Source organism: Bufo gargarizans, chromosome 4 (assembly GCF_014858855.1).
Source record: "Bufo gargarizans isolate SCDJY-AF-19 chromosome 4, ASM1485885v1, whole genome shotgun sequence".
NCBI classification, from domain to species: Eukaryota; Metazoa; Chordata; class Amphibia; order Anura; family Bufonidae; genus Bufo; species Bufo gargarizans.
The window spans coordinates 215938259-216060154 of NC_058083.1; the positions used below are offsets into that span (position 1 = coordinate 215938259).

Sequence of the window (121896 nt, forward strand, 5' to 3'; positions counted from 1 at the left end):
GGGTTAATTGTGCGTATCATAGCCCCCTGTAAGAGATCAGGGGCTGCCAGGAAGCAGGGGGCAGATCCCCCCCTCCCTCCCAGTTTTAATTTCATTGGTGGCCAGTGCGGGCCCCCCCGCCCCCCCCCCTCCCTCTATTGTATTAATTTCATTTGTGCGCCCCCCCTCCCTCTATTGTATTAATTTCATTGCAGTAGCGTCCTGGTTGCCATGGTTACCGATCGGAGCCCCAGCGATTAAACTGGGACTCCGATCGGAACTCTCCGGGGGGGGGGGGTGTCAGTTTTGCAGTTGCAGTCTGACACTTCAGCTGTTAGTATGGCTGTAAAGCCGATTCGGTCCGGTTCTTATTGGGAGCAGCCAAAGAGCAGGGTGGGTGGCTGTTCCCCACGGTTCCAGTCGGGGTTATGGGCTGGGATATAAAAACCCAGCCAGCACATTCAGCTGGTGTGGATTATCCTCCATGACAGAGGAGCTGAGGAGTCTGTGGTTTAAGACACTGAGGCCATCTATTTGTGAGAGCTGCAGGCTGGGAAAACAGGCCTCTAAAGCCTGCTGTAGACTGTGGGTGAAAATCATCTGCTGACGAGGTGAAGGCTTTTTGCACTGTGGACTTTGTGTGATGTGAACAGGCACCAAAACTGAACACCGTTACTTTTGGCTTGTTTTTTTTTAAATGTGTGAATAAACACTGAACTTTGATTTACAACCTTGTTTTTGCCTCTGTACTGCATCCGCTTACCCTGCCTACCAGAGCGAATCCCCACAACAGGTATCTCAGATACAACACCCTAAAACATGTTTATTAGGCCTTCTGGACCTCTCTGTAAGTGATGAAAAAGTGGAGCTGGGTATTCAAAGACTACTATTTCAAGCTAGATGTCACGCTTCAGTGTGAGCGGAAAACACCAAACCGAGCATAGTCAGGAAGGGGGACGGGGGGACAGTGAATCAGGCCTGAGAACTAGGGAAGGAAGATGGACACCTCCTAGTAAAACCCTAACCAAAATCCTGACTTGACTAGCAGTATGAACAGACCCCAGATGTAGGTGTGTTCATACACAGGAATACCTAGAGTCCTATCTTGCCCTATAGGACCCTGGTACTAATGGCAGGGATGAGACTACCTGTTCCTCCAAAAGGAAGGACGAACAGGAGTCTCCTTCAGGCCTAATACAAACAATAGGGAAATGCAACACACAGAACCCAAACAAAATACAAAAGGGAAAGGAAAGACTTAACTTCAAAGGGGCTATGGAAGTACCAGGAACTCCGCCGAGATCCACACACCAGCTATCCACAACTGAGACTGAAGCTATAAACCGCACAGCATAGTGGGAGAAGCAACAATAAATAATGAAAGGTTAAATTACCACATTAACAACACCTGAGGCAAGGGGTATGGCCATTACCAAAAACAACACAGACGCCTATTGATCCACAAGGAAAACCTGTCAGATCAAACCACGTCTTGCCAGTCTCACAGATCTCCTGCCACCTGTTGCAGGAACGTCCGTGACACTAGAATACTAATAGCTAGACATTGGATACAACATACGCCACCTACCAAGCCTGAGTTTCTGAACCGTAAGAACACCATACTTCGATATGAGAGAGAGGGGTGAATATGAGGAGGGGATGCCCAGCCAAATTCCTATCCGTATGGCAAGGATGTTTAACAGCAACAGGTCTATCGTCGCAGGCGCTGTTAAAGGACTGCCTAACGGGGCAATTGGATATATTAAGATCTACTACCTAAAGCCTCTTATTAGATTAAAGGATCTGAGGAGGATTGGAGGTTGACAGGTTATGGAACCATGTTTGCCATATACTACGTGGATGGAACATTGTTTCTAATTTTCCTTGTACATGTTTCTGCAGTTACCCGCAGTTGTTTGTCTCATTCATTAAGTTGGTCCTCTGGATTTCATGGTCGTCTCTCTGCAGGTTTGTTGGGGTGGGAAGGGATGGGGGATTACATATTGGAGAGAATTGTGTAAAATGACATTGCACATATTCTGTACATACCTGAAGACACTATACAAGCACTTATTTTGCAATATATGTTTTATTGTGAAACTAAAGTTCTAAAAACTATACCTCAATAAAACCCTTTTGGAGGGAAGTCTGTGAGGTTATTTCCAGACTGCAGGGTGAGCCCTTCCCTTTATCACCACAACACTGCTTAATTGGCCTTAAGCCATCTAACTGCAGTTCAAAGCATACCAATTGCCTTCAACAACATCTCCTGGCAGTAGCCAGACTCCTCATTGCTTCAAATTGGAAGTCAAGAAATGTGCCCGCTGTCCATCATTGGATGGCTCGCTGCGACCAAGTTTATAGGCTTGAGCAAATAGCGCACTGGGAATGTAATAACACTCCTAAGTTTGAGAAAGTTTGGGGGGTGTGGAAGAAATTGAGAGATTTTACTTGAACGTGATCTATCTTGCTGTGTATATGCATATGTGTCCTCCGAACTAAGTGACTCACAGCCAATATTAGTAATTGTATTCTAGGAACAGCATTAAGAAGGTTTGCGATACAACTAATATGACCTTATTCTCTGTCTTATGTTAAGGTTCATGTTCTCATTTGCTATACAAATTCATTGATTTTATGTACCGTATTTTTCGCCGTATAAGACGCACTTTTTTCCCCCCAAAAGTGGGGGGAAAATAGCAGTGCGTCTTATACGGCGAATGTAGTTGATTTTGCCCAGTTTTCAATGATACACCCGCCGCGATGCCGCGCGGCGGGTGTATCAGCTGTGAGGGAGGAGGGGCTGGGGGCGGCATCTGCATTAATAATGACAGCGGGGCCCGTGCAGTGACTGTTCTACTACACGGGCCCCGCTCACTATATAATCATATCTCTCTAATAGTGTGTATTACCGTACTTAAAACTAGCAGCGCTCGCCGTTCGGAGCAGAGAGGAGGCAGGAGGCAGGCCGGGAGGACGGGCACTTGCAGCGTGAGTCATACGTCACGCGCCTGCACCGCCCACTTATGAATGAAGCAGGCGGCGCAGGCGCGTGACGTATGACTCACGTTGCAAGCGCCCGTCCTCCCGGCCTGCCTCCTGCCTCCTCTCTGCTCCGAACGGCGAGCGCTGCTAGTTTTAAGTACGGTAATACACAGCGCTCATTAGCGCTCATTATGCGATTACATGCATACAACAATTAACTATTAGAGAGATATGATTATACAGTAAGCGGGCCCGTGTAGTAGAATAGTCACTGCACGGGCCCCGCTGTCATTATTAAAGCAGATGCGACCCCCATTCACTACAGGGACACTTATGGAGGGGATCTGTGGATGACAGCATAAGATGCTATATATGTGTCATCCACAGATCCCCCCCATAACTGTCATTCACAGATCCTCATCCTCATAACAGTGCCATCCAGAGAGGATCCCCCATAAGTGTCACCCACAGATCCCCCATAAGTGTCACCCACAGATCCCCCATAACTGTCACCCACAGATCCCCCATAAGTGTCACCCACAGATCCCCCATAAGTGTCACCCACAGATCCCCCATAACAGTGCGTCACCCACAGACCACAATTAGTTCAAAACCCACCAAAAGTGCACCTTTTGGTTCAAAATATTTTTTTTCTTATTTTCCTCCTCAAAAACCTAGGTGCGTCTTATAGGCCGGTGCGTCTTATACGGCGAAAAATACGGTATATGTTAATGTCAATATTACTGTGCATTATGCGGATGCATAATATGATGCCATTGATGTCCTCGAAGTATGACATTCTTTTTGACTTGTACAATAAAATATTTTACAAACTAAACTAAAAACTATACCTTAATAAAAAAAAAGTTAAACATAAAAACATGATTTAAACAATGGGTCATTTTCTGATGACACATTTCCTTTAAAGGGGACCAAGAAACTTCTTGCCCACCAGGGACACAAACCGGCCAGGAAGGGAGCCATGGCGCTGAAACAGCAATACTGTGGAGAGATGAGTGTCACCTTATTGCCTACGCTAGATAAACAAGGCTGAAGTTGGTTACTTATTTAGCCAGTTTCTTAGGCGTGTTTAACATTTGCGTTAGGGCTCGTTCACACAAACGTATTTTGCGTTCAGTATACGGGCCCTTTTTCTGCGTTCTGCATACGAAGCCATTCATTTCAATGGGTCCGCAAAAGATGCGGACAGCACACAGAGTGCTGTCCGCATCCATTGCTCCGTTCTGTGGCCCCGCAAAAATTATGAGTCCTGTCCTATTCTTGGCCGTTTTGCGGACAATAGGCATTTCTATAATGGGCCTCCTGTTCCGTTCTGCAAATTGCGGAATGCAATCTGCAATTTGTGGACCGCAAAAAACGGCACGGTCGTGTGAACAAGCCCTTTAGCAGATCCGGCAGGCTGTTACGGTTTTCGTCTGGCCGCTTCTCTGCATTTTTGCCGGGTAGCGGACTAATCTCCGCAGGTCCCCATTATAGTGAATAGGGCCGGACGGTATCGGGTATTTACAGGTCTGGTAAGCTGTTCCCGGCCAGAACAGCCTGCCGGATCTGCTTACTGCAAATGCGACACAGGCCTTATTCACACCATGTGTATTTTTATTTATTTTGAGTAGACCTTATCGGCAGTAGTAAAAAAATAAGTTGCAGTGAACTATCCTAAAGGTGAATCAGTCAAAAGTGGCAATAAAATAGAAATGATGGGCACAAAAATGGCCATCAGTGGGCACACAAAAGTGTGATTGAAAGGGTTAAATGAATTCAGGCCCCTGATCTCACACTGCCAACATACCGAAGGTTGAGCCCAGCATCGTATGCTGTTCAGTTCAGCCTGGCCCGAACAGGTTCTGGGCACAAGAACTGGCATCAAAGTGGCCAGATTGACACATTTCACTGATTTGAATTAGTAACTGGTAATAAATATTTTCGGGCCAGTGATCTCGCACTCCCAATATACAGAAGATGATGCCCTGCATCAGATTAAGTTGAGACCCGAACAGAATCTTGGCACAAAAACTGGCAACAGTAAAATCAGTAAAAAGTGTCCGTCTGCCCACTTTGATTCCAGTTCCTGTGCCATTAACCTGTTCAGGCCAGGCTGAACTCAATGAATCTGATGTGAGGCATCACCCTTTGTATGATGGCAGTGTGCAATCAGTGACCTGAATTTATTTAACCTTTTAAAAACAGTGATTACGAGGGCGTGGCCAAGCAGCCGAGGGAGATGGACGCATGAACCTGAGCTCCTGCTCCATTACAGCGTTACAGTCCTGCTAAACCCCATTTGCACCCACCAAAGTGCCGCCCGTTCCTCTCTCCAAGTTCCTGTGTGCCTTCATGATGACCAGAGGCAAGAGGAGCCTGAAACAACAGGGCAAACTCAACTTTTACTTCACCCAGGAGAAGATCAAAGATGGCGCCGACGGAGAAGAAGCGCGCAGCACAACTGGCTCTAGCCCTTCTTCATCGGGAGCGCACTCCCCGTCCGGTCACCAGCAAAAGCAAGTTCCATTCAGCACCCCTCCTGTGGAATCCCCTCCAGCGGCAGCCTCACACAGAGAGCAAAGAATGATGGTGGAGGACTTTCCCGCGTCTCCTGAGCATGCCGTTACCCGGACCTCACCGACCACCAGCCCTGACAAACAGAGGCCACGGTATCGAGGCCCCAGCAACTCCAGTGAGTGTACATCTCCATCTGGGAGTCAGCCGGGTTCCCCATCCATACATGAGGCGCTACAGAGTCTGCAGACATCAGACCAACCAGCCTCTGGAACTTTATTAAAAGGACATGCTTCTAGCATTTCACCACTCCATCACGGCACAAATAGCCAAATCACTAGTCCCGATCCAGGCTACAGTAACAGAGCTGGGGGATAAGATGGAACATGTGGAGACGAAGATGGGCGAATTCGCCTCTTCCCATAACACGTTAATCGACTCTCATGAGCTCCTTTCTGATGAGGTCGCCCAACTTAAAGCCAAAATTGCGGACTTAGAGGATCGTTCCCGCCGGAACAACCTCAAAATGCGGGGAGTTCCAGAAGATATACCCGCGTCTGAATTAACAGGATATATACAGAAGCTGATACGCTTGCTCCTGCCTAATAGCTCTGAAAGTGATCTGATAATCGACAGGGCACACAGGATTGTCAAGCCTAAGCACCTGCCGGATGATGTACCAAGAGATGTGCTGGCGAGGGTGCATTTTTTCCACATTAAGGAGCAACTCCTTATGGCCGCAAGAAAAATGGGAACTCTCCCGGCCCCATATGAGGGGGTGAAATTATTTGTGGACCTTTCAGCAGCGACACTACAGCTTAGGAGGTCCCTGGCCCCTATCACTACTGCTTTGAGAGCACACTCCATTGCTTATAGATGGGGTTTTCCGGTAAAGCTTTTAATTCACAAGGAGGGCTCAATGATAGTAATCCGATCAGTAGCTGAGGGAAAAGCAACTCTAGCTTCATGGAACATTACAGTGGAACCTATTCATGAGCCTGATGTTCCTAGGCCTCACCATAGTTATGGAGATTGGCAATTGGTGGAGAATAGACGACGCAAGAAAACGCGTTAAAGGGGACATCTCTTCTGCTTCTAATGTTATGGAGCAGCAGTCCTAGTAGCCTTTGTTCTGGCTTTTGGCAGGACTCTTTCCCCACAATGTGCTATGGCACAGATCAGTGCCTTACTATGTGTTATGTTCTTCCAGTCATTGTTTTTGTCTCACCTTTCGTTTTTCACCTTTCCACCTTTTTTCTTTCTTTATGTTCTAGGCAGAATTTTATGCTATGTTATAATTACTGGTGTGCATCCTTGGCTGCCGGGGTTGTGCCTCCCTCCGCATCGGGATATATTTTTGCGCCACAAGCTCTGACGATTAAGAATGGTACTAAAGCTTAGCACGTTAAACGTTAGGGGGCTAAATAGCCCTTACAAGCGCAACCTGATGTGGAGGGAGGCCCTCTCCCTGCAGTGCGATATCTTCTGTGCCCAAGAGACACATATTCTAGCTGCTGATGCTAACCGTCTTAAACACAGATGTTTCCCAGTTATCCTCCAGGCTCACTGCACTAAAAAGAAAAGAGGAGTGCTGCTAGCAATCAGAAACACGGTGGCGTATACTGCGGTATCCTCCAATGTCGACTCCGGTGGGCGGTATATTATTCACGTATGTTATCTGAACAACGTCCTATACACCTTGGTGAGTCTCAATGCACCCAACACACATCCTCAACGCTTCCTTCAGAAGCTCCTGAATAAGGTCCAATCCGTCCAACAAGGGAGGGTCCTTATTTGTGGTGATTTTAATATAGTCCCAGATATATCTGTAGACTCATCCTCCCTTACAAGAAGGAACTCTACTACACTAACGGGCTTACTCTCTAAGATGGCCCTATACGACATTTGGCGCCTACACCATGCCTCGGAACGTGACTACACGTATTTCTCTCCCTCGCATCTGTCGTATTCCCGCATAGATCTTGTGCTGGTGGACAGAGCTTCACTCCTGTCTATCACAAATTCCGATATAGGTACCATATCATGGTCAGACCATGCACCCGTTTCAGTGATAGTCTCAGAACAGTATAACCGCCCTCCGAACCCGACTTGGAGATTGAATGAATATTTACTGGCAGACATGGATTGCCAGCTAGAGGTAAAAGCCGCACTGTCTGAATATTTTCAGAATAATGTCAACTCAGTAGATAATCCTTCTATCACCTGGATAGCGCACAAGGCCTATATTAGGGGCATTTTTGTTAAGCTTGGGCACAGAGCTAAAAAGAAAAGGGAACATCTCACTAATTATCTACTGAACAAAATCCGTGCATTAGAGATTCTGAATAAAGCGTCTCCTACTCTTAGCCACTCGGAGGAGCTTTGCTCTCTTAGGGCTCAGCTGAGGGAGCACATGCTGCATAACTATGAAAGGTCCCTGAAAAAAGTGAAAGCTCTGTATTATTCCCAAGCAAATAAGGCTGGGAAATTACTAGCCAACAGAATCAAATGTAAGGCCCAAAATTCCCGGATCGCCTTTCTCTGGAACCCTTCAAAAACTCACAAAATATATGACCCAAAAGGAATTGCAAACAGTTTCATGTCCTTTTACTCGTAACTCTATAACTTAGCTGATAATAAGGAGGTGGTTCAGCCTTCTGTACAGGACATAGATACATTTCTCGACTCCCTTTCATTGCCTTCCATGTCTGAAGAGCAAAAAACTAAAATATGCATGCCCACCACACTGGAGGAAATACTGCGTATTATTAAGCAATTACCCCATCAAAAGAGTCCCGGCCCGGATGGCCTGTCTAACTCCTACTATAGACTTTTCTCAGAGATCCTAGGGCCGCATTTGCACTCATCCTTCCTGAGAACTATGTCAGATGGTCATATGCCCAAAGAGATGCTAGAGGCCACTATTGTCACTTTGCCAAAACCTGGCAAGGAGCCAACCGCCCCCCAAAATTTCCGGCCTATTTCCCTCCTCAACACTGACCTGAAAATCTACGCTAAATTACTGGCGAACAGGTTGGCGGAGATCGTCCCGTCTCTGATTGCCCCTGATCAAGTGGGTTTCGTTGCAGGTAGGCAAATCACTGACAACTCTAGAAGAGTATTAAACCTTCTTGATAGAGTCAACAGTCTGCGAGTACCCACGGTGTTCCTTACGGTGGATGCCGAGAAGGCATTCGACCGAGTTAATTGGTCATTTGCCTTCTCGGTGCTCCAAAAGATGGGATTCCCTGCTGATGTCATCAAAGCTATAGGAGCATTGTATAGGGGCCCTGCTGCTCGAGTTTTGACCAATGGGCAACTGTCAGACCCCTTTATCCTTTCAAATGGAACTAGGCAGGGATGTCCCCTATCCCCCCTCATATTTATTTTATCCCTAGAGCCGTTAGCACAAGCTATCAGACAAAATGGGAGTATCTCGGGAGTCCAGATTGGTGATAGGCAACACACTCTTTCACTATATGCGGATGATATAATCCTTTCCCTGACCAACCCGGCCGTATCCCTCCATGAGCTAAAAAAGGTCATACACACATATGGCTCTTTGTCATTTTATAAGCTTAATGAGAGCAAGTCCCAAGCCCTCCCCCTTTTTATACCCAATCATACCCTGAACCAGTTAAAACAGTCCTACTCTTGGGATTGGCAAACATCAGGAGTTCAATACCTTGGGGTCCAACTTACCCCCACTATCCCAAAATTGTACGAAGCGAATTTTCCTATTTTCCTCATAGATCTCCAAAAAGAATTGGATAACATAATGAAAGCGGAGCTTTCATGGTTGGGCAGGGTGTCAGCCTTTCAGCAGCATGTGCTCCCTAAGCTTCTTTATTTGTTCAGGATTCTCCCATTGGACCTTCCCAGCTCCTTCTTTAATACTGTTAACAAACTACTGAATAAGTTTATCTGGAAGAAGGGCCCACCTCGCATCGCTAAATCAATAATGTCCAAATTTAGGAAAGTGGGAGGCCTAAATCTTCCAAATATTTTTGATTACTACCTTGCCACTAGAGTACACCAACTTAAGGAATGGTGGGTCGCGGATAGTTCCAAACATTGGGTCCATATTGAACAGACACTTGCCCCTACCCATAATTTGAAGGCTATATTGTTAGCCTCTCTTTTCAAGGAACCATCACCACACTCCCTCCCGTATTTAATCTCTGCCTCTTTGAAAGCCTGGAAAAAATACCATGGAGGTGAGCACAAGACATCTGTTTCCATAGCAAAAATCACTCCAATAGAGGCGTTGCAGTACCTTATCCCTGATCTCTCTCTAGAGGGATGGAAAAAGGAGGGAATAGTAACGGTGGCGGAGTTGCTAAATTTGGAGGATCTTGACTCCTTTGAAAACTTGCAAAAAAGGTTCAAAATACACAAAAACGACTTTTACAAGTATTTGAGAGTTCGCCACCTCTTAGCCACAAATCCTACGCTACGGGTCCATTCACATACGGAACTCCTGTGCCAATGGAACTTAACACAGTCCAAGTGGAAGGGAGTCCGTCCTCTATATACATTCTTGGGCAAGAAAAACTCATTTGTAAAAACCACACCCATTATCTCGTGGGAACAGGATCTTGGTCGCAGCATCCCCCCAGCGCAGTGGTCCACAGCTATCACATATGCAACTAAACGACTCAAATGCGTATCTCACCTTGAAGCATATTCGAAAACTCTACTCAGATGGTACTTCACCCCTCTGAAATTGAGCCGCATTTATCCTGGCTTGGCGCCGCTGTGCTGGAGGGGATGTGGGGGCAGAGGGTCCCTTATGCACATATTATGGAGCTGTCCCTCGCTAAAAGATATATGGTCTAGCATCTTCCAGCTAGTGTCAAAGTTAACGGGCCGTGAACTAAACAGTGACCCGGCTTTGGCCTTGCTCTTTATTAACATTACAGAGATCCCATATGATTTTAGGACCATTGCCATGCACTTATTCCTAGCCACAAAGTTGGCCATAACTAGGAACTGGAAAAGTTCATCAGTCCCGACTATACAGGAGATCATCAACTCAGTGGACACTACTAGGTCTTTTGAAAAAATGTTAGCACACAAAAACTTTGCGGTACGCAAATTTGAAAGGGAGTGGGCACAGTGGAGTGGTAACCCCAGTGATCACTAGATGGTCTCTAACCCCCTATAATCATATATGGTGTTTACATTGTCATTACTTACTTGCATTATCTTATGCCTTGATGTACACTCAGAAGCCTCTATATTCTACACAGATTCTGCCTCTCTGCCTTTTCTTTATTTATTTTCTAGTTTCTCTGTCCATTTCTCCATGTTTATTCTGTAAGATCTGGTCATTGGATTGTACTGATGTTATACTAACCTATTGTACAGATGTAATCTTTGGAGTACATGATTCCACCTGGTACATGCAAACGACGCATATGAATGTAATATAATATAACCCGTTGCACGGGTGATATGTACGATCCCTCTGATCATTGTATTTTCTTGGATTTAGAAAAAAATCTCAATAAAGATATATTGAAAGGTAAAAACAGTGATTACTTATTCATATCGGTAAAAAGAGTCCGTTTGCCCACTTTGATGGCAGTTCTTGTGCCAAAAACCTGTTGGGGCCAAACTGAACTCCACTGTAGCTGAAGTGAGGCATAACCCTCTGCATGTTAGTACTGCAGATCACTGGCCCAAATTCATTTAACCCTTAGGCTACCAGCGGCGTACATGTATGGCGCTGGTGGGATGTGTAAACATGATGCCCGCTCGCATGTGCAGCAGGCGTCATGGTCGGTAGATCTTTGCTGTTTCATACAGCAGAGACCTGCATCTAATTACCGTGACTGGCAATAATGCAGATTGCGGTAATTAAATGCTTTAGATGCCGTGATCAAGTGAGATCACGGCACCTAAATGCACAAAAATCCAGAAGCTTGCGCTTCCGGGCTTCCTACCTATGCCTCGTGTGTCTAATCCGGGCATAGGTAGTTGCACTGAATACTCGAATCGTAACCTTACGGAGTAGGCTAACAGTATTCAAACTGCAATTCTTATTTTGGCCACCAGATGGAAGGCCAGGATAAGGCTACTTTCACACTGCCGTTTCTGGGTCCGCTTGTGAGATCAGTTTCAGCGCTCTGACAAGCGGCCCAAAACTGATCAGTTTAGTCCCAATGCATTCTGAATGAATAAGGATCCGCTCAGAATGCATCAGTTTGCCTCCGTTCAGCCTCCATTCCGCTCTGGAGGCGGACACCAAAACACTGCTTGCAGCGTTTTGATGTCCGCCTGACTATGCAGAGCCAAACGGATCCGTCCTGACTTACAATGTAAGCCAATGAGGACGGATCCGTTTTCACTGACACAATATGGTGCAATTGAAAACGGATCCGCCTCCCATTGACTTTGAGTGTAAGTCAAAACGGATCCGTTTGCATTATCATCATTTTTTTTTTGTTCATGGTAATGCAAACGGATCCGTTCTGAACGGATACCATCGTTTGCATTATAGGTGCGGATCCGTCTGTGCAGATACCAGACGGATCTGCACCTAACGCAGGTGTGAAAGTAGCCTAAGAAATGAGCAAAAGTGAGCAAAATAAGCTAATAATAAATTCCTGATAAACCAAAATAAAAATAAAAAATGTAATAAGCTCATATATGAGGCACATAATGATCACAAAAAAAGTTACAATTAAAAATATATAGGTGGGGGCGCACCTTCAGGCAGAGGGCTGCTGGCCTGTGGTAGCCCGTGCAGGCTGGGTCTTGCGCCAGGTAGGTTGCGCCCGAAAAAACGGCTTCTTGCGTCTATCCTGGGTTGGGCCAGAGGAAGAAGAACCGGCCCCGGGTCTAGATCCGGAGGGCTTACGAAAGGACCGAAAACGGGACGAACCCGCGCGACCCCGTGGGGCGCCCTTTGGCCTGGACTGGGGAAGGAGAGTACTTTTCCCACCCGTGGCCTCTGATATAAGCTCGTCCAGGCGGGTCCCGAACAAGCGGGAACCCGTGAACGGTAGACCGGCCAAGGAGCGTTTGGAAGCGGCGTCCGCCGCCCAAACCTTCAGCCAGAGTTCCCTCCTGACAGAAACCGCCAGGGCAGAGGAACGGGCAATGAGGGCCCCCGCATCCAGGGAGGCCTCACAAATAAATTTTCCAGCCTGGATAATTAGCTGGGCTAAGGAACGGAGGTCCTGAACAGGAACGTCCGACCCCAACTCCTGCTCCAGCTGCAAACCCCATTCAGAGACCGCTTTTCCAACCCAGGCGGAGGCAAAAACCGGTCTAAGGGCTGAACCAGAGGCAGAAAATATTGCCTTGGAAAGGGATTCCGTCCGACGGTCCTCAGCGGACTGGAGGGAAGATCCGTCCTGTACAGGAATAGCAGTGCTTTTGGACAGGCGAGCCACAGGAGGATCCACCTTGGGCGGAGATGTCCAGGTGGTCACAGACTCCGCCGGAAAGGGATAACAAATGTCCAGCTTTTTTGGTGTAACAAAGCGGACGTTTGGCCGAGTCCAAGCCTTGGATACCACAGAAGAAAAATCTGCATGTATGGGAAAGACCTTGGAGGCCTGTCTGGGTCGGAGAAAGGACACGCCGGCCTGTTCAGAGCTGGGGGGGTCATCGTGTATCTGAAAGGTATCGCGGATACTAGTGATAAGATGCCCCACCGCGGATGACAATTTTGACGGAAGCTCTGAGTCCATGTCCACATCCGAATCCGCCAGTTCTCCCTCAGAAGGCGTATCCCTTTGAGAGGATAGGCTTGACTGAGCTCGCACGCATGGCGGAGAGAGCGAAACATCAGGAGAAGATGTGCGCTCAACCCTTGAACGTTTCTGAGTACGCCGGGCCCTGGAAGATTCACTGGGAGGCAGGGAATCAGTGGGGGCGGCAGAAACGGCATTCCCAGCAGGTGCGACAGGGATTTCGGCAGTCTGCGGGAGAGGCGGTCTATCCACGAGACGGCCCACCACATGTGTAAGGCTCTCCACCGCCAGAGACAGAGACCTAGCCCAGTCAGGGGGTTCAGAAACAACAGGGGGCACAGCAGAAAGCGGGCCCTGCACCGGGGCCTGACATGCAAGGCAATGCGGCTCAGATTGCCCACTTGGAAAAAGTGCCTTGCAGGCGGTACAGGCGTGGTACCAGGGTTTGGGGGCACCCGTGGGATCAGACATGCTGACAAGTGGTCGTACCTTGATACAGGGACAAGGGATTGCAGCGGCTATGACCAGTGGGGTTAGGAGAGGGTTAACAGCCCTACCAGTGCCTCAGAAGAACGTCAGGTCAGATCCCTAGGAGCGAAGGTCCAGATCAGCAGCCGCGAGGCAGCCAGAAAACAAGCGTGCGTCCCCAGCGATGCACCGGTGTCTCCCACGTGTCTCCACTTCAGTCCGGAGTGAGGAAGCGCGGCAAGCTTGAGCAGAGACGCGGGAACAAGCTCCGCCCCCTCCACGCTTGAATGTTTCATAACGAAACTCCGCCCCCATGACGCGCGCGCGCGCGAAAAAACGCCCGCACCCCGTGCTGCCCGAGATTCCCAGGCATATGTTGTCAAAGAAGGGCCCGCAGGCCCCAAAAGCGCGGCGGTATAACCGGACGTCGGAAGGTAAGGTGGTCACCTGACCCCCGTCCCGCCGAACCGAACCGCCGATGCCGGGCCTAAGCCCCGCCCCCTCGATCACGGTACGGAGCGGGCGGCGGCGGGGAGGTAGTAAGAAGCAGGGGCTATCTTTTAAGCGTAAGATCGGGAGGTACATGAAAAGCAGGCAGATGGGGAGATCCCACAGAGCGCTCTGAGAAGCGCAGGAAACGGCCGACCACGGGTGCCCCCCCCCGAACCCAGTGCAACAGGGACAGGGAATGGGCTGGAAAAGCCATCTTACCTGTCTTCACCCTCATTTCCTTCCAGCAGGGTCGCCCCTTCAGCCCCTGGCACCGCAGTGGCAGGAAGCTGGAAGAGGGGCTTGGCGTGCGGGCGACCCCCTAGCTGGCGGGATGTAGGGGAGCCGGTGCTGCCCAGATCCTCCTATTGCTTCAGTGGGGGAGGCAGCAGCGCAAATACGTTGGCACTGGTGCAGCTCAACCCCGGGAGAACAGAGAGGTCCAATGCGTCTCTGGTATCCCTAGGAAAAAACAAAAATAAAATAACAAAATTAGAGAAAAAATTAAAACAAGGAGAAAACAGCCCTGCAGTAGCAGGGGGTGTCTTGCCTCCTTGGACACTAAGCTAAAACTGGTAGCCTCTATCTCCAGGCTGAGGGTATAGCTGATGGAGGAGGGGCTTAACAGTTTTACTTAGTGTCACGCCTCCTAGGGAGCTGAGCTATACCCAAGGTCTGTGTCCCCCAAGGAAAATGGGCGAGAAAATATATACAAGTTTAAATCACCCCCCTTTCCGTATAATTAAAAAATACCTAAATAACAATAAATATAAACATGGGAAGGGTGAGCGCAGCGGCATGACGTGAGTCACGGACGTGCCGCGGTCCCTCCGCCCCCAACGCCGGCTCCAGCTCTGACCCATGCAGCAGCGTTACATGCGGTCCCCCACGAGCTGCTAAGTGAATGAACCGCCGTCATACATTGCGTCTCAGGAGGAAACTTGGTGGAGCCGGTATCGGTCACAGTGCCGAATGAAAAGTTTGAATTCTCTCCAGAAGCCGCGCCTCTCCAGAAGCACTGAAAGTGGATGTGCTCCCCCTTTCCCCATTTTATACTACATACTCTGCTGCCCTGCCTGCTTAGGGGTTACTCCCTATTGTGAAGCCCTCGCCTCGATACTGCACAGACGTAGATTCGCCTCTTCAAAAGACGCTGCCCGTGATCTCCGCCATTCTATACCTCAGGGGGGGCCGTATTGGTTTACCTCCAGTGTGGGCGGACGGCGTAGAAGATACCTGGGCTATTACAACTTGAAAACCATCCGAGATCCGGGAATCTGGGAATTTTGGAACATCGGGAGATCAAGGAACGTAAGATCCTCTGCTTTTTTGTGTCACATTACAATATATAATTGTGATATACCAGGGAAAAAAAAAATATATATATACATTCTGTGTGCATGGAATATGCATTACGAGGTGTAACCTTTTTTCTTTGCCCAAGATAAGTTCAGAAGACAGCCCTGTCGTGAGGGGGGAGGGGGAAGGAGGAAAGGGGGGGGGAGAGAAAAAAAAAAAAAAAAGGACACACATACAATATGGCACCCGAGCTGCAGAATAGAAAATCGGTTAGCAGTTCTTCACCATAATCAATTACGAACAAAACATTAGTTCAAACACGTTATTATCTAGAATGAGTAAAGAAATGGCGTTGGTCGATATATGGCGATCTCTTTATGGCAATAAGCAGGTATATTCATGCTTTAGTAAGACCTATAGGTCCATGTCACGAATTGATTTGGCCCTCGCCAGCCCTGGGCTTATTAATAGGGTTAAAAAAATGAACTATGAAAGTCATGGTATCTCCGACCACTCCCCGGTTACCGTAATACTGGATAGTAACAATAAACCTAGTAAAAATAGAATTTTTCAACTTAACCCCCATTGGATCACACTAATAAAGGATGTGGACAAGATCAATGAGGAAATTAAACTCTTTTGGAGCGATAATATTAATTCAACACATATACATATGGTTTGGGATTCCCTAAGGCTGGGTTCACACTTGAGCGTTGCGCAAACGCGCGTCTTACGCGCGTTTTTGACGCACATTTTTATGTGCGTTTTTGTAATAGTAAACGCGCGTTTGACGCGCGTTTGTGTGATTCACTACAGTGTCCTATGGCCACAAACGCCCCAAAAGTCGCTCATGTACTTTTTGGAGCGTCGGGCGTTTTACAGCGCGATCGTACGCGCTGTAAAACGCCCAAGTGTGAACCATTCCCATAGGGAATCATTGGTTTCTCCTTGTTGAGCGTTTTACAGCGCGTAGGAACGCGCTGTAAAACGCTCAGGTGTGAACCCAGCCTAAAGGCATACCTGCGCGGTTTATACTCATATCAAATTAGGAAACAGAAAAGCCTCTTTGCACAAACTCAAAAAGAAATACCCCTGAAAAACAATATCAATTAAAAAAAGCGCGGGAGGATTATAAGCAATATCTATATAAAAAAGCACAGAATAAATTGTTTTTCTTGGGGTTAAGGACCTTTAGTGAATCCGGTAAACCAAGTAGGGTATTATCCACAATAGTAAAAAATCAAAGGGGCAGTAATAACATCAACGGAATTAGGACAGAGGTGGGAAACATTTTAAGAGACCCTGACGATATACTAGGGGAATTCACTCGATATTTCTCTATGTTATATCAGGCCGGACCTATTGATCAGGGAGGAAAAATAAATGAATATCTAGACGATATTAATATCCCTGAATTCGACCAACAAGATATAGATTGGCTGAATAGACCGATTCAATTGAGCGAGTTACAGAATACGCTAAAAACCATTAAAGGGGTATTCTCATCTTCATGATCAGGTTTCAAATGTTTACACTGATCCCATACTTCATTTTTCTAAATTGCTTCTATTATTTATAATGCACCCATTTAGCTAAATTGCCTTCCCACCTATCCATTGTTTACACTTGGCAACCCATAGATACGGCGACCGCTCCACGGCCGCACCTATGTGCCGCGCTTGCGCAGACCGCACTTACTTTTCACCCAGGTAGCCGATCATTCCCACGAGAGCGCGCACGTCTGCTACAGAGCCGCGCATGCGCTCCCCATCTTTCTTCAGGGGAGAGAATTGAGCAAAATTAGCGGAGGAGCAGGGGCTTTGTGATCTATTGGCACTTGGCAGCGTTCAGCAGCGCAGCCCTGATGTCCTCTGTGAGTGGTGAAGAGATCGGGGGTGCGCTGCTGTTTATAACTATGAACTTTGTATCGGGTGACAGCAGCTGAGCCGGAGAGGCGGGGGAGGGTAGTGCAGAGAGGAGATCCCGGGGAGAGAAGTCCTGCTGCTGCTGCCACAGTCCAGGATTTTCACCCTGAAAAACAGGTGTCACTGACAAACAATCATGATAATGGGCAGGAGAGGCTGTGAGTAATGGACTGTTTATATTTATGATGTCTCCGTACAGATAGCGAGCATTCAGACAGTCACTGCGCCTGCGCTGAATACAAACCCACACGGCGCAGGCGCGAGAATTTGGCGAATGAATGAGATGGAGGCTGGCAATCTAAAGGAGATGGGCGGGCTTGACGGACGAGCGGGACGGCAGACATGGTGAATAGACGGAGCCTCTAGGTGCTGAAAAGACGCCCCCATAGCACCTAGAGGCTCATTTGCATAGCAAGACGGCTGCACACAAAGGTCTTAGAATAGCATGGTTAGGTAGAGTAGACATAGGTCCAAATGAGGTGGTAGAAACCCTTTAACCGCCGACACGCCAGTGAAGACTAGAACCAGTAATAATTAATTGGGCCAAACAGTGCGGCTACAGGCTGAACGCTGTGTATAGGGGAGGCCGCAGGATCCTCGCCATGGGATCCAACTACAGATTAGGGGATTGCATTCTAAGCAATTTCCTTGTATAATAAGGGTGGAGGAGTAATAGCAGAGCAGCTGGCAGAGCCGTCCTGCCGGCCATTTACAGAATACAGGCTGCCCTAAACAGCACTCGCTAGATGGTGAAGGGCACAGTGATGCCACCCGGTTCTGTGCTGGTATTATTCCTGCGTGTAAAGGGGCCACTCTGATAATAATGTTCTATGAGGCAACTACTCAGAAACAGGCTTTTTTTAATTTTTTATTTGGGTTGGGGGGAGGCATTTTTATAACTTTGGTTTTTTTGAGTCCATGCCATTTTTTTCAAGCCTTTTCCCATAAACTTTCCTACTGGAATAAAATGACTAAAAGAAAAGTATAAAAACAAAATGTGAACAAAAACTGCGGCAACAATAAGCGGCTGTTCAGCCACAGTACTAATGGTGAAGGAAATAGACGGAATTAGCAGAGATGTGTATGTGGCGGTTTAGAATCAATACATTTGAAAGATAGATTCAGATGTAGCAGAGCTGAATGAGTGGCTGTTCAGCCACAGTACTAATGGTGAAGGAAATAGACGGAATTAGCAGAGATGCGTATGTGGCGGTTTAGAATCAATGCATGTGAAAGATAGATTTAGATGTAGCAGAGCTGAATAAGTGGCTGTTCAGCCACAGTACTAATGGTGAAGGAAATAGACGGATTTAGCAGTGATGTGTATGTGGCGGTTTAGAATCAATGCGGGTGAAAGAGACACAGATGAAGCAGAGCTGTATATGTCGCAGGTCAGCATCAATGCTGGTGAAAGAAAAACAGATGTAGTAGAGCTGAATATGCGGCTGTTCTGATACAGTGCTGTTTGAAGAGAGAAACAGATGTATAGAGCTGAATATGCGGCTGTTCTGATACAGTGCTGTTTGAAGAGAGAAACAGATGTAGCAGAGCTGAATATGCGGGTGTTCTGACACAGTGCTGTTTGAAGAGAGAAACAGATGTAGTAGAGCTGAATATGCGGCTGTTCTGACGCAGTGCTGGTTGAATAGAAAAACTGATGTAGTAGAGCTGTATATGTGGCAGGTCAGCATCAATGCTGGTGAAAGAAAAACAGATGTAGTAGAGCTGAATATGCGGCTGTTCTGATACAGTGCTGTTTGAAGAGAGAAACAGATGTAGTAGAGCTGAATATGCGGCTGTTCTGACACAGTGCTGGTTGAAGAGATAAACAGACAGATGTAGCAGAGCTGTATATGAAGCTTTTCAGACACTGGAGAAGACACATGTAGCTGAGCTGTATATGCATCTATAAAGATACATAGTGTAAGGTTTATACACAACTGGAGTACAGCTGTAATGGAAACAAATCTGCATCAGTGCTGGTGGGTGGGGGTTGGTCAAGCTTTTGAGCTAATGTATAATATGGAATTATAGTTTTTGATGCACAGAATGGGTTTGTAAAAGATCAGACTGAGATTTTATGTGTTAAACTGTACACTGAGCTCACTTCACATGGCTCTCTGAGTGACCATTCCCCTCAGACACTGCAGACTGATGAGTCATACTCTTCACATGAACGAGCACGCAGGACTCAGCTCTCAGTGTGATGTCATAAGGAGGCGTGGCCAGCCTTCACTCTAGCCGCCTAAGCCCACCCCCAGCCTTAGCTGCAGAAAAGCAGGAAGTTAACAGCTAGCTGGCAGCAATTGAGAATGAAGTAGCAAGATGGGAATACCCCTTTAAGGGTCCATTCACACATCCGTTTTTTCTTTCCTGATCTGTTCCGTTTTTTGCGGAACAGATCAGGACCAGATCAGGACCCATTCATTTTCAATGGGTCCTGGAAAAAAATCGGACAGCACAATGTGTGCTGTCCGTTTCCGTTGTTCCGTTCCGCATGTCCGTTTAAATATAAAACATGTCCTATTATGTTCCTGAAAAATCGGATCCTGGTACAATGCAAAGTCAATGGTTCCGCAAAAAACGGAAGACATTCGGATGTCATTCCGTATGTCTTCCGTTTTTTGCGGAATCCGTTCCTGGAAACACATAGCAAATATTATTATTTTTTTTTTTAAAGAAATCCAAACAACTTAATTTGATTATTGAAATGTATACATGTTTCCGTTTTTTGCGGATCCGCAAAAAACGGATGACATACAGAAACATTTTCAGGAACAACGGATCCGCAAAAAACGGACCGAAATTCGGATTATAGAAAAATACTGACGTGTGAATGTAGCCTAAGGGTAATACGTCCCCAGGGGCGGACAGCTTCCCATTTGAAATATACCGAAAACATGAGGGAATTATCCTTCCCCAAATGTTGGAGGTATTAAACACCAATCATGGATACTGGGTTCCCTACCCCCTTCATGGATGGAAGCAACCATCACACTGATTCTAAAAAAGGGGAAGGACCCGTTGTCAGTTGCGTCTTACCGCCCCATCGCTCTGTTGAATACAGACTATAAAATCCTTGCAAAATTGTTGGCCAATAGACTGAAGGCCGTTATCCATGAGGATTAAACTGGGTTCATTCCTAAAAGGAAGATTCAGGATAACGTAAGAAGGGCCTTCCTGAATATTCAGATGGGGAGGGGGGAGGACTGCTCCATCCTGTCTCTTGACGCCTCTAAGGAGTTTGACAGGGTGGAGTGGCCCTTCCTCTGGGGAGTGATGTCACGAGTGAGGATGAGAGAATATTTCTCTAGATGGGTCCAGATTCTCTATCGAAATCCGGTTTCCAGGGTCCGAGTCAACGGGGAGTACTCCTCCCACTTTTCATTGACCCGGGGAACACGTCAGGGATGTCCCCTCTCCCCTTTACTTTTTTTCGCTGGTTTTGGAGCCAATGGCATGTAAAATTAGAGCAGATAAGGAAATACAGGGCTTCGGATGTGAGAGAGAGGCCGATAAAATAAGTCTCTATGCGGACGACGCTCTATTATTTTTGGGGGAGGGGCATAGGAATTTACCTAGGGTTATGGAAAGTATAGATGAATTTGGATCTTTATCTGGATATGAGATAAACTGGGAAAAATCTAAATTTCTCCCATTGAGACGCCAGGTTCCACCGGGTTACAACTATCGGGTGAGCGTCCTGACGCCAGCAGAATCGCTACTATATTTGGGTATCCATATAGGGACCAAGTTGGAACATTATGAGAAACTGAATATACTCCCAATAATAGACAAGGTTAAGGGAAAAATTAGAACATGGTTAAAGGGCTTCTGTCAGCCTACCAAACCGTTTTTTGTTTTTTTTTGGTTAATAATAATCCCTACACTGCAAGCTCCCTATACATAAGCTAAATATTCATTTTTGTTCAGTAGATTTTGTTAAAAAGCTATTTTTATAATATGTAAATTACCTTGCTACCAGCAAGTAGGGCGGCTACTTTCTGGTAGCAGCCGCATCCTCCGATCCTAATGACGCCCCCTCCGCAGTGTGATTGACAGGGCCAGGGAACGGAATCGTTCTCTGCTGGCCCTGCCTGTTTGCATTCAAAATCCTGCGCCGCGGCCATACCTATCTTCAATGTGCGCAGGCGCACTGAGAGGCGGCCGCTCGCTCGGCCGCTCCATCCTCAATGCGCCTGCGCCGATGATGTCACATCTACACCCGGCGCAGGCGCATTGAGGATGGAGCGGCCGAGCGAGCGGCCGCCTCTCAGTGCGCCTGCGCACATTGAAGATAGGTACGGCCGCGGCGCAGGATTTTGAATGCAAACAGGCAGGGCCAGCAGAGAACGATTCTGCTCCCTGGCCCTGTCAATCACACTGCGGAGGGGGCGTCATTAGGATCGGAGGATGCGGCTGCTACCAGTAAGTAGCCGCCCTACTTGCTGGTAGCAAGGTAATTTACATATTATAAAAATAGCTTTTTAACAAAATCTACTGAACAAAAATGAATATTTAGCTTATGTATAGGGAGCTCGCAGTGTAGGGATTATTATTAACCACAAAAAAAAAAAATACGGTTTAGTGGGCTGACAGAAGCCCTTTAAGGCTACCTCTGTCACAAATTAATCGTATAGCGCTTATTAAAATGACACTATTACCAATGTTATTATATGTATTTAATGCAAGTCCAATAATGATAGAAGATAAGTTCTTTAATAAATTGGAGACCCTTTTTTAATGAATTAATATGGGGGCGTAAACGAGTTAGAATCAAAATACAGTATCTGTATAAAGAAGAGGGTGGTATTTCCGCCCCCTTTTTAAAAGGGGTACTGTTTGGCCGCACAGCTGAGATGGTGTGTGAGGAATCGAAAGAATAAATGTATACGGCTTGTTTTTGGGGAGAACTGTGGACCTTGGGAGGATGTCTTCTCTATTCTTGAGAAGGGCCCTTCTGAGAAGAAAACAATAATAAACCCTTTTCAGAAGAATGCTTGAGTACATTTGGCAACAAGTTCGACGCATGGTCGGAGTATCCCAAGCGGTTCAGTACACCCCCTTGTGGGGGAATGCACATTTATCACAAATTAAGCAAATGGGTGATGTTAGATATTGGGAAAAACAGGGGATAAACTTAATTTCACAAGTTTTTGATAAGGGACAGATTAAGCCCTTAAATGAAATTCTTCCGGATATTTCAGTAACACTTATTGATAAATTTCGATATGAACAATTACGACACGCCATACACTATACGGAAAATAAGAATTATTTAGATATTGTACAGAATTCTTTTTTAGACTTCTGCTATGATATGACGTTAAACACTTCGGCCGTATCTCACATTTAGGCCCCATGCACACGGCCGTTGTTCACAGCCGTGTGCGGGCCGTGGAACCGCGGCCTGGATCCCTCCTTAGAGCAGGAGCGCACGGCGTCACTGGTTGCTATGACGCCGTGCGCTCCCTGCTGCCGCCGCAATACAGTAATACACTGGTATGATCTATACCAGTGTATTACTGTACTGTGCCGGCAGCAGGGAGCGCACGGCGTCATAGCAACCAATGACGCCGTGCGCTCCTGCTCTCAGGAGGGATCCAGGCCGCGGTTCCACGGACCGCTCACGGCTGTGAACAACGGCCGTGTGCATGGGGCCTAATGCTAAGTTAAAACACGAATACACTAATCAGATCACATTTAGAGCTGAAGGCAAATGGGAAAGGGACCTGCAGAACGTGGAACCCATTACATGGAACGTCGTTTATAAAAATATTAAAAGGTCCACGGTCTCCCCTGCCCATGCATGGATTCTTCTAAAAATTATACATCGCCTCTATTATACACCAGCATTTCTGCATAATATTTACAAAGACAGAGAACAGAACTGCTATGAATGTAATAAAGACAGAGGTGAATATAAACACTTGCTGTGGGAATGCCCGGGCATAAAAGAGTACTGGACTAAAATATTTCTGAAATTACAGAATAGTTCCCCCCTGAAATACGAAGTGTGCATTGACTTTGTGATCTTAGGCACCCTCCCAGAGACAAATAAAAATAAAATCGAGCAATTACTTTGGCTTCGGGGCATAGCCTTGGCCAAAATAATAATAGTTAAACACTGGGGCTCTATAAAATACCCCAATTTCCAGGAATGGATAGAGTATATGGACAGGGTAAAGTTTTATGAACACAATCTCGCTCACACAATAAAAAAAATAAAAAAAAGCAGTCTGGCAGCGGATATGGGGTAGGTGGAAATAAAAATACCAAATAATAAAAATTATTAAATAAAAATAGGTGGGATAATGGCGGCTCCGCGGAAGAAAAGGGGTGGGGGAGGGAGAGGTGGGTGGGTATAAAATAAGAGGGGGATTTGATATATGATCAGAATACGCTGTATTGCATGGTACTGTATTTAGTAATATGATATTGATTGGATACATTGTAAATTTCTTTATTCCCTTTTGAAAATAAAATAAATTATATATATTTAAAAAAAATATATAATAAATATAAACATCATGGGTATCACCGCGACTGAAAATGCCCATACTATTAAAATAGAAAAATATAATCCAATACGGCGAATGGCGTAATGTAAACAAGGGTCAAAATGGCCGATTTGCCATTTTTCATTGCTTCTCTTACCCCAATTTTTTTTTATAAAATGTGATAAAAAAAGTCACGCATAATCCAAAACGGTATCAATTAAAAGTACAGATTGTTCCGCAAAATATTAGCCTCTAAACAGCTCAGTAGACATACAGGTAAGTATAAAAAAGTTATAGGGGTCAGAATAAGGCGATATAAAAAAATTATAATTGTTTTCTCAAAGTTTAAATTTATTTTGACACTATTTAGACAAAAAGAACCTATACATATGGGGTATCGTTGTAATCGTACTGACCCAGAGAATGAAGGGCATGGGTCAGATTTGCCGTAAACAAAACGCAGTGGGAACAAAACCCGTAAAACGGTGGAGGGATTGCATTTTTTTTTCCAATTCCACCCCATTTAGAATTTTTTTCACCGCTTCTCACAACATTTTATGCCATAATTAATGGTGGCTTAGAAAAGTACAACTTGTCCCGCAAAAAATAAGCCCTCATACAGCCATGGACTGGAAAAATAAAACAGATATGGCTCACGGAAAACAGGGAAGAAAAATGAAAACACAAAAACAAAAAAACAAACAAAAAAACCTCCAGTAGCCAAAGGGTTAAATCACACTTTTTGTGCCCATTTGGTGCCCCTTATTTCCATTTTAATGCTGCTTCAACAGATTTCCCTTTAGGACCGCTCACTGCAACTTTTCTTTATTACTGGCAATAAGGTCCGCTAAAAATTGATTAAAAAAATACAAACCAACTTCAGCCCGGTGCTGGACAACCCCTTTAATTGACCTCACATCTCCTCTTTTACTGCTGTGAACACTGGATGAATTCGGGAATAATAATCCATGACATGACAAGAGCAGCAGAGACCAGGACACACAGCACAGAAGAACCCACTGCCTCACAAAGTGCGGCGGCCATGTTTGTGAAGCCTGAAACCAGAAACATTGCGGCGCCACACATCCCTCTAGTAACAACTTCCAGGCAGTGACGTCCCTCACTCTCTGCCATTGGCCAGTCATATCCTGTCTGAGCATGCGCGGCGGAGGTAGTACAGCAGGACAGTTTGAAGAAAGAAGCGGCTATATCTCCAAGGTAACGGTGCTAGTCTGCACGAGGACTGACGTCAGAAGCCGCTTATGAACTGTCAGTCTTGTCTTCTCCGGTGGAGCCTGCTACTGCTGTTGTAAGTCACCCGCATTGTCTCCGTATTCATGTCCAGGAAGGGCTCCTCATTTACAGACTGTATTCTACCCCGGGGAAACCTTCCCATCAGGGAGGCAAGTGCAATATCTGCCCCCAAGTATCCGTCCTGCTGCCCATACCCTTCAACTGCCGTACTGCATACTATATAGTATATATTACTAGTATACAGTCACTGGTGTCCTGATGCTATATACTGTACTGTAAGGTTATAGCAGTGTATATGTGTTATATACAGACTAGTACCATGTTCTGTACAGTATATAGAATCAGTGCACTAGTCTATATATTACTAGTATACAGTCACTGGTGTCCTGATGCTATATACTGTACTGTAATGTTATACCAGTGTCTATATATTACTAGTATACAGTCACTGCTGTCCTGATGCTATATACTGTACTGTAATGTTATACCAGTGTCTATATATTACTAGTATACAGTCACTGCTGTCCTGATGCTATATACTGTACTGTAATGTTATACAAGTGTCTATATATTACTAGTATACAGTCACTGCTGTCCTGATGCTATATACTGTACTGTAAGGTTATAGCAGTGTATATATGTTATACAGACTAGTACCATGTACTGTATAGTATATAGAATCAGTACACCATTGTGTATATATATTACTAGTATACAGTCACTGCTGTCCTGATGCTATATACTGTACTGTAAGGTTATAGCAGTGTATATATGTTATATACAGACTAGTACCATGTACAGTACAGTATATAGAATCAGTACACTAGTCTATATATATTACTAGTATACAGTCACTGCTGTACTGATGCTATATACTGTACTGTAATGTTATACCAGTGTCTATATATTACTAGTATACAGTCACTGCTGTCCTGATGCTATATACTGTACTGTAATGTTATACCAGTGTCTATATATTACTAGTATACAGTCAATGCTGTCCTGATGCTATATACTGTACTGTAAGGTTATAGCAGTGTATATGTGTTATATACAGACTAGTACCATGTACTGTACAGTATATAGAATCAGTACACTAGTCTATATATATTACTAGTATACAGTCACTGCTGTCCTGATACTATATACTGTACTGTAAGGGTATAGCAGTGTATATATGTTATACAGACTAGTACCATGTACTGTACAGTATATAGAATCAGTACACCATTGTATATATATTACTAGTATACAGTCACTGCTGTCCTGATACTATATACTGTACTGTAAGGGTATAGCAGTGTATATATGTTATACAGACTAGTACCATGTACTGTACAGTATATAGAATCAGTACACCATTGTATATATATTACTAGTATACAGTCACTGCTGTCCTGATACTATATACTGTACTGTAAGGGTATAGCAGTGTATATATGTTATACAGACTAGTACCATGTACAGTACAGTATATAGAATCAGTGCACCATTGTATATATATTACTAGTATACAGTCACTGCTGTCCTGATACTATATACTGTACTGTAAGGTTATAGAAGTGTATATATGTTATATACAGACTAGTACCATGTACTGTACAGTATATAGAATCAGTACACTAGTCTATATATATTACTAGTATACAGTCACTGCTGTCCTGATGCTATATACTGTACTGTAAGGTTATAGCAGTGTATATGTGTTATATACAGACTAGTACCATGTACTGTACAGTATATAGAATCAGTACACTAGTCTATATATATTACTGGTATACAGTCAATGCTGTCCTGATGCTATATACTGTACTGTAAGGTTATAGCAGTGTATATATGTTATATACAGACTAGTACCATGTACTGTACAGTATATAGAATCAGTACACTAGTCTATATATATATATATATTTTACTAGTATACAGTCACTGCTGTACTGATGCTATATACTGTACTGTAATGTTATACCAGTGTCTATATATTACTAGTATACAGTCACTGCTGTCCTGATGCTATATACTGTACTGTAATGTTATACCAGTGTCTATATATTACTAGTATACAGTCAATGCTGTCCTGATGCTATATACTGTACTGTAAGGTTATAGCAGTGTATATGTGTTATATACAGACTAGTACCATGTACTGTACAGTATATAGAATCAGTACACTAGTCTATATATATATTACTAGTATACAGTCACTGCTGTCCTGATTCTATATACTGTACTGTAAGGGTATAGCAGTGTATATATGTTATACAGACTAGTACCATGTACTGTACAGTATATAGAATCAGTGCACCATTGTGTATATATATATATTACTAGTATACAGTCACTGCTGTCCTGATGCTATATACTGTACTGTAAGGTTATAGCAGTGTATATATGTTATATACAGACTAGTACCATGTACTGTACAGTATATAGAATCAGTACACTAGTCTATATATATATATATATATATATATATATATTACTAGTATACAGTCACTGCTGTCCTGATTCTATATACTGTACTGTAAGGGTATAGCAGTGTATATATGTTATACAGACTAGTACCATGTACTGTATAGTATATAGAATCAGTACACTAGTCTATATATATTACTAGTATACAGTCACTGCTGTCCTGATACTATATACTGTACAGTAAGGGTATAGCAGTGTATATATGTTATACAGACTAGTACCATGTACTGTACAGTATATAGAATCAGTGCACCATTGTATATATATATTACTAGTATACAGTCACTGCTGTCCTGATGCTATATACTGTACTGTAAGGTTATAGCAGTGTATATATGTTATATACAGACTAGTACCATGTACTGTACAGTATATAAAATCAGTACACTAGTCTATATATATATATATATATATATATATATATATATATTACTAGTATACAGTCACTGCTGTCCTGATTCTATATACTGTACTGTAAGGGTATAGCAGTGTATATATGTTATACAGACTAGTACCATGTACTGTATAGTATATAGAATCAGTACACCATTGTGTATATATATTACTAGTATACAGTCACTGCTGTCCTGATACTATATACTGTACTGTAAGGGTATAGCAGTGTATATATGTTATACAGACTAGTGCCATGTACTGTACAGTATATAGAATCAGTACACCATTGTATATATATTACTAGTATACAGTCACTGCTGTCCTGATACTATATACTGTACTGTAAGGGTATAGCAGTGTATATATGTTATACAGACTAGTACCATGTACTGTACAGTATATAGAATCAGTGCACCATTGTATATATATTACTAGTATACAGTCACTGCTGTCCTGATACTATATACTGTACTGTAAGGTTATAGCAGTGTATATATGTTATATACAGACTAGTACCATGTACTGTACAGTATATAGAATCAGTACACTAGTCTATATATATTACTAGTATACAGTCACTGCTGTCCTGATGCTATATACTGTACTGTAAGGTTATAGCAGTGTATATGTGTTATATACAGACTAGTACCATGTACTGTACAGTATATAGAATCAGTACACTAGTCTATATATATTACTGGTATACAGTCAATGCTGTCCTGATGCTATATACTGTACTGTAAGGTTATAGCAGTGTATATATGTTATATACAGACTAGTACCATGTACTGTACAGTATATAGAATCAGTACACTAGTCTATATATATATATATTACTAGTATACAGTCACTGCTGTACTGATGCTATATACTGTACTGTAATGTTATACCAGTGTCTATATATTACTAGTATACAGTCACTGCTGTCCTGATGCTATATACTGTACTGTAATGTTATACCAGTGTCTATATATTACTAGTATACAGTCAATGCTGTCCTGATGCTATATACTGTACTGTAAGGTTATAGCAGTGTATATGTGTTATATACAGACTAGTACCATGTACTGTACAGTATATAGAATCAGTACACTAGTCTATATATATATTACTAGTATACAGTCACTGCTGTCCTGATTCTATATACTGTACTGTAAGGGTATAGCAGTGTATATATGTTATACAGACTAGTACCATGTACTGTACAGTATATAGAATCAGTGCACCATTGTGTATATATATATTACTAGTATACAGTCACTGCTGTCCTGATGCTATATACTGTACTGTAAGGTTATAGCAGTGTATATATGTTATATACAGACTAGTACCATGTACTGTACAGTATATAGAATCAGTACACTAGTCTATATATATATATATATATATATATATATATTACTAGTATACAGTCACTGCTGTCCTGATTCTATATACTGTACTGTAAGGGTATAGCAGTGTATATATGTTATACAGACTAGTACCATGTACTGTATAGTATATAGAATCAGTACACTAGTCTATATATATTACTAGTATACAGTCACTGCTGTCCTGATACTATATACTGTACAGTAAGGGTATAGCAGTGTATATATGTTATACAGACTAGTACCATGTACTGTACAGTATATAGAATCAGTGCACCATTGTATATATATATTACTAGTATACAGTCACTGCTGTCCTGATGCTATATACTGTACTGTAAGGTTATAGCAGTGTATATATGTTATATACAGACTAGTACCATGTACTGTACAGTATATAAAATCAGTACACTAGTCTATATATATATATATATATATATATATATTACTAGTATACAGTCACTGCTGTCCTGATTCTATATACTGTACTGTAAGGGTATAGCAGTGTATATATGTTATACAGACTAGTACCATGTACTGTATAGTATATAGAATCAGTACACCATTGTGTATATATATTACTAGTATACAGTCACTGCTGTCCTGATACTATATACTGTACTGTAAGGGTATAGCAGTGTATATATGTTATACAGACTAGTGCCATGTACTGTACAGTATATAGAATCAGTACACCATTGTGTATATATATTACTAGTATACAGTCACTGCTGTCCTGATACTATATACTGTACTGTAAGGGTATAGCAGTGTATATATGTTATACAGACTAGTACCATGTACTGTATAGTATATAGAATCAGTACACTAGTCTATATATATTACTAGTATACAGTCACTGCTGTCCTGATACTATATACTGTACAGTAAGGGTATAGCAGTGTATATATGTTATACAGACTAGTACCATGTACTGTACAGTATATAGAATCAGTGCACCATTGTATATATATTACTAGTATACAGTCACTGCTGTCCTGATACTATATACTGTACTGTAAGGGTATAGCAGTGTATATATGTTATACAGACTAGTACCATGTACTGTACAGTATATAGAATCAGTACACCATTGTATATATATTACTAGTATACAGTCACTGCTGTCCTGATACTATATACTGTACTGTAAGGGTATAGCAGTGTATATATGTTATACAGACTAGTACCATGTACTGTACAGTATATAGAATCAGTACACCATTGTATATATATTACTAGTATACAGTCACTGCTGTCCTGATACTATATACTGTACTGTAAGGTTATAGCAGTGTATATGTGTTATATACAGACTAGTACCATGTACTGTACAGTATATAGAATCAGTACACTAGTCTATATATATTACTAGTATACAGTCAATGCTGTCCTGATGCTATATACTGTACTGTAAGGTTATAGCAGTGTATATATGTTATACAGACTAGTACCATGTACTGTACAGTATATAGAATCAGTACACTAGTCTATATATATTACTAGTATACAGTCACTGCTATCCTGATTCTATATACTGTACTGTAAGATTATAGCAGTCTATATACAGTGGATATAAAAAGTCTACACACCCCTGTTAAAATGTCAGGTTTCTGTGATGTCAAAAAATGAGACAAAGATAAATCATTTCAGAACTTTTTCCACCTTTAATGTGACCTATAAATTGTACAACTCAATTGAAACACAAACTGAAATCTTTTAGGTAGAGAGAAGAAAAAAATATAAAAATTAAATATGGTTGCATAGGAGTGCACACCCTTAAACTAATACTTTGTTGAAGCACCTTTTTGATTTTATTACAGCACTCAGTCTTTTTGGGTATGAGTCTATCAGCATGACACATTTTGACTTGGCAAGATTTAGGCTACTTTCACACTAAATTCGGACTTCCGCTTGTGAGTTCCGTTTGAAGGCTCTCACAAGCGGCCCCGAACGGATCTGTACTGCCCTAATGCATTCTGAGTGGATGCGGATCCGCTCAGAATGCATCAGTCTGGCACCGTTTGTCCTCCGCTCCGCTCAGCAGGCGGACACCCGAACGGTGCTTGCAGCGTTCGGGTGTCCACCTGGCCGTGCAGAGGAAAACGGATCCGTCCAGACTTACAATGTAAGTCAATGGGGACGGATCCGTTTGAAGTTGACACATGGTAATGCAAACGGATCCGTTCTGAACGGATCTAAGCGTTTGCATTATAGGTGCGGATCCGTCTGTGCAGATACCAGACTGATCCGCACCTAAACGCAGGTGTGAAAGTAGCCTTACCCATCCTTGTTTGCAAAAACACTCCAAATCTGTCAGATTGCGAGGGCATCTCCTGTGCACAGTCCTCTTCAGATCACCCCACAGATTTCCAATCGGATTCAGGTCTGGGCTCTGGCTGGGCCATTCCAAAACTTTAATCTTCTTCTGGTGAAGCCTTCCTTTGTTGATTTGGATGTATGCTTTGGGTCGTTGTCATGCTGAAAGATGAAGTTCCTCTTCATGTTCAGCTTTCTAGCAGAAGCCTGAAGGTTTTGTGCCAATATTGACTGGTATTTCATAATTTCCTCTAGCTTAACTAAGGCCCCAGTTCCAGCTGAAGAAAAACAGCCCCTTGGCATGATGCTGCCACCACCATGCTTCACTGTGGGTATGGTGTTCTTTTGGTGATGTGCAGTGTTGTTTTTGCACCAAACATATCTTTTGGAATTATGGCCAAAAAGTTCAACCTTGGTTTCATCAGACCATAGCGCCTTTTCCCACATGCTTTTGGGAGACTTCAGATGTGTTTTTGCAAAATGTAGCCTGGATTGGATGTTTTTCTTCGTAAGAAAAGGCTTTCGTCTTGCCGCTCGGACATATGAAGAATACGGCAGATTGTTGTCACATGTACCACACAGCCAGTACTTGCTAGATAATCCTGCAGCTCCATTAATGTTGCTGTGGGCCTCTTGGTAGCCTCCCAGACCAGTTTTCTTCTCGTCTTTCCATCAATTTTGGAGGGATGTCCAGTTCTTGGTAATGTCCCTGTTGTGCCATATTTTCTCCACTTGATGATCACTGTGTTCCATGGTATATCTCAGTGATGGTGAACCTTTTAGAGACCGAGTGCCCAAACTGCAACCAAATACCCACTTATTTATTGCAAAGTGCCAATACGGCAATTTAACCTGAATACCAATATAGTATATCTTCCATGTACTTTATCATTTAGCTATAATAGCCTACATTCAGTGCGCTGCCTGTGCTGTTCATAGTGCGTCCTGTGCTGATGAATGTAGGAAAAGTCTAAAGCATATTGGTACACCATAGACTTTTTCCAAGGCGCGGGTGCCCACAGAGAGGGCTCTGAGTGCCGCCTCTGGCACCCGTGCCATAGGTTCGCCATCACTGGTATATCTAATGCCTTGGAAAATCTTTTGGACCCTTCTCCTGACTGGTATCTTTTAACAATGAGATCCCTCTGATGCTTTGGAAGCTCTCTGTGGACCATGGCTTTTGCTGTGGGATGCAACTAAGAAAATTTTAGGAAAGACCTACTAGAGCAGCTGTACTTTATATGGGGTTAATCAGAGGCACTTTAAATGATGGCAGGTGTATGCGGACTCCCCCTTGTGCTGCTGAGGGAACATGGCGCGCGCTGGGAGCAGCGCACTCCTTGTTCTCTGATACTAGGCTGTGCAGTTGTGCAGCCAAGTGACGGTAAAAGGCAAATCCCGGTATCTAATCGATACAAAAGTATCGATTGGGTATCGATAATTCGATACCCGGTGCAACCCTAGTACCATGTACTGTATAGTATATAGAATCAGTGCACCAGTGTTTATGTACACTAGAAGAATATTAAAAAAGAAGACCTGGAAAACTTAATGTGATGGAGCTGAGATTGACCAAGTATAAACTGCTAGTGGTGCAAGGTAATTAGGGGTGCACCGAAATGAAAATTCTGGTCCGAAACCGAAAATTCAGGATACCCCTTGACCGAAACCGAAACTGCCTTTTTGCCCAAATACTTTTAAAAGACCCCCCACCCCATAACAGTGCCATCCACAGACCCCCCACCTCATAACAGTGCCAGCCACAGACCCCCCCACCTCATAACAGTGCCATCCACAGACCCCCCCGCCTCATAACAGTGCCATCCACAGACCCCCACCAACCCCATAACAGTGCCATCCACAGACCCCCACCCACCCCATAACAGTGCCATCCACAGACCCCCACCCACCCCATAACAGTGCCATCCACAGACCCCCACCCCATAACAGTGCCATCCACAGACCCCCACCCACCCCATAACAGTGCCATCCACAGACCCCCCCACCTCATAACAGTGCCATCCACAGACCCCCACCCACCCCATAACAGTGCCATCCACAGACCCCCACCCCATAACAGTGCCATCCACAGCCCCCCCCCCCCCATTGTACAATTAATAGAAAATAGCGGGGAGGGACTGGGAGGAGGAGCTGGGGGCCGGTGCGTTCACTGTGCTCCGGCCCCCAGCTCCAGTAGTTATAAAATGTTGTACAATTAATAAGCATTCTATTCATGAGGCCCCCCTCTGCAGTATTACATTCAATACAGCCACATCCTACTCACAGGGCTGTCTATGCTGGCCGGCCGGGCAGAGGAGCGGCAGCGTCACAACTGACGTCATGGGCCCGGCCTACTTTCTGAATGAAGGAGGCGGCGCAGGCATGTGACGTCAGTCGTGACGCTGCCGCTCGTCTGCCCGGCCGGCCAGCACAGCCCTGTGAGTAGGATGTGGCTGTATTGAATGTAATACTGCAGAGGGGGGCCTCATGAATAGAATGCTTATTAATTGTACAACATTTTATAACTACTAGAGCTGGGGGCCGGAGCACAGTGAACGCACCGGCCCCCAGCTCCTCCTCCCAGTCCCTCCCCGCTATTTCCGGCCGATATGTAAAAATATCGGCAGAAACAGATTAGGTGCATTCTCGGCCGCCGAAATTTCGGTGCACCCCTATTGATAACACAACCAAGGTGGTGCCCCCTTTATTTTGGCTTCTGCATCAGAGTATATGTTGAGGTAGGGTCACATTAATACTGGGTGTCATCTTCCCTTGCTGCGATACAGGCCTCTCCCCTGGTAATGGTCATACAGATGCCGGATATCCTCCTGTGGTTTGTCATTCCAAGCTCTTTCTACTTGGGACCTGTAGTTCAGCTGAGGTGGTGGTTGCTTCTGTACATGGAGATCCGTCACCTCATCCAGTCCCGGATATTCTGGATGGGGGAGAGATCTGGAGATCGAGCTGGCCTGGGGGGCTGCTGGATTACTAGTGTAGAACAGGCAGTGTGTTGGCTGGAGCTATCTTGCTGTAGCACCTCATCTCCTAAATTAAAAAAGGCAGTAGGACTGGTCCCATTATGTCCTGGACCTAACGAAGGCTGGTCAATGTTCCATTCACAAATACCAGGTGGAAATGGGCATGGTAGCTAAAGGCGCTCCACACCAAGACACCTAAAGTTGATTCCTCAGCAAAATCTGATGCAGCCATCAATGACAAATCATAGTGTCCAGTGAGGAAAGCAGGTTCTGTCTTGTACTAATGATCGCCGCGTGGAGTTCAGTATCACCTGATATGTGATTTGTCATAAGGTAGAATAAGTCTTGTGATGTCATTCTTCTTTACTGTACACAGGGAATGGCGCGACCGGTGATCCCTCCGCTCAGCATTCTTCCTACCGCCCCGGAAACCTTCTCTGTGCTGGAGCAGCGAATGCGTGTAGCTGAAGAGCAAGCAGAATCCCTGATCAGTGAACTGCAGGCGCTGGGTCTTACCAGACATCAGTGAGATTTACTTTATAACATTTTTCCATGCTGAGCATAGGATCTAGAGTTGTGAGACATTCCTCGACATATAACATGTGTTAGGACTTCACAGTGTTTGCCACGGTTACTTGGCTTTGAGGCGGGATATACATGTTTGCATGACTCCTATGGAAGTACATGGAAAGCCCTGTGTTTTGCGGATCCACGGTTTGCGGACCGCAAGTCAGGCATGGCCTACTTTGACTAGAGAACTGTTTTAGTTTATGGTGGAGCTTCTATTGCACTCTTCCCCTTGGACATTTACTAATTTTTCTTTGTTGGTTTCCATTAGATTCACCAAATTTAAAGTAACAAAGTCTGCTGAACTTATTCGTCCAATCAGCCCAGTGAGGGCCCGGCCAGCGTTTACGGGAGATGGTGATACATTGTGGAAAAACTGTGAAAATCTTGTCACCCGCATGTGTCATATGGAAAGCGTGCTACACACTTTGAAACTTAATATTTTCCGACTGCACACAGATCGGGAATTGAGCACAAAACACTCAGGTAAGTGACCACCAGACTCAAAAAACTTGAGATAACATTTTCCAACTTTAATTTTCCAGATTTTTTAAAATGATATTACATCCCTAGGTGAACTTGAGCATCGTATGCTTCAGATGCAAGAAGAGCATGCCCAAGAACTGAAAGAAGCACAGCTAGATGTGATGAGACTGCGGCAAAGGTTAAACTGTGCCATTGAGGAGGGGCAAAGAGAACGGGAAGCCAAGGAGCGGCTGAGCGCCGCCCTCGAGATTGCCACAACCACTAAGGTCCCTAAGGAAATAAGAAGATTGTGGGTGTATCATGCCTAATGAAGCTTGCCTGTTTGCTTCCTACATAACCTATTAAATGGGGTTTTCCAGGATTTAAAGGGAAGCTGTCAGCTCTGAAACGCCCACCAAACTAGATTAAGCGGTGTGTAGTATAAATGAGTCAGATTATATCATTTTTATCTTCATTTCTCACTTGCATTCCGACACTGTGCAGACCAGCAGTAAAATGCATTGAGAGGACTCCTCTTTGAGTCATTTTGTGTAATTCCCAATAATTCTTGTTTTGGCTCTCTTAAGCTTATTCCAATGTTGGTCATATGAGCACGCCCACTCCGCAGACCCCCTAATTCCGCCATGCTTCAGAGCTGCAAATGTATTTCCCAGCCCTCTCAGACTGCGGGAGCGACTTCAGTACTCCTTATTTGAGTTGGTTATCTGTGGGCGTTCCCACGATCCACTGCCGCTACCTGCTGTAGTACAGAATCCCCTCACAGGGCCGGAGCATGAGCAGTAAGCGTCCCTCTTCATTGGAGCTCCAGGGAATCCATTGCCTGTTGTTCTACAGAATCCACCTCACAAGGCTGGTGCATGTGCAGTGAGCATCATCCTTCATCCTTCTGCTGTTCATCTGAGTACTCTGGTACTCCAGTGAATGAGAGAATGCTCACTGCTCATGTGCCGGCTCTGTGAGGGAATTCTGTGTCGGAGGAACGCCCATTCAAATTAACAGTACAGAGGCCACACCCACAGTCTCAGAGGGCCGGAGAAAACAATCACAGCTCCGTGGACATGTCGTCCGTTGAAGTACAGGGTCTGCAGAGTGGCTGGGGGGTCACGTGACCAACGTGGAAATAAGCTAAACAGAGCAAAAACTGTAATTTTTGTAAATTACAGAATGTCAATTGTTGATTGAGAGCAATTTTTTAAATCCTGGACAACCCCTTTAAGTTCTAGTTAATAATTATCGTTAAATGTTTTTTTTTCAAGGTTGACAATTTCTATATAGCAAAGGTTGTATTACCAGATCAGTTCCTAGCCATAGAAACCTTCTGACATGTGAGTTCAGGAAGCATGTCTTCATCTTTCTGATTGCTGTGGAGGAAATCTAAAGGAGCTGAACAAAGCAATCACACAGACTGGATTTGTCGCTCCTATCATTGGGGGACACAGAACACCATGGGTATAGCTGCTGCCACTAGGAGGCAACACTAAGCAAAAAAGTGTTAGCTCCTCCTCTCAGTTATACCCCTCCTGCAGACACTGAGCTAATCAGTTTTAGCTTAGTGTCCATAGGAGGCAGACATATTTTTCTGCAGGTCTGCCAAAGCTTTTTCCCTTTTTTTTTTTTTTTTTTTTTTTTTTTTTTTTTAGGTTCGGGCTGCAGGTGGGCTCTCACCACCTGTTTTGCCACACTTGATGGGGGAGACCAGTGGTGCTCGTCCCCCACCTCTGAAAGACAAGGAGGAACAGTGGATCTCAAATCCACTGTTACCCGTCAGCTACAGTGTCAACTTGTCTGCTACTCCTGGAAGTCCCCCCTGTTACCAGGGTAGCCGCCCTCCCCAAGGGGCAGCACACTGAGGAAGGTGGAACCAGGGTGGGCAGAAACCATCTGGATAAGTATATGACCTCCCTCTCCTTGCTGGCCCCACTGTGCCTGGGCCCCCTTCTCCTGTGTTCTCTAAGTGAACACAGGAATATATGTTTGTTCTCCCTGGGTGCAGTAGATAAACCTTAGCCTTTTTCCTTGTATCAGGTGACTCACCGACCCTCGATCCCACCTCCGGTCCCCAGCCCCATCCAGGCCCTGCATGTCTCCTTGGCTGCCGCTGCTTTTCTCCTCGGGCCATCGGTGCGCCCATTCCGGCCTCCTTTTTCCCCATTTGCTCCCCCGCTCCCTCCCTGCATTACCTCCCCTGCCTGTACTCGAGGCCCCGACTCTGCGGCTTACTATGCCGCATCTTCAAGAGTGTTTCGGGGTCCCAACTGGAAGTTCTTCCAGTCGACCCCGCCTGTACTCGAGGCCCCGGCTCTGCGGCCTACCAGGCTGCATCTTCAAGAGTGTTTTGGGGACGGGAACTGTACTATCAGAGCGCGGAAATTTTGTGCAATGTCTTTGCCCCACCAGCTGCCCAATAAGCTATGCCCCTGTGCTTAACCCTTTCCTTACCTCAGAACTACTGCACTTGGGAAAATTCTTACTGGGCTCTATGCTGAGGGTTAAAGTATTGATCATTAGTGCAGACGGCTGGGGGTTCTGATCCCCTAGTTCTGTTTTGATAGGATTAGAGCTGTATGTAATATAAAAAATATATATATATTCCATAGGTGGAGTAATTGCACTTGCACTAGAAGCCGTACAGCCTGTAGCATTACCCCCCTTTCATAGGCGGAGTACTTGCACTACCACTGGATACTCTACAGCCTATAGCATTACCATCCTTGCATAGGCAGAGAAATAGCATTTCCACTGGGTACTGTACAGTCCGTACCATGAGGCTGGGTTCACACCTGAGCGTTTTACAGTGCGTTCCTACGCGCTGTAAAACGCTCAACAGGCAAGAACCAATGATTCCCTATGGGAATGGTTCTCACCTGAGCGTTTTACAGCACATACGATCGTGCTGTAAAACGCCAAGAAGTACAGGAGCTTCTTTGGGGCGTCTTGTCACGCGTTCCCGTACATAGACTTCCGGGAACGCGCGACAATGGGCGTTCGCTTGTTCCGGAGCCACGATTGTAAACGCTCATACAATCGCGCATAAAGAGCCCAATTTGGTCGTCACCTGGAGCGCTGCATTTCTCTATTAATTCATCATCGCTTATAGTCTATCCAAGCCCACCATACTGATAAAAACCTAGATTATCATTCTGCAGTATCTATCTGTTCTTCCATGTTATATATGGGGTATAATTTAGGAGGACGAGGAGAATACTGTTATTAATAAATCCTCACAGAGCTTAGTGATCAAGTAATATTGTTGGTATTGAACAGTCTCCATTTCCTTGTTTGCTGTAAATGTGGTTATTTCTGGTTATCACATTACTACATGTAATCCCTACCATTCTAATGATAACCTTTTACTACCTTTGTAGACTGACGTGGCTATTGCAGCTGAGGAGCTAAAATCTACAAAAGCTTGTATGAGTCAAAGGCTAGCAAAGGTATTGATGCTTACCCTATTTAGCCCCCCCCCCCCCCCCCCCCCCACCACCACCACCACCACCACCTTCCCCCCTAGTGCTCAGTAGAGGTCACTTTATCATTTACACAGTCATCTCTATGGATGGGTGTGCCTGGTACTGCAGTTCAGCCTTAAAGGGGTTGTGTCACTTCAGCAAATGGCATTTATCATGTAGAGAACGTTACTACAAGACACTTACTAATGTATTATGATTGTCCATATTGCCTCCTTTGCTGGCTGACCCCGCAATCCAGCATCGGAGGTTGCGCTTGCACACTATAGGAAAAAATGCTGGCCTCTCTGGTAGTCAGGACCGTGGGTGCTTTTTTCTATAGTGTGCAAGCACAGCCACCCCTGCTGGATTGCAGGGTGGTTGTAACAATGGAAACGAGCAGCATATAATATAATATGATGGAAAAATTAATCCAGCCAGCAAAGAAAGCAATATGGACAATCACAAGACAGTGAGTGTCTCACTTCAGTAGGTGCCATTTTGCATGTACAAGAAGTTATTACAAGCCACTTACTAATCCATATTGCTTCCTTTGCTGGCTGTATTCATTTTTCCATCACATTATACACTGCTCGTTTCCATGGTTACAACCACCCTGCAATCCATTAGTAGTGGTCATTCTCCCACTTAGAAATCATGTAGTGGTCTGAAATTGTAGGTGAATTCCCACTCAGAGAGACAGAATAAAAAAAAAAACGAATTCAGGAAATCACAGTGTATGATTTTAAAAGAATGTATTTGTCTTGCACTGCGGAACATAAGTATTTGAACAACTTAGAAAATCTGTGTTACTATTTGGTACAGAAGCCTTTGTTTGCAATTACAGAGGTCAAACGTTTCCTGTAGTTCTTGACCAGGTTTTCACACACTGCAACAGGGATTTTGGCCCACTCCTCCACACAGATCTCCTCTAGATCTGTCAGGGTTCGGGGGCTGTCGCTGAGAAACAGGGAGTTTCAGCTCCTCCAAAGATGTTCTATTGGATTTAGGTCTGGAGACTGGCTAGGCCACTCCAGAACCTTGATATGCCTCTTACGGAGCCGCTCCTTGGTTATCCTGGCTGTGTGCTTCGGGTCGTTGTCATGTTGGAAGACCCAGCCACGACACATCTTCAATGCTCACTGAGGGAAGGTGGTTGTTGCTCAAAATCTCACAATAAATGGCACCATTCATCCTCTCCTTAATACAGTGCAGTCGTCCTGTCCCCTTTGCAGAAAAGCACCCCCAAAGCATGATATTACCACCCCCATGCTTCACAGTAGGGATGGTGTTCTTGGGATGCAACTCATCCTTCTTTTTCCTCCAAACACGACGAGTGAAGTTTAGACCAAAAAGTTCTACTTTTGTCTCATCTGACCACATGGCTTTCTCCCATGCCTCCTCATTGGCAAACTTCAGACGGGCCTGGACATGTGATGACTTGAGCAGGGGAACCTTCCATGCAATGCATGATTTGAAACCATGACGGCGTAGTGTTCTACCGACAGTGACCTTTGACACTGTGGTCCCAGCTCTCTTCAGGTCATTGACCAGCTCCTCCCTTGTAGTTCTGGGCTGATTCCTCACCTTTCTTATCATCAGTACCCCACAAGGTAAGATCTTGCATGGAGTCCCAGTCTGAGGGAGACTGACAGTCATCTTTAGCCTCTTCTATTTTTTAACAGTTGGAGGTCCACAATTTTGTCTCTGGTGTCTTTTGACAGCTCTTTGGTCTTGCCCCTGGTAGTAGTTGCCGTCTGACTGACTGTGGGGTGGACAGGGGTCTTTAAAGAGTTCAGACAGGTGATCCTAAGTTAGATTAATAAGTGGAGTAGAGGTGGACTTTTTAAAGGCACAGTAACAGGTCTTTTAGAGCCAGAATTCTTGCTGTTTCTCAGGTGTTCAAATACTTATGTTCAGCAGTGCAAGACAAATACATTCTTTAAAAATCATACAATGTGATTTCCTTAATTTTAATTTTACTTTATTCTCTCTCTCAGAGTGGGAATGCACCTACAATGTAAATTTCCGACCTCTCCATGATTTCTAAGTGGGAGAACTTGCAAAATCGCAGGGTGTTCAAATACTTCTGTTCCTCACTGTACATTAGTAAGTGCCTTGTATTAACTTCCTCTACATGATAAATGCCATTTGTTGAAGTGAGACAACCCCTTTAACTTTCTCTACATAATAAATACTATTTGCTGAAGTTTCACAACTCTAATCACTGGAACAGGACTGAGCTGCCATTTGTCCCCTTGTAAATAGTGAACGCGCTTTGATTGTCAGCTTCCCCAGGGGATGAACCCCCAAAGATCGAACAGAATGTCAATGTTTATATTCCCCGAAAACTCTTTTGACCTATATATACAGTGTGGCATTTAATTCCGCCTTTTAAGAATTTGTGATACAGACAATATAAAGTAACTAAGAGTATGTCGGCAGTTTTGGGTAGCTGGTATTGATGGTTGTATATAATGATATGATTATGACATTGTATATCAGTCATGTCGCCAACATATGTCTTTCTTTCCCAGCTGCAAGACAAGTTATCACAAGAAGCAGCTCTGCGGGCATTGCTTGAGGAGGAGCAGGCGGCACTGCTTCTTACAGTGCAGGACATGAACAATGTTGTAGAAGAGGAGCGGACACAGGTGGACATCAGATGTATTCAGCCATAAGACATCCATAAGACATGTAGCATCTATAGTACTCATGTGTTATATGTATGAATTGCAGGTTCAGGAGCTGCAGCAGTATTGCCAGAATATAAACAGAGAAAGCAAAGAAATGAAAGACAAACTAGAGAATGCAGAATCAAGGTGTCTGAAAGCTGAAAGGGACAACCATCAGTTGCGGAGTGAAATGGGTATTTATATGGGAACCTGCTGTCTTCCATATTTTATCTTTAAAAAAAAAAAAAAATAGCATTTCAGTTAGCCTAATACCCTTTTTTTTTCTATTTTTGTCTTTGTTACAATATTTATTTATTTACAATAAAAAAAAATGAAGCAACTTTGCAAACCTTGATTCAAAATCTCCTTTCTAAGGCTACTTTCACACTTGCGGCAGTGTGATCCGGCGGGCAGTTCCGTCGTCATGCGGACCGACGGATCCGTCTTGTACATTTTTCTCATTTTTACCGATATGCGCATGCCGGAACGACGGATCCGGCATTCCGGTATTCTGAATGCCGGATCCGGCGCTAATACATTCCTATGGGAAAAAATGCCGGATCCGGCGTTCAGGCATGTCTTCAGTTTTTTTGGCCAGAGAGAAAACCGTAGCATGCTGCGGTTTTCTCTTTTGCCTGATCAGTCAAAACGACTGAACTGAAGACATCCTGATGCAAACTGAACGGATTACTCTCCATTCAGAATGCATGGGGATATGCCTGATCAGTTCTTTTCCGGTATAGAGCCCCTGTGACGGAACTCTATGCCGGAAAAGAAAAAACGCTAGTGTGAAAGTACCCTAAGGGCTCTTTCACACTTGCGTTCTTTTGTTCCAGCATAGAGTTCCGTCGTCGGGGCTCTATGCCGGAAGAATCCTGATCAGGATTATCCCCATGCATTCTGAATGGAGAGAAATCCATTCAGGATGCATCAGGATGTCTTCAGTTCAGGACCGGAACGTTTTTTGGCGGAGGAAATACCGCAGCATGCTGCGCTTTTTGCTCCGGCCAAAAATCCTGAATACTTGCCGCAAGGCCGGATCCGGAATTAATGCCCATTGAAAGGCATTAATCCGGATCCGTCCTTAAGCTAAACGTCGTTTCGGCGCATTGCCGGATCCGACGTTTACCTTTTTCTGAATGGTTACCATGGCTGCCGGGACGCTAAAGTCCTGGCAGCCATGGTAAAGTGTAGTGGGGAGCAGTATACTTACCGTCCGTGCGGCTCCCCGGGCGCTCCAGAGTGACGTCAGGGCGCCCCACGCGCATGGATGACGTGATCGCATGGACACGTCATCCATGCGCATGGGGCGCTCTGACGTCATTCTGGAGCGCCCCGGGAGCCGCACAGACGGTAAGTATACTGCTCCCCGCTCCCCACTACTACTATGGCAACCAGGACTTTAATAGCGTCCTGGCTGCCATAGTAGCACTGAACGCATTTTGAAGACGGATCCGTCTTCAAATGCTTTCAGTTCACTTGCGGCGTATAATTCCGGCAAATGGAGTACACGACGGATCCGGACAACGCAAGTGTGAAAGAGGCCTAATGCAGCCCTGTGTGTCTCCAGGGTTATAGACTACAAACAGACCCTGAGTAGTCTGATCCTGAGAAGAGAACTCCAGCTCTGCGTCTCGATAAAACGATTCTTTATTGGTCACGTCTAAAAAAAAAAAAAACTGAAACAAGCAGTATGTGAATTCACACGTTATGGATCTTTTTAAGAAGTGACCAATAAAGAATAGTTTTATTGAGACACAGTGCTGGGGTCCTCTTAACAGTATTCTACCATTTCCTTCTCCGTGCACCATTACGTTTTCACGGGTTTCAACCTTGCAAAGTGTTTTAGTGGTGAGCTGTATGACCTTCCCTCATCTTTGTCCATTTGCATGGTAGTCTGATTCTGCATCTTTCCCCATAATCACTGCTTCTTCCTAACATGCAGAATGTGTTGGCAACAAGTAGGGAGGGTTAGTTACAATTCTGAATTAAATAAAAACTCAGGCATCCCCTGTTAATGTACTAAAATAAAAAAACAATACTTTCCCATTTTCTTACCAGTCGCTTCCAGTGATGCATTCCAGTCCTCCCCATCACTGGTTTCATCTTCCTGGCTGCAGTAGTGATGTTCCATACATACAGGTCACCATGCAGCCAATCATTGGCCTCTGCAGTATATGTGACAGCACTGTTGAGGCCAATGATTGGCTGCAGTGGTGACCTGTGTGCACAGAAAATGACCACTGCAGCCAGAGATAGCAGTGATGGAAGCAGCAGGGGAGAAAGGGGGTATCGCTTTTTGTTTTATTTTAGCACATGTACAGGCGCTGCTTGCCTGTGTGACTGTGTTCCTGAGGCTGCTAGTGAAGCCTTTTTAGCACAGAGGGATGCTGGATTGAGCAGCCAGTGACAGATTGTGTAGAACAGTTCCAAGGCATGTGCAGTACTACACAGACTGATAAGAGGTGGCATGCATGTGCGCTCCTGCGATTCCAGCCACCACATATGCAGGACTGCCGCCCTATCCCCTTTGAAGTCAGGGAGGCGGTCCTATCAGTGAAGCTTTCCTTCTATGTGCATACAGAGATAACTGTCAATCACTGATAGGACCGCCTCCTGGACTTCAAAAGCCAGAATGAGCAGTAATGTAAATGTATAAAAAAATCACAAGTTATACGGAATCTTTTCCCATAAAACTATATACGAGTCTGCTCATTTCCTCCTGCTTTACAATATGTTGCCTGTAGCTCAGACACATGTTTAATGTGACAGGTTCTCTTTAAGTATTGTGAATGATAGTTTCTATAGTTCTTGTTATATGCCAAAAACTTTAAAAAGTTTTTCTTAACATCTTGTGGTTTATTTCTCAGAGGCAAAGGACTCGCTTGTAAACCAGCTATATGAGGAAATTAAGGTAAGGATATTAGGCGAATAGGAAATTTTCTGAGGCTTGTCCAGTACTATGGACATATATTAAACTAGTGGCAGTAGCATGGTGGGGGGAGAAAGTACTATTTCCAGGTAAACAAACCGCTGCCATATTGTCTACATATACAATGTGCAAATTGGTCAGTGCTCCATTCACTTCTATGTTTGGTTCTAATATTTATTTTGCTCACAGGGACATTTTTATTTTTTTTATTATATTGGGGTGGCTTTTTTTTTACTTAAAAAAACAGACAAAATGTAAATGTATTATTGATAGAACATACTGACAATGTCAGCTTCTCAGCCACGTATGGTGATCTAAATTCAGTGGTGGTAGTCCATATGGATACACTTGCTGCTGTCTCTTTTGCGTCATTGGCTGATGCTCTAATTTCTGATGCATTAATATGTAGTCAGTGGTATGTGTTTTGTAGAAATTCACAGCCCCCACCCCCATGCACACTACTAATGCTGCTTTTGCAATAACAAAAATAATCAGATCTCCTTTATATGAATGTTGTACAACTCCTAAAAGTATTTCTTCTACTTCAGGATTTTTAGTCCTCCATGTATTGCTTATTATGATTGCTCTTCAATGTTAGGTTATTAAGCAGAAGTGTGAAGAAGAACAGGCTGAACTTGCACGGTTGCGAGCAGACTCTGTTGCTCTGCGGGAAGCTGCAGAAAATGTTCAGGTAACGTATCTGGAATAACGTGGAATGCCATGCAGTGTTTAGGTCCAGTGTTACTTGATATGAAATTTCTTTGTGCCTTTGTATGTTAAAATTGTGCTTGTATTGGGTTCATTTTATATTTGGGACATCTGTTCTGTTATTTTAATGGTGTATTTCAGGCTTAAAGGGGTTCCCCGGGAATTAAGGAAATGAAAATACTTAAATAATACTTTATTATAAACCTATTCCCAAATACCTTTCATCAGTTATAATGGCTCTTTTTGTCTGGGGAGCAATCATTAGGAGAAACAAAATGTCCGCTGTCCTGTTAGTACACAAAAAACCTGTCCTAATCACACAGCAGGACAAGTTGCTTCACAACACTGAGCTAAAGAGCTGCCTCATCCTCCTCTCCTACTTGTCAGGGGTTATGATCCTGAATACAGTTTAATATGATCTTCAGCTGAATCTCTGTAGGAATAGAGAAGACATGAAGTACAGAAAGGATGGGGGGTGTAGTAATGAGCAGCAGCATTTGTAGGCAGTCTCCATTACCACAGTCACTCCTGTCCATCCTCTTTGTACCTCATGTCTCCTAATGAGCTCCTTTCCTTCAGAGATTCATCTGAAGATGTTATCAGCTGTATTCAGGATCATAATTCCTGACAGGTAGAGCAGAGAGGAGGATGAGGCAGCTCTTTACCTCAGTGTTGTGAAGTAACTTCTCTTCCTGTATGATTAGGACAGATTTTGTGTTTACTAATAGAACAACAGCCATTTTGTTTCCCCTGATTTATTGTTACCTATACACAACTAGCCATTATAACTAATGAAAGGTATTTGGGAATATATTTATAATAAAGTAATATTTAGGTATTTTCATTTTTCTTAATTCCCAGAGAACCCCTTTAAAGGTTTTGTCTCAGTCAGACAACCCCTCTTTATGTTACACAAGCTCCATCTGGTCTACCTGTAACCCCTGACTTTCACCTGTCAATGACATTCAGATCTAAGGGCAATTCTGAGAAGAAATGTACAAGGTGCCAATTCAAATCAGTGGCTAACAAATAATAAGAGGTTTCACTATATCTCTCCAGCAGTAACCATTATTTTACAATGTCTATCCTCTCTGGTTAATATTAGGGGATTTCAGGTGGAGGAGTCACCCTAAAATGTTTATTCAGTTTCATATATAGTTTTTTTTTTTACTTTGGTATTTTATTTTCACACAAAAAAGAGAAGTACATTATTAATCTGTTATTTTCCAAAAATACACTACCGTAATTGACAAAAAAAATAACGCACCAAGAAGGAGTTGTGTGCATGTAATGATGATATGTGAGTACAATATTAGAGTGAAAGGATGAGGTTATTGGTGAAAACTGTACAATTAAAAGGAGGCTCAAGTGCCCTAGCCTCTCGGTGTACGAGATGAATTACAGGTGCTAAATGTACACGATCAGGATTGCGTGCAGATTTTGATGTACATTGTGTTCTATGAGATTGAAATTCTCATGTACACGATGCAGATTTTTTCAGTGCAGATTTTGACCTGCAGTGCAGATTTTAAAAACTATAGCAAGTCAATTTATTTTATTTTTCCTGACCAGATTCTGTCCATTTACTTCAATGGGGAGAGTAAAATCCACATGCGGAAAATCTGCATCAAATCCGGATGTAAATCTGCACAAATTGATGTGGATTGTCTGCAGGGATTTCCCTGCGAACACATGTGGATTCTCTGCACATAAATCCTGAACATGTGCATTTACTGTTGTAGTGGATAGGATTAGTTAAAATCCCCTCACAGATGAAGTAGTGTGTCTGAGTCCTTTAAGGGATTGTCCAGTCTGCTGTTTGTTCAGTGCAGCAACAGTTTGGTTTTTGAAGCAGGAGCGCATCCCAGAGGTTGGCCCTGCACCTCTCACACATTTAGAGCAGATCCTGTGTATATGCGATAATTTTACTGATAGGCATACATCTTTAAATGTGACCTATTAGCAAAAATAGAAGAAATTGGGTGAGGATTAAAGGGGTTGTCCCATGAAAAATATTCTACAGTTTTCAAACCAGCACCTGGATCTGAATAGTTTTGTAATTGCATGTAATTAAAAACTTAGCATAGCCACTGAGTTAGTAAAAAAAAATAAAAAATGTATCTGTATAGCGCCACCTGCAGTTTTTTTTTTTCTTATTCCTTTGTCCTGCTCACTGACATGGCCACACATGCTCAGTTTCATCCTTCAACAGCTTTCTGAGCTGTAATAGGTAGAGATGAGACACACCCCCTGAGCTGCAGTAGAAAAAGACACTCCCCCTTGAGCTGCCAGGTTGATATAAATCTAGCAGAGCAATGAATGTGGAGATCCCTGGATCCATGTGAGGTACAGGGCTGGTTCTAGCTTTGTTAGAAAGAGATTATCATGTACTATTTTCATTTTATACATTAGTCATGGGATAACCCCTTTAAATATTTTTTTCACTGCACTGTACAGCTGACCTGGTGCAATGGCTGGAATTGGTTAACATGGACTGCGAAATTTAAATGGTTAGACAGATATGTGAAGCCAATGGGTTGCCATAGAACTGGGTGACAGAAGAATGCCCTCAAGTCTGCCATGTGTGAGCCTAATAGGTCCAGCTGCTATCAAAACAAAGAGGGTAGTGTATCTAAATTAGGCGTATTTCAGGCATAGATTGTGGCACAATGCCAGGACTAAAAAAGTGGGTGGGGAAGGGCACGGCCAGAAGCTGTCTTACATTTAGAAGCGGCGCTGGATACGCCGAAGTTATGAAGAGGCCGGAGCCTCTTCAAAACTTCAGCGTTCCACTGATGGGGCTTTATTATTTATAAATGTGCCCCAAAGTACTCATACAGGGGCAGAACTGCAGTTTTTTCTCACATCCCCAATAGATAACATTTATTTAAAAAATGAATACATTAAATGTACCCCAAGATTTTGTCAGTTAAACTATACGATTCTTCCTGCAATAAACTGTTTCCTCTATGGAAAAGATGAAGTCATGACTCGAGAGCCCAAAATAGTCTACTTTCACACTCGCGTTTTGGCTTTCCGTTTGGGAGATCCGTTCAGGGCTCTCACAAGCGATCCAAAACGGATCAGTTTTCATTCTAATGCATTCTGAATGGAAAAGGATCCGCTCAGAATGCATCAGTTCAGTCTCTATTCCGCTTCGGAGACGGACACTAAAACGCTGCTTGCAGCGTTTTGGTGTCCGTCTGATGAAACTGAGCCAAACGGATCCGTTCTGACACACAATGTAAGTCAATGGAGATGGATCCGTTTTCTATTGCACAATAGAAAATGGATCCGTCCTCCATTGACTTTCAATGGTGTTCAAGACGGATCCGTCTTGGCTAAGTTAAAGATAATACAAACGGTTCCGTTATGAACGGATGCAGACGGTTGTATTATCTGAACGGATCCGTCCATGCGAGTGTGAAAGTATCTGCATTTATAATGGATTATATGGGTTTTCCCAGTATTTTAATATGGAAGGCCTATCCTCCAGTATTACTTGTAGTAATAGGCCATATTGATTGCTTAAATTAGGTTGCATTTGTTTTACACTCTAAAATAGATTTCAACATATCAATAGTGGATATCTGAGAAATAACTGTCTTACCCCTCAGAGATACTGACTATTCACTCTGTATTCTGCAGTGTTTAAATCAGCAGTTGGAGAATCAATGCTCAGAACTTACTGACACTGTGCAGAGACTGACCGACCAAAACCTCCATCTGGTGGCCCTACACCAGCAGGAACTCAAGGTACCCCCAAACACTGGATTCTTATTATTGGATTCTTATTACTTATTTGCTCTTGTTGGTACCACTGTGCCAGAGGTGTCTATAATTATGTTTTTCCTATTTCCAGGTAGCACAGGACACTATGGCAAAAAAACTGCAAGAACAGGAAGCCGTGATGACTGTTGTCCAGACGAGCCTGGGTGGGGAAGTGCAGAAAATGCTAAGTGGGCGAACACAGCTGGAGAGAGAACTGTAAGTTACTCCCCTCTACATTATTAACATTGAGAGTAATAAGTAAAATGAACGCCAAGATTAATTTTTTTTTTTTTACCATAGCAACCAGTAAGATTCACTGCAAACATTAATTTGCTAAATTAGGTTTGGAAAATATTTTTTTCCCCATTTGTTAACACACCTCTTTGTAATTGCACCATTACATCTTACTGACATGGTGCTAAAGAGTTAAGTTCACTTAGGCTCACTTTCAAATTACTTTTTCAAACTGTATGACTGAATAAGTTTACTTGAACGCTTGCGTTTTTGCCTGATCCGACATGGATCAGCAAGAATGTATCCGTTCTGATAATACAACCACCTGCATCCGTTATGAACGGATCCGGTTGTTGCGTCTTTTAAAATAGCAATGTCGGATTGAAATTCAATGGGGGACGGATCCATTTTCTATTGTCAGAGAAAACTCATACGTTCCCATTGACTTGCATTGTGGGTCATGCCGGATCCGTTTTACTCCGCATCCCATGACTAAAAGAAAACCACAGCTTGCTGCGGTTTGCTCTCCGGTATGGGAACGCAACCAAATTCCGTTCGGTTCACTTCCGTTTTGGCCCCATTGACAATGAATGGGGACAAAACCGAAGCGTTTTTCTCCGTTATTGAGATACTATGACAGATCTCAATACCGGAAAATGAAAACGCTTGTGTGAAAGTAGCCTAATCTGGACTGCCACCTACATGATATGTGGTGTGGACCACACCTTATGACAGTTGTTTGGTTGTGTAGTCTGGACCGCCCCATATATTACTGGTTGTATGGTTTGAACCGCACCATGATAGTTGTTTGGTTGTGTAGTCCAGGCCACACTACAACTGTTAACCTACAAAAAGGCAGCTCTGTCAACTAAGACAGCTATAGTGACCACTTGTACCACATCCAGAGTAAACTAAAAACCAAACAAGTGGAATGTTATATCAAAAATTGTCATTTATTATAAAATGTAAAAAATGGAGAACAACGGGATGTAATACAGTACACGGAGAAGCACAGGGTGGGTCAACTCAAAAGAGCCACCATGGAACTGCGCAGAGTAATGCACAGATAGGTACGATCAAAAGGTAAGGCTAAAGCTAAGACTCTGGGGAACCAAAGAAGTGTCACATATAATAGTCTCCCCAATAGGGGTATGGTACACAAGGCACCACAGATAAATTGTAGTAAACCCAAAGTCATAGCTAGCATACGCTGATTAGTATAGGCGTCACAATCAGCCCAATATGATAATGAAAAAATCACTAGGCTGGGATCAGAATAATACAGTTAGTATACGCCTAAATGCATGAGACCCGGTGTGGACACATACAGGGGTACCCCACACACAATCAAAACCGTGCTAAATACGAACCGTACCTGAAGACATGGTGGCAAATTGAATGACAAGCCCTGGGCGCGGGACCTCGACGCGCGTTTCACCTCACGGCTTCGTCTTTTGAGTTGACCCACCCTGTGCTTCTCCGTGTACTGTATTACATCCCGTTGTTCTCCATTTTTTACATTTTATAATAAATGACAATTTTTGATATAACATTCCACTTGTTTGGTTTTTAGTTCACACTACAACTGTCTCTGCAACAGTTGTTTCTAGTAGGAACCAAACTGAAGTTTTGGGAGCAATGTTGATCTCTATGGAGTTTAATGAGGTGTCAGAATTAGCTCTTTCCTGTGCTTCTATTCTACAGAGACTGACAGCGCATATCTATCTTACAGTCTTATGCTGCCCATACACATTCAATAGCTGTCGGCCAAACAATCTTTGACCAACAGCTATCTCTTTTGTCTCCCTCCTGGCTATATATATATATATATATATATATATATATATATGTACTGTAAAGGCGAGCAGCACTCCAACACGTAGGAAAGCTTATTCACCCATATGGTGTAGCGACGTTTCGGCTCTATAACAGAGCCTTTCTCAAGCAAAGTAACAAGCTTGTTCACTTTCTCCTGTTACTTTGCTTGAGAAAAGCTCTGGTATAGAGCCGAAACGTCGCTACACCATATAGGTGAATAAACTTTCTTTTTTTTCACTTTATTACGTGTTGGAGTGCTGCTTGCCTTTACAGTTTTTATATTGGGTAAGCTTGTCCCCATTGAGCGTGCACCCGGTTTTGATTAGTAATTTTTCTATTTATGTCCATGCTGCCTTTTGCATATATATATATATATATATATATATATATATATATAATATATAGTAACGAAACTTGGACAGCACTCCAAAGATATAAAAAACTTGAAAAGTTTATTTGCCCATGTGGTACAGTGCAGCGACGTTTCGGCTCATCCATAGAGCCTTTCTCAAGCAAAAAATACAACTGACTTATGGCCTATATATAGCCAAACCAATTAATCAATCACATAAATACATTAGTGATGTTTATGATAAATACAGGATAAAAACATATAAAAAAATGCCTAAATTACATAAAAACAAGTGATTTTGTAGTTCCGTCATACTGGAAACATAATATCAGTGAATCAAAATGCATAATATCCTTAATAAACAATTAGTGTCAACACATGCGTGTACTTGATTATTCCAGGTGATATAGACCAAAGTGATGACATGATGATCAGGGACAGGAGAGAGGAATAATATATGTTCATACCGACCAGGTGTGACGGAGACCTCGTGTACCTAGGAGCCAAAATCTCGGCGTACTACACATCCTGATGCGCTTGCGCCAGGTTGCGTCAAACATTCATACAGGAAATGGTCACCCAAACCGACGCTGGAGTGTGCGCACTCCAGTATTGCACACACTGTGGCCATCTTTGAAATGGTATCAGTAATCCAACATAATGGCGCATGCGCACCTGTAAGATGCTACGTAAACGCCATCTTGGAATAGGCATATCGTCCTATGCACCTCTGTTATAGAGGTAAAAATACATGTTGCGGTGTATCCTGAGACACGGGGAGGTGACTTCTTGTCAAAGAAGCCAAACCTCAACTATTGAGGACCAATATTAAATATGCATTCATTATGCTGATACTGAGCGCACATCATATAAAGTCCAAGAACCAGTTTCCGCACTAAGCAAGAGGGTTCTCCTCATATTGACCGGGCTATATAAACTGTATATCTATATGACATTGGCGCAACCATGGTACCATAAAAAAAAAACATAAATATGAATAAAAATGTACACGTAGGTCACAGTATTCATCTGGTAGATACATATCCAGACATCCTCCAAATTGCCATCCCGGATCATCACGGCATCTACAAGTAAGAAAAAATGAATAAAATATTTGCCCAAAATGGTCTTTACAAATCACCTTATACATGCGAGGTAATACGAACGCATTAACCAGAGTTATGAGGGCAAATCAAACCCTTCATCTAAATACCCCCGGATTATATTCGACATTAAGACCATAAGGTTTAAGACAATTAAGTGTATATATCCAGTGCATCTCCCTTTTCTTCAATAGCAGCGTTCTATCGCCACCCCTCCTAGGTAGCGGGACATGGTCAATTATCCAAAATTTTAAATCTTTTTCTAAATGGTTCAGAATCAGTGAAGTGTTTGGGAACAGGTAAGTCGCGTTGTTTTTTACAGATAGATAGTCGGTGATAACATTATATTTCAGAATCGGTTACTATCAGACTGATTTACCCCATATTTAATAAGATTCAGCCCTTAGCAACCAGTCTGCATAAAACTGCAATCTCACTATTCAGTTAAGATGGCCACCACTGCCCTCACCCTGAGGCTAATCCTGCCTGCCCTCACTAGCCAGTAACAATAGCCCCCCAAAAGTGTCAGTAACCACAGCCCTCCCCCTAAAGGGTTAATCTCCTGCAGAACAAAGCGGTCCTCTTACCACACGTTGCTTTCATTTATACACTGAGCAGATGGCAGATCTCCCTTCTCTGGTCTGCGCTGCTCCAACTCTGCATTGTCCAGCTCTGCTGAGTGAGGGAGCGTCTGCCAAGCGCAGGTACAGGGAGAAGTGCACACAGCCCAGGCACTGTTATCAACTGCTGGGGAGGACCTGGCTTTAATCATTTACTTACATTCCCTGGCTGTCTGTAATCTGACCTTGCAGGCTGCGTGCTTCTGCGTCCTCCGTCCTTCAACACATAGACTGTCCATGCCTAGCAACCTGATTTTAAGCACAGGTAAAAATAGGCAGTACAGGGAACAAAAATGTGGAATTAAGGGGTAATTGAATACACAGTGAAAATTTGAAATAGGGCCACCAAGGTGATATTAATCACCACAATCCAATACTCCAAAAAAATAATAATATGACAGTTATACTTTAACCGAGTCTTCAAGTCTGTAGAGGTCTCGCCCACATATAGCAGCTTGCAGGGACATTTTAGTATGTAAATAACAAAGTTGGAGTCGCATGTAAGGTGAAAGCGAATTTGGTATACTGCACCCATATCAGGGTGTATGAACCTTTTGCCCTTGCAAATGTGGCGACAATTAACACAACACAGGCAAGGGAAACTTCCCAAGCCTAGCTGTGTCAATGTAGTTTGTATGATTCTGTTTTTTGGACCAACATCGGCCATTGTCAATTGATCACACAGATTTCGCGATCTGCGGTACGAGAACAGTGGAGGGGATTTGAATTCCGTGATGTTGCTGAAACACCCACTCAATGTACCCCAATGGTGTCTAAAGATCTGATTAATATCCTTACTATAGTCTGTGTACGTTGAAATAAACAGAATCCTAGTATGTATTTGTCTGGATTGTTTATTAGTCAGTGTGTCCTTCCTCTAAATATTACGTACTTTCTCCTTTTGTGTTTGTAATAGGCTATGTGGATACCCTCTTTTTTTAAATTTATCAGCCATTACCTCCAATGTGTTGTCAAGTGTACTCGATTCAGAGACTATACGTTTTGCCCTGAAGATCTGTGAGAAAGGGAGATGTTTAACCATACTCCTGGGATGACTGCTGTCAAAACATAGAATCGTATTTTTATCCGTAGGTTTGGTGTACAAATGAGTATGTAATCTCCTATCCTGATATCTCACAGTGGTGTCCAAAAATTGTATCTCAAAATCGGAATGCACCAAAGTAAATTGTAGGTCATTGTTCACACCATTAAGTGTGGTGTGAAACTCCATCAATTGAGACTCATCACCCGTCCATATGAGGAAGATGTCGTCGATATATCGCCACCACCTCAGAACATGTCTGAAGTGGTGGGACAGATAGACGACATCCTCCTCAAACATTTTCATGAAAATATTAGTGACCCCCATCGCGACACCTCGTATCTGTTTGTAATATATATTCTGGAATAAAAAATAATTATGTCTCAGGATAATATCAAGTAATCTGATAATAAATTCACTTGCTGGTGTAGAGAGTGTGGACATATCTATGTGTATCCATAGTAAAAACAGCCCCTCCTTTATCAGCTGGTTTCACTGTAAGGAGGGATTCCATTCCTTAGTTGATCCAATGCCTCTACCTCTAATTTAGTAAGATTAGGATGCTTAAATTCCGTACTGTCATATGTAGATTTCAAAGCTAGAATGTCAGATTTAACAGCAGACATATGCATCAATAGCTGGTTCATTAACAATTGGTATGAACCGACTCTTGATGGATAAGTTAAACATCTTCAAAGATAGTTCACTTGACTGTGGAGTCTCAACTCTTAATTTGTTGTTGAACCAAACCTTAAGTTTTATATTACGAAAAAATGCATTTAGATCAGAGTCTAAATCAAACCAATTCATCAAAGCATTAGGACGAAAGGAAAGTCCTTTGCTGAGGACACTCACTTGTGCTGGTGTAAGAATCCTGGAGGACAAGTTGACCACTGTCATTTCTTCCTGGATGCCTGGGGTTTGTTGACTGCTGTACGTATTTTGTTGTTCCTCAATTTTCCGGGTTCTTCGATATCTGCGACCACCCCGTCTGGTCCGGAGTCGTCTCTGGACGTTTTGTTGGACCTGTTGCCTAAAAAAGGAACCCGTTTAGATGTAGACGGCTGGACATTCCTTTTCCACTTTCTGACATCCCTTTGATTTTAGTTACTAAATTTTTGGGGTTATTAGCCTATACCCTGGGACATAACACCCATCCGTAAATGGGACATAACACCCATCCGTAAATCATATAGTCGGTGCTGCCATATATATATATATATATATATATATATATATATATATATATATATATATATATATAATAGTGACACAGTGAGGGGAATGGTCTGGGAAAACAGGGATTTTCCTCCCAGTGTGTGCTGCTGGGCTGATTTACAGCCAGATGAGGTCAAATACCGGACTGGATTTTAATTGCCGGTCCGGGTTTTTGGCAGCACCTGGCTGTCCATAAATAGGCAGCTTGGCTCAGCAGCAGGATCTCTGTGTAGGTATCTGAGACTTGGTGCCAGGTTTGAGGGCTGAGACCCATGGGCCGGGGAAACAGGCCCCCTAAAGCCTGCCGTGGACTGCTGGAGGCAGAACTGACATCAAGGTGACTTATCTTATATGAACTTTCTAATTTGTGTGAAGTAACACCAAGATGTACTTTCCATTGTGTGAAGTAAACACCAAGACTTCAAAGTAACGCATTGTTTTGTGCATTTTCTTCAAGAGTGAATAAAATCTAATAACAAGGACAGGTGCACTCTGCAATCTTCTTACAGTATTATTGATGAGTATGGAGTTACAGTGTAACACACAAAGATGTGTTATGTTAGACATATTACAGATAGAGACTTATACACACATAACAATAATTACAATTACTTCACCAATCCTATACAACAGACAACTCCTTAAACCTAACACTACATATTTACCACACAGGCCTTTTTAGGCCTCTCCACCAGTCTCCTCTCCTGTCCCCTTCCCTTTCCCTTTCCTTCTCTCCCTTCCAAGTTCTCCCCCCCCCAGCTTCTCCTCCAGCTTCCTTTACCCCCAAAGCATGGATCTTTTATTCCTTGAAAGTTATCAATACTCCCCTCCTTGCCATCGCCCCATATGGATTATCTGAGACTCTGTGGGCCTTCCCAGAAACTGAATCTTGGTCAACCAGTTATTTTACCATTTTTATGACTCTGCTCTTATTCACACATTTTGGGTGCCAATCAGCATATGTAAGAGATACAGGATCCTACAAGACCATTATCTGTGAGAATCAGAGTAAGACAAGGAGCTAGATACATACTAATACTGATACATACTAATGAAGTATATCCAGCATTCACCCATACAGTGACTTACCCGTCTTCTCTGTCTGATTCACTCAAGTAAATCCCTCATAATCTATACAATATAATGCGATATAATGCATATATTAGTTCAAAAACCTGTATTTCTTACAATCTGGCATGGAAGAATCGTGAGCTCCCCACACACATTAGTGTGTCGGCCGAACCAGCCATTCTTGGTGGTTTCGGCTTACAAAATTATAATGTGTGTGGCCAGCTTAACAAAGGTAGGAGTTCGAGAGTTCAGACCCTGTCTGATTGACGGATAGAAAAAACAAGAAAAAATGGGTTGCTGTGTATTTTTCAATTTTTAAAGTCTTCTTTGAATTTCAGAATTTTTTGTAAGTTCTATTGCAGAATACATTAGTAGTCTTCAGTAACCATTGCTGTGTAATTTACAGGGAATCGCTCCGCACTGAGCACAGTAAGTGTAAGGAAAGAGCCGCACATCTAGAGCAGAAAACCTCTGTGCAAGTGGAAATGCAAGAGAACACCATTGCTTGTCTGAGATCTGATCTGAACTCTGCCCTTCAGGATAAGGCAGAATTAGAAAATGAAAAGTTACTGCTACAGGATGAGGTATCAGACCGTCGAATCTCTCTTCGCATTTCTTAATTGTTGTTATTTAGGAGACATTACACAAAACATCTTATGCAGACATTTATCATTTTTATCTTATTTCCAAATGATGATATATTCTACAGCTCATTTTTGTCCCTGTCCCAAGTTGTGGTTCATAATCTACGTTTTGATTTGTCAGAAGCACATATGCACACAATGGGGGAGATATATCAAGACTGGTGTCTCCTACACAATTCTTGAATTCCTGTGCGCTGCAGTGAGACGCACCTGCCAGCTAGGGGCTGGTGTAAAATATTGTAAATCTGGCAGGCAGTGGAGGCTCCGCCCCTCCTTCTAAGCCCTGCCCATTTTTTTTTGCAAGTTTAGAAAAGTAGCGAGAAGCTCAAAGAAACTCAAATTATGGCACAGATATGGTGTGCGCTTTTGGGGCATAGGACTTAACTGCAGTTCTTTTGTACTCATGATCTATTCTCTGGATAGAACATTAGTATCTGATCAGCGAGGGTCCGACACCCTGGACCCCCGCCGATCAGCTGTTTGAGAAGGCAGCCGCGATGGCAGCACGCCGCGGCCTTCTCTCAGTTTCCCTCAGGCCCAGTGACGTCACGACTAGTATTCCTGGCCTGGCCCTGGCCGCACCCAGGCCAGTGTCACTGGTCATGACATCACTGGGCCTGCGGTAAACAGCGAGAAGGCCACGGCGCTACTGCCATCGCCGCTGCCTTCTCAAACGGCTGATCGGTAGGGGTCCCAGGTGTCGGACCCTTGCCGATCAGATGCTGATCATCTTTCCAGAGGATAGGTCATCAGTTTAAAAGAACTGCAGAACCCCTTTAATAAATCTCCCCTAATTACTTTGAACAAACAGCCAGTAACTCTTAAAGGGGTTGTTCAGCTCAGGATAGGCCATCACTCGCTGATTGGCAGTGGTCCGACACCCCACATCCCTCTGATCAGCACCAGAACCACACACCACCCATCCAAATAGTGAAAATGCAGGAAACTGTCCATGGGACTGCATGTCTGTATTAGTAATATGTGTTGATACCTGCTATATGTTCATTGTGCTGTACACAATTGTTAGATATATTAACCTTTGCTTTATGCAGCTTTATAAGACTCTTGATGATTTATTGGCGAAAAAACAAAACTTGGAAGTTCAGATGACTGAAAACAAGGTAATTTCTACACTTATCTGCCTTATAAATGAATTTGCTAACAATTTGTCCATGAATCAAAATGCAGAATTACTTGTTGAAAATAAAGGGGGAGATTTATCAAAACTGGTGCAAAGGAAAACTGTCTTAGTTACCCATAGCAGACAATCGGATTCCTATTATTTTACTACTTTTGCACAACACCTAAAAATCATTTGTTTTTGCATTGCCATATTCTGAGAGCCGCCATTTTCCTGCCAGTGGTGTTATTCCACCATATAATATGCATAATTTTTTTTTTCTGTAAGAAAGCATTTCTTGTTTTCTACCTGCCTTTCGGTATTCTGTCAACAGGCAGCCTTTTAGACATGTTGTAAACAATGTCCAGCTCACCTGCTGCCTCTATCCCTTGTATCGACTTCCCTGATGCACGGAGACCTTGGTAAGACCGTGAAATAGTAGAAATAAAGCGATTTAATCCAGCATCGAAGTTAGAAAATATTGTGGGTTCCTTTATTCGGTGTAGTACAGATCCATACAGTGACAGCATCACCTCAGTGTTCCAAAAGAACGTCTCCGCGTTTCGAACAAACATGTTCTTAGTCGTGACTGATCAGATATACAACTGGCCATGTCTTTATACGCTAGTCGCAACCTGTCCTCCCATATCCAGGCGCTAACTAGAAGGAGCTGATTGTGGCACACCCAAGGCAGAGGAATAGAAAAAACTGAAATTAACATTAGTGCAAATTAAATATCTATAAAAACCAAGTGGGTGCACTTAAAATGTATACTATTCAGGTTCCTGGGTCTAAGTCAGGAATAGCAAAATAAGCCAATCTCAAGAAAAATTTAGTGATAAGCGAGATATTGGTAAAAAAATAAATTCCTGAAAAAAACGCATGGACTGAATAGTAGTTTACAATGTTAAAAACAGAAAAAATGCAAATGAAACATGGCGAAAGTATCCTCATACCTGCTAATCTGGATGTTAGCAGCTTTATGAATGCCTGTTACTAGAGCTTCATTGTAAGTTAAAATAAAGATGCGCTGATTTAAAGTAAACCATCCGCACGCATAGCAACGAATCGGCGATTATTCGATAACTGGATTCGTCGACAGCGAATCCCGTTATCGAATATTATAAAGTCGATTAATCGTTGCAGCCCTAGTAATATTACATGTCTGCCCCGCGGGTCCATGCCTCGTTTAATGCATGACAATATCCTGGTGGCCTTAGAAGCAGCTGATTGACATTGTGTGCTGTAATTTTATCTACCGTTCACAAGGACACCCAAATCCCTCTCTATAAGTGACTCTCCCAGTGCTACATCACCTAGGACATATGAAGCACATATTACTACCAAGATGCATAATTTTACATTTGTCCACATTGAACCTTATTTGCCAAGTTGATGCCCAATCACTCAGAGTGTTAAAGCCAGCCTGTAGTTCATGGACATCTTCCATAGACTGTACAGTACTACACAGCTTAGTGTCATCTGCAAAAATAGATATGGTTCTATTAATCTCATCCTCAATATCGTTAATAAATAAATTAAATAATAAAGGGCCCCAGCACTGAACCTTGGGGTACACCACTTATAACCTGGGACCATTCTGAATAGGAATCATTGACTTCTTACAGTCAGGATGGATTCGTATCCAAATTGGTTGAGAGTGCCTTTCACATGGAAGAGTGGGCCCAGAGAATGCCAGATATAGATTTTTTTAGACCCGATAATCGGTGAACTTTCAGGCCGATAGCCGATAATTTATAGCGATATTTTATAAATTATAATATATATTACCATATATTAGTTGGTAGTCACTGAGGTGGTGGAAATTTGCATTTGGCACTAGTATATTATAAATGTACGGTAAATTATAAATTAATAAAGCCCTTAGGTGGTAGTCAATTTATAATTTACATTTATAATATACTAGTGCCAAATGCCAATTTCCACACCATCCCCCCCCTTCTCACTGACTTTAATTAACCCCTATCAGACCTCAGATCAAACTTTAATTAACCCCTATCAGACCTCAGATCAAACTTTAATTAACCCCTATCAGACCTCAGATCAGACTTTAATTAACCCCTATAAGACCTCAGATCAGACTTTAATTAACCCCTATCAGACCTCAGATCAGACTTTAATTAACCCCTATCAGACCTCAGATCAGACTTTAATTAACCCCTATCAGACCTCAGATCAGACTTTATTTAACCTCTATCAGACCTCAGATGAATAAAATAAAAAACTCCTCACCTCTCCTGCACCGCGGCTCCTCTTCATCTCCGGGTCCGGTGTCGCGCTCCCCTGTGTTCTCCGGTCACCTGACAGCGTGCAGCATCAGGTCATAGTGTGCGCACTACATCCTGACACTGTACAGGGTCAGGACAGTCCAGCGCGGGCCCCATAAAAGAAGACCAGGGAGGGTGAGTATCGGAAGCGCTTGCTGCGCTTCTCCCCCGTTCCCAGCATCCGATGCATACTAGTGAGCGCTTCCATAAGCGCTCACTAGTATTCGCTTTATACACATTATCGGCATATCTGCAAGGTTAGATGCAGATACTGATAATGTGCAAAATCCTTAATATCGGCCGATAATATCGGTACTTCCGATAATCGGTCGATCCCTACCTAGTACTACAGCATGGGGCGGGAAGGTGTTAAAAGACCAACTCAGTAAATGGTTTCTCAAATTCACCTGGTAAGTGTAAGTGTAAACATTCAATATGCAAAATCATGAAATGCATTGTCAAATAGTAGTGAGGCGAGGTTTTGACATGGAAAGTTCTCACACAGTAGCATAAATGCGCATGTATTTCTTGTATGCTAGAGTACGAGAAAGAGGTGTCTATCCCAAAAGGTGTTCTCACTTTTACTGTGCTACTCACTGAAACATTGAATTTTATGGCCATTCAGACTGTTGAAATTATTTTCTGGGAGTATGTCAACATACTCAGTCAAGTCACATTATTATAACCAGCTAATATCCAGAGTAACCGCCGTCTGCAGCACGGGGACAGCAGCTAGATGGGCTGGGAGTGACTCCATAAGGTCCGGGTAGGTTGTCACAGGTGTCTGGAGCCATGCTGACTGCAGTGCATCCCACAGCTGCTGGAGGGTTTGTGGGGAGGATCCATAGAGTGAACCCGGGAATTAAAGCGCCATAGTAGTACTTGGAAGTCTTGGTCATGCTCTTCCAACCAATGTTGCATTGCCTTGCTGGAAGATCCCATCTGCCCCAGGGAATACAGTCACAATGGATTCGTATCCAAATTGGTTGAGAGTGCCTTTCAAATAGAAGAGTGGGCCCAGAGAATGTCAAGAGAACATTCCTCAGACCTGAACGCTGAGACCACCAGCTTGTGTTCTTCCAGCAATGGTTGCAGGGTGTTCTCTGATGTTCCTCGCCTGACATGCCAATGTCCAACTGAAGCAGAAAAAGTGATTCACCAGAGAAGGTGACCCTTTGCCGATCAGTCCAGGTACAATTCCAATACTGCTGCGAATATTGAAGCTATTTCTTTCAATGCAAATTTGTTAGCAAAGGTGCATGCACCATACGTCTGCTTCAGAGCCCCATATGTAGCTGAACTGTTGTTTTAAACACCTGATTGATCGCCCCCTGATTCATTTTGGCGGTGAGTTGCTTCCCTGTATCATGTCGATCCAACCTCACGCACCTTCATAGCCGACGTTCACATCTTACATCTGCAGTTTCACGTCGCTTATTTGTCCACTCTCAAAACACTTTGACCACATCACCACGTGAACGGTTCACAAGCTGTGCAGTTTCAGAAATACTGCCATCCTTCGCCCGAATACAAAAAATCATCCCTTTTTGCAACTCTGATAAATTGCTCCTTTTACCCATGAGAGCAAAGAGGGATATGTGTGCAAATAGCCTATCGCACACCTTACATACTCACCAAGCCAGCTCACGACTTCCTTGATGAGCTACACACTGCTGAAGTCAGAAGTGGTTATAATAATGTGACTCGATTGTATATAAAGGACATAATTATTATCCCCAATAATAATATTTAAATCTGCAATTCTTCAGTTACCAAAAATGGTACTGAATCCTAGCACAAGGCTGAAGGGAATGTTTTTTAACTTTTTATATGAGAGTTCCTATTTATGTGCTGGGAACAATTCATCTGCTTGGAAATTAGGATAAAAAGGAGAGTGTGGCCTAACAGGAGAAAACTAAAAATAGTCTTTCAGCGTTTATTAACATTTTTTAAGGAGGTTGTCCGGTTTTCTAGACAACCTTAGGATAGGAGAGGTCAGTATAGGAAAACCGGACAACCCCTTGAATATCGTCCATACTGAGTCAGATATTATTATACATTTTTCATATGCTTATTGTATTCTAAAGGCCTCTTCTAGTAGGTCTGCTTTATATAAATGGTTCCTTTTGAGCAGGCAGCGTGTGTACTGTGCATCTATTTCAGGTGGCATCTTTTTAAATGGCAGCTAATGTTTTGCAGCTGGAACAGGAGTTACTCCAGAGTTCTCTGTGGGTGCAAGAGCAAGAAAATAAGCGTCTTGTAGAACGCGTGGCAGCACTAGAGGAAGAACAGGTACAGATAGTTTGATCCCCTCAGTGACTAAGGCTTCTTTCACACTGGCTTTAGGATTGGTCGGCAGGCTGTTCCCGCAGGGGAACAGCCTGCCAGATCCGTACTAACGTTTGCACACGTGTGCTGACGGAAGTCCGCTCCAAGCACGCTGCAGTTTTTGTCCGGCTGCCTCTTGGCATTTTTGCTGTGCTGCGGCCGCATCTCCGAGCTGGCCCCATTATAGTGAATGGGGCCTGAGCAGACTTCCGGCAGCTCACGTGTGCCTGCTGGGCAATCCTAACGTCAGTGTGAAAGAAGCCGAAGGGTACTTTCACACTTCTGACAGAGGATTCCACGGAACTGCCTGCCGGATCCGTCAAAACGCATGCAAACTGATGGCATTTGTCAGACGGATCAGGATCCTGATCCGTATGACAAATGCATTGAAATGCCGGATCCGTCTCTCCGGTGTTATCCGGAAAGATGGATCCGGCATTTATTTTTTTACAATTTTTTGCTGTTTGAGCATGCCGGTCAATGCATGTCAATGGGAAAAAATGCAGGATCCAGCATTCCGGCAAGTGTTCCAGAATTTTGAACGGAGATAAAACCGCAGCATGCTGCAGTATTAGCTCCGTCCTGAAAAGGAAAAAAGACTGAACTGAAGACATCCTGATGCATCCTGAACGAATTTCTCTCCATTCAGAATGCATTAGGATAAAACTGATCAGTTCTTTTCTGGTATTGAGCCCCTAGGACGGAACTCAATGCCGGAAAAGAATAACGCCAGTGTGAAAGTACCCTTACACAGTATGTGTTTCAAATGATCATGAATTGACTGAGATATATATATATATATATATATATATAATCAAATCCCTCTGTCATGAAAAATATCATTGCTTCAAAATAAGTTTTGAAGAGGCAAAAATGAAAAACGTATTAAAATTTGCCTGATCATTGATAGTATTGTGCGCAGTATCATTCCTGTCTGATTATCCTTGCTATCCTTACATTATTCACATCCTTCAGACGATGCTCTGCTCTAGTAAAGCCCCCTTTTCATTCTTGCTTGGGCTAACCCTAAGCAGTCTGATCTGCCTTGTCACACACTATCTTTAACCTCCTTTCTTACTAGTATTTTTTCATTCTCTTTTTAGCATGCAAAGAGACAGGTGGAGTTGGTATTAAATGAACTGACGGATAGCAAGAACAAACTGGCTTATGAAAAAGGGAAACTGCAGGTGAGATCTAACAGATATATCTTGAGGGACTCCTCAGAGATCATTAAAAATAGAGCGCAATGTATTGTCCAAGTCCTTAGAAGCCACCGATTCAGAATGGCCCCTTACTTACTATTATTTCGCCTTCCTCTATTTCCAGCATCATCCAACATGTCTGCGAGGTAGTGCAGCTGAAAAGTGTGTGACTCTATAATGGATTCTTGTATGTCCTGCTTCGCAGACAGTGCCCACCATAGATTGCTATATATCAGTCACCCTCTCCCCCAGAGAGAGAGTATTTCATTTTTAATGTTGTTGACCTCTGCCCTGTACACTTTTTCCAGTCTGGAGATATATGTCCATACCATCTTTAGTAGGGATGGAGGAGATCCTTTTATGGAGGTCCCTCAGTTCTGTGAGAGTAGATGCCCCAGCCTCACGCTGTGGGGCCATGAGGGTCATCTCTGAGGATTTGCCAGTGGGGGAAGTCAGGGAAGCCAAAGGTGTTGAAGGATTAGAGAGATGGTGCTCATATAACGGGAAACTTTCCCACTCACCCTCTCCCCACACGCCTGAGGTTGTGAAGGCAATGGCGGTTTCCCGCACTTCCAGTGTCGGGCCGCGTTGGAGCGGAGCATGATTTCCCCCTTTTACCTCCATTGCCGTGGCTGTATTGCACGTTGCCCACGATTCTCCGTCCAGGTCAGCGGGACCCCGAATATCTGCCTCCGAGGGAGAGGCGGATCCAGGTGTCTCTTGGTTAGTCCGCAAGAGCCTCCCCGTTTCACACAATTTACTGATGTTAGTGAGGTAGATTAGGGTCTCTCAAGTAGTCTAGAGGCAGGAGGTGAAGTGATGTCCGTCTCTACTCCTCCATAGCCAGGCCACGCCCCATGCCTGAACTATTATAATATTTATCATGCACAGTATTGGAAAAAATAAAATAAAGCTATGATTATTTTTTTTTTTAAGTAGAAAACTTAATCAAAAGTAGAAATGTTGTGATACTGTAATCATAATGATAAACAGAATAAGGTCTTTATGCACACTGAACGCTGTAAAAACAAAACTAAAAAAACCATGGTGGGACCAGAGAAACCATTTTTTGCCACTTTTCAATACTATATATGATAAATTAAATGGTGCCCTTTAAAAATACCACTTGTCCGGCAAAGAACAAGCCCCTTATATGTATGTCTACGAAAAATGTAAAAAAAAGTCATGACTGTAGCTTTGGTCAGTATACAGGTGAGACGTGTTGATGTTATGCTTGCTGATTTCTTTTTCCACTTCCTAATGCAGAGCACAGTAGAGCAGTTGCAGTCTGATCTGCAGTCTTTTGGTGATGCGCAATCGGAGAATTCCAAACTCCGCCAGCTTAATGCAGCCTTACAGGCCAGGTACACCCAGGTAAGCAGTTACACATATTACAGCTTTAGGACTCATGCACACGACCGTTCAGTTTTTTGCGGAACACAAATTGCGGATCCGCAAAACACAAAGCCGCCCATGTGCCTTCCGCACTTTGCGGAACGGAACAGGCGGCCCATTGTAGAAAATCCTATTTTTGTCCGCAAAACAGACAAGAATAGGACATGTTATATTTTTTTTGCGGGGCCACGGAACGGACGAACGGATGCGGACAGCACACGGTGTGCTGTCCGCATCTTTTGCGGCTTCATCGAAGTGAATGGGTCCGCACCCGAGCTGCCAAAACTGCGGCTCGGATGTGGACCAGAACAACGGTCGTGTGCATGAGGCCTTAGACTAAGGCCTCAAGCACCTGCCAGAACCCTTTGCAGAAGGATGCATGTGCTACATGGAGTGTGTACAACGCTGCGTTTGGTAGAAGGTATTCTAGAACAGAAGTTACTCTAAGAGGGGAATTTATCAAAGACCATGTTCCTGTAGTTTTCTGGTGTAGAATAATTTCAAATTGTTGTGCAAACTGGAGCATTTTTTTTGCCTTTTTATACTGTATTCACCACTTTGTAAAAAGTGAGCAGGGCCTACATGGCCCAAAAATATTTTTTCATTTTTTATTTAATTTTGGCCCAACACATTTAAGATTACATCCAACAGTTTTCTGGCACAAGTTGCGCCTAATATCTACGCCAGTTCCTAACAGGTATGAGCATCAGAATCTGAAATCTAGACCTTTCAAGATATGCCAAATTATTAAGTGGATTGCACATCTCACAACTAGATCAAGACTCCTGTTAGAAACACCAACAGTAAAAATCCTCCTTTCTCGCCCATTTTCCTTGGGGGACACAGGAGACCTTGGGTATAGCTCTCAGCTCCCTAGGAGGCGTGACACTAAGTGAAAACTGTTAAGCCCCTCCTCCAGCAGCTATACCCTCAGCCTGGAGAGAGAGACTACCAGTTTTTGCTTAGTGTCCAAGGAGGCAAGACACTCCCTGCTCTGCAGGGCTGTTTTCTCCTTGTTGTTTAGTTTTTGATTTTTTCTTTTTATTCCAGACCATCAGGGACAACAGAGACTCACTAGACCTCTCTGTTTCTCCCGGGGTCGAACTGCGCCAGTGCCGGTCACCCGCACTGCTGCCTCCCCCACAGAAGGCAAGGTGGACCAGGGCAGCCTAGCTCCCCTGCATCCCGTCAGCGCAAGGGTCGCCCGCACGCCAAGTCCCTCTTCCAGTGTCCTGCCACTACGGTGCCAGTAGCTGAAGGGGTGACCCTGCTGAAACCGACCGAGGGTCAAGACGGCTGATGGTGAGAGAGTGGCTTCTCCAGCCCTACGTCCTCTCCCCCACCCCCCATCTCTGCTGGACCCCCCCTGCTCCCTTCCATAGGACATTGCAGACTCCTGAAGGTAACTGTAGATTGCTGCGGGAGGAATGCTGCAACAGGGCCCGGAGGCGCGCACCTAGCTGCCCCACACACAGGGGTTATGCCGGCATCCCTCTTCGCTGCGCCGCCCCCCAGGCCGGATCTTTGTTGACCTTTTTGGTACTGGCCATCTCCAGGGGCCGGCTCCCATCTAGAGGAGACTCTCTATGATCTGGGCTTCCTCATGGGCCTGTATGGCTGGCCCTTTTTCTGCCTCTCAGAGAGGCTGTGCCCCTGTATGGTGGCCCCCTTCTTGCCTCAGAGAGGCTGTGTTTAAAAAATAAAAAAAGACAGGGTTAATAAATAACGGAATTCTTGTTGGCTGCGAAGGACTCTGCAGCCTGATCTCAGTAGTGCATGCCCCCCTTCCATAGGCGGCATGTCGCGCTCCCCGGCTGTGGTGCTGGCCAGGTGCATGTTCCCCTTCTAGGCGGACCCTTGCCCTCTCCCGGGATAAGGAGCTGGCCAAGTGCATGCACCCCCTTCCACCCTTTCTATAGGCAGAATTCGTCACCCTCTCCAGTTATGGTGCTGGCCATGTGCATGACCCCCTTCCTAAGTGGAATACTGCACTCTCCCTGGCTGCGGGCTGGCCATGTGCCTGACCCCCTTCTTTAGGCGGAATACTGCACTCTCATCGAATACGGTGCTGGCCATGTGCACAACCCCCTTCCATAGGCAGAACGCTGCACTCTCACTGGATTCGCTGCCGGCCATGTGCATGACCCCCTTCTATAGGAGGAATGCTGCACTCTCTCTGGATTCACTGCCGGCCATATGCATGACCTCATTCCGTAGGCGGAATGCTGCACTCTCACTGCATTTGCTGCCGGCCATGGGCATGCCTCCTTCCCTCGGGCGGCATACATACACTCTCACTGACTGGGGTTGTTCTCTCGCCGGTAAGTTGCTGGCCATGTGCTTGACCCCCTTCCATGGCAGGGTGCTTGCACTCTCACTGGATCCGCTGCCGGCCATGTGCATGACCCCCCTTCTATGGGCGGTGTGCTGCACTCTCACTGGATTCGCGGCCGGCCATGGGCATGCCTCCTTTCCTCGGGTGGCATACGTACACTCTCACTGACTGTGGTTGTTTTCTCGCCGGTATGTTGCGGGCCATGTGCATGACCACCTTCCATGGCAGGGTGCTTGCACTCTCACTGGATGCAATGCTGGCCATGTGCATTACCCCCCTTCTCTGGGTGGATTACTGCACTCACCGGATACGTTGCTGGCCATGAGCATGGCCCTCTTTCATGGGTGGAATGCTTGCACTCCCATTGGATATGGTGCTGGCCTGGTGCATGACCACCTCTTATTCCATGGGCGAAATTTTGCACGCTCGGACATGTCCTCCCTCTCAGACGAGACACTGTCTGAAGGGAAGGTACTTGATTCAGAGTTGGATCTGGATCAGGAACAATCTTCTAAGATTGCTTCCATGGTAGATAGCTTGGTCGTGGCTGTCCATGACACCTTTCAGGTTCAGGGCGACTCTCCTTCGTCTAGTTGCCAGGTAGTTTCGTTTCTCCGCTCGAGACAAGCCCCTAAGGTCTTCTCTTGCATGACGATTTTTCGGTTGTTATTGCCAAGGCATGGGAACATCCAGATAGTCGTTTCAGCGCTTGTAAGTGCCTCGATCTGTTATACCCCTTTTCGCCAGACTTGGTCGTGAAATGGTCATACCTACCCAAAGTGGACCAGCCCGTCGCACATCTCGCTAAGCATACCGCTATCCCTGTGGCCGATGGCACATCCCTTCAGGACCCCGTGGATTGCCGCCTAGAGTTGTAACGGACCGTTTCAGCAGACAAGGGGTTAAAATCCGTTTAGGCGATATGCCCCTTTCCGAGAGACAGGCACAGCTACTGCAGAACACCAACCTCCCGAACTGGATACAAAATAGCACTCCAAACTGGAACCTCGCGAATAGCTGTCAGTCAGGCGAACAGGAAAAGCATTCAGTCGGCTTACACTCCTGGCAATCAGTCTCCAACAGCATACAGGGAATCCCCCCAATAACGAGACAAGGCTCCGTGTTGAGGGTCAAGCAGTGCTCTGACTGTACTTCAAGTACAGCCTATTTTATTGATAAAAACCAAACATAGTACTGCCCACAGGGTTTTGAAATCCAACCAATCAGTAATTCACAACACACACAATGTAAATACAGCAACCAATCGTTCCCGCCCCCTAGAGGACCAGAAGGGAGACTGCGACACAGAACAGATACAACATATCCCCACAATGCATCATGGTTTCCTCCTCTCCGCCTGGGAGACGACCGAAGACAATCCAATTATCTCTCAGGACAAAGGGGAGATCACCAATACACACGTGGAGACAACAGGACAGACATCACCATTTAAACACACAATGGGACAATAGAACCACACCCAGCATATTCCTCCCAAGCTGACAAGTTACACTTATTATAAGTTGTTACAACTTTGTGAGGTTACATTGTCCATACATATAACTTACATCAATTTAAACAGTATAACTTGGGGGACAAACCTATCCAAAATTCCCTGGAATAGGTTCAGGGGTTTAAAAGTTACTATGGGCCATAATCCTGAGGCAAGAGGCGTTTAAACAGCCCTCTCCAAAACCCAGTGGCGAGGTTGGTTTCGCCACACATCTCCCCCCCCAGGGAAGACTAACCAGATACCTGACCTCACGCCGGTCGGTACCTGAGTTAGTCTGGCAGGCCACCCACAACAAAATACTGGACCTGCTGAATTTCGTAGCCTGTCTCTGTCCAGTGAATCCACCAAGATTATATTTGTAGCTGGTACTCCCGGTCTCTGAGTTGCTCCCTGGCTTGGAGTTGAGGTTGCTTTGTGGGCAGGGATCAGCGGTACTCTGCCCTGGTGCCAGCGTTACCACGGAAGAAGCCTGGTTGGAGTCTGGTTGTTGGAGGGGGAAACCGACTGTCTCCCCTTTGGCTAAACTGCCCTGTTGCTGGGGGACAGGAACAACTGTCCCTACCCCCTGTGCTGTAAGTGCAGAGACCACGGTCCCATCAGCACAGTTGTGGGGCTTACTGTCTCTCCCTGGTGCGTTAATCTGCCGCTGGGGAGAGGGGGTAACGAGCTTCTCTCCCATACATACTTCCAGCCACTGGGGAGGGCGACCGACCGCCTCCACTCCCAATACAGTGTCCTGCTGCTGGGGAAAGGAGACTGGGCTCTCTATTCCCTGTAGGACACTCTGCCGCTGGGGGACAGGACCGACTGTCTCTGCCCCCTGTAACTCCGTCTGCCGCTGGGGAATGGAGACTCGGCTCCCAATTCCCAAAAAATCATGCTGCTGCTAGGGGGCAGGAACAACTACCTCTGCCCCCTGTAACTCAGCCTGCCGCTGGGGAGGGAGGCCGATGCTCTCCCCTCCCTGCACTTCACACTGCCGCTGGGGAATGAAGACTAGGCTCCCAATTCCCTGCAGGACCGGTGGAGAGACCTCGGTCCCATCTCCACCGGCCACCTGGGGTTCTTCCCAGTAAACATCAACAATATCCTCCCAGCTGAAGGGCTCTGGACCTGGGTCTGACTTCTTGCTGTCCTGCTGAGCCTTCCCAATGGAGTGGAAGAGATCTTGGTAGTCCTGCTCCAGTTCCCACTCCAGGGTTGCTAGGTGAGCCAGGTCTTGCTCTACCTCATGGGGGTCATCCCACTCATGCCTAGCCTCCCTCTCATAGAAAATGTCCTGAAGTCTGGACTGTGCAGGGCTCCCGAAGTCAGGCTCTGCAAAGGACTCCCATAACAAGCCAGGACCATCAAACTCCTCTCCCTCTGGCTTGTCATGCTCAGCTGTCCAGGGTATAAACTGTGCCACATACCACCAAAGCGCCTGGTAGGCATCCTCCAGCCATAGCTCCTGCCATACCCGGTGCTCTAGTTCCTTCACCCATTCCTCCAGGGGCTGCTCTCCCAGGAAGGACATCCGCAGGGCCACTTGCTTCTGCAACCGCTGCTCTTCACTGAGGAGACTCTCACCTCGCTGGTATTGTACATTATCCAGGGCCTGGTACCAGATGCCTTTCCTTAATGCATCCCGGCCATCCAGGTCCTCCTCCTCGTATAACACTGCTGGTTCCATCCTGGTGCTTTTAGGGTCGCTGTACTGGGACATGCGTTGCCCTTAAATTGTAGAATCCAAAGAAATGGTGTCTCCTGTAGCTGTCCTTCTGGCTGTAGGAACGATCCCGCCGCTTGCCACCAATGTAACAGACCGTTTCAGCAGACAAGGGGTTAAAATCCGTTTAGGCGATATGCCCCTTTCCGAGAGACAGGCACAGCTACTGCAGAACACCAACCTCCCGAACTGGATACAAAATAGCACTCCAAACTGGAACCTCGCGAATAGCTGTCAGTCAGGCGAACAGGAAAAGCATTCAGTCGGCTTACACTCCTGGCAATCAGTCTCCAACAGCATACAGGGAATCCCCCCAATAACGAGACAAGGCTCCGTGTTGAGGGTCAAGCAGTGCTCTGACTGTACTTCAAGTACAGCCTATTTTATTGATAAAAACCAAACATAGTACTGCCCACAGGGTTTTGAAATCCAACCAATCAGTAATTCACAACACACACAATGTAAATACAGCAACCAATCGTTCCCGCCCCCTAGAGGACCAGAAGGGAGACTGCGACACAGAACAGATACAACATATCCCCACAATGCATCATGGTTTCCTCCTCTCCGCCTGGGAGACGACCGAAGACAATCCAATTATCTCTCAGGACAAAGGGGAGATCACCAATACACACGTGGAGACAACAGGACAGACATCACCATTTAAACACACAATGGGACAATAGAACCACACCCAGCATATTCCTCCCAAGCTGACAAGTTACACTTATTATAAGTTGTTACAACTTTGTGAGGTTACATTGTCCATACATATAACTTACATCAATTTAAACAGTATAACTTGGGGGACAAACCTATCCAAAATTCCCTGGAATAGGTTCAGGGGTTTAAAAGTTACTATGGGCCATAATCCTGAGGCAAGAGGCGTTTAAACAGCCCTCTCCAAAACCCAGTGGCGAGGTTGGTTTCGCCACAAGAGTCTTTTACTAAGTCCGCCTTTGCAGCGGCTTGGCTCTGTGCTTCGTCCCATTTTTGCCTCAGCGTGGGAGGCCAAGGCGGTCTCTGAATGGGCCCTTCGCCTGCACTAGGACATCGTGGCTGATCTTCCCCCGGCAGACCTCCAGTCTTTGGCCCTGCAGATCTCTCAGGCGGAAAGTACCTCCGAGAGGTCTCTTTGGACGCCGGCTCTCTTGTTGTCCGCTCATCCGCGCTCACTGCCGCCTTACGACGTGAGGTGTGGCTTAAAGTCTGGGCTGTAGACTCCTTGTCAAAGCGTTCCCTTACGGGGCTTCCCTTTTCGGGTTCTCGTCTGTTCGGTACTCGGTTGGACAAGATCATCTCTGAGGCCGCGGGCGGTAAAAGTATCCACCTCCCACAATGCCAAGCATCCGGTTTGCTCGAGGCCCTCTAGCTCCCGTTTGCACTCCTGTCGCTGCTTCTCCGGCACGCGCCCGTCGGCAGGGGCGCCACCCAGGGTTTCCAATCAAGAGCAGAAGAGAAAAAAGTCTTTTCAACCCCAACCAGCCTGGCGCCCGCGGGCAGGACCCGGCCATTAGACATTCTTCAGCATGAAGGGACGCCCCCACCCTCTCGGGTGGAGGATCGGCTCCTCCTTTTCCGGGATGTTTGGTGGTCCCACATTTCCGACGAATGGGTACTCAAGATGGTAACTTTGGGTTACAAGATCGAGTTGGCCTCCACCCCGCCGGACTGATTCTTCCTTTCCCAGCCACCCAGAGACCGGGTTCAGGCCGCCGCCTTTTTTCAGGCATTGCAGTCCCTTCTCGCCTGGGGAGCGATCTCCCTGGTTCCGCTTGTGGAGCAATTCACAGGTTTTTATTCAAACCTGTTTGTTATCCCAAGAAAGAGAGATTCGCCCGGTTCTAGACCTCAAGTTGCTGAACCGGTTTGTCAAGGTCTAGCACTTCAGGATGGAGTCTCTCTGCTCTCTGGAACGGGGCGAGTTCCTTTCCTCGGTGGACATTCAGGACGCATACCTTCACATTCCCATTGCTCCCGCGCACAAGCGTTTTCTTCGCTTTGCAGTGGAGTCTCACCAATATCAGTTTGTGGCTCCACCCTTCGGCCTAGCAACAGCACCGTGAGTGTTTACTAAGGTGCTCGCTCCTTTCCTCGCCCTTCTCCGTTCTAGGGGCATCACCCTGATCCCCTATCTGGACGACATCTTCGTCAAGGCTGCGACCTTCGGTCAGAACGAGGACAGTTTACTCATCACCCTGGACGCCCTGGCATGTTTCGGATGGCTGGTGAACTTCCAGAAATCAGCGGTTATTACGTCAGCGGTCGGTTCATCATCTTCTCCGAGGCAGACATCCGTTGATCCGGTTTTGCATGCGAGTTTTGGGAACGATGGTCTCTTCCTTTTGAGGCGCTACCGTTTGAGCAATTTCACACTCGTCCTTTCCAACAGGCGATCTTGTCATCCTGGAACAAGACACTGAGTTCCTTGGACCATACCATCACCCTTCCTCAACAGGTGCGGTCGGAACTCAGGTGGTGGCTCTCGACTCCAACTTTGGTCTCCGGCAAATCCTTTCTCCCAGTCTCATGGTCGTTCATCACCACCGATGCCAGCCTCCTCAGATGGGGCGGAATCTTCCCACCTCGGACATTCCAAGGCAAATGGTCTCTGTTGGAATCCAGACTGCCCATCAACATCCTGGAACTTCAGGCCATTAATTTGTCCCTGCTTAATTGGACGACTCCTGAGGGGACTGCCGGTCTGGATCCAGTCAGACAATGCCACAGCAGTGGAATACATCAACCACTAGGGGGGAACCCGGAGTCGGGCGGTGATGGCGGAGTCGACCAAAATTCTAAAGTAGGCGGAGGAACATGAACCTGCGTTGTTTTTGTTTCTAATTTTGTCGCAGGTGACGGCAGTTAACTGGTAGGGTCCTCAGTTTTGTTACCACTGGTTATTGTTATGTTCATTCATTTCTGATTTCTTTTCCTCCTACTGCTTGTGCACAAACTGATATGCTCTCTCCAGGCTGGAGGGGATATAGCTGGCGGGAGGAACAAACACTTTTTAGCCTAGTGTCGCCTCCTAGCGGCAGTAGCAGCTATACCCAGAGTCATGTGTCCCCCAATGAACTTAGCGAGAGAGATTTTACAGGTGAGTCCACAAAAATCTAGTTTTTGGCATCTTTAAAGGGTTTTTCTAATGTTTAGATATTGATGACTTCAACTCAGGATAGGTCATGAATACCAGATTGGCAAGGGTCCCACACCTGCACTGCCACTGATGAGCTATTTTCAGCAGCTCCTAACACCAAAAACAACACAATGGGCAAAGTCAGCAGAAGTAAGCTACATCCACGGTGTACTGTCTGTGCCAGGTTACTGCAGCTCAGCTACCATACCAGTGAAATCGCCCTGTGGCAAATCTGCAGTACAATCTGCAACAAAATCCTCAGCAGATTTTTCACTTTGAAAATTCGCTCCATGTGGCCATACCCCTAGAAAAGTTATTGCAGCATTGCTTCTAGGGAAAAATAGCTTTGTAATGTAGCATGCAGTTGAGCATACCACAATTATTTTATGTACGTGTGAAATGGGAGGCATTGATTGATACTTAGTGTACCTCTGTTCATGTCCTATGACTGTTCTGGAGCTGTAATATGGCCATGTGCATCAGGTTTTAGTCAGGAATTACTAATATTTATTTGTTTTGTTAATCTAGGTAAATTCAGAACTTGACTCAAGCAAAATTCAGCTGCAGAGATTAGAAGCAAAGTTCCAGCAGGTCAGTCATGAGTGCAGAGTGGTCTTACAATTCCTTGCTTTTCTCTTGAAGCAATTGCAAAAACTTTAGTTGGTGGCTCTTATAATTGTTTTTTTATTTTTTTATTCATGCAAGCTTTTCCTGCTTAGAACATTTATCATCTGTCCAAGGGATGGATGATAAATGTATGATCGCTGATGGCATGGGGATGGGCATGTGTGAAAGGCTTCATTCACTTCTGTGAGACTGTTGTGTTGTGGCTAAAAGTGTGACTCAAGCAGAGCTGAAGCCAAGCCACACAACACCTCCTAAATTGAAAGTGTGCAGCATTCATGTTTAGGCTACTTTCACACTAGCGTTCGGGCGGATCCGTTCTGAACGGATCCGCTCATAATAATGCAGACGGAGGCTCCGTTCAGAACGGATCCGTCTGCATTAAAATGGCAAAAAAAAAGCTAAGTGTGAAAATAGCCTCGGACGGATCCGTCCAGACTTTCAATGTAAAGTCAATGGGGGACGGATCCGCTTGAAGATTGAGCCACATTGTGGCATCTTCAAACGGATCCGTCCCCATTGACTTACATTGTAAGTCTGGACGGATCCGCACGCCTCCGCACGGCCAGGCGGACACCCGAACGCTGCAAGCAGCGTTCAGCTGTCCGCCTGTCCGTGCGGAGGCGAGCGGAGCGGAGGCTGAACGCCGCCAGACTGATGCAGTCTGAGCGGATCCGCTCCATTCAGACTGCATCAGGGCTGGACGGCTGCGTTCGGGTCCGCTCGTGAGCCCCCTCAAACGGAGCTCACGAGCGGACCGACGAACGCTAGTGTGAAAGTAGCCTTATGTCTGTCTCTACAGTCAGAGAACAAATGTCCTCTCTGATTGCTAAAAGAGTTGAGAACATAAAGAAAGGTTCCTGTAGTCCCTACCCCTGGGCTCACTGGAGGCTGTACAGGGAGAGATGATAGTAGCAGGTTGAGCTCTTCCTTTTTGAGGTTGTGTGCATTTTCCCCCCCTCTTATCCCTCCCTTATAGCAACACAGAACCAGCAACTAAACAGTTTTAAGATGCTCCCTGACCTCAAACCGGTTTAGCACCCTGAAATTGCACCTTATATTTTGAGCCTGGTATCATGTGAAAGTTAATCTAGGCTTTACTATAATTCTAAGCTGTAGACCTTATTTTCTAGTTGTGATGTGCCATGACATACATCTCTGGTATTGAAATGGTTATAAAGGGTTGAAAATATTATCCTGTGATATATTTGTAAATGTATGTCATCAACAGACTGAACACTTATTACTTTGTAAAGAGGAAGAGCTCGCATTAGCAGCTCAGGCCAGAAATGAAGCCATCAAAGAAGAGAGAAGACTCAAGCAGCAGATTGTCACCTTAGAGGAGACGGAGGGGCACGCTGTGAGTGACTTTTAATGAATGTAAGCTCATGAACTATGTCTACTAGTTTCCTATAACGCCACCTATGTTATACCATATAGAAATCTGCCCTTCAGCAGCAACTGTCTAAGTTATGTGAGGAGAGGACCAGAATGTCTGAAACGTTAGAAAATGTCTTGTCCTCTCATGCCAAGCTCCAGAAACACCTAGAAATACTGCAGACAGAATTAGGACGGAAAGACAATGACCTGTTAAGCTTCCACAAAGATAGGTAATGTATTAAGTATTTTAGAAGTATAGTTTTACAACGTCAAACGTATCTACAAAAAAAAGCTGTTAAAATAGGTGCAGCAACCAATACAACATTACATTGGATTTGGCTGCAAGCATCATGAGTTTTTAATGTAAAGTGTCTGGGCAGTTAGTGTATTTATTACATGATACTGCTTCTCATTACATGTAAGATCTGTCAGATAGTCCCAATAAGGCTGTGTTCACATCACATATGTGATAGCTGTGTAGTGTGTATGACTGGAAAGATTCCGACACACTGAAGCCATAGAGTAACATTAATCAGGCAGCGGCCCAAAAAAGTATCCTTTTGGCCTGTGTCTAGCTGATATAAATCAGTATATTGGGTAAAAGCCGTATGGTATAGCATTGTAAACTGCACTATTTCATACAATAGCAACCAGTAAAAACATACACGTACATTCTTTTACATTGGAACCCACTTATGGCATTCATTGGAGGGATCCGTTTTAATATATACCTCATGATGTGTACATTAACAGAAGCCATCCACGTGATGCAAGCATAGCCAAACCTCTTCACTTGCCCTGTCTGCAATCTCTGGTCGATTGATAGGGATTCCATTTTTGAAATGAGAGAAACAGCTGATCTGACCAGCATGAGCCCCCTTTCTAAGCATTGCATATGATATACATAATGTAAATTTTCTATTATCGCAGATCCACAAAATATGAATGCGGTCCGTGTGCAGCCCACAATTTTAGCAGGACCTGCTGTAAAAAGCCCTATCCTCGTCTGTAATACGGACAAATATAGGACAGGTTTTATAATTTGCTGCCCTGATGACATCTGTGTGCTGTCCGTTTTTTTTGTTTTGTTTTTTGCAGACTTATGGAAACGAATGCGTTCATGTGCGATTCGTAAAAATTACAGGTCGGACACAGACCTAAAAAATGGTCGTGTGCACGAAGTGTTACACTGAGTCCGCCTTTTTACTGCGGTGATGTCTGTATGTAAAGCTCTTATGTCTGAATTCCTGACCGCCCATAAACACTTATCAAACTGATAAGGATATGGCTATGGCTGAGTTCACACTTCAGATATTTGGTCAGTTATTTAAATCAGTTATTCTGAGCCAAAACGAGGCGCAAGTCAAAAACACAGAACAGGTGCAAATCTTTACATTATACCTGATCTCTGAGTGGGCTTTACTACTGGTTTTGGCTCACAATAACTGATGGACATAACTGACCAAATAACTGAAGTGTGAACTTGGCCTTAAATGAGTGTTTATGAGCTGTCAGGAGTTCAGAGATAAGGGCTATACATGGCGTTATTAGAGCAGCAAGATGACTGCTCAGTGTTTAAAAGGTTTTTTTGGGTTCAGAACTGAACCCACACCTAATCTCCCCTTTACTAATCCACTCAGACGTGGTAAATGAGTGAAGAAAAAACCCTTGCCCTGTGCAATGCAGCGGAGGGCAAGGGGGAGCATCAGAGCAAGAGATGCTCCGATGCGCCATTCAGACATGGTAAATGAACCCGGACAACCCCCTTTAACTGAAAGCAAGCTGCTGTGCAGCTAGGCTGAAACTTAACCTTGTAGGACAAAGACTGCTGAACATTTTTAATGCAGACCAATTGAAAAAATTATTTTTGGGCCAAAATGAGTAAAATGCAATCAGAAAAAAATGCCCCCAAAGGGTTCATAGCCTTTAAGAAGATGACAAAAATGTTTTATCTACGAAGCCTAGTTTCATAGCTATAAATTAGGAAATGCAAGACCAATCACCAACTGAGAAAACTACACCTACTCACAATACTCCATACATTACAATCACTTGATCACATATGTGCCATGCAAATATACCGTAAACTGGTCGGTATTGTTTGACCCAAGTGTTAAGGTGGTATTCTAGTAACTAAGCGTTGTCTCCTATCCATTGAATAGGGCATAACTTTTAGTTACCGAAATAACAAAATAAATGGTTATTTAGTAATTCAGTTAAATAATGATGTAGATTAAGTTCTGTCCTTATGTTTCTCTGATCTTGCATCTGACACTTGTACTTCTCTTCTTAGGGGTCGTAGCCGGAAACAGATAGAGAAACTAAAAGCCGAGCTTTTAGAATGCAACACAAGGCTACATGCTGCAGAGCACCAGAGACGTGGAGAGGTAACATGAAGTAGGGGTCTTTGTTTGTTGCATTATGAATACTTTATCATGGGATATTGCCACTCCTCTGTTATATTTTCTAATCAGGTAGAACCACTGCAGAAATGTCTTGCAATTGCTCAAGAGGATAACCGAAAGCTTGCCCAAGCATTGGACCTGGCTTTAAAGAGAAACTCTACTTTAGAAAAAGAGCTTGAAAACAAAGAATTACACGAGAAGCAATTGTTTCTGAACCAGTAATATCACTGCAATTCTACAGAATTATGATCACGACCTATATCTGACAGGTTCACCAAGATTGTGCCTTGATTTCTTTGCAGGACAAAAGCTGAGGAAGATTACATAATTAAGCAAAAGCTATTTGAGGAGCAGCTTCTATCCTTAAAGAAACAACACCACGTGGAGATTAAGGAAGCAAAGAAAGCAGCAAGAATGGAGGTTACAGAGGTATTGTATTGAACAACCGTGCCTCCTATGCCAGATAGTAATTTCACCTATATTTGGGGTTTCTGTCACCTATAAAAAGCATGTCCCATACAAAAAGTAACTGCAGTGCAGTAATAAAACATGCTCATATTATAAAATGACTTCTCCTAAAGACTAGTTTAACCTCCTGTCATTATTATGGTGTTCGTCCATCGAGTTGTGACTGAGACCGATTGCCATGTGGCTGCACGGATCGCAGTCTGATTAAACTAATGAAGACCGCACTGTCTAGTTGGTCTGCATTGTTAATGGCCATTGATGTACTGCACAGCCATTAACAATGCAGACTGACTAAACAGGGTGGTCCTCGTTACTTTAATTAGTACCCGCTGAGGCCCGTATGGCCATGTTGTAACCACAACACGACCACGTCCTGTAGTTGTACCCTTACTGATATGTAGAGGCTAGTGTCCTGTAATCTCGGCAATAACCCCCTCCCATCTATGATTAACGGGGTTATCCAGGAATTAATAATAATGACCTATCCTCAGGATAAGTCATCATTAATACATCGGCAGGGGTCAGAGTCCCGGCACCCCTGCCGAACAGCTGCTTTCCAAACAGAGTCCCGGACATTTTATAGCTGCTGTGCTTAGTATAGCAGTCCATCCCCACTGACTTGAATGGGGCTGAGCTGCAACTAACCCATGTGAATGAAGTACAGTGACGTCACTGGCCTAGAAAGAGGCTGCGGCTTTCATGGAACGCCGACCTCTTCTGAAAGTTGATTGCAAACAAAAAGCTTTCCTGCAAACAAGTGTCAATCAAACTTAGATGGGACTGCGATTTGTATTTTTCCATAGATGGCGTGTGAGGGCTTATTTTTGTGGGACAGTTTGTTTTCACTGGTATTGAGGTACTGTACCTACAACTGTGATCACTTTTTCTTGCAATTTTGGAGATAGAATGAACCAAAAAAGCAGCAACTTTTTCATTTTTTTATTTATATTTTTTTATGATGTCCACAGTACAGGACAAAGATATGAAGATATGATCATTTTACATCCTTTCTATACTGAGCATTAAGTGCTACCTACTTGCTGCAAAGTACTAGTATGGCACAGATTGGAAAGGGGTGAAAACGTATTATTATTATTTTTTTGACATTATGCTTCACTACGGCTGCTATACAGTACGTACAGTGGATATTAAAAGTCTACACACCCCTGTTAAAATGTCAGGTTTCTGTGCTGTAAAAAAAAAAATGAGACAAAGATAAATCATTTCAGAACTTTTTCCCCCTTTAATGTAACCTATAAATTGTACAACTTAATTGAAAAACAAACTGAAATCTTTTAGGTAGAGGGAAGAAAAAATATAAAAATAACATAATATGGTTGCATAAGTGTGCACACCCTTAAACTAATACTTTGTTGAAGCACCTTTTGATTTTATTACAGCACTCAGTCTTTTTGGGTATATGAGTCTATCAGCATGGCATATTTAAACTTGGCAAGATTTGCCCACTCTTCTCCAATTATCGGATTCAGATCTGGGCTCTGGCTGGGCCATTCCAAAACTTTAAAGGGTTTCTACCACTTCGGTGTCACATATTTAGCTGTCAGACACTAGCGATCCTAATATAATTGCTTTTGGGGCAGCCGTTTTGCTAAAAAAAGAACTTTTATTAATATGCTAATGAGCCTCTAGGTGCTATGGGGGCGTCATTAGCACCTAGAGGCTCCGTCTACCTTCAGAAACTGCCGCCGCCCAGCGCGTCCCTCCAGCCCGCCCATCTCCTCCTGAATGCGATCCTCCTTGTGAGCGCCTGTATTCGGCGCATGCGCAGTGAATGTCTGACGGCTTCCCTGCTCAGACATCTCCACTGCGCCTGTTCCTCGGAGCACTATGGCGTCATCGCGCAGGCGCAGTGGAGATGTCTGAGCAAGGAAGCGGTCAGACATTCACTGCGCATGCGCAGAATACATACGCTCACAAGGAGGATCGCATTCCTTTGTTGATTTGGATGTATGCTTTGGGTCGTTGTCATGCTGAAAGATGAAGTTCCTCTTCATGTTCAGCTTTCTAGCAGAAGCCTGACGTTTTTGTGCCAATATTGACTGGTATTTGGAACGGTGCTGCCACCACCATGCTTCACTGTGGGTATGGTTATTCTTTTGGTGATGTGCAGTGTTGTTTTTGCGCCAAACATATCTTTTGGAATTATGGCCAAAAAGTTCAACCTTGGTTTCATCAGACCACAACACCTTTTCCCACATGCTTTTGGGAAACTTCAGATGTGTTTTTGCAAAATGTAGCCTGGCTTGGATGTTTTTCTTCGTAAGAAAAGGCTTTCGTCTTGCCACTCTACCCCATAGCCCAGACATATGAAGAATACGGGAGATTGTTGTCACACATGTAGCACACAGCCAGTACTTGCCAGATAATCCTGCAGCTCCATTAATGTTGCTGTAAGCCTCTTGGTAGCCTCCCAGACCAGTTTTTTTCTCGTCTTTTCATCAATTTTGGATGGACGTCCAGTTCTTGGTAATGTCACTGTTGTGCCATATTTTCTCCACTTGATGATCACTGTGTTCCATGGTATATCTAATGCCTTGGAATAGGGCTGCAGTAAACGAATATTTTTGTAATCGAGTATTCTATCGATTATATTTCTCGATTCATCGAGTAATCTAATAAGAAAAAGCTACTTAAAATAACGTACGTAATTAGGTATGTATAAAGTTATTGGTTTGAAGGGGTTAATAACTTTATACATTCCTAATGCCAAGGTGCTTCCATTAACCCCTCCAAACCAATAACTTTATACATGCCCATTGGGTTTGGAGGGGTTAATGGAAGCACCTTGGCATTAGGCATGTATAAAGTTATTGTTCTGAAGAGGTTAATGAAAGCACCTTGGAGGTGCCTTCATTAACCCCTCTCTAAACCAATAACTTTATACATGCCAAGGTGGTGCTTGCAGCCTCCATTAACCACTCTCTCTCCATCTGCCTCCCCCCAGCCTCTGATCTGCCTCCCCCCAGCCTCTGATCTGCCTCCCCCCAGCCTCTGATCTGCCTCCCCCCAGCCTCTGATCTGCCTCCCCCCAGCCTCTGATCTGCCTCCCCCCAGCCTCTGATCTGCCTGCCCCCAGCCTCTGATCTGCCTCCCCCCCCCCAGCCTCTGATCTGGCCCCCTCCCCCCAGCCTCTGATCTGGCCCCCTCCCCCCAGCCTCTGATCTGCCTCCCCCCTCCTCTGATCTGCCTCCCCCCAGCCTCTGATCTGCCTCCCCCCAGCCTCTGATCTGCCTCCCCCCAGCCTCTGATCTGCCTCCCCCCAGCCTCTGATCTGCCTCCCCCCAGCCTCTGATCTGCCTCCCCCCAGCCTCTGATCTGCCTCCCCCCAGCCTCTAATCTGCTTGCCCCCAGCCTCTGATCTGCTTGCCCCCAGCCTCTGATCTGCTTGCCCCCCCCCCAGCCTCTGATCTGGCCCCTCCCCCCCAGCCTCTGATCTGCCTCCCCCCTCCTCTGATCTGCCTCCCCCCCTCCCCTGATCTGCCTCCCCCCCCTCCCCCCAGCCTCTGATCTGCCTCCCCCCCATCCCCCCAGCCTCTGATCTGCCTCCCCCCAGCCTCTGATATGCCCCCTCTGGTAACGCAACCCCCCCTCCCTCCCTCCCCAGTATTAATCATTGGTGGCAGTGGCCACAGGGTCCCCCTCCTCCCCCCCATCATTGGTGGCAGTGTCAGTTCCGATCGGAGCCCCAGCAGTGTAATGCTGGGGCTCCGATCGGTTACCATGGCAGCCAGGAGTCACGCTACTGAAGCCCTGGCTGCCATGGTATGTTAGTAGTGAGCAGAGAGCAGCGCATTATACTCACGTGCGCTGTGGCCGCCGGTCGCTCCTTCTTCTGTCTGTGCGGCGGATTGCTAATGCTTACAGCATTAGCAATGCGCCGCACAGACCTATGAGAAGGAGCGACCGCTGGCCACAGCGCACGTGAGTATAATGCGCTGCTCTCTGCTCACTAACATACCATGGCAGCCAGGACTTAAGCAGCGTCCTGGCTGCCATGGTAACCGATCGGAGCCCCAGCATTACACTGCTGGGGCTCCGATCGGAACTGACACTGCCACCAATGATGGGGGGGAGGAGGGGGACCCTGTGGGATATGGCCGGCACATTCATTGGTGGTGCAGTGGCCACAGTCCCTCCCCTCCTCTCCTCCTCCCCTCCCCTCCTCCTCCTACTTGGTGTTCAGCGGCAGCCGCGCACAGTGGGGAGGGAGAGACTCCCTCCTCCTCCCTCAGCTGTGCCGGCCGCTCAGTCCTGCCTCTCTGGCTCCGGAGGACACGGAAGCGGTGAGTGAGACGCTTAATTTCACTCCCGCTCCGTGATCACGTGATCTGAACGATTCCTCGATGCAGGGAAACTGCATCGATGAATTTTTTGACTCGATTTAATCGAGTTATTCGAATAATCGTTTCAGCCCTACCTTGGAAATTCTTTTGTACCCTTCTCCTGACTGATAAAAATGAGATCCCCCTGATGCTTTGGAAGCTCTCTGTGGACCATGGCTTTTGCTGTGGGATGCAACTAAGAAAATTTCAGGAAAGACCAACTAGAGCAGCTGAACTTTATTTGGGGTTAATCAGAGGCACTTTAAATGATGGCAGGTGTATGCGGACTCCCCCTTGTGCTGCTAAGGGAACATGGCGCGCGCTGGGAGCAGCGCGCTCCTTGTTCTCTGATACTAGGCTGTGCAGTTGTGCAGCCAAGTATCGGTAAAAGGCAAATCCCGGTATCGAATCGATACAAAAGTATCGATTGGGTATCGATAATTCGATACCCGGTGCAACCCTAGTACCATGTACTGTATAGTATATAGAATCAGTACAATATTTTTAAAATAAATATATTTATGTGATTACTTTTAGGGTGATTGTAATCAGAATAATATCTAGTCAAGGAGTGGAAATTGCAGAAAATAATAAAAATCCCTTTTACTCACCTCTTAAAGGGAACCTGTCACCGGGATTTTGTGTATAGAGCTGAGGACATGGGTTGCTAGATGGCCGCTAGCACATCCGCAATACCCAGTCCCCATGTGCTTTTATTGTGTAAAAAAACGATTTGATACATATGCAAATTAACCTGAGATGTGTCCTGTACGTGAGATGAGTCAGGGACAGGACTCATCTCAGGTTAATTTACATATGTATCAAATCGTTTTTTTACACAAAAAAAGCACACAGGGCTATGGGGACTGAGTATTGCGGATGTGCTAGCAGCCATCTAGCAACCCATGTCCTCCGCTCTATACACAAAATCCCGGTGACATGTTCCCTTTAAATCACCTGCCACTCCAGTGCTTCCTGCAGTGATGATGTGCCCATCTACACACAAGACTTTTACAGCCAATGACTTGCCTTAGAGGTCTTGAGGTATACCTCTGAGGATGGTGGTTGGCTGCAGCGGTCACTGTAGCACTTCATCTCATTATCGGTGAGAGATGATCTAATCTTCCTTTATTCTATTATATGATGTTTCATCAAGAGACTTTACACCAAAATGACCTTATTCGCAGCCTGAAAACACAGCTTCAGTCCTGCATAGAAAAAAAAGGGACCAGAAAGCAAAATGAAAGCATACAAGTGAGTTAATGTTCATGGAGTATGTCTATGAAATAGCATGCAAAACTGTAAATGCAGCCAGCAGAATAGCTGCAGGAATGACCAGGAATGGAGACCACTCCAGGAATGGAGACTACTCCATTCTCCTGTCTTACGTGGCTCTCACACTCTATCTGTTATGGTTTATTTACAGACTCCTCTGGTCTACTATGCTTTTAATTCTCTTAAAGGGGTTGTCCTATTTTTTTTTGTTCTTTCTATGTTTCTAACTAAGCAAATGTAACCCCTTTCTAATTAACTCACTTTATCTCCAGTGGCTGGTTTCTCAGATTTCTCAGAGGGTCACATGACCTGTGATGTCAGCTTCTCTCCCTGCTCTGATAATGTTCATGCACAAGCCTGAGAGATCTGTACACTAGACGTCACTGTGCTGGCCACGCCCCCCTGCACTGCCGGCTGCTGCTTATTGCTCTCGCACAGGATTCTTAACCCCTTCAGCTGCACAGACTCAGGGCTGAAGTGTTTACTGTGTAGCTGCAGCCAGTGATGAGACAAATGCTGGGCACAGGAGCTGAAAGAGAAGTACTGCAAAGCATTGCAGGTAGGGGGAAGATACTGTGTGTATTAGTAGTGTCATTGTACAGCTAGGACTTATAGTTCTACACATACAACATGCTGCTGAGTCTACCAGCAAGCAGACATGTCACTCAGGGCAGCTCTTGTATTCACTCCCTTAGCAGTGTCATTGTACAGCTGGGACTTGTAGTCCTACACATACAACATGCTGCTGAGTCTACCAGCAGGCAGACATGTCACTCAGGGCAGCTCTTGTATTCACTCCCTTAGCAGTGTCATTATACAGCTGGAACTTGTAGTTCTACACATACAACATGCTTCTGAGTCTACCAGCAAGCAGACATGTCACTCAGGGCAGCTCTTGTATTCACTCCCTTAGCAGTGTCATTGTACAGCTGGGACTTGTAGTCCTACACATACAACATGCTTCTGAGTCTACCAGCAGGCAGACATGTCACTCAGGGCAGTACTTGTATTCACTCCCTTAGCAGTGTCATTATACAGCTGGGACTTGTAGTTCTACACATACAACATGCTGCAGAGTCTCCCAGCAGGCAGACATGTCACTCAAGGCAGCTCTTGTATTCACTCCCTTAGCAGTGTCATTATACAGCTGGGACTTGTAGTTCTATACATACAACATGCTGCTGAGTCTCCCAGCAGGCAGACATGTCACTCAGGGCAGCTCTTGTATTCACTCCCTTAGCAGTGCAGGGGGAGGGGCAGAGATTATTTTTATTGCAGGTAAACAAAGGGCCAGAAGAGAACCAGGGAAATGAGGAAATAGATTTTTTTTTTTTGCCTAAAACTTGCTTAGCTTAGTTATATATCGCTGACCATCAGATTTACAGTGCTATATCTTTATTTTTCAGAACTTGGACAACCCCTTTAATTGGTTATCTAGAAAACTTTCAAGTGTCCTATTAGAGAATTCAACGTTACAAAACAGTGCCTTGTGCTCGGGACTGTTATCAGTTAGCCTGGGCAAAGACAAAGAGCGGCTCTTACTTGTCAGGACTCTGTATGGTCAGCCAATAGAATTCATTATGCAAGATGTAATGCTTAAAGGGTTGTGCACCCTGTATATATTGATGATCTATCCTCAGGATTGGTCATCAATATCTGATCGGCGGGAGTCCGACACCCGGGACCCCTGCCGATCAGCTGTTTGAACCAGGAGGCAGAGCTCCATGCAAGTTCTACTTTCTCTTCATTACGTTGCCCATCGTTTCAGCAGTGCAGTGTAATTACAAGTCATCACTCTATTCACTTGAATGGTGCGAGTACTTGTAAGCAGTGATGGCCAGTTCGCAGTGTTCGCCCGCGAACACATGCGATCTGGCATCTTAACTGACAAGTCCGGCGAGGCACAGGTAAGTCCTTACCTGTCAGCAGAAACTTGGAAAGAAATGGTTCCGGATACAAATGGAGATCCTCTTTAAAACTTCCTTTTTATTCAATTACAAGTTGCGTTTGCGTTTTTCAAGGATGGTTGCTAAGGGATGTTGTTTGTATACATTCAGTTTTTTATCACGCGTGTGCAAAACGCATTATTAAATCGCATTGCACCCGCGCAATAAAAACTGAACACCTGAACGTGACTGAATAGACTGGCTTGCGAAATTGCCCAGTTTTCACTGAACGTATGCAGATCTAATCCGGACACGCTCGTCTGCAAGGGGGCTAAGCCTTCTAACGTCCTAAAAAAATAAAATGAAATTTTTACAAAATGATGCTAACATAAAGTAGACATATGGGGAATGTTAAGTAATAAATATTTTATGACGTATCCCTTTCTGTTTTAAAAGCAGAGAAATTGAAATTTAGAAAATTGCTAATTCAACATTTTTGGTAAATTTGGGATTTTTTCATAAATAAAGGGGAAATATATTGACTCAAGTTCATGACTGTACAATGTGTTGCTGATAGGGATCTATAATTATTTGATCTCCTATTATATAGTCTCAGTGGTCTCAAAATTAGGTATATGATGAACTGAGGTTGCCTTTTTATATTTATATTTAACTTTTAATAGTTTCATCTAAAATAAGTGAGACATTATAGTGTAGTGAACTGCTGCACTTAACTAGAGAGGGGGCACAGAGTCTATGTTTACAGATAAGGCCTCTTTCACACTTGCGTTGTCCGGATCCGGCGTGTACTCCATTTGCCGGAATTACACGCCGGATCCGGAAAAACGCAAGTGAACTGAAAGCATTTGAAGACGGATCAGTCTTCAAAATGCGTTCAGTGTTACTATGGCAGCCAGGACGCTATTAAAGTCCTGGTTGCCATAGTAGTAGTGGGGAGCGGGGGAGCGATATACTTACAGTCCGTGCGGCTTCCGGGGCGCTCCAGAATGACATCAGAGCGCCCCATGCGCATGGATGACGTGCCATGCGATCACGTCATCCATGTGCGTGGGGCGCCCTGACGTCACTCTGGAGCGCCCCGGGAGCCGCACGGATGGTAAGTATACTGCTCCCCCGCTCCTCACTACACTTTACCATGGCTGCCAGGACTTTAGCGTCCCAGCAACCATGGTAACCATTCAGAAAAAGCTAAACGTCGGATCCGGCAATGCGCCGAAACGACGTTTAGCTTAAGGCCAGAGCCGGATTAATGCCTTTCAATGGGCATTAATTCCGGATCCGGCCTTGCGGCAAGTGTTCAGGATTTTTGGCCGGAGCAAAAAGCGCAGCATGCTGCGGTATTTTCTCCAGCCAAAAAACGTTCCGGTCCGGAACTGAAGACATCCTGATGCATCCTGAACGGATTTCTCTCCATTCAGAATGCATTAGGATAAAACTGATCAGGATTCTTCCGGCATAGAGCACCGACGACGGAACTCTATGCCGGATCCGGACAACACAAGTGTGAAAGAGCCCTTAAGGTCTACTTAGCTTCCTGGTATATAGGAGGGGTTATTGGGGAGGAGCCTAATAATGTGGCCAGTTACTCACCCTAAATGCTCACCCTAGTCTAATGAGTGTGGATACCTCAATGGCTGTAGTCGGGGCACTCGTCCTTAGAAGGACGACCCCCAGCCTCAGGAACCTTGGGCCTGTACTGTAAAACCCTATGCTCTTACCTCCCTATTGGATATCTTCTTAACCTTCATCCGACGCGTTTCACCAGGTAGGGACTTGGCTCTTCAGGGATATTGGTTGTCAGGGCACCGGAGGCAGTGGCTGTGCGCCTGTTTGCATCACGCGGCAGTGGCCTATGTACAATGTGTCACAAGAAACACTGTACAATGTGTCACAAGAAAACGGTCTCAGAATGGCTTGGATAAGTAAAAGTGTTCCAAAGTTATTACCACATAAAGTGATAAATGTCAGATTTGCAAAAAATGGCCTGGGCAGGAGGGTGAAAACTGGCCCGGGGTAGAAGTGGTTAACCTTGTCATTTCTCAATGCCAACCTGGACAAAATTGTCATAATAGGAATCCGGTAGGTCTTCTCTTTACGAGTAGTGAGATGGGACTGGAGATGTGGAAATCATATTGCACAGATGTCGCAAGCAGGGACTAGGAAGATATTGTTGCTTTGGTAACTGGGGGTTTAAATTCTGAAATTGAGTTATTTGGGTTCCTTCTCCCCAGTGAGTCATCAGTGTCAGGCTGATTACCAGCACGCTGATGAACCCTTAGTTTGGTGTCTGGGTCAGTTATTACGGTGGTTCATGATCATGGTGTTTTATTATTACATTGTGCTATTAATTCACTGTTATCTATAGAAGTTTACTTTTGTCCATAATCTATTGTGTACATATGTTTTCAGGTCCATTTTTCTCTTTTTTTTTTTTTTTTTTACAATCATGGCATATTTGTTTATTCATGTGTTTTTTACATGTGAGGGATTAAATCAGAAATATATATTATACTTGAGAATTCTATAATCTGGTTCAGGTTTGTGTTTTAGGATATAATTGGTCCATAAAAGCGGATATCCACAGGGAGAATTAAATGGAACTGAGAAGGTTCTTGTACTGATCCATGAATGTTATCTCCAGTTTTATCCACAAAGAATTAGTATAGCACATTGGCTGCTATGGGATTCCAGTATCGTAACATCGTACTACGCATGTCTGTTGTCATGAGATTCTACCCTATCCCTATTATCACGGCATGAACTATCTAGTGCCATGAGGTGTTGGCCCTTTTACAAACATTCGTTCCTGATAATAAATAGTGAAATAAATAAAACACGGGTCATGTAATGCCGTAATAGTACACTCAGTCCGTTATTAACAAAGCCTGAGGTAATTATTCATCTAGATTTCCAACCTTGCGTATTCCACTCCAGTAACTTCCTATCATTTTAATTCCACGTTTGGCTGCACATCATCTCCATGTAGGGGGTTTTCTTATCTATAAGTACCTTAATTTACATATAGCTCCCTAACACGTGTTGGGACTTTACATACATTTTATTTACAATTGGTCATAAAGACCATTAATGTCCCTGGGTTAACACGTGTTACTAAATGTAATATAAAATTTAACGTTTATTTCTTATCATTAAAACTTTAGAACTCCTTAATTTAAAACTATCAGCTATGCCTGCCTTGTGTGTATTTAAAGTCACTCTGGGTCTGACAATGCAAAGACATTTTCTTTCAAAGGTCTCTATTCAAAAACAAAACCTCAAAAACAGAAAGTGTTATTAGGGTGTTTTAGGCAGCGGATGCCTAACCAATAGAGGTCTGATAGATACAGTATCAAGAGAAGTGTAATCCACAAGGGGAAACACCGCTAGTGAGTAGAGCGCTGTGGAATGAACAGGGTGCATTAACTGAGCGCAGATAATATAAGAATAGAGACCTTAACAGCTAATAGTTAAGCGTGCCCCCCAGTGGACCCACCAATTAATCAGACCCAGAGTGACTTTAAATACACACAAGGCAGGCATAGCTGATAGTTATAAATTAAGGAGTTCTAAAGTTTTAATGATAAGAAATAAACGTAAAATTTTATATTACATTTAGTAACACGTGTTAACCCAGGGACATTAATGGTCTTTATGACCAATTGTAAATAAAATTCTTATCTATAAAGGGCCCATTCAGATGACCATAGTGCTTTGCGGATCCGCAAAACACGGATACCGGCCATGTGCGTTCCGCAATTTGCAGACCCTACATGGCTGCAACCATAATAGAAATAGCCTATTCTTGTCCGCGATTGCGGAGCCACGGTACGGAATAACTGATGCGGACAGCACACAGTGTGCTGTCCGCATCTTTTTAGGGCCTATAGAAATTAATGGATCCGTAGACGGGTGCAGATCCGTTCATACGGCCATGTGAATAAACCCTAACTAAGTTTTTCAGTTTTTTAACAACTTATGGACATAGCAAATTTTCATTTTGTTTTTTGTTTTTCCTCCCTGCCTTTTTTTTTTTTTTTTCATTAACATAGCTGTGTGAAGGCTTGTTTTTTTTGCAGGACAAGTTGTATTTTCCTGTTGGCACCATCTAATTTACCTTATCATGTATTCCAAAATGGGAAAAAAAAGCTTTGTTGTGAAGTTGAGAAAAAAAACACAATTCCACCATTGTTTTTGAGGTTTTGTTTTTGAATAGAGACCTTTGAAAGAAAATGTCTTTGCATTGTCAGTATTCTGACACCCATAACCTTTTTTTTATATTTCCATCTACAGCTGTGTGATGGCTTTTGTTTTTCAGGTTGAACTGTACGACATTTAGTCACTTTTTATAGCTTTTTTTTTTTTTCTTTTTTTCTAATGGGAGGCTTACGTTTTTAATTACAGTGTTTACCATACAGATTAATACTTTTATAATTTAATAGTTCAGAAATGTTCGGATATGGCAAAACCTGTGATGTTTAATTTTTCTATGCAAAATTTGGAAAGGAGTGATTTGAAAATTTAAAATTTTTACCTTCATTTTTGTCCCCATAGGAGACTTGAACCTTTGATTGTTCGATTGCTTATAGAACGCAATAGTATACTAGATAGGGCTTAAAGGGGTTATTCCATGATTGATTTTCATTGTTTACATCAATCATAAATTGGTACATGACAGTCTGTTTCTAACAAAGCTAGAACCAGCCCTGTTCCAGAACAAACAGCATGTGGCACTATACAGATACATTTTATTGAATAGCTCATATGGCGATTTCAGGCAGTCAGGGCTCCACCACCTAAGCCGAAGGAAGCTGTCTGGGTTTCCCATCATCTGCTGGTCCTGATGCTCCTGCTCCTCCTCCTAGTCAGTCATTCCCTCAGCAATCGATCACCAAAGCGATTGCCAAGAGACAACAGTGTGCGTGAACTCATCCAACGGCACAGAAGCTGAACGTGCTCCTGGCCAAGTTCTTGGAGCTGCAGTCCCTCCCTTTCCAAGTGGTGGACTCTGTACCTTTCAGAGAACTGATGGCTTGTGGAGATTCCCAAGCCGTAATTTCTTTGGCAAAAATGCAGTACACATATGTAGAACAGAAGGTGGGCCAGTCCTTGAGCCTGTTGGTGTCTGCCAAAGTGCACGTCAGCGCCGACATGTGGAGCTGTAACTACGGTCAAGGACAATATATGTCCTTTACGGCCTACTGGGTAAATGTGGTTCCTGCCCAGTCAAACCAGCAACTTGGACAGGTGACTCTGATTCCGCCTCCACGTTCTCACGCCGTTGGTCCTGCGACAATGTCCGCCTCTGCCTCCTCATCCTCCACCTTGTCCTCAGCCTCCACTGTAGGGACAATTCACAGTGCCCAACCAGCATACCACATGTGCAGGGCACGGCAGTGTAACGCTGTTCTGCACCTAGTTTGCCTGGGCTAACTGAGTCACACAGGGGAGGAACTGCCCGCGTCCTTCATAAAAAAAAATCAAATCCTGGCTTTCTCCACGACAACTCAAAATCGGAACCATGGTGACCGACAACTGGAAGAATATGGTGTCGGCGCTGCATCAAGGAGCACACGTGTTCAGTCTGGCAGTACCAGCTCCATCAGCAGCAGCCAGAGTCTAGAGTCGCTGATGAGCAGCTTTCTTCATCCGCATAGTAAGGAAACTACTCACTAGCAGCTAGACATAGAGCAGAACATGAACCAGCAGGTGGTAGCATACTTAGTGTGCACCCTGGCAGCCGTCATTGAAGATCCGCTGGACTACTGGGCAGCCAAACTGGATTTGTGGCTGCAATTGGTTGAGTTTGCTCTGAAAAAGCTGTCCTGCCCAGCCAGTAGTGTGGCATCAGAGCGGGTGTTTAGTGCGGCGGGGGCCATAGTTACCCCAAATAGAACTTGCCTGTCAACACAAAATGTGGAGAGATTGACCTTTTGTCAAGAAGAATCAGGCGTGGATCAGCCAGGATTTCCACCCAGCAATGCCTGATGCATCAGATTAGATCATCCATGCTGCTATTCTGATGCTGCCACCTGCCTGATGCCACGCATCTGATGCCAAGTGCTACTGCTTACACCCACCATTGTCATCGGGTTTTTAGTGCCACCCACCTCCCCACTCTGTCACCGGGTCACTCTGTGGTCTCCTGATACTGCTGCCACCTCAACACTATGTCACCTTGCCACTCTGTGGCCACCTCATGCTGCTGCTGCCACCTCCACACTTCATGACTGGGCCACTATTTTGGCTTTTTGGCCTGGTTGACATAATCATTTATTTGACCTTTCTTCTGATCTGTTAGAAGGAAGGAAAAATGAGACACACAACAGATCCTGTCTGTGTAGCAGCTGTAAGGCCTGTATGGTCCCATCAGAATTGGCTTATGATTTGGTAGCCAAAAGCAGGAGTGGGTACAAAACACAGAAGGCATGCAAATAATCCATTCACGTGTCATCTCTGTTTTGGATCCACTCTTTATTTTTTTTTTATTTTTTTTTTGGCATTAGCAATATACTGATGGATTAGTGACCGAGTCTGCTCAACAGACATGATCCGTTTTTTGGGGGGTTATTGTTCTGACGGATCAGAGGAAGGGCAAAATAATTAGGGACTTCAACATAAACTTACTGCTGACCCCCCCTCCACTCTGTCAGAGGGGCTCTACTTGTATAAGCGTTTAATAGAACAGGTTCTGTAGACATCTATGTGGAATCAGCTGACGACGGTGTAAAAGAAGTGCGCTCTTTCACGCTATAGTAGGCTCTTGGGCCTCTGCACGGTTATTTATATCTGACGCTAACATCGATCTATAAGGGCTCATGCACATGAACGTATGCCCTCCGAGACAATCGGTCCGTGAGCGGGCCATATGTCCCAGAGCGGCATACATTGTGCGCATCGGGCCGCCCGCGGGACTATTGTCCTGAACTCATAAGATCATATGAGTGCAAGACAAAAGTCCTGCGAGCAGCCCGATGTTCCCGTGTGCACAATGTATGCCGCTCCGGCACATATGGCCTGCTCATGGATCGTATGTCTCGAATCGTGTGTGATTCGCCACAAATATATTCGGATCAAATCTTTTTAGAAAATTCGGCAAACCGACCGAATCAAATTTTTAAGAAATTCGCTCATCTCTAACAGTGACACTGTAAGAAACAGACGGAGTGGCTGCCTAGCCTGGTATTAAAGAGCGATCTTGACTAACCACAGCAGTGGGGGTTGCACCGGAGGAGGGGGTTGCAAACAAGTTGCTGCGGGGACCCATTCAAGAATTTGCTGTGGAGCCCAGTTATTTCTAGTTACGTTACTGCTGCCATAGCAACTGATTAAATATCCACTGTTTTGCCATGGGGTTTCCAGTCGGATGACAGAAGGAACTGGCACCCGCTGTGTATGGAGCAGGCTCATACACGTGTGCATGACAGATATACTCGTCATATAGAGCAAAGAGATTAAACAAAGCTTTAAACATTTCCTGAATGCCAGTTATTACAAATAATGTTATTCCTGCTATATTGTAGTCCTGTTAATCACCTTAAGCTTAGTGCTGCTTGCAGTAAGCAGTGCCAGAAGTAGACACCACACCCGCATGCTCAGCTGCCAGCTGGTGTTATAGTCTGTATGCATACTATATACTCTGGATGTGCTGAATGCATCTGGTATTGCAACAATAATCATGTGAATCAAATCATCCAGTGGTTAGACATTAATTCTCACCTATATTGTTAAAGAGAATATCTACCTTGGCAAGCGATTTATCATTCGAATATGTTTAGAATGAAAAGTGATGGCGTTTTCTAGAAAGGAGATTTTTAATTAAAGGGGTTGTCCAACCCCCACAGCTATTATACTTATTACCCCACAAGTACTCAGCATAAAGAATAAATCACTTACAGTTGTGTTCAAAATAATAGCAGTGTGTTTAAAAAAGTTAATAAAGCTCAAAATCTTTCTAATAGCTTTAATTTTCATACACACAAAATGCATAGGGAACATTACACATTCTATTCCAAATCAAAACATGAAGAAAAATATATTAAATTTGTGTTGTTCCTCAAAAAAAAAATTGAAAAAAAAGTGAATATTAGACTGTTCAAAAAAATAGCAGTGTTTGTATTCTTCTTTACAAACTCAAACATTCACTATATAAACTGAAAAATGTTTAAAGATGTTTATTTCCTTTGAATCACTTAACTAATATTGAGTTGTATAACCGCTGTTTCTGAGAACTGCTGTACATCTGTGTTGCATGGAGTCAACCAACTTCTGGCATATCTGAACAGGTATTCCAGCCCAGGATGATTGGACTACATTCCACAGAGCTTCTCTATTTCTTGGTTTTGCCTCAGAAACTGCATTTTTGATGTCACACTACAAGTTTTCTATTGGATTAAGATCCGGGGATTGGGCTGGCCACTACATAACGTCAATCTTGTTGGTCAGGAATCAAGATGTTGCACGTTTACTGGTGTGTTTGGGGTCGTTGTCTTGTTGGAACACCCATTTCAAGGGCATTTCCTCTTTAGCATTAGGCAGCATGACCTTTTCAAGTATTCTGATGTATTCAAACTGATCCATGATCCCTGGTATGCGATAAATAGGCCCAACACCGTAGTATGAGAAACATCCCCATATCATGATGCTTGCGCCACAATGCTTCACTGTCTTCACTGTGTACTGTGGCTTGAATTCAGTGTTTTGGGGTCGTCTGACAAACTGTCTCCGGCCACTAGACCCAAAAAGAACAATCTTACTTTCATTGGTCCACATACTGTTGCACCATTTCTCTTTAGGCCAGTCATTGTGCTCTTTGGCAAATTGTAACCTCTTTAGCACGCCTTTTTCTAAACATTGGGACGTCGTGGAGGCTTCTTGCAGATAGCTTGGCTTCACATAGGCGTCTTCTAATTGTAACAGTACTCACAGGTAACTTTAGACCTTCTTTGATCTTCCTGGAGCTGATTGTTGGCTGAGTCCTTGCCATTTTGGCTATTCTTCTATCCATTCGAATGGTAGTTTTTTGCTTTTTTCCACGTCTTTCAGGTTTTGGTTGCCATTTTAAAGCATTTGCGATCATTTTAGCTGAGCAGTCTATCATTTTCTGCACATCTTTATATGTTTTCCCCTCTCCAATCAACTTTTTAATCAAGGTACACTGTTCTTCTGAACAATGTCTGGAACGACCCATGTTCCTCAGAATTTCAGAAAGAAATGCACTGTAACCAGCATGTACAACTTTTGCTGCCTTCCTTCCTTAAATAAGGGCAATAATTGCCACCTGTTTTTCAAAGAATGAATGACCTCACTTATTGAACTCCAATACTGCTATTATTTTGAACATGCCCCTTTCTGTTTCAATCTTTTTTATTGGCATTTTGTAAAGTAAATACATATTACAATAAAAGTTGCATTACAAATTTCTTATCGTCAGTCGAGATATTGAAAAAACAACTAACTGTATATAACAGAACAGTTGTCTTATACTAAAGAGTCAAGTATTATAGACATCATCCACGATCAGTACCAATGTTCTTCATGTAAATTCAAATACTACATATAGAAAACCTTATGCTTCGTATACCCAACGTAATTCAATGAGTATCCACCCTTCCTCTGTAACCATATTAAACTTTTCTTGCTTGTTTTGCTTGTTAGCTAATGGTGATAGTCCGCTGTATAATAAATATGTGTGACGATCACATATGTGTGTTGGTCAACCCCTACGCACCCAAATCTCTATCCCAATTTTTGAGAGCCCTGCTAACCTATGTATAAACTATTGACCATCTACCCCATAACACAATAACTAGAGGTTAGCCATAGCTGCCATTGTTTCACAAATTTTTGATAGGATCCGTTCCCTAAGGCTATTATTCTCTCGTAAGCAAAGGTGGTGTTAATGGCTGATACTAAATCTTTCACACTTGGTGTCTCCTGTGATTTCCACCTCTGCAGTATCATTAGTTTTGCTAAAACACAGATAACACATACCAGTTTCCTGTTTTTCAACTGGAGGTCTGTCACTCCAACTAAAAGTAAGGCCAATTGTGGAGACCACTGAACCTTCCCCTGGAGCAGCCTGTTCAGCAGCTCCTCACATTCTTTCCAGTACTTAGATAACAGAGGGCACTTCCAAAGGATGTGAAGAAGTGTACCCCCCCCTCCACAGCCCCTCCAGCAGTCACCCGACACCCCCACATACATATGCTGCAATCTCTCTGGGGTGTAGTACCAGTGCAGTATAGTCTTTAAAGCCGATTCCACATGGCTAGAACAGTGCAAGTGTGAATGTATCAATTTAATTGTTCTCTGCCATTCGTTATCTGTTATGATGATATTTAGTGAGCTCTCCCATTTACGCATAGGGTGAGATTTTTTAAATTGTATTGGCTGGAGTAAGGATTCATACAATTTTTTAATTCCTTTGGACTCCCCAGAGAGGTATAACATACCCACCTGATTGCATCTCAGATTCGATGATGTTAATGATTGTACCAGGTGCCGGATTTGTAAATATTTAAAAAAATCTGACTTGGGTATCCGCAATTGCTTCTGCAGGGTTTGGAAAGATTTCAACAACCCATTTTCAAATAACCGTTCAATATTACTTTCGTTCTCTATATTCCATTCCGAGAGATCTGCATGTGGAAGTAGTGCTCTGACCAGAGAGAATGGAATTGAGGTCACTTTCGGCTTATATCCCTCTTTGTTTATGTCATGAAAACGTTTCCATGCCGTCACCGAAGCCAGCATTACTGGAGTTAAGTTTTTTGGGGTCTGAATATCCCAGAAGGGCAGATATACTAAATCTGGCAAGGTAAAGGGTGCTGCCTGCGCTTGCTCCACTTGGACCCATGGGATCTCAACCTTTTCTTTGTGCCAACTCCTAAGCATGGATACTAATGTGGCAATATAATACATTTCCATGTCTGGGACCGCTAGACCTCCCATTGCTCGGGGTCTCCGCATTATATTACTTGCTATCCGCGGCTTCTTATTGCGCCATATATATTTGGAGAGTAGTTGTTGCACCTTTCTAAAAAACCTTTTTGGTAACAAAATCGGGACTGTGCGGTATAAGTACAAGAAGCGAGGGAGAATGAACATTTTAAAGGCCGCAATCCTCCCTAACCATGAAGTTTCATGTTTATGGAACTCTTCCATGTCTTTACCTACCTCAACCAGTAGGGATTCATAATTAAGGACATATACCTTTGACATTGATGCAGACATGTTAGTGCCTAAATATTTTATACTATCCGTGCACCAATCAAAGTTCCACCGTTCCTTGAAGGACCGGGTCAGAGTGTCCGGGATGTGTATCGGCAGTGCTTGCGTTTTAGAGGAATTAAGGTGGTAGTAGGAAAGATTGCCATATAGCTCTATTTGATTCATAACCGCTGCTAAGGACGTTTCTGGGTTAGACAGCGACAACAATACATCATCGGCATACAGCGAGATGACATGCTCTTGCCCTCCCAATCCTACCCCTGAAACCAAGGGGTCCAATCTAATCGCCTGAGCTAGTGGTTCCATTGCTATAATGAAGATCAAGGGGGACAGTGGGCAACCCTGTCTGGTGCCATTGGTCAGCTCGAATGATTCCGATAGGGCTCCATTGACATAAACACTAGCCGTAGGTGCACTATAAAGAGCCTCAATTGCGGACATTATAGGGCCGCTGAATCCCATAACCGATAACACCGAGAAGGCAAACGACCACCGAATTCGGTCAAATGCCTTCTCGGCATCCAAGGCCAACACCAACAAGGGGCTGTTTTTTTGTATAACTTGATGAAAAATGCCCAACATTCTTCTAGTGTTAAAATAAGACTGGCGAGCCGGTACAAAACCTGTCTGGTCCTTATGGATTATAGAGGGAAGTATTGTAGCAATCCTAAGAGCCAAGAGCTTGGCGTATATTTTTACGTCTTGATTTAATAAAGATATGGGCCTAAAATTCTGCGGTCTGTCCGCAGGTTTACCTGGTTTAGGTAGTGTAATAATAGTCGCCTGTAAATTTTCTTCAGGGAAATTCCCGGAGGACAAAGCAGATTGGCAAAAATCTCTCAGGAAGGGGCTCAATATATGCGAAAACTTTTTATAATAGTGACTTGCAAAACCGTCCGGACCGGGAGCTTTATCCTGGGGCAAGGACCTTATTACTTTCTCAATCTCCTCTTCAGTTATTGGAGTATTAAGGACTTGGAGTTGATTTTTAGTTAGAGTGGGTAAATCTAGGGAACTGAGATATCTCCTCACCATGTCTGTCAAGACTGGGGGAGCAGGTATGGAGTTCCGCAGATTGTATAACTCATAGTAGTACGTCTGAAAGCCTTCCGCTATATCCTGTGGGGAATATAATTTGGTTTGTGTTTTGGGATGCAGGAGGTAATGTATCCTACTTTTAGTTCTTTTTGCTTTTAGGCTAGCTGCCAAAAGTTTCCCCGCCTTATTCCCCTGGGAATAATAACGTGCCTTGGTTTTCCTAAGACTTTTCTCATAAGAATCCAACATATGGTTCCTTATATCGAGCCTGATTTGTTTTAGTGCCTCTGCATTGGGGAGTGAGGGGTCGCTTTTATTCCTATCTTCTAATAGTTTCAATTTTGTGAGCATTTGTGACATGGCCTCCTCTAGTTTCCTTTTCCTCACCGCCCCCTGTTGTATGAATGACCCTCTAATACACGCCTTGTGGGCGTTCCACAGCGTCACCGGGTTAGTATCATCCATCTTGTTAATAAGGAAGAATTCTTTCAGGTCTGATTCAATGCGCTGACCATGCTGTGGACACGATAATAGTATAGGATTGCTCCTCCAAAGATACTTTGGGGCGTAGTTGTTGTCCTCTGAGAGTTTCAGTGTAATAGCAGCATGATCAGACCACTTAATCTGCCCTATCTCCGCCTCTGTCACTTTAGATAAAGTCGTCCTATCCACCCAAAACATATCTATACGGGAATATACGTTGTGTACCCCTGAATGGAACGTAAACTCCCTGTCTGCAGGATGTTTGATACGCCATGCGTCGAACAACTCCGCCTTCCAAATAGCATCACTCAAGGACTGAACTGACCTACAAGAGGAGGACGTCGAGTCCATTTCAGGATCTGTGGTCAAATTAAAGTCTCCAAATATCAATAATTGTCCCTTCTTTTTCTTATGAGCCATTTTTAATATTTTTTTCACGTATCTAGCTTGGCCCTTATTAGGAGCGTATATTGATACCAGAGTGAAGGGGGAGTTGTTCAAGGTGCATACCAGTAGTACATATCGTCCTGCCGAGTCACTTATATGTTCTAACATCGTGAATGCCAAGGTATTTTTTATAGCTATCAGCACTCCTCTAGTTTTGGAGTTAGAATGGGCTTGAAAGATGTGGGGAAACTGAGTGTTTTGTAATCTGTTGGCATCTTTCTCTAGTAAGTGAGTTTCTTGTACTCCTAATATGTCACAATTAAGAGATCTGGCCTCCCTCCACAAATGCGATCTACGCATTGGGCTATTCAAACCATTAGCATTAATACTTGCAAAGGATATTACCATAGTAAAGCAATTTGAAACGTAAGGAATAAAAGTCGCACATTAAACTATACAGAAGGTGCAAGACGCCTCCCAGCCAGCGCGCCTGCATCCATAGCACGAAGATGGTGGAGCATATTACAGGCATAAGTTTAGCGCCAATCATGGACATAGCTTCACATAATAATGTAAAGACAAAGTAACAAAAATAATACATAACCAAAAACATAACTGTAGGTGTACTCGTGAGAACCAACAGGCTCTCGTCGAACCTAAATAACTTGGGGTATCAAAGTCCCGTCTGAAGCCTTGGTAAAATCCCGCTTCTGCAGAACACCGCTCCGGCCTGTAGCACTGAAGATTAAGCCACCCTCCGGTGAATCACTTCAACTAACAATGTCCCAATCTTTTCGGATTTTTTCGGGATGCCCCCGACGCTGTTCCATCTGGGGATCAATAGGAATATCCCAGCTCTGGAGAATTTTCTTCCCCTCTTCCACTGTTTTAACAGCAAACAGTTCTCCCATATGGTGAATTAGCAGGCGCACTGGGAACCCCCACCTATACTGAATTTTAGCTTTTTGTAAAGCAGACGTGATGGGTATCAGGGCCCTTCTATGCCTGAGTGTAGCAGCCGACAGGTCAGCATATAAGGCTATTTTGTGATACGGTGCAGGCAGACCACCATTTTTCCTGGCGGAGGACATCAGCTGCTCTTTAACAGTATAAAAGTGAACTCTGGCAAGAACATCCCTTGGCACGGATTCGTCCAGATGTCTGGGACGTGGGACTCTGTGTGCCCGGTCGATCTCTAAGTCCCCCTCTTTGCAGTGAGGTAGAGCACATCTAATCAACTCTTTGACATATAGAGGAATATCTTTGGCCACCACAGTCTCTGGGATGCCCCTTAGCTTGATATTATTGCGTCTGCTACGGTCTTCCAGATCCGCCATTTTGTTTTTTAGAACCTCCACCTCAGCCTCTAATGTGTAATGAGCATCAATAAGGTCGTTATGGGAGCCTGCAAACTCTCCAAATTTTCGTTCTAGATGGTCTGTTCTGGCCCCAATCTCCTCCACCTCCCTTCTCATGGGGGCCACTATCAAACGCATGTCATGCAAAAGAGAGCGTCTCTGTACCAGTAACATGTCTCTCATGGCAGTGTCTGTCAGGGCTATATTAGCGACTGGCAGTGCTAAGAATTCTGCCTCCCCCGTAGCCCGCAAGTCATCCTTGGAACCCAGAGTACCTGCGCTGGCGATTACTGCCTCAGGAGCTCCTTTCATAGGAGTAGAGTGGGGGGATTCCCCTGTCTCCGCTGGCGCCGTTTCCCCATGTGATCGGCCTGCCGCTGCTGCATCACCAGCTCCTTCCAGCCCAGTAGCTGAATCTCTGATTCCGGGTGCAGGTCTTGGGGATTTCGCTGTGGCCAGCTCTTCCGCAGGCTCTGGGCGACTAGCTGAGCGGGCGTCTTCTTCTTTGTCGCTGTCAACGGCATCCTCCTCTCCGGCGCCATCTTGGAATCTTCCCGCCTCCCTTGTGAAGTAGAACTTCGTCAGTTGCGGGTGCTTCTGCACCTTTCTTTTTTTCCCGGTCATGGTCAGGGAAGGTTCGGTGCCTTTTCTGTCCGGTTTTGGTGTGTTCACCATGGGTATCGTTGCTATATAAGTCGCTGGTTGAAGTGCTATCTCCGGAGCTGCAGCACCCTACATCCGCGCGCCTCGGCAGCCAGACCACGCCCCCCGAACATGCCCCTTTCAATTAGTGATTGAATTATAGAGAATCAGCAGCATGCATGTTATGACTGTTGGGTCTGTTGGATTTCTATTACTCTACTACACCTGCTAGTAAATTATTTGCCATGTAGAAATATAATTTCTACCAAAAACAGTGATTGATCAGCTTAGTGATGTCTTACGTCTATTATTTTGAACGAAACTGTACCTATTCACTCTTGCTCTGTTCCCACTCCAGTTCTCTGTTAACAGGAAGTGTGACGTTCCATCCATCATGACAGACATGTCACCAAGTGGCCACTGAGGCCAGTGAATGTCTGCAATGGTTCATGTAAAGATGGAGGGGACATCACACTTGCAATCCACAAGAGAGCAGAAGCAGCAGGGCTGGGCCCTTTTTTTTCTTTAGTCTAAACACTTTGGGGCCATTAGTACAATTGTCCCTTTAAGACTGCCAGTTGTGGTCTGCAGTAACTATGTGTCTCCCTAGTAACAAAAATAAAAAAAACTTATGTTCATGCAAACACACAACCCGCCATCTGTTTCCTACGTTTTAGTTTAGCAAGAGGTAGGGGCAATATGACTTTGTTTGTAGTCATATATGCACATAGGTCTCAGTAGGACCTACTGATGCAAAAATGATTTATTTATTTTTTAAAGACTTTTTGCAAAAGGTCCTTCATTGGAAAATGTATTTTGGGGTGAATCTAAATCTTTGTGTAATAATTTTTCAGGATCTAGAGGCCGAGCTGAAGCATATGAAGAACATGAAGGAATCTTATGAGAAGAACAATAATGAACAGGTGAGAAAGGGGGCGATGGTCATTAAATAAAGGGTAAAACAGACATCTTGTCCACACTAGATGAGATGGACCAAGAGTAAGTTACTGTTTCTTCTCTAGTGTAAGCATATTCAAGAATTTCTGAATGAAGTTGACAGTATACGCAAAGAGATTGATACAGCCACAACACAGGGCGCAAAGGAATCAAACCTTCAGAGTCAGTTGGAGGAAGAGTTGACATCCAGACAGATGTTGGAGCAAAGGTGTAAGGTAATAAATTATTTATTAAAATCTTAGATATAAAAACTCCCTTATAGGATCTAGGGAGGTTTGAGAGACCACTCCTCTCCCTTACCCCACAAAATTAAGTACACTTCCTCATACCTGCGCATTTGAGGAGCCTCAGGGTGCTAAGAAGCTCCTTACCCCACCCGGCATCTTAGTTCATTGACCTTCTTCAGAGCTGATGTATCTCCAGGAGCATTAAAACACATGTTAAGCAAGATGGCGTCCTCCCGCCCAGCCTGACCAGCTAGACGCTGATTCCCGAGTCCGGCCAGGCATGTACAGCCGGAGGAAAATAGAGGTGTCATTAATCCTGACCTGGCTATTGATCACAAATTGCTTGCCATAGAAGTGGCAAAAAGGCTAGCCCCTGATATAAAAGAAACTTTGTAGAATACACTATTGGCCTCTTTATAGCAGCTACATGAGGAACTGGCCCAGCATGACTCACAGCTTGATGAGTTGGAACAGCGGGTTTCCTTTATGAATGATGATGCATCCCAAGCAAATGCCTGCATTAGAGATCTTATAAAAGAGAGTGAAGAAGAAGAAGAAATTTTGGCATAACAGAAGCAATCACAACAGGAGCAAAAATAAGAGTAATTAGAAATTAAAGAGTAAAATACAAGAAAAACATAACACAGAATTTACTTAAAAAATTCACTACTGGGTTTCTAGGAACAGTGGTGGATAAAAATCCTAACCGTTGGTGGGATGAAGGACCTCCGATAACGTTCCTTCGTGCACCTAGGATGCAGCAGTTTGTCACTGAAGGAGCTCTCCAGCTCCACAACAACTTCGTGCATTGGGTGGGAGACATTGTCTAAAAGTGATGTTAATTTTGCTAAAGTTCTTCTGTCACCCACCTCCTGCACTGAATCAAGGGGACAACCTAGGACAGAGCTGGCCTTCTTAATGAGCTAATCTAATCTCTGTCTCTCAGCCACCGATAAGCTTCTCCCCAACAAACCACACTATAGAATATGGCTGATGCCACCACTGAGTCAAAGAAGGTCTTTAAGAGCATCCCCTGCACTCCAAAGGACCTCAGCCTCCTCAACAGATAGTCTGCCCTGACCCTTTTTGAAAAGAGCATCAGTGTTATGGCTCCAGTCCAGTTTGTTGTTCAGGTGAACACCCAAGTACTTATAAGAGTCCACCACCTCAATGTCTGTTCCCTCTATGTTCACCGGAACCAAAGCAGAGGGCCTGTGTCTGCGGAAATCCACCACCAGTTCCTTGGTTTTGCCCGCGTTGATCTGAAGCTGGTTCCGCTGACACCAGTCCACAAAATCCTGTGTCCCCTGTCTGTACTCTGAGTCGCCCTCACCTGTGATAAGGCCGACTTTGGCAGAGTCATCAGAGAACTTCTGTAGGTGGCAGCCTGGGGAGTTGATGGAGAAGTCTGCAGTGTAGAGGGTGAAGAGGAACGGTGCCAGCAAAGTTCCCTGTGGTGCCCCCGTACTGCAGATCAGCTTGTCAGAGACACAACCCTGAGATTTAACAAACTGTGGGCGTTCTGTGAGGTAGTCAAGTATCCAATGTGACATGTGGTGGTCCACTCCTGCCATCTCCAGCTTGTCCCTCAGAAGTCCCGGTTGGATGGTGTTAAAAGCACTGGAGAGAAAAAAAAATGATCCTCAGTGCTTTTAGGCCTCTCCAGGTGAGTTAGAGCTCGGTGTAGAAGGTAGATGATGGCATCATCCACCCCGATGCCAGGCTGGTAGTCAAACTGCAGTGGATCCAATGAAGACCTCACCAGGAGGGCGAAGATGGTTGAGAACCAGCCTCTCGAGGGTCTTCATCAAGTGTGAGGTCAGTGCTACCGGCCTGTAGCTGCTGAGGTCTTTTGGGTGTGAGGTCTTTGGCACTGGTACTACACAGTAGGTCTTCCACACCTGTGGAACCTTCCCCAGCCTCAGTCTTGTTCTAATGCAGTCTTGAGAGATCGCCTGGAGGATTTCGAGAATCACTGTAGGCAAAATAATATTAGACTTGTGGGCCTCCCTGTACAGTTAACCCCAAGGCTTAAAATCCATTTGTCAGATGGAACTGCCAGAAGCCCTGGGCTTGGAGAACAAACATAAGCTAGAAAGAGCTCATCAGGTGGCTCCCTGCAACCTGTTTCTCCCAGGGGGAGAACAAAGGATTTGTAGCAAGGCCTCGGCAAGTTATCGGGAGATATTTTTATATCATGTGATATCATCTTTAGAGAATATATCTACCTAGTATTCATAACAATTTTTTTTTTTAACATCATCTCATTGATATATGTTGATACTAAACTATTATCTTAGATACTGGCTGGTCACTTAGAACAGTTCTAGCCACAACTTACAGCTCCAGCACAGAAGGTTTTGTCCAGGGCAGATCAGCTGTAATGAATAGTAGAACAGTTCCGACAGTGCTTCACCAGGTCCACTCTCTGCCCACACAGACTCTCCTGCCCTCCTTGCACTGGACGCAGAGAAAGTTTTTGATAACATTCTGTAGTGGTGGTTGGACTTGGTCGTGGACAGAATTGGTTTCACAGGAGCTTTTAGAGTATGGTATTTATTTCTAAACTGTATAATACACATGAAACCCATGTGTATACACAGGGTTTTCTCTCATCCCCTTTTGTTATGCAAAAGGGTACTCGCTAAGGATGCCCCTATTGCCGTTGTTGTTCACTCTAGCACTGGAACCTGTGAAACCTCTGTGAATCGGATCTGTTTGAGGGCATATCAATAGGTAAACATTAGATCAAGGCTGCTCTGTTCACAGACGACGATAGTATTATTTTTTGCGAAGCCTCAGGAACACATACATGACATATTTGACACCCTCTCCTTGTTCGTGACTTATTCGGGGTATAAAATGAATGTCACGAAATGTGAGCTCCTCGCCTTGACAACAAATAGGAGGCACCTAACATCCCATCAAACAGGATTTGCCTATCACAGTGGCCAAAACTCACATTTATATATTTGGGTATTAAAATTGGCAGGTTACCACATTCAGGGGTATTTAGACAGATAGCAGATGTTGCCCCTCTCTATTCTGGGAAGGTACCATCTGATTAAGATGTTATGTACCGTATATCTAAATTTCTATATCCTCTACAAACCATCCCTCTTCTTGTCACACATGCTGATATTCAACACTTGGAATCGAGCTGCATTAGATTTATTTGAAAAGGAACTCTGCCAAGAATCTCGCTCCATAAGTTAAAGGGAACCTATTACCAGGATGTTGTGTATAGAGCTGAGGACATGGGTTGCTAGGTGGCCGCTAGCACATCCGCAATACCCAGTCCCCATAGCTCTGTGTGCTTTTATTGTGTAAAAAAAAACGATTTGATTCATATGCAAATGAACCTGAGATGAGTCCTGTCCCTGACTCATCTCAGGGACAGGATTCATCTCAGGTTAATTTGCATATGTATTAAATCTGTTTTTTTGCACAATAAAAGCACAGAGAGCTATGGGGATTGGATATTGCGGATGTGCTAGCGGCCATCTAGCAACCCATGCCCTCAGCTCTATATACAAAATCCCAGTGACAGGTTCCCTTTAAAAATTAGATGAGAACATGGGTGGGTAAATTTTCGGGATATACTTGGATATAATCTGACTTGCATAAACAGTCATATCCTAGACTGGACTAATAATACTTATTTTCTCGTTCATATCATTGGAGGACACAGAAGACCATGATTATAGCTGCTGCCACTAGGCGGCGACACTAAGCAAAAAAAAGTGTTAGCTCCTCCTCTCAGTTATACCCCTCCTGCAGACACTGAGGTAATCAGTTTTAGCTTAGTGTCCGTAGGAGGCAGACCTTTTTTCTGCAGGTCTGCCAAAGTTTTTTCCTTTTTGTTTTATTTTTCAGGTTCGGGCTTCAGGTGGGCTCTCACCACCTGTTTTTCCTACACTTGAGGGGGGAGACCAGTGGGTCCTCAAGCCTGCTGCTCATTCCCCACCTCTGGAAGACAAGGAGGAACAGTGGATCTCAAATCCACTGTTACCCGCCAGCTACAGTGTCACCTTGGCTACTACTTCTGGAAGTCCCCCCTGTTACCGGTGTAGCCGCCCTCCCAAGGGGGAGAACACTGAGGAAGGTGACACTGCTGGAATCAGGGTGGGCAGAAACCATCTGGGTAAGTATATTACCTACCTACCCTGCTGGCCCCCCTGTGCCTAAGCCCCCCTTCTCCTGTGTTCGCTAAGTGAACACAGTAATATATGTTTCTTCTAGACCTTGGCCCCTGTATCTGGTGACTCACCGCCTCGATCCCACCTCCGTTCCCCTGCCCCATCCACGCCCTGCAAGCCAGTCCTGGCAATCGCATGTCTCCTTTGGCGGCCGCTTTTCTACTCTGCTCTTGGCCTCCTTGTTTCTCAGTTCACTCTGCTCCCTCCCTACATCGCCGCCCCAACCAGAAGTTCTTCCGGTCAGCGCAGCCTGTACACAACGCCCCGGGTCTGCGGCCTACTAGTCCGCATCTCCCAGCGTATTTCGGGGGCAGGATCTGTATTTTTAGAGCGCAAAATTTTTGCGCCCATGCCTTTGCCCCACCAGTTGCCCAATAAGCTCCACCCCTGCCTTCTGCTTAACCCCTTCCTTGCCTCAGTACTACTGTGCTGAGGAAAGTGCTTACTGGGCTCTCTGCTGAGGCTTACAGTGCTGGTCATTAGTACAGACGTACTGTATATGGGTTCAGTTCCCCTAGCTCTGTTTTGTTAGAATTGAGCTGTATGTAAAAAAAAAAAATATATATATATATATATATATATTATTAACCCTTGGAGATATCTGGTCCTTCTGGACCTAGTTCCTACGCCATTCTGTGGGCAGAATTGCTATACCCTACCGCTGGATACATACATCCTATAGCGTAAGCGGAATCCTGGCACTACCGCTGGATACCTCACTCCCTGTAGTTTACCCTCCTTCTATAGGCGGAGTAGTTACACTACCACTGAATTCCATGAGTCCTGTCACATTCCCTTCCCTCCTTAGGCGGAATATGTGCACTCACCACTGGACCTTGTACATTCTGTAGCATACTCTCCTTCCATAGACGGAGTAATTGCCCTTGCACTGGATGCTGTACAGCCTGTAGCATTTCCCTCCTTCCATAGGCAGAGTACTTGCACTACCACTGGCTGCTGTACAGCCTTGTAGCATTACCCTCCTTCCAAAGGCGGAGTAATTGGGCCTTGCACTTGATACCTTACAGCCTGTAGTATTACCCTACTTCCATAGGCAGAATAATTGTCCTTGCACTGGATACCATACAGCCTGTAGCGCTACCCTCCTTCCTAGGCGGTGTAATTGCTCTACCACGGGATACTGTACAGCCCATTGCATTATCCTCCTTCCATAGGCAGCATAATAGCACTGCCACTGGATACTGTATAGCCCGTGCCATTACCCTCCTTCCATAGGAGGAGTAATTGCACCCCCACTGTACGGCCTGTAGTATCGCCCTTCTTCCTTAGGCGGAATAATTGCACTTCCACTGAGTGCTGTACAGGCCGTAGCATTATCCTCTTTCCATGGGCAGAGTAATCTTTTATTGGCGGAGTGTTTACATCCCGTTGGTTGCTATACGTCCGGTAGCATTGCCCTTTTTCCATGGACGGAATATTTACACCACCACTGGATACCGTACATCCAGTAGCGTTACCCTCCTTCCAGAGGCGGCGTAGTTGCACTACCACTGTATCCTATGGTTCCGGTAGCATTACCCTCCTTCCGTTGTGGGAGTATTTGCACTTACTCTGGGTGCTGTACATTCTGTAGCATTACCCTTATTCTATAGAGTAATTGCACTACCACTGGTGATATCATCTGTCCTGTCCTGTCCTAGGGGATTAGTTGCACCACAATTGTGTGCTATAGATCCTGTAGCATTACCCTCCCCCCATTGACGGTAGCGGAGTAATTCCACTACCACTGGAAACTGTTCCTCCTATTACATTATCCGTCTTTTTTGGGTGGAGTAATTGCTTCAACATTGTCTACCGCGACTACTCTATTTGTTGCCTACAAGCTAGACATGGTACCTACAATCGCCTTATCCCCCATCATAGGTGGTATTCTGGCACTACTGCTGGATACTGTGAATTCTTCACACTACCCTCTTCCTCAGGTAGTCTTAGTTTGGATTGGTGTCTGGCGCCGACGTGTCAGCCTCTGTCTTCCAGGTCGGCCTGTAGCTGTTACTGACGTTCCAGCGACATGTGGCAGGAGATCGGTTAGACTGGCAACACGTGGTTTGATCTGACATGTTTTCCGTTTGGATCAAATGACGTCTGTGTTGTTTCTGGTGCTTGCCACACCTTTCCCCAGGTGTGGCTATTAGGGGCATTTAACCTTCTCTATTTTTAGTTGCTTCTACACAATGCTGTACGGTTTATAGCTTCTGTTTGGACCTTTGGATAGATTGTGGTTGGATCTTGGCTAAGTTCCTAATGCTTCCATTACTCCTTTTGAAGTCAAGTCTTTCCTTTCCCCTTTTGAGTTCTGTGTGTTGCATTTCCCTATTGTTTGTATTAGGCCTGAAGGAGACTCCTGTTCGTCCTTCCTTTTGGGGGAAAAGGTAGTCTTGTCCCTGCCATTAGTACCAGGGTTCCTATAGGGCTTGATAGTACTCTAGGTATTCCTGCGTATGAACTCGCCTACCTTTGGGGGTCTGTTCATACTGGTAGTCAGCTAGGATTTTGGTTAGGGTTTTCACAAGGAGGTGTCTATTTTCCTTCCCTAGTTCTCAGGCTTGATTCCCTGTCCCCCCCTTCCCTCTTATGCTCGGTGTGGTGTTTCCCTCCCACACCAAAGCGTGACAGTAGCTCTAACAAGCTGTTGGCATACCTCATATCTTTTCTCGTGCCTTGAGTCCCTGTTGAGGAGCAATCTCATTTGGTTGATTGTTATTGGCACGCCCGGCATCCACACTCCTTCCGTAGGTGTAACATCTGCTCTGATTGCAAGTTTTCTACCTTCTCATGTGGAGTGTTGCGCTAGCACCAATTCTTGATGGCTATTGCTGTTGTCCTCATTTTCAGGTGGAGTCTCCTCTGACCCTAGAGGCCATAGTTGTTGCTATCTCCTCCCCCCTGTGAAGCAGTCTTTGCGCTGCCCATAGATATTCTGGCTACTCCGGTTTCGTGGCAACTACTGCGTGAATCTTTCCAGGGGGAATTTTTACGTGAGGCTGAGGGGTGTGCTCACTTCTGCTGGGCATTAGTACGTTTTCTGTACCTGGTATAACCTACCGATTTCTATGGTGCTGGCTTAGCGCCTTGTTCCCTTTACATGTACCTCATTGCCTCTACAATCTACTATGGTGACAGTATCAGCGTTCCCTCCTTGTGGAGTTTGGATATGCACTTATTCAGTTTGCATATGTGAGTTGTCTACATGGTTCCCCTCACCGGGTCGAGCGGTCGTACTGCCCTTGTTGTCACCAAGTGCTGGGTTTCTACTAAGCCGCGTCGGCTGCTTCAACTTCTCCCCTTCCGCAGGGCGAGTAGTTGCACTCCCCCACATACTGTTACTGCCTGCTCGGCCAGTGTTCATAGCCATTGGGTTCTCGTATGCCCCCTTTCTGCTGTGGGGTGCCTGCGCGGATAGTGTGGGTTCTGTTACCATTTTTTTTCTGGGCAGCTTCCGATTAGGTCTGCCAGTTCAGGCAGCCTTCCATGGAGTATCTCTTGTTCTGGAATTTAAGGTCCTCCTCTACATGCCTCTGCTTACCACATTGGAGTTTTCCTGGGGGATAATTCTTATGAAGAAACCCCCCTTAGCTGTAGGTCTGAAGGGGACGTTTTTGATCCCGGAGGACACACTTTCCCTGTCAGGTTACTCTCCAATTTTTTTTTGTCAGTTTTGGGTCAGTTCCACTGCCTGGTTACCTTTTTGGGTTTCTTCACTCCCTCAAGAATTTTTTCTTGTGGGCCATTCTCATGCTGATTTCCAGGTTCTCTAGCCCTGGCTTGTTCGTCATGGTCCAGCTGGAGTGTTCTTCTCTTTTGTCAGTCCGTTATGGTGTGTGGGGCCTTCGCCTTTGGGCATCCCTACTTCTTCCCCCATGGGGGGCAAGTTTTGTCACATCTGCAGTTCTTTGGCCTTTGATATCCAGATGCCAATTTCAGTTCGTCTTCTTCCATTCAGTATTCAACTGAGTGTGTTTTTGTTTTTTTCCTGGGGTTTTGATCCATGGGCATCACTCCTTAGCAGTCTTTTGGATCCAGGCTACTTATTTCTCTCCTGTATCTTCCGCAATCGCTCTGTTGCTTCTGGTGACTGATTTGTCTTCATTCTTGTCCATCTTGTGAATATTCTGAGTGCTCTACACTTCTTCTGAAGTCTCCTAAGCCGTGACTTATATTCCCTGGGCTGTTCTTTCTTCTGCCCAGCCGGAGCCTCTGCGTATTCAGCCGCTTTCTGGCTGGCCTTCCGGGGAATGGGTCTTCCTGTCCCTTTTCAGGGTTCCTGGTGTGTCTTTCCCCCGCATTTCTGTGCGGGCCCTTATGACCGGCCTTGGATTTGTTCTGTTCTTGTTCCCTCCCCATGGTACTGCTCTTTAACGTCCCATGGTCTTCTGTGTCCCCCAATGATACAAGCAAGAACATAGGATTTGTTGTGCTTACCTGTAAAATCCGTTTCTAGCTGAGTTCATTGGGGGACACAGCTCCCACTCTGTATGTACATTGCTGGTTCTCCTAGATGGGTCCTTCTGGTTCTTGATGATGACCCATCTCAGTTTTTTTTCCTTTTTATTATTTTCTATTGGCTTCTCCTGGCTGCTCCTACTGCTTTTGTACAAACTGGTTAGTTTAGTGTCTGCAGGAGGGGTATAGCTGAGAGGAGGAGCTAACACTTTTTTCTTTTTTTTTTGCTTAGTGTCACCTCCTAGTGTCAGCAGCTATACCCATGGTCTTCTGTGTCCAATGAACTCGGTGAGAAAAGGATTTTACAGTTAAGCACAAAAAATCCTATTATTATTCCAATTTACTTCTTGAGCTAGCCTTGGCAAGCAATGGGATCTTATGGCCCTGTTACAAAATAAACTACCCTTTCTACCGGTATTCATAAAGCGATCCTTGGTATTTCAAGGTACGATTAATACTTAGAAAGTTATAAGGAAACTCTTTAACCTATCTTATCAGGTCTCCAAGCACCTGCCTCTTTACCATAATCCTGCGTTTCCACCAGGCACCGAGAGTGTATTGTTTAGGCATTTGGGGGAAAAGGCATCAAGGTGATTGGTGATCTTTTTCAATAGATGGGCCACATTATCTGAGCTGTCATGTAAATGCGGGCTACAGGGGTCTATTTTCCTTCAGTACTTGCAAGTGCATAATTATTGTATGGGAGCTCTCGTTGACATGTCTAAAGAATGGAGCAATAGCTTGGACAGATTTATAGCACATAATTCAAATTTTATCTTTAAGAATTGTAGTTTACACATTTTAGCCACCATAATGATTATATGGCCAACGTTTGGAATCACAGGTATTTTTACTCCTGTATTGAGGGAGTATTCGAATTCATAACAACAATAGATGGATTAATGGACCCACTAAACCTGCTCACCGTCCCAATGAACTTCTCCACCTGTTTCCAAAAGTTCTTTAGATTCAGACAGGCCCACAGGCTACGATAAAGATCTAAGACAGTGTGAGAGCATTTCGGCATTCAGTAAACCTGACAGGTCTATTGGGCAGGTCATAAGCATATATTGCGTGGTGTAGTATCTTTAAATGGGTTTCTATCCATGTTTCATTAAAGATGGAATTATAAAGTTTTAATAGACCCTTTCGAATAACAAGTGTAATATCCTCAATTCTCAGTAAACGTCCCCAATTTTGGTTCAAGCCAGCCGTTCCATCTATGGATATAGTGAAAGACCACACAAAAAAAAAGTTCTTCACTTGGAATGGTTAGATACAATCAAAAAGAAAAGCAGCTACCCCTTACAAACAATTCCTTTACTATTAAAACACCAGGATGTGCAGAAACTTAATAAAGCCTTTACTACATTCCTGTGGCACGGTAAACGGCCCAGAATATCATTATGTAAATTGATGGCTGCTAAAGAAAGATGTGGCAATGACTTCCCAGACATCAGGGGGTACAACCTCGCTTGTATGGCGAGGCACGTAGCTGACTGGATCTATGGGACGAGTCATTACTCGGCGCTATCCTTGAAAAGGGAGTTTTGTGCCCCCTGGTTGCTGGTGGCGTTGTTGCATTCAAGACTATCTACCATTCCCTTTTGGATAAAACAATCCATCATAATAAAAGATACCATAGCGGCCTGGAGGATTTTGCGTAAGCGATATTGGCTCACTTTTAGGGTGTCGAAACACTTACTGTTATGGAATAACGCAGAGTTTAAATTGGGACAGACAAATAGCCTTTTCTTAGAATGGAGAACGAAGGGTATACTCTTGGTGAAGCATCTTTTACATGATCAAGAACCTAGATGGCTTAAGGAAGAGGAGCTGATAGCCAGATTTTCCTTGAGACCCTTTCAGACTATACAATATGCCCAAGTTAGGAAGGCCATTATGTCGAATTTGGTGGTTGTCCACAAATAAATTAGCCGAAACACTCTAGATAAAATATTGGATCTGGGGGGCGGGGGACTCTGTCTCGCAATTGTACTCCAGACTAAAAGAGGCAGATTCCCAAACAGACAGGGTAGCTGGGTACAAAAAATGGGAAGAACGACTGGGAATTGAAAATGGATCTCAAATGATGTGCCAAGGCTGGATGAGATTAAGGAAGCATATTATAAATGAGGTTTGGAGGGACACGCAACTAAGAATAATACATAGGGCTATATTTGGATTCAACATACCCCCTCACCCGATAAGCCCGACAGACTGACAAATTGTCCAAAGTGTGGACGGGATTTACTGACTTATTCCATGGATTATGGGAGTGCTCGCATAGCAGAAACCTCTGGAGGGCGGTGGGAGAATTGGTCAAAAATATCTGGGGCCTGACAGTGTCGGTCACGCCCCAACTATTTTTGTTCTATTATGAGACTGAAGGTCAAAATACACGGATTGCTCTCCATTCAGAATGCGTTAGGATAAAACTAATCAGTTTCTTTCCAGTATTGAGCCCCTAGGACGGAACTCAATACCAGAAAACTTTAACGTAAGTGCGAAAGTACCCTTAGACTGCCAGATACAAACAGATACGAACACTTATTAGCGATCATCTGGCAGAAAATTTGCCAGTGTAATACAGCCTTTGCAATAAAGTATCTCCAAGTTAAAAACAAACCCCCTGCCTGCTTTTCTTCTTTTTAAATATAATCTTTATTTCAACATCTTTTTTCCATGTTCTTTTTTCACATACAAGGGGGTGCGTAGACCCCAACAATACAAGAACACAAACATACAGAGAATAAAAACAACTCTTATTTTTCTAGGGTATCTCACAATACATTGCAATTTGACTCAGGTCATTTGCTAAGAATGCCACGTTAATATAGAGTATAACATTATCTTCACATATACTGCAGTGGGTGTCGAGGCGGTACCCTTACACATTCGGTGGACACAGCAATAGTTTACCCAGTTTACCCTTCAGTTGTTCAGTTAAATACCAGTCCGTTAGTGAGAATGGACCCATACCTGTCTGTATTTCATTTTCTAACATGTATGCGATAATAAACTTCCTCCATTTTTTTTATAGAGTCTTTGTTTTTTTGTCTTTTATTCTTAATGTGTTTATACGTTCCAAGTGGAAAAGGTTCTTTAATTCCTCTACAATATTCTGTAGCGTGGGTACCTCTGGTTGTAACCACCTCTGCAAAATACATCGTTTCACAACTAAACAAAGTTGATTACCCGATGAACAATCAAACACTAGTTTATCAGGCAATCATGATCTTTCGGCATGCTAAAAGATCACTATTTGACAGCGGCAGATCATGCTGTCTAAGGGCTCATGCACACAAATGTATCCCGACCTGGCCCATACTGCGGCACCGACCGTAGGGCCGTCGTATGTGGAGGCAGGACCCATTCACTTAATGGGGTTCGCGATCCACATCCGATGGTCCGCACCGCAAAAATTTTTGCGCATGCACAACTTTTTTGTGGTGCGGAGGCACGGACAGAAACCCCATAGAAGCTCTCCCTAGTGCTTCTGTGGAGTTCCGTGCCTCCGTTCCACGTGCCTCCGTGATTGCGGACCCATTCAAGCCACATCTGTGATGCACTGCACAAACGGCCTCTGCCCATATATTGCGGACCCACTGTTTGCAGGCTACAATACGGGCATGGCCGGCAGACGTTTGTGTGCATGAGCCCTAATCACGATCTGTTGCCGGCAAATAACTAGACAACATGAGGACGAGTGATGGCATAACAATAGCATGTAATAGCAGCGGTCTCCTCCGGTAGCAAGCAGGAGATGGCCGGGAAGAAACTCTTGCCTCCTGACAATCTCCTGTATGATCACTAGGTCTAATACAGGCTTAAGACATCTTCTTTCTTAAGAAATACAACAGATTGTTCAACCATTTTGTCTCGCCACCTGGTAGCTAAAGGAGGATCTACAGGGCAGGGGGGGGGGGGGGGGACTTAAAGTTAACTTTCACTATCAAAATGAAATTCCTAACATATGTGATACTGAAGGGAAAATATTCATGAAGCTTTATTTTTCAGTTAATTTTACCTTTCTGATGTCTGTATTCAGCCCTTAGCAACCCTATTTCTCTGTGCCTCTATTTCAGCATCTTCCTAAGATGGCCTCTGCTGCATTTCCTGTGGTGATCTTTGCCCTATCCTTGAGGCCACCCTGTATTTCCCTCACTTCCCATAAGCCCTTGCTCTCCTCACATGAACTAGCAGGACCAATCAGAATGCAGATAACCTCCCCCACTACCCCAGAGCAGTGTGTAACCTCTCACATACAGCAACAAGCCCTGCAATTACATGAAATCAGTAAGCATTTGTTTTAGCCTCTTAATAGTCACATTAAAAGTTTTTTTTAGGAACCATTTTGGGGTATATATAGTTTATTAAATAACTTTTATAAATTTATTTTTAGGGGGACAGATAAAAAAAATGCAATTTTTACATTATTTTGCTGATTTTTTTTTTTACGGCTCTCCCTGTGTGGTAAAAATAACGTAGTTTTATTATGTGGGTCACTATATTGATGATTATGTCACACACGCTTCCATATATTTTTCTCAACTTCTGCAACTCCTGTCATCTCTGCAGCTGCTCCCCCATTCTCCTCCACATTGACAGTTTTAACTGCTCATATCTCTGGTTTGGTACCAGCTAGAGATATGGGCTTTGTATTGGCTGAACGCTGACATTCCAAGCTTTTAGAAAATGACAGCAATACGTTCAGTACAGGGGAAGATATCACTGATAGAAATCGGAATGCTGTGAATGAAGATGAAAGTGAAAGTAAAAGTAGATTTTACCCGCGATTATTCCCGACTCGATATCTAGCCTGGAATGTCAGCTTTCCAAACAAGACCAGTTGCATGTTTCTAGCCGCTACCATTCAGGAGATATCACCATCTAAAGCAGCCCTCCCCCCTCCACTTTCTGCCCGAGCCCAGACACTCAGGGTGCTCTCCCGTCTCTTGTTTATAATACAGAGGAGACGGCTGCACACGACAATGCTGTGAGAAGAGGCTGCAGAATAGGAAAGTAGTGCACATTTGTGGGAGTTCTTATCAGGTAAAACTGAAAATGATTACATTTTAAAGCACTAAATCATTTATACAGCAGGGTGTACTATACCATTAGGATATAAAAAATGAAACGCCAGTTTACACTTGAAGATATGTCTTTATTTCATTCTGATACTCCGTACCATGAAAGGATCTGTAAAAAAAAGATTAGGGAAGAGGCTGCTAGGGGGAGAGGTTGTTCAGGTTTGTTCTTACTGTCAGTAAGAACAAACTGTTCTACTAAAAGAATTGGGATTAGTAAGATCCCAAACAAAGGGTCAATTGTATACTTTACATGTAAAGAAGATACAACAATCTTATAATGTACAAAGGAGGATATTGTTTAATGCTATAATTTCATTGTATGTTTGTTTTGTATGATAAAAATAAAAAAAAAACTGATTTTTTTAAAACAAAATCTACCCTGTGGTTTACATGATGTTCTTCTTCTTAGGAACTGGAATGCAGAGTTCAGGAGCTGCTAAAAGGGAAGTTAGACACAGAAAGTTTAAGAGATGCCAATCAACAGTCTGAACAGGTAAAACCTTATTGGCTTTATTAATTACATCTTGTATGATATGTGTGTCTATTCTTTTCTGGAAAGGCTTTATATGAAACTATGAATGCATGTAGCATTTATTATTTCCTATCGCAAAGGACCACCAAAATGTCTTTATACGTCAGGTTGTCTCACATTTTCTTGCTTACTCTAGATAATAGGTAAATTCTACAGCATTTAGGCTACTTTCACTCCTGCGTTTAGGTGCGGATCCGTCTGGTATCTGCACAGACGGATCCGCACCTATAATGCAAACGCTTAGATCCGTTCAGAACGGATCCGTTTGCATTACCATGATAATGCAAACGGATCCGTTTTGACTTTACATTGAAAGCCAATGGGGGACGGATCAGTTTGAAAATTGAGCCATATTGTGTCAACTTCAAACGGATCCGTCCCCATTGACTTACATTGTAAGTCTGGACGGATCAGTTTGCCTCCGCACGGCCAGGAGGACACCCGAAAGGATCACCCGGATCTGCATCCACTCAGAATGCATTAGGGCTGGACGGATCCATTCGGGGGCCGCTTGTGAGAGCCTTCAAACGGAACTCACAAGCGGAGCCCCGAACGCTAGTGTGAAAGTAGCCTAAATGTGCTACAAAAGTTGCAATGTAGCCCAGGCCTAAATCTACCTCTCTTTATTCACTTACAGGTCACAGTTAATCTTAAGGAAGCCCACAGTTGGTTGAAGTCCAATTTGGATGAACTGCAGTTACAAATGTTGAGAAACAAACAAAAGAGTATGAAGAAGGTGCGTAAGGTATATGCAAAATTATTATGCACTGTACAGTCACCTATGATTTAAAGGGGTTGTGCAGCTGTTTATATTGATGACCTACCCTCAGGACCCCTGCCGATCAGCTGTTAGAAGAGAAAGCGCCGCTCCACGTGAGCACTGCTTCCTCTTCATTACACTGCACTTCGTCTCGGAAGCACAGTGTAATACAAGTACCCGCTCCATTAAAGTGAATGGGGTGAGTACTTGTAATTACACTACGTCACTGCTCCACAGGACAGCGTAGTGTAATGACGAGGAAGTGGTGCTCGCATGGAGTGCTGCCTCCTTGTCTCACAGCTGATCAGATATTGGTGACCTATACTGAAGATAGGTCATCAATATTAATGGCAGCACAACCCCTTTAACATGTGCCATGCCATTTTTCTGCCAAAATCTTGTGTCTGTGAATAAAGCAGTAATATGCACATTAGCTTTCTGAGCAGATCTCAGTGTGGTGAAGCTATAGTACATAGTGATATGATATTTACATGCTAGCACACAGCTGTTGGACAGGGCTCTGCCCTCAGCCTGATGTCTAGCCCTGTCAATCAAAGGGAGGGGGAGTGTGCAGAGCACAGGGGGTGTTACATGGCAGTGCTCAAACGATTCAGCCCCGCCTCCTGGTGCTCCAATTGCTCATTTACATTTTTTTATTTACCATATTTTTCACACTATAAAGCCTCTAGCCTCTTTTTTTTTTTTTTTTTTTCGTTTTCATTCAGTTTTTTTGCGTTCCATATACGGAACCATTCATTTCAGTGGATACGCAAAAAAAGCAGAAGGTACTCTGTATGCCTTCCGTTTCCGTTTTTCCGTTCCATTCAAAGATAGAACATGTCCGATTATTGTCCGCATAATGGACAAGGATAGTACTGTTCTATCAGGGGCAAGCTGTTCCGTTCTGCAAAAAACAGAATGCACATGGACGTCATCCGTATTTTTTGCGGACCGCAAAATACTGAAAAAGCCATGCGGTCATGTGCAAGAGGCCTAAGACATATCTGCCCATAAGACGCAACTAGGTTTTAGAGGAGGAAAATAAGAAAAAAGTATTTTTCATCAGAGCTCAGCTCAGACCCACAATCAGACCTCCAATGTTAGACATAAGCTCAGAGCCCCACTCAGACCCCCAATGTTAATCAATTCTCAGAACAGGCCCCCAATGTTAATCAGACCTCAAATAGACCCCCAATGGTAATAAGGCCCCTATTCAGACCTCAAATCAGACCACCAATCAAACCTTAGATCAGATGCCCAATTTGTGTAAGACCACGAATTGGACGTCAGATCAGACCCCCAATGTTTGAGACCTCCAATCAGACCTCCATATTAATAAGTCCCCAGGTAAAGCAGACCTCCATGTTATTAAGCCCCCATGTGAAGCAGACGTCCATGTTAATATGCCCCCATGTGAAGCAGACCTTAGATCAGACCTCCATGCTAGCTCTGATCCTGCCAATTGCGTGGGAGCCCAGCTTGACATTACACCTGAAACTTGTGCCACGGTCTTTAGGGAATGTTATGCAGTGCCCACAAGATTGTCATAACTAGTATATCAGTCATGATGCAGCAACTAGCACCTGCTCATGGCAGATATAAATATCATTCCTCTTTGAGGGGATAAATAGAACCTGTCATCTTACATGCAGTCCTATCTGTCAATCTTAGGACTCCATTGGGCATTGACAGCTATCTGAGCATGCACAGCAAGACCTGCCACTGTATTCCAAAGCCTAGAAAGAGCAGAGATTTAAATGCATGAAATACAAAGCTACCGTATACAGATTTTTTTCTCTCTCACAAATCTATATATCAATCTGCTTATCTCCTCCTGCTCTATAAAATACTGCCTGCTGTTTCCATCTGCATTTTCAATGTCACAGGTTCCCCTTAAAGGATTCCATAAAAATTATTCCATACACAAGAACAAGGGGTTCTTGGGTCTGCTGTCTGAATGGAGCAGTAGTGCACGTGTGACCACTACTCCATTCACTTCTGTGGGACTGAATCTTTATTGGTATAGTACTGTGGGACTGAATCTTTATTGGTATAGTACTGTGGGACTAAATCTTTATTGGTATAGTACTGTGGGACTAAATCTTTATTGGTATAGTACTGTGGGACTAAATCTTTATTGGTATAGTACTGTGGGACTAAATCTTTATTGGTATAGTACTGTGGGACTAAATCTTTATTGGTATAGTACTGTGGCTCTGCATCTTTATTGGTATAGTACTGTGGCTCTGCATCTTTATTGGTACTTTCTGCCTCCTATAGGAGTTTAACAATTTGAAAATGTCACCATACTTTCCTACCTCTACTCTGGAACACTGGGAGACCAAACAGAAGCTCCAGCTGATTTCCAGGAATTTGCTGCTTGAAGATAAAACCACCTGAAATTATGAAGAAATATTCCTATGATCATTGCTGCTAAAAGTTTTCACTAATTTCACGTATTATGTCTGTACATTGTGATACTTTATTACTATAAAGGGGCCTTCATACGTGGCAGATTTTGTTGCAGAAAATGTACGGAACTAATAATTGGTTCATTTGATCTGAAAGGGCTTGCTTGGCAGCAAGCACATGGGTTTCTGCAATTCCCATTCGAATGAATGGAACTAATTTTTAGTTGAAGAAATTTATACAACAAAAAATGCCTCGTGAAGGCACCCTACATTTTCTATTTTTCTATTAAAATTCACATAGTCTTCTTTTTGCTGATTTTACTTTCAACTATTTATAAAATGAGGGTTGATTAACTAGCTGGATGGTCTGTTATAGTGTCATCAGGGATGGACATGTCTGTTCAGCCCACTGTGTATGGAAGTGTTTAAGAGGCCTGTACATAGCGTATACAAGTTAACTCCACTCCCTCCAGTTCATAAATGAAGCTTGTTAGTATTGCTTAATACATCCTTAAAGTTTAAACTAGGTAAAAATGCTGCCAGTAGGACCTCCACCTGTATCCTACAGTCACCAATGTTGCTGTACTGCTAGAGAAGCAATGAGGGAGTCAGGAGCTGGTTAACAATGGTCTGAAACAATTTAATTTATTTCTTTTTTCTGCTGCCTGTATCCCTGAAGGACCTTATGTTTGAGGATTACCTTGCCTAACATTTGCTTAACCCCTTCCGGCATTGTCACATACTTGTACATCGTGGAAATGGGTCAGTTTCCTGCACTCCAGCTAACATGTGATGGTGATCGCACAGGGATGCCGACACCTGTGTTTGATAGCCATTTTCCAGCGCTAAATCTGGAGAGAACTATTTAACCCTTTTGCACTGCTATCAGTGTAGATCTCAGTGCTGACAAAGGGAGGGGGATCCTTTTGGTCTGTCCTTGTCTGTTTCGGCTGACTGGGAAATTGTTACAGCCCTGGGCCTAATAAAGGCAAATAGGACTGTTTAGTCCTTTAGTGTATGTTAGGGAAAACACTAAGCAAGGATAAGGGAATATCTTTCCTTCAACCTTCCGGATGATCCTTTTGTGCCCAGGGAGGATGATCTAGATCAGGCATGCTCAACCTGCGGCCCTCCATCTGTTGTAAAACTACAACTCCCATAATGCCCTGCTGTAGGCTGATAGCTATAGGCTGTTCAGGCATGCTGGGAGTTGTAGTTTTGCAACAACTGGAGGGCCGCAGGTTTAGCATGCCTGATCTAGATCCTTGAAATTTTCATGCAGGCAGGTGGCGCCAAGTTTGCCAAAAGAAGGAGAATACTTCTTCCTCCTTCTATGAAA

The 121896-nt window shown here is 44.3% G+C and overlaps 1 protein-coding gene across 5 annotated transcripts; it reads left to right on the plus strand.

Moving 5' to 3' along the window:
• The first annotated feature begins 25039 nt into the window (after nt 1–25039).
• Nucleotides 25040–121645, plus strand: CCDC150 (coiled-coil domain containing 150). Of its 5 annotated transcripts, none has more exons than XM_044291859.1 (27): nt 25040–25177; nt 35037–35185; nt 35499–35713; nt 35801–35979; nt 39079–39147; nt 41697–41813; nt 41899–42028; nt 44705–44748; nt 45365–45457; nt 49123–49230; nt 49337–49461; nt 57110–57287; nt 58400–58468; nt 62955–63047; nt 64187–64270; nt 65552–65659; nt 74904–74966; nt 76231–76359; nt 76440–76609; nt 78673–78766; nt 78854–79002; nt 79087–79213; nt 102769–102837; nt 102937–103086; nt 117264–117347; nt 118024–118131; nt 120427–121645. In XM_044291859.1, the coding sequence occupies exons 2-27, from the start codon at nt 35040–35042 to the stop codon at nt 120544–120546; spliced, it is 3021 nt and encodes a 1006-aa protein (XP_044147794.1). In that variant the 5' UTR covers nt 25040–25177; nt 35037–35039; the 3' UTR covers nt 120547–121645. The 5 variants fall into 5 exon arrangements, with proteins under 5 accessions (XP_044147794.1, XP_044147797.1, XP_044147795.1 ...); XM_044291862.1 differs by having other exon boundaries at nt 118024–118122; XM_044291860.1 differs by having other exon boundaries at nt 25040–25086.
• The last annotated feature ends 251 nt before the right edge of the window (nt 121646–121896 follow it).

Bases quoted from the DNA above. Each gene is read 5' to 3' on its own strand.
- CCDC150 (XM_044291859.1), top strand. From the start codon at position 35,040: ATGGCGCGACCGGTGATCCCTCCGCTCAGCATTCTTCCTACCGCCCCG. The intron at 44,749-45,364 runs GTAAGGATATTA...CTTCAATGTTAG, and splicing joins AGCTATATGAGGAAATTAAG to GTTATTAAGCAGAAGTGTGA. The intron at 78,767-78,853 runs GTAACATGAAGT...TTTTCTAATCAG, and splicing joins AGCACCAGAGACGTGGAGAG to GTAGAACCACTGCAGAAATG.